Source organism: Xenopus tropicalis, chromosome 5 (assembly GCF_000004195.4).
Source record: "Xenopus tropicalis strain Nigerian chromosome 5, UCB_Xtro_10.0, whole genome shotgun sequence".
Classification (NCBI taxonomy): domain Eukaryota; kingdom Metazoa; phylum Chordata; class Amphibia; order Anura; family Pipidae; genus Xenopus; species Xenopus tropicalis.
The window spans coordinates 109,067,259-109,211,437 of record NC_030681.2 but is presented as its reverse complement, the minus strand read 5'-3'; the positions used below and the strand labels follow the sequence as shown (position 1 = coordinate 109,211,437).

The following is a 144,179-nucleotide window of genomic DNA, read 5'->3' as shown; positions in this document are numbered from 1 at the left end:
TCGCCAACTAGGAAAAAGGAAGCGCTCGCTGCTACCCCGGGCTGGTGCGGTTTTCTCTTAACAGGGGCACCAGCCCGGGGTACAAGGTAAGCAATTAAAGTCACTTGGGAGTGCCTAACATTTTTGGCACCCCCAAGTGACTTGGGCTTTCATTCTACTGTAAAAAGACTTTGGCTTAAAAAGACCAGAAATTTTTGTTGCTGCCTGAATTTGTCCAATTGGCTTCATTGGGTAATACCACACCTAAAATAGTGTAATATGATGGTGTAATCTCAGCCTTTAACCTAGTGTTAAAATAACACATCTTTATAAATATGTGGGGTTGTTTTGATTGATTATCTCCGTTATGTCAACCATGGAGTTAATTCATGCAGAAAATACAATGAAGCTTTGTCAGTACAGCATTGATTTTACAGCAGTCTGTACAAAGACATTTGAGCCTTATACATTTTTTTACATATAGAAATAGGCCTTTTAAGTGACTTAATATTTTTCATGTTTTTAGTTCACATTTTTTTTCACATTCAGTCTCCCTAAACTGAATGGATAGCAAGCACATTATACTGTAGTTTCACAAACCTTATATCCCCTTTCTGTAGAATATTCCTCATGCTTTAGTGTCATTATAATTTATGGCTGTGGAGGTAAACTGAACATATACAAGATTTAAGTTATCACTATCAGGAAAAAGTACACATAATTTAAAAACAAAGACTAAAACACTTTTTAAAACACTGCATTTGATATGTAACACTGACATTTTAGAATTTTAGACACAAATTCAAACTTTAATTTAGTGAGAGTACCCCACTGAGACTCAGAAGAGCGCTTCACTGTTCTTTTGCTTAATGTTTTAATTAAATGCGTGTGCTGTAACGTAAATGACTTATGTGAATATATTAGATTGAGAAAAATTAGCTTGACTGTGCCAATTCTCTTTAGTTTTGAACATAAAGCAAATGATGTATGTTTTTATATTTAGGCAATAAATGTTCAGAATATACACAGCGCTGGGTGTTATTTATTCAATATCTCTTCCATAGTATTTCTAGAAAATTAATAATTTTTTAGAATAAAACTGTAGTACTTTGGCAAAGTGCTGTGGTTTTTAAATAAAACTTAAATACTTACTTTATAAAAAAGCAAAAATGAAAAAAAGGCAGTGGGAACTATCATCCCTTTCTACCCTAGTCTAGCCTTTTCAGATGATGTAAGTGGGTGGTTTGCCCACATTCATTTTGGTTAGGATATTATCATATAAGGGGTTAGAGTAAGTAGCGATTCTGGCATAGGGTATCCAAGACCTAAACAGATACCTAAACAGACAAATTCAAGTAGGACTAATACTAATGGGTTAATTTATTATTGTTCCTAACTTAGGTTCAGGCAAACAATAAAATACAAGCGATAATTTATTTTTTTTTTAAATCCGAAAAGCTATATATAAAAAAAAAAGATTTATTGCTTGTATTCTTACTTTGTATTATCCATAGCCAAGGAATAAAAATAACAAATTTTGTGGCACATTTATCAAAGTATGATTGTTTCCGAATACAAAAGATTTGTATTTTTTTGAAGTTTTCATACTGTGCGTATTTTTTGCGACTTTTTCGTTAATTTACGCAACTTTTTTGTGCTTTGCGACAATTGACATGACAATTTGTGCTACAAAATCGTATTTGTTGCCCCATTCATTAAAGCTTCGTTATTGTGACTTTCCTTGGGCCAGGTTGGAGCTGCAGAGTGCCATTGAGCCCTACGGGAGGCTTTCCTTGGGCCAGGTTGGAGCTGCAGAGTGCCATTGAGCCCTATGGGAGACTTTCCTTGGGCCGAATTGGAGCTGCAGAGTGCCATTGAGCCCTATGGGAGACTTTCCTTGGGCCAGGTTGGAGCTGCAAAGTGCCATTGAGTCCTATGGGAGGCTTCAAAAAACATGCACAGAAGGGTCAAAGTCAGAAAGGTTTTCCCGCTGTTTACAATTGTTCGGATACAAAAATTTTGTGACTTTCGGATTGCCAATACGATTTTATTGTGACTATTACGATTTTTTCATAAGCATTTTCGATCATCAGAAATTCGAATCCGAATTTTAACTATTTCAGGATTCGAACTCGTACTTTGATGAATCTGCCCTTTATTGTTTTTTTCATGGGAAGGAGAGTAGTGCTTATTCTAGTACAGGTATGGGACCTACGTATTATCCAGAATGATTGGGACCTGGGGTTTTCCAGATAATAATTTAAACATTAAATAAACCCAATAGGATTGGTTTGCCACAAATAATGATTTATTATATCTTAGTAGGGATCAAGTACAAGGTACTGTTTTACTATTTTATTATTATTTATTATTATTATTTTTTTTTTTAAATATAAATTATTTGATTAAAATATGGGAGTTTATGGGAGTTGGCCTTTCTGTAATTCGGAACTTTCTGGGTAACACGTTTGCTGATAACAGATCCTATACCTGTATAGTATAATATGCATTTGTATAGTTCAGGAAATCTACTTAATTTTAATGAATACTTCCTCCTGTATTCCTGCTTCCTAGGACCCATGTTATAGCCCCTGACCCAATCATACCACTTTCCTGAGCATCTATTGAGCTTTGTAAGCCCTAACTGTAATACATTGCAAAGCAATACATACTGCACCCAGCTGTGAACACAACATGTTGCTCACCACTCCCTTCGATGTTGCTCTCAAAGTAGGTGCCCATTTTTACACTTTTGGCTTGGAGGCAGTTTTACTCCAAGTAGAGCCTCCTGCAGACTAGCAGTGTGCATAGGGCTACAAAATAGCCAATCACAGCCCTTATTTCGTACCCCCAAAGAACTTTTTTCTTGCTTGTGTGGCTCACCAACCTTTTGACATCTGAGTGTGGTTTACAAGTAAAAAAGGTTGGGGATCCTGCTCAAGTTATGTAGTGTTCATTTATTTAAGTCTTTTGAAGAAAGCAAAGTAGTTCTCATTAATTTTCTCTTACAAGAAGTCCAGTAATTGTGGATATGATAAATATGGTCTAATAACTATGACTATTCAGGTAATCATGTGTATAGAATATTTAGGATTTTGCCTGAGATTGTGTATTTCTGTTTACGAATAATACAGTGTATACATGAAAAAAAGATAATTTTAACCTCTTTATATGATTTGTAAAAACTTTCTATAGATAAAAAAAATCTTCAGAGGGGCCCAGCAGGTGCAACTCTTACTTATCCCCCCACCCGCTTACTCTCAGGTGAGAGACCAGCCAGAGAGGGGGGTTCTCTACAGCTATAGCAGAAGTGGAACTTGTGGGCTGGGCCCTCCCCACCTCAGGTCTGCTTACTTTGTAGTAACATCACTGATGTGAAAGTTGGTTATGTCCGTTTAATCTTATACTTAACCAATATTTTCACTATTAAAAAGAGACTGAGGAAAATGTTTAAAAAATTTGCATAATTATAGCTGATCTTATTTATGGACTAGCAGTTAAGCAGGTTTCACTTGAAGCAGACACAGGTTGAACTGTTAGTTCTCACATTAGTTAGTAATCCTGATGAAGTTGCTGTCCCTGGAAATACAGGTATGGCATCCCTTATCCAGAAGCCCATTATCCAAAAAGCTCTGAATTATGGGAAGGCCATTTCCCATGTGCTCAATTTTAAGCAAATACTTCACATTTTTCTTAATTATTTCATTTTCTCTTTAATAGTAAAACAGCACTTTGTACTTAAAATGCATACATCCCAATTTGTATTCAAGTTATAAACAGATCAACTATCTGAAAAACCCCAGGTCCCAAGCATTCTATATAATAGATTCTAGACCTGTGTATTAAAGTGTTCCTGAAACATAAACAGGAATATGAAATGGTTAAAGAGTCTAAAGAATAGTGCACCATACAGTCAGATTAGATCAGTCAAGCAGCATGAAGCAATATATAACCATATAGTAGGTCTAGGGGTTTTTTAACTTGTGGGAATTGCTTTAGTACTATAATATAGGATCAGGGAATGTTACTTCACATACTGACATATGCTTAAGACAACTGTGCTGACTGTGAGAAAGCCAACTGCTCTACACTTCTTTATTCAAGGTGTGAAAATTATAACTAGGACATGAAACATTTTCCTAGTGATCCTTTGTGTAAATTTGCTTTTCACAGGATGTTCTGTCTAACACCAGAAATACCCATTTCCAGGAAACAGTTGCAGAGATTTCAAAGAAAACTGCTTTTGGATAGATAAGATTGAAAGTGTGCAGGGTCTGACCCCAATGGATTACAGAAATTCTGAAGAATTTAAGTCATGCTTACAAGGGCAGATTGCTGATGTGCCGAGCAGCCTTTCTGCACGATTTCCTTTAGCTGCTAACTCCATGTTTATAAAGCATGCTCAGGAAATGGGGAATTATTCCTTAGTAACAAGCACTGAATCCTGAATCAAGATGCACAGAGTTCCTTTTCTACCATAAATTTTCAGTGATAGAGGAATTAAATATTTTTGTCAATACACAAACACATTTATATAAATTCTTACATACAGCTGAGTATTATGCTTGTGTCTTTGCTTTTTGTTTCTTTTTATTAAAATTGAATTTGCAGTCCCCTAGTAATAAAAGGTATATAAGAAGTTTCTAACTAGAGCTATTACTTTTGTAATACATTATACTGCTTATTCAATATTATATTGTGTATTGTGTAAGCTAGAGATGCACCATGTGAGTTGCTTTTAAATATAAGTGTAGGGGATATAGATATGTAGGGGAGCTGTGTATACTTGTCTCTCCTCTGTGTTGCTGTGAGGAGGAGCCCCCACCCCCTGTGTGAGCTGACAGGAAGGAAGAGAGAGAAGAGGGTGCTGCTGGGAACGAGGAAGCAGATAGACAAGCAAGGTGTTGGTAGCTCACACAGTGCTCTGTATAATAAAGTAATTGGGAACCCCCCAGTGGCAGAAAGCGCGCTCTCTTAGGGTGCGGAAGGAAAGGGGGTCCTGTACAGGGCTCTGAAGAACAAAGCGTGCTCTTCTCAGGGCACGGAAAGCCAAAGGGAGTTCTAAGACTCTGAAGCACTTGCCACATAAGTGGGGGATTCCCCTCAGCAGTTCAGAAAGTACCACCTACTGTATGTTATGTGAGTGAAGTTGCCCCTGGCTGGCAGGCTGTATCTATCTCTGCTAATTTAAAGGTATAGCGTCCTGCCAATAAATTCATCAACCTTTCCTGTGTGTGTGTGTTGTGGATCAGAGAAGTTTCCCAGGGAGGGGTACCGCAGTCCAACCTGTCCTGACCCTGGGTGGAGGCACGCCAGTTATCAGTGTACCTGCCCTTCCATATAGCGGAGGCTCAGGGCTCCTGTAGCGCCACACGCAGGTGAATGCGTGCTAGATCTCATGCAGTAGCAAAAGAGGGCTACAGATAGATAGATAGATAGATAGATAAATGGAATGCTACTTAACTTTAGTGACTTCCCTACTAACGTGCATATGACTCAATCTTCAGATGTGGGCCCTCGCGTATGTTGGAGGCAGGGTGTTGTAGCACTAAGTCAATAAATGGGTCCAGTGGTTCTTAATCTTGAACAGTAAATTTTTCATTGGCAGGATCTTACACAAGTCCTTAAGAACTAGGCACAAGTAATAGGATGCATAATAAATCTCCTCCGTGGAGCTCAGGCATCAGGCTTACTTGATAAATATAAAGTATCCTATCACTGGCTTTTCTATCAGGCCTAGTCTTCTATCTGGTCCCACCTGTCTAAACAGATAGAATTCGTAAAGCGAAAATCTCAGAGCATGTGTGCTTTAACTCCCCCCTCTGTGTGGCCCTCCACCTGTCTGGCTGCTTTGATGGCTTACTCTTGTGTAAGCTTTAAATGGTATCAGTACTGTGATTAACTGGCCCCCTGCATGGCTCACACCTCAGATTCAGGCTGTAAACCCTCTGTATTGTTTAAAAATGTAATCCACTGTGTTGTTCACACCTTTTAATACCTACATTGTTCACCCCCTGCAGTGTTCACACCTCAGGCTCAGGTTGTAATCACCCACATTGTTCCCCTGTTCACACCTCAGACAGCAGTAGAAACCCACAAATAAACCCTGCACACTACAAAAAGAACATATACTAAGGTGGTACTGCAATTAAAAAGTTTTTTTTTTAATATATAGTTATTGTGCAGACTGTAGGATCAGTGCCAACATTGTGTCACTGTATGCTGCCTGTGTGTGCCATACAGGGCAGAGAGAGTATGGCACACACAGGCAGGGTAGGGAAGGCAGAGTATGGCACACACAGGCAGGGTAGGGAAGGCAGAGTATGGCACACACAGGTAGGGTAGGGCAGGCAGAGTATGGCACACACAGGCAGGGTAGGGAAAGCAGAGTATGGCACACGCAGGCAGGGTAGGGAAGGCAGAGTATGGCACACGCAGGCAGGGTAGGGCAGGCAGAGTATGGCACACGCAGGCAGGGTAGGGAAGGCAGAGTATGGCACACACAGGCAGGGTAGGGAAGGCAGAGTATGGCACACACAGGCAGGGTAGGGAAGGCAGAGTATGGCACACACAGGCAGGGTAGGGAAGGCAGAGTATGGCACACACAGGCAGGGTAGGGAAGGCAGAGTATGGCACACACAGGCAGGGTAGGGAAGGCAGAGTATGGCACACGCAGGCAGGGTAGGGAAGGCAGAGTATGGCACACACAGGCAGGGTAGGGAAGGTAGAGTAAGGCAGGTATTTGCTGTACTACAACCATTAATATGGGTATGGTCATGTGATAACATGTTTGTGGTCTCAAGTGGGTGCAGTTTCAAAAAGGGGAGTGGTCAAAACTGGCTTCCATTATCGGCCCTCTACCACGTAGGTCGGAAAAATTCCGGCCCTTGGTACCACAGAAGTTGGACAGCACTGCTTTAACTTATAGTTGTAAAGATCACCAGCACATGTCTGATGAAGTGGCGTGTCCCTCGAAATGTCACGTTTTTTAAATAAACACGCTGGCTCTTTTTTTCAATATATTGAATGCTATACCTTTATATACTTTAGAACATTGAGCCCTCTTGGTCAATTATAGTGCCAGGAGCACAGGAGCAGGAAGCTCCTACTACCTATATCTCAGGACCCACTTAGGTGTCTAAACTTTAAGGGACTACCTGAACAACAGGGCAACTAATTTATCAGTCCCCTACATAAGGACTATTCCAAAGTCTTGTACTAGGCAGGCACCAAAAGATTCCAAGAAGCTAAAGGAGACCCCATGAGAAAAGATTTTCAACTGCAGGACTACGTTGAATGGTTCCAGAAGCAAAACATAGGCACTATTAGGCAACAAAGTAGCTCTTAGAAACAAAAAACTTGTACTTGGCTTGGTGCTCGGATGGGTGATTGCGCATTAGAGGGGTTCCAACTAAATAGGGAGAGACTGGGAAACCCCCAGTATGGGGTCCAGAGATGCTAAAGCTTCTAAGAATACTTTAATGATTACTGTAAGTACTGCATGAATATTGATCTGCATTTTTATGTGTTTATTGCTAGATTATTCAATAAAATGGCAATTGTTTCTTTATGAGCCACTTATCTCTTGCTCTGAGCATTACATCCTCCATTATATGTGCAGATGTTCTGCCTGTGTCTCTTGTGTCTGAGTTTAACCTGCTCTCTACTTTATAACCAGCAAGGGGTATTTCATAGGTCCCCTGCTAGCAATAGTATTGCAAAGCTTATGGTTTATTAGTTAAGATCATATTCAATCCCAGCATTCTAAATGTGTATGCTGACAAGGATATTTTATTCATGCTGATCAATGTGCCAAAAATTTGACTGTCTGCATTTTTGTGTTTAAAAGAATGGCAAGCACTCCAAGAGATCACCCCAGACACAATCTTGGATAAACAAAGCTTGTCTATTAAAGAGAATACAGCATCAGGTCATGCTTATGCGTTTCATGCTGCACATAGCACTTATTCACAGTCAAGAGCTCTACAACTTGATCTTCCTTTTTCACAAAATATAAAGAGCTCACCAGGTTTTAGGTGCTAAGATTTTTATTTTTTGAAAGAACATGATCATGAAAAATGAACAATAGTGGGAAAAAATCAAACAATGTAAAAATAATAACCTGATGGATAACTCACCTGTGTTTTTTTTTTACATTGTTTGATCCTGGCCTTCGACTGTTAATAAATCAGTCCCTGGGGGGCAGATTTATCAAAATGCTAAATTCTGAGTTTTAAAGTTTTTTCCAATTGATTTCCACTTAAAGTCACCAGCTTTTAGATGGGAAATATTTTAATTCAAGTTTTTGCCACTTAATGGATTTTTTAAAAACTAGGGCTCATTTATAAATACAGAGCAAATTTGCATCTGGGAAGTAACCCATAGAAAGCAATCAGTAATTAGCTTTTCTCAGCAAGCTGAAGGTTGAACAATGAAAGCGATCATCCGATAGAGGCACATATACAGTATGTCTGCAAGTGAGCAAAATGCAATTTTAAGAGCAACGCTATGTTTTTTTCATAAATTTTTTCCCAGAATTCCGGTGTTATTGTCATTGCAATGGGGTGTTGCTCTTGATTATTGCACTGTGCCTACCAAAATTTAGTCCAATTTGCCCAAATTTACACTTCCAATCGGGCGCAGTTGCAGTGTATATTTTCGACGTCTGTCTGACATCTGACACAGGGTGGTGGGGAAGCCCTGGAGCTTCTGCCTGGTCAGGAGGCGGTGGTACCACCAGGGTTCCCCTGTATCAGTAGGCGAAGCAATGCTCTATCCTGAATGGCAGGCAGAAGGGGTTAAATGGAACCAAGTGCAACTACAGAGATACAAGTACCTTTAATGAATTCTGTTAATTCATGCAATACTGCATCAAATTTTGCATTATGTTTGCAATTGTAAATCATATATTTGTAAATGTTATATATCTGTTCAGTAAGGTATCAGTCTGGGATAACTTTGATATAATTTCATTTCTTAAAAACATGTGATTCAAACAATCCTTAAAGACTTGCAATGGTTGTAAAATACAGTTTAATATGTGCCTAAAGCTCCTTGCCAGTTGTTTACTGCACAATCATTTTTGAGCAATTACTAAAGAGAGAAATAATTTAAACATTCCAAAACAGACGATAGCAATTTGACTGCTACATCTGTCAGAAAATAGTACAGACACATTATTTGCAACAATGACTCTTCAGATAACTACATGCAGATGAATACAAAATAACCAGCAGCAATGTAAATCATTTCGTTTACAGCCAACAGAAAATCGCCAAATTTGTTAAGGCGGGAATCTACAGTGCACCCAGAACGCAGCTCAGAACTTTCATGAGAGCGAATTTCATGATTATATACAAACTAAACACTTTCATTTCAGCTTGCACATCATACATATTAGATAGATAGCAAATATTAAGACCAGGGTTTCAAATTTCTCTAGCTCTAGGGACTACATTTAACCAAATTCCAGAATAGCTTTCTGATATTGAAAGTAGAAGGTAAATTGAGAATTTGACAAACCAAACCTGTAAAGTTGCAGACAGGGCTGCAAACAGCATGGATAACATTTAACAATTGTCAGACTAAAGGGCAGACACGCCTAAAGTATCTGCAAAATATAGAGGGGATAAATAAATACACATTCCACGGCCACCTGTTTTACTAATAATTTAGTCTGTGCAAGAACATTTTCAAAATCAGTGGATTTAGGCTGGTGCATTAAGTTCTGTACATAAAATATGGCATGGCAATTAAGCCATATTCATTTTTAGGGTTTACTTCTCCTTTAAAAGATGATGACAACAGAGGTTGTTGACAACTCCTTATATCACTTAACAACACCTACTGACCTACTGTAAAAAAAAGTTCTTGATATGTACTAATGTGTCTGTGAAAGTAAAGATCATAATTGTTCAAAATGTGGTAGTTTCTGTGACTCTTTATGGATGTGAATCGGGGCAGTGACAGGGTTGGACTGGGGTGTGGAGGACCCCCACCCAATATCCTTCCCCGAGCGCATAAATTTAACACGTCGGGGCAGGAGCAGTCGGGCAGGGGGAGCGCCGCAAGGGTCAAGTATGGGCCGCCGGGGCCCACTAGAGCCGGGGCCCACCAGGATTTTTCCCGGTGTCCCGGCTGCCCAGTCTGACCCTGGGCAATGATGAAGCAGAACAGGAAAAGTATTGATAGTCTCATGCATATTGAATCCTCCTTACTCTCACTGGATATTCACCAGATATACAAAGGGCTTTCAAGTAAATGTTGCCTATATCAAGACACATAAACTATCAACTCTTGCATTTGATGCCTACTTTGCATCCATGATTTATACAGTACATATGAATAGCTATAAAAAGACATTACAATTTTTGCATTGCTGTTAGGAATTGTGTCCTATAGAAAATATAAATCCCTGACACAGGAAATATTCCAATATTTTCACACATCTTTTGTTACTGTAAGTACACTGTCAAGGGAGACTTTTTCCAAACTAATGATGTCTAAGCTGGAAATGTATGTCCTTTGCAATGTGAGTAAGTACTTTTTAGGTAAGGCTACACAACTGATTTTGTATTCAACAGATTCCAGAACAGTGAAGGTCATTGGTGGGGGAGGGTGGAGACAATGAAATGAAATAGGACAAATCTTGATTTATTCTAGCTCCTGTTGATTCTCAGCAAGCAAATTGATCTTTTTCCCCACAAATTTGCAGCTGATTTACATTGATTGCCAATAAGACTTGACCCAGTCCTAATTACACAATTTACACAGACAGAAGTCAAGTTGAAAATCAGATTACTCATTTTTGGAAATGACCTTAGTGTAAACAAAAATACTAAGATTATTTCATCCAGCACCATGGACAGAGAACAGAGCAAGTGCCACAGGAATGGCTGTAGTGCCCCCCCCCCCCCCCCCCCACCCCTTAGTCGGAGTATCTTGTTGTAACTGCATTATTAGCACATTTGAAAAATAACCTGACAAGATATATGTATTGCTAATAATACATCCCTACTTTAGAATGTAAGTGTATCCCTCTGAATAATATCCAATATCTGAACTACTTGATTTATTAAGACTGAAGTTTTATGCAATGAAATCACCTATACAGTATAGGATGTGGGATGTATTTTACAGAAGCTTGATATCCAGAAAGCGCTGAAATAGGGGAATGCCATTTGCTATAAGATCCTATTTAAGTAATAAAATCTTTTTCCTCTAATAATAAAACAGTACAGGTATGGGATCCCTTATCTGGAAACCTGTTATACAGAAAGCACAGAATTATGGAAAGACCATCTCCTATATAGTACTGTTCAAGTACTATACCCCTAGAATAAATACATAACCAACAGACATGGGGGGTGCAGGGCCCCTGCACCCCCCCCCCCTGCAGAGGCCCCCAACATCCTCCGACCCCCTCCCCCAAAAGCTCCTAAAAGAAACTTACCTGCAGTGTGTTGGGGGAGGGAGACAGCGGATCGTAGGAGCGCCCTGAGGGGGATCGGATCTGGGCAGTCCAGTACGACGCTGACTGCAGCAAAGTAAAAGAGTGATTTTTATTTCGGTCAAAACCAGGCTGATCTTTGACCAAAATAAAAATCACTCTTTCACAATTGCAAACAGAAGTGCCGCAGCATCTTCTATTTTGTATAATCTCAAACTCCTGGCAAGGGCCCAAGCCACCTGAGCAGCCATCCAACAAGGATAAGTTAAGGTGGTTGAGGTTCTACTGATTATTAAATGGGAGTTAATGACTGAACTTTGTCCATTAATTGCCTGATGTGACCTAACATGTATGTGTGCCCTTGGTTTGTTGGTGTGCACCGTGAATCGTATGATCCCAGCGGGGTGTCCCTTCTATTTAGGTTTACCCAGTGGCACATACTTCTAAAAAAGTATATTTTTGTGAAAATAGTTTATTTAGATAAAGCAGGGTTTTACATATGAGCTGTTTTATACAATATATTTTTATAGAGACCTACATTGTGCAGGGGTATAATTTACTTTAACATGATTTCCTTTTTCTCTGTAACAATACAATAGTACCTTCTACGTCATGGTAATTAAGCTGCATGAATCAACATTGGTGACTTAACAATATAATTTGGTTTATTTTATATGTTTTAGCAAACTGAAGGCATGGTGGTGACCAAAATTACAAAATCTCTTAGCTTAAAACCCAAGTTCCAAGCATTCCAGATAATAGATACCATATTATTAACAGCTATTTGTTTATGTTTAAATGTAGTCTTAAGTTATGATGATCAAATACCCCTTACCTAGACTTTAAAAAGCTTGACCTGTTTTACACTAAAAGGCTTTATTCTATAGCATTTTTTTTTAATTTTTAAGAGAAAGAGAAGCACACCAGTATATCAAGTTTAAATATCCCCTAGCATTTGTTAGATATTGCAAATCTACCACACTATCTCCTAAGAGACATTTCTGTATTTCTGCAAACAGATTTTCATGCATATGCATTGAAAATGACATGACGGTAGCACATGTCATTTGGGTACATCTAACCCTATGCTTTAATGACTTAAAATGGCAAGAAAAAAACAATTTTCACAGCTATTATTTTGAGGTCACGGTTGCAATGTCTACCTCTCCCATCCTAACTGTCAGTTCACTTCTGCCCATGTCACTGCATGAAAAGTGAGTCATGCATTCAAAGGTAAGAGGTACACCTCAAAAATAGAAGCCTCCTGTGATTCACGTCTCACTTGCCAAGTCTGCACATAATGGGGAGAGTCACCATAATAACCATCTCTCACCATTATAACTAGCCCTTTTCTTTACAGTTTAACTAATGTATGCTTCTCTTTTATCCAGTGAGAGTTCTTGGTAATAAAAATGTGCAACAATTCTGTTCATTGACAACACAAGTCATATAAGGTACTTGCTCTTTAATGAATACATATTACATATGATGTAATTTACAAATATAAAAATACTACAAATATACAAACAACACTGAAAATGTGTAAGTAATGTATATAGGAAAATTGCTTATATTTTCTTTCATTTGGTAATAAATATTTTGGCTTTAAATCCCCATTAAAAACCTACCTGATGGAAAATCTACCTGGTTGATGGCCATAGACTTATTTATAAGAAGCTTTAGTTTAGCATTAGTAAAATTTAAGCTTGTAACAGACTTTTAAATGCTTGTGCTGTTTCATGTACCTGTATGGGATCCCTTATTCAAAAGCCAATATCCAGAAAGCACCAAATTAGGGGAAGGCCATCTCCCACAGAGTCTATTTTCAGTAAATAATTTGATTTTTTTTTCCTTTTTCTCTGTACAGTAGCTTGTACTTAATCCTAACTAAGATACATCAATCCATATTGGTGGCAAAACTATCCTAATTAGTTTTTAGTAGACCTATGATATGGTGATCCAAATTACGTTAATATCCCTTATATGGTACCATATAGATCCCGCGCCTGTACTTTAATAATAACTACATAAAAACATGTTAAAATATGTTTTTTACGACATAAAATATATGTTGAAATTTCTTGGCAAGAAAATAGAACAATGGTTTTACACAAATATTCCACTTTTTTTTATAAAGTTAAATTGTTGAATTACAGTTGAGGAAAATGCATACAAGTCTGATTCCATGATTGAATTTCTGTAGTTTTGTATTTTATGTTTTGGGTGAGCTTTGCTGGAATACACCTCTTTGGTACAGGTATGGGATCCATTACCCGGACACCCATTATGCAGAAAGTTCCTAATAACGGTAAATCCGAATTGTTTTTTTATAGACTTACGGTATGGAGATCCAAATTACGGAAAGATCCCTTATCTGGAAAGCCCTGGGTCCCGAGCATTCCGTCCCATACCTGTATTAACTAGATTGTGTAATGGTTGAGGGCTTTAACAGAAGGAATTGTGGAATAAGTACTTTACCTGAATCTACATGTTCCTTAATTGGGTGAAGAGTTATCACTGGTAAATTGCCGATGGGATGGCATACGCATTGCTTCAGTTTCCCGAAGTTGCCTTGCAAGGAAATTTCAGCCTACTTCAGAAAACCGAAGCAACGTGTATACCATCCCACTGGTGATTTACAGTCTTGCCAGTGGAATGGCATGTCAGGGAGATTAGTGACCCACAAATATGAAGCTTTATCGCGGGGGCGCCTAATCTCCACGTGTGCAACTGACCTAACTGCTGAGCTGCAAGTTGGAGTGATATCACCACCCCACCCCCAGCAGCTGATCAGCAGAACAATGGGAAGGTAGCAAGATAGCAGCTACCAGTAGATATCAGAATTGCACTCAATACGTAAGAAATCCAAGTCCGGCTTGAGACTCCTCCAGTTACATGGGAGTAAGAAAAACAATAGTTTACCTGAAAGGAGTTCTAATGTGTATTGCATGCTCCTTCTGAAAGCTCAGGATCAGGCACAATGCACTGAGATGGCTGCATGACAGAATCCCTTTAAAGAACAGCTTATAGCAATAGACCATGCCACAAAGTATTATTAAAAAAAATGAATACAGAATACCAACATCCCCATCTCTCAACCCTAAATTCTTTCTTGGTTCCTCACAAGAGTGAGATATAATTATATTTTTCTTATTTAGAATATTGACATCCCTGCTGGCACCAGAGACAGGCTGGAAGTGTTTGGCCTGGGGGTTGTTAGTGACATGTTAAATAGCGACCTCAGTCCCCAGACACTGTCATACAACAACAAAGTGCAAAACATATGTTTCTGAGTTTCTTGGGTTTTAAAAGTCTGAAATGTCAAGTAACACAAACAGATTAAAGCAGGGAGACAACACAGGTGTGAATGCAAACCAGAGAATTAGGCTTTCGTTAGAGACGTGTCTGGATTACAGGAGTGGGGAGGGACTAGAAAGGATTAAATTGGCAAAATAATTTAAAGATAAGGAAAGGTGCTGGGATGATAAAGTGATGTTACTGACTGCTTGAGTTAGAATTATCATGCACAGGTAATGTGCTACTCTATTACTTAAGTGTTCCATACATAAACCTTCTGGACTTTAACTACTGCTTAGCAAAACATCACTTTTTGCAATTTAACTCCTTATGTACAAGCATATAAATACATTTATAATGAAGGTGATTGTGCTGAGCTTAAACTACTTATAAATGGGTAATGCAAAACATTTGTTTTATAAAAGTAAATAGTTAGCTATGTACAGGGACAGTCAGCAGGTGGCGCCAGGTCCACCTGAGAGCCTATAAAAATGGAGGTGCATTAGCTGTGCACTTTCTCTTTTCGGCCTAATAAGGTCTGGCTTCAGACGAACGTTACTGAATGATAGCCAGGTGGCTACCCAAAGCCTTGCTAGGATATACATAGGTACAAGGAGAAACTAGCTTGTTTAGGAACAAGAGCTAGACAGGTTAGCTATTGAGTAAAGCTTGGCTCCCCATGAGGAGTCAGTAGTTACGATAGCGCCCCAGTGGTTATTGTTCACTAGATAAGGATTGTGAGTGTGTAGGATTATGGTAGTGGCCTTGATAGGAGCTGTAGAGAGATAGCTCAGGCAAATCTTGGGTACTGTAAGACAGAGGCCTCGGAGACTTCAGAGAAGAGACACTGTGTGTGCTTGACACACACTTGTGAAATGAAGAGAAAGTTTCCTGGTTGGTTTACTCCAGTCTGTCTTGCTCTGCATTCTGAGAAGCCTGCAATAAAGTTGAATGTTGTGGTCATGACTACTGCTTTTAGCAAAGGCCTACACTGGTCCCGGGCAGAGAAGGTAACAACCCGGGTACAAATGTAACTAAACATTACTATTTGTGGTATTTCTAGTCTTGGGGCAGTTTACCCTACCTATCAACTGCCATAAGCTGGTATTCTGTACACAAAAATATTATCTGGAAACAAAGTCAGTTATTATCCTGTACCAAAACATGCAATTTAAACTGACCTGTAAGTGTACTTATATTGTGTTGTGAAAAAATGAATGATTAGAACTGTTGTTGGTGTACTAGTTTACTAGTGAATAATCAGATTACCTTCTGAATGTACAGTGGCTTGCATTTTGTCACATTACAGCCACAAACATGAATCAATTTTATTGGAATTCCACGTGAAAGACCAATACAAAGTGGTGTACACGTGAGAAGTGGAAGGAAAATCATACATGATTCCAAACATTTTTTTACAAATAAATAACTGCAAAGTGGGGTGTGCATAATTATTCAGCCCCCTTTGGTCTGAGTGCAGTCAGTTGCCCATAGACATTGCCTGATGAGTGCTAATGACTAAATAGAGTGCACCTGTGTGTAATCTAATGTCAGTACAAATACAGCTGCTCTGTGACGGCCTCAGAGGTTGTCTAAGAGAATATTGGGAGCAACAACACCATGAAGTCCAAAGAACACACCAGACAGGTCAGGGATAAAGTTATTGAGAAATTTAAAGCAAGCTTAGGCTACAAAAAGATTTCCAAAGCCTTGAACATCCCACGGAGCACTGTTCAAGCAATCATTCAGAAATGACAAAAAAAATCAGAAATGACAAGACCAAGACAAGGCCATCCACCTAAACTCACAGGCCGAACAAGGAGAGCGCTGATCAGAAATGCAGCCAAGAGGCCCATGGTGACTCTGGACGAGATCTACAGCTCAGGTGGGGGAATCTGTCCATAGGACAACTATTAGTCGTGCACTGCACAAAGTTGGCCTTTATGGAAGAGTGGCAAGAAGAAAGCCATTGTTAACAGAAAACCATAAGAAGTCCCATTTGCAGTTTGCCACAAGCCATGTGGGGGACACAGCAAACATGTGGAAGAAGGTGCTCTGGTCAGATGAGACCAAAATGGAACTTTTTGGCCAAAATGCAAAACGCTATGTGTGGCGGAAAACTAACACTGCATATCACTCTGAACACACCATCCCTACTGTCAAATATGGTGGTGGCAGCATCATGCTCTGGGGGTGCTTCTCTTCAGCAGGGACAGGGAAGCTGCTCAGAGTTGATGGGAAGATGGATGGAGCCAAATACAGGGCAATCTTGGAAGAAAACCTCTTGGAGTCTGCAAAAGACTTGAGACTGGGGCGGAGGTTCACCTTCCAGCAGGACAACGACCCTAAACATAAAGCCAGGGCAACAATGGAATGGTTTAAAACAAAACATATCCATGTGTTAGAATGGCCCAGTCAAAGTCCAGATCTAAATCCAATGGAGAATCTGTGGCAAGATCTGAAAACTGCTGTTCCCAAACGCTGTCCATCTAATCTGACTGAGCTGGAGCTGTTTTGCAAAGAAGAATGGGCAAGGATTTCAGTCTGTAGATGTGCAAAGCTGGTAGAGACATACCCTAAAAGACTGGCAGCTGTAATTGCAGCAAAAGGTGGTTCTACAAAGTATTGACTCAGGGGGCTGAATAATTAGGCACACCCACTTTGCAGTTATTTATTTGTAAAAAAATGTTTGGAATCATGTATGATTTTCGTTCCACTTCTCACGTGTACACCACTTTGTATTGGTCTTTCACGTGGAATTCCAATAAAATTGATTCATGTTTGTGGCTGTAATGTGACAAAATGTGGAAAAGTTCAAGGGGGCCGAATACTTTTGCAAGCCACTGTATAATATTATAAAATACTTGGTTCATGAGTAAGTCATCCCACTGAACAATGTGGCAGATTAAGTTCTGCTGTAAAGACACAACTGGCAAAATAAAAAAAACAGGACTGTGCATATAGACATACCTAGTACACTAGCCAACAGTGCAATTTGGCTAGCAATGCCATTTGTCATTTTATGGCTAACAGGCCAGATGCCCTGAGTCGCAGTCCTGTCCCTCAGTGTGGACAGCATGATGGCATACTTACACTCAGCAAGTGTCCACACAAAATTTCATTTTTGCCTAATAAATGAAAACATCATTCTAAGCAAATTTGCAATATAAATTCATTATAAATGTGTAATGGCTTTTGAGTAATTTATGTACCTTACTCTTAGGGGTATATTTATCATGCTGTGTAAAAAGTGGAGTAAAACATTACTGGTGATGTTGCCCAGGGCAACCAATGAGCAATAAGATTTCAACAGTTAGAAAATTTAAGCAAAGCATTTGATTGGCTGCTATGAACAACATCACCGGTGATGTTTTACTCCACTTTTTACACAGCATGATAAATATACCCCTAACTCTTACTTACTCTTACTCTTGGGGCACTAGTGTTCAGCAGACAAGCTTAATCTGCATATACCTTGAAGAGGAACCTCTCCCAAGCACATCTTAATCTTTTTAAAAAGAAAACATAATTTCAAGCAAACTTGCAATATAAATCAATTAAAAAATATGCAGCCTTTTCATGAATTTTAAATTAATAATATGATTTGGAACAGTTACTTTAGCCTGCCCCTCTGCCCTCCTGCTGATCTGGATGACTACATTGAGACTCAATAAAGTTAGTAGTAGACTGTCCTCAGACTACATTCAGCCTGCATCCTCCAAATCCCACAATTCCCTGCACACGTGATGTTAATAAGGAAAGGAACATCATAGTGCAATGCATTGTGGGTTATATAGTTCCTGCATGTCTGTAAGCTGTGGAGGAGTTAAAATTTGTAACGTCAATGTTTTAGTCCCTCCTCCCCTTCCAGGATTTCAAATGATGCACAAAGAGAAGAACGGGCAGATTCTAACTGCCGATATCGGTCCCTTAGACCGGTTCAGCAGCTTATCGCCCCGTGTATGTGCACTAATGACGAGCATGCCCGACCGACATCTGGGCTGAAATCGGGCAGATCTTGATCAAGCAGGTTTAAAACTTAGTCGGATCGGGGACTGCATCGGCTTGTTGATGCGGTCCCCAAACCGACAGATGCCTATACCCATCGTTCTAACCAAATTAGCCCGATATCGCCCACCCATAGGTGGGGATATCGGGAGAAGATCTGCTCGCTTGGCGACCTCACCAAGCGAGCGAATCTTAGCATGTATGGCCACCTAAAGATATTACTGCAATATAATAAATATATGTTAATAGAATTATAAGCTGTTTTTAATTTACCCAAATCAAACACATTCTCCCTATAAAAAGTAAGCTATATCAGAGTTTTAGATATACCTTGTAGTCATTGCATATTCACAAATGAATTGATTTCTAGCAAGAAAAATAATTGCTTAAGAAGATTAAAAAACAGTCCACGTTTTAATGTCCATAATGAAACACTTTTTTATTCAGAAACTAATGTTTAATGTCAGAGTAACAATGACTGTGTATAGATAATGCTCAACAACACACAACCTTTATTTATATTTCCTAATGGGCTTGTCCTTCACAAGATAAATGAACACAAAATATGCTCTATTTATGGAATTACTGAGGCAGCCTGTACGCTAAGTAAACCACTTCTAGGAAACCAGTCAGATAAACAGAACTCTCTTGCATGGCACAAGCCAAATATACCGTATTATCTTTTCATCTTCACATTGTTTGATAAACATGTTTCCTAAATCTTAACACTTTCAGTACCTGAACACTTGAACTGAACATTTGGAGTCATATCAATTAGCACTGCTAAAAATAAATGTAAATGTCAGAGTTTATAAGATAAGGGAGTTTATAAGATAAGGGAATGCTGCTTATTTAGTAATTACCTGCAAAAATTCCTAGAAACATGAGCAGGGGGTATTACTGGAAGCCAGAATATAAAACAACATTTCATTTTGCAAGTCATTTAAAGAAGGTTAAACACCTTCAGGCATTCTAAAACGTTGGTATTTTAGCCATTTTCCAAGATACAGTCATCAACAGCATTCTTGGGGGGAACCCAGGGCACACCTCAAGCCTCACCCAAGCCTTAAACCCAGCCCATGGCGCCTGTGCCAACACCCACCTGCAGCAAATAAAAGTAGGCACTCTGATTCTACAGAGGTAAGTGCAGAATGGGTAACAGGGAGCCACATTAGGGTAGCAAGCAGCCCCAGGATCACAGCTGTAAATGGCAATAAAATTTAAAATAAAAAAAGAAATATTCAGTTGATGTTTCAGTCTCTCAAGGGAACCTTCCTCCTATAAGAGGGTCCCCTTATGGGACCAAAATGTCAACTGAATAAATCATGTTAGAATATTTTTTTCTCACCATTTATAAAGTCCACTGATTCAAATGGTTTTTCTAGGACCATCATACATGGGTAACATAAGTTGTACCATAATATATAGATATATCTATACAGTGACTGAAGTATGCCCTGTTGTAAAATATAATAATATTATGACTTACCAAGGAGTTCCATGACAATATATAGGTGACTTATACCTATATAGGTCTTATATTTTACAACATGGTATACTTTATTTATTACAATACACAAGTTTCAGTGAGTCATGAAAATACATCACTAAGCTCTGATTGTAACTGACAGCATCACTAATCACTGTTTATAAGGATATTATTTGCAGGATATTCATGGCTCTAGTGTTTGTTTGTGCAGCACATGTAGATACTGTATGGAGTATTTAGCATGAAGGGTGATGCAATTGCTGATTACTTCATCCCATTAATATAACCCATGAACAGTTTAATACATTATATGTTATTGCAGTAGCCAAGATTAATTAGAATGTCTGGTATTTATTTAAAAAAGTGAGAAGCAATAAATCTAATTTTGCATGGTTACAGTATTGGGCTTACAGCCAAGATTACATATAAAATACATATTCATAATTTCAATAAATAGATAAGTATCTATCTCTAATGTAAATGTATACAGTGTTGTGCAGGCATTAGCTTTGTATATCTTTGTTTGTTTTCCATTAAAGGATTTGCTAATGTGAATTCATCTGCAAATGAAGTCTCCAATCCCCTTAAAACAATGCAATATGCTGCTCATTCAATATTGTGATTGCGGTGATAACAAAAGTAAAATGCCACATGTCAGCTTGTTGTATTATTGGAATTAGGAACTGTTTACTGCTGTAAGAGAAATGTATTTGGAGTGGGGGTGGGCTATAAATATAAACATGAAAGCAAAAACAAAAATCAGTTCTTAGCTATTTACAGTATATGAGGTGATCTAGGTGAGAGCTCTTCCTTTATTGATTTATTTGTGTACTCTCATACTTTGTGTTGATATGCAATTAATGATACATATTGTACAGTATCATCAGTTAAATATACATACAAAGTAAATATGGTATCCACATCTATAACCACTCAGGCTTCAAGAGGAGATCAGTCACCCGTGGTTAAATCTCAGCTACTACAGGTGACTAATCTGCTAGAAATGCCTTCCCACTGGCAATAAAGTGAATCACCAGTGGGAAGGTTTATGCAGCATTTTGCAAGGAAGCGTTGCATATGCCACCAGCAATTCACTTTATTGCCGTTGGAAAGACATATCAGGGAGATTAGCCACTGGCAGTAGCCAAGATTTACTGCAGGCAACTAGTCTCCCCATGTGCTCTTGCCCTTAGGTATTGCTCCATAGTTCATGCTTTGTTTAGATAAATAACCTTTACAACAAAATAGCTGAAATGCACATTAGGCATGTGTAAAACTTCAGTGCAGATTTATCAGATATCAAACTGGGAAATCCATAAGCATCCCAGCATTTTGATATTTTTCCCATCAACTCTTTTAAAGGGACTTTTTCAGGCTCTAGGATATGGCCCACGAGGCGGATTGTCAGTCACCCGTACTCTTGAAAAATCTTCAAGAATCTGTGTGTGTGTACATAATATAGTGGATAATGTACCTCTTACTGTAATTTCTAAATATTTTGGAAGTCACCAAGGAGTTACGTGGCCATATGCACATAACTCAAACATGACTTAATATTAGTCAATATCATTATACAGTTTAGCATGGAGTACATTATTTATTATGATCTACAGCTAAAAGATTTATTGCTTATCTGCAGGGAGCTCTTTTTATCCACTAGGTTCTACACAACCACCATTGTCATCTTCTCTCCCTTCTGTTTGTTCCATGCCTTATCCTTGCACTCAGGTCTTTTTTCCTCTGCTCCCTGCAACTTTTCCTTTGCACATCTATTCCCTCCCACTGATCCATTATCCTCTGCTGCCTTCCATGGGTTGCTTTCACATCTATTCCCACCTTCCCTTCTTTTTCATGTATTTTACTTTCTTTTAACCTCTTTCACCTCCACACCCTCCAGTCCGTCTGTTTCACTTCTGTGTATTCACTTCTGTCCTTTCCACTTTATCTGAACTCCCTTCAGCCAGTTTCACAATTATTCACATATATTGTTGCTCTCCCTTCCATCTATTTTCTGTTCTAGTTTCCAGCTACCACTTCCTCTCAAGTAGATGTTTAACTTGTGCTTACTGACACCCTTCTTTAAGCTCCTCCTTTGGTGCCACCTCTCAGCTTAGCCCATTCCCTTGTCTTGCAGCTTACTCCCTCTGTTCCCACCCATTCTCTTTTAGGGTGAAGACACACAGAGCTACTTAGTAGCAGCTACTTGTCACAGCTACTAAACACCAGAAAATACTCCGTAAAATAATCCGTAAATGACCAGCATTGTCCATTTTTGAAGCTGTGACAAGTAGCTGCTACTAGTAGCTCCGTGTGTCTTCACGCTTAGGGTGAAGACAAACAGAGCTACTAGTAGCAGTTACTTTTCATGGCTACTAAACGCCAGAAAATACTCTACCATAGACAATACTGAGAACTGCCTCTGCTAAAACACACATAGGGGCAGATTTATCAAAACATCTTTATTGGCTATGTTCTGGTACCTTTTTATTGACTGTGATGGATCTGAAGAGTTATATAGGTAAGAAAAGTAGAGGGGTAGCAATGTCATAATTTAATATTAGTGCTTAGTGATGTAATTTGTGTCACGTGACTCACTGATACTTGTGTAAACAATAATGTAACCCCTGTTGTATAATATGATGTTATAAAAAATCACCTCAAAGTTCCACACCTGCTGCACTGCTTTACTTTTAAGCACAAGGCACATCAAAGGGTTATGTATAGGTAGTTTCCAGTGGTGTGATTCAAGAGGTGGGTGGGAGGGCTCAGGAAGCGGGTGGTAGGGCTATGGGGGGGGGAGCACTTATTACTCAAGGTTTTCCATTTTCCCCAGGTCAAGGCATATATACATACAGAATATTAGATAAAACAAGTTAAATATTAGATAAACAATAAATGCTCTTTCTACAATAGAATACAGGCCAGAGAACCCCATATATATTTTGGAATAATAAACTGTTATTACTGCATATTGCACCAAATTACTTTTGAATTGGAAGCTCTGCAATTGTCCTAAATGAGTTTTATAGGAGAAGGATGGTGGTAGACTATACATCTCTGTACAACCTGACCTAATATCTCTAATGACCACTTCACATTACTGTACTTTTACTTTTCTAGGGCCTTGGGTTCTTTTGACTCACTTAATCAATTAATCCACCATCCTGCGTATCACCTCCCTCAGCTGATTTATTATATAGGTAACAGGGGACATGACTTGGTAGAAGCCGCCTTGACTGTCATTTGACCATCTGGCTTGTTTTATAAACAGCCAAACAAAGGGGTTATGCCTCAAAATTGACAGACAGCCCTCCTGACCCCAAAAACTGTTAATACCCTAAAAAGAGTAGCACATTACATTTTCAATATAAAGTCCAATGGACTGTTTGGTAAAACTTTCTCTGAGAAGAGGCTATACGTGTGAGATAAAATTCAACTGATCCAACATAACTTTTTAAGTCAATGGCACAGCTGTGTGCAAGCTGGCCCAAAATCCACAGGTCAAATAGGTTGAGGCTAATTACCCACATAGCACATCATTGATGGCTAACTAATCAAATTGTGCCTAGTAAAACATCCCTTCAAAGCCCCTTCATTGCCATCACTGCCCAGTTCAGCTCTGTCTGACTGGCCATTTTCTTTAAAAAATTCACACCTACCCACCCTGCTCCTTCTGGTCATATTAGTCATTGGCAGGTCAGGGGGAAGTTAAAAGACCTGGCAACATGGCAGATTAAGCTGGATTGGGGTTTGGCACAGGCAAGCTCATGCCGGTATGGGTGAAAAAGCTGTAATGTACATCACACAGAGAGCATTTAAATTTAGCTATTTAGTAGCTCAGTGAGTGGGGTACAAATGGTTCAAAATTATCCACCAATAATTTATTTGGTTACTGGGTACATCTGTCATGCAATAGCTGCTCTGGATCAATACATGTGCCTTTGCACTTAAATACTGACTTCCAAGATCCCCCATTTTAATACATAGAATCCACATTGACTTTTTTAAGTAAATTGCACCCTTATTTTTCTCTCTTCTTTTGGGTTCCAACATCTGCATTACCTATATATATATATATCTATAGAGAGAGAGATAGAGAGGTTATATATATATGAATAAAGAAAGGAAAGAAAGAAAGAAAGAAAGAAAGAAAGAAAGAAAGAAAGAAAGAAAGAAAGAAAGAAAGAAAGAAAGAAAGAAAGAAAGAAAGAAAGAAAGAGCACGATAAGGGTAAAAAAAAGCAAAAGAAAAACTTTGAAAACATTTCTCTGTTTTCAATTCTTCTCTTGGTCAGTATATTACATTAATATGCTTCTGGTAAAGTATATTTCATAAAAATCAACAAAAATGTAATAAAACACTTCACAAGTCTTTATATTAGTTTGCTGTATTTATATGTTCCTGCATAGAAAAAACAAGAATCATAAAGCTCTACTTTAATTTATCTTTGTAACAGAATTATTGTAATTGACATCCTCTAACCATTTGTAATAAGTCTAAATACGTATGTGTCTGTTTCCAGTACCTATGCCTCAGACATGTGTTAATGCATTTACATAAATAGAATTGATATGAAATCTCTAGTACCTAAAGACATAAGCTAAACCTATTTCTAGTAAACAGGCATATAGTGGATGCACTGGTTTATTTTCCTTAGACTGTTTTACCTTTAAATTGCGAGAGCTTTGATATAATAGGAATCATCAGAGAGGAACAGCTAGTTACCAAGGAGACTCCCTGATGAATCAGAGAGACTGACTGGTACCAGAGCTATACGTTCGTATCTCCCTAATTCAGAGGACCTAACATTTACAGGAGAAAGGATTGTGTTTCAGACAGCTACGGAGCATGTTTGTTTGCTGCGAAACAGGACTGGATCTCTTTGTTTTCCTCTTTGATTATTGTTCTAGGGAATAATAGGTAATTGAAAAAGAGAGATTTCTTTCCTCTGGGAAAATTCAAGAGTGTTAGCAATGAGATATTTTCTTAGATCGAACTTGCCTTTAGAAAAACAAATAGATTTCAAGGACGTGGTTGTCGAGCAAGATTAGATCAAAGGGGGGAAATGACATTATCAATATTATATGTGGGAATCAAGAATGTGATTCAGTGTTTCAGAAGAGTGTGAAATGCTTCCATTTGGTGCAGCACTGAGGTTTTTTCTTTAAGTCATGGCTCTTTGTTTTAAGTACCTTGTGGTCTGATCTCTGTATGGATACCTGGACTGGGTCTCAATGGGTCAGGATTTCAACTTCTGCAATCTTTGGGTAAGCACTGCCTCAACAAAGCTGTTGGAAAAGCAAAAGACTTCTCATGCATCTATACAGCACAGAATGTGCCTGGAGTTTGTTTCTTTAACGCTTCCCTTTCTGCCTTTGCAATAAGGTGACAGAGCCAAGGACAGTGTTAATGGTCTAATGACACTTACCTTTTTCTGGCAGGATTCGAAAGTTACTTGTCCAGCGCAAAACTACTGTAAGTCTGCCACAGATTTGAGGAATTTTATTTCCATGGATCATAATTTCGAGTCAGTCCACAGAAAAGATATTAAGGAAAGTGAACAAGGAATTAAAGCAGAGTTTAAACATGTGGAAGGCAGGGGTCTATGAAATAAAGGTATGTGTACATTTTATTTTTCATTTTGTTTCATATGTACAGATGTCAGATTTACAAAAACTTAAATCTTTTATTTATTCATCAATTATATCCTCTGCTATAGTTTTTACTGTCATAACAGATTTGGGGTTTGGGGGGGTTGTGTGCAATCCAAAATTACTGCTAATTATCTATATAATATTGTATAAGTTAAATCTTAAACTTGTTATCCATTGCTCCTCCTCCATTAATAGGGACAGTTCTACTGACAAGTTCATGAATTAAAATGGTAATCTCTAACTAGTTTGGCTGGTGTCGAGCATAAGCACAACATGGATACTTTCAGTAATGCAGCCACAAGATGCAATATAATATGTACAGTAATATAGTTAAAATATTCAGTAGTTGATCCTTTATGGAATAAAATATAAATAATGTGAAAGTGAGCAACTTACTGTTGGGCTGCATGAATGTTTTATTATGTCTCTACTTGAAATATATATGTGTGTGTGTATAAATATAAATATATATATATATATATATATATATATATATATATATATATATATATATATATATATATAAAAATATATTTGTGTTATTTTGCCACCTCCCACCCATACATGGCCTACCCTCAATGCATGCCTTATTTTTATTGACACAAGGGAAGTAATTCCAGTTTAATACTTGTATGTTTGTGCCTGCAGGACTAAAACAAAAAGTGCCTTACCTAAGGTCATAAGTAGCTGGTTTCACAAAATAGCTAATTCTACATGGTTTACAGAAGACATGTCACATTTTGGCCAGCAGCCATTGAAAACTGCAGTCTCAAAACCATAGGCATGCCTTATGCTATAGTTTCTGACAGCCCAATGAACCTACAATTGCATGGTTAAATGCAAGTCCTAGCTCTGTCTAGAGGAAAACTCACTGTTAATGTCAGTGATGGTACAACTAGCTTGATCATAGTTTGAAAAGTCACAATTTATTCCATTAGATTTAAACTTGCATGTAATAGGACATACATTTCCCAAGTCATGCATTTTACAAACTGTTTTATTTGGTTAAAATTAGGCCCAAAACAAGCACCATATGACCAAACACTAGTGTCTCCAGTGCATATCTGGACATTAGAACCTGGTCGGTCACACCTCCAAATGGTTATGAGTCAGAATATATAAAATGGCAAGCATTTTCTCATCATACTTTGCTCAAGTGGGAATATTAAACCTATTTGAAAATATATGAAGCCCTGATTGACAATAGATTACATTCTATGTCATACAGTATATTATTGTATTTTTTATGCAATCAGTTTTCACTGGTACAATTTCTAGGACTGCATTATATTCAATTTATGTAGAAATGAAGAAAAACAGTAATGTCAGGGTATGATCCTGATGCAGAAAACACATTGTTAATCAAGACATAGAAATCACATCAGCCAATATCAACATTAAATGTACCATAAAATAGGATGATAGAATTTTTATGCATGCAAGCATCATACTGAGGGTCATTAAACTGCGCTTTTCAGATGAAAGGGACTGATCTCAGATGGGTGCTTTTGTATTAAAGTTCATATTGAGTTGTTTCTAAAAGGAATGTCATTCTAGAGGAGCAGTGATCATTCACTTCAGTATGAACTGACAAGTCAATTTTACATTAACTTCTAATGTTGATACAGCAACAGTATGATATTTAAGGGATCATTGCCCGGTGCTAAATTATGGTATTCTAAATGTGTAAAGGGAGTGTTCACCTTAAGTTCCCAAATTTATGTAGTCAATATTAATTTAGAAAACTGCAGTTTGTGTTCTTGACTGATTTACTCTTTGGTACTTCCCTCAACTGCTTATTTAATCTGCAACCTGGTTGCAAGGTCACAAATCTTCCTGACCAGATTCATGTTTTCCTCCATTGTAACATTTATACAACTAAAGTGTCTTGTTAGTCATCATGTTTAAAATAGTTAAATGAAACAAAATACATAAAAACATAAATACCGGTATTTGAATTAGCACCTTCTACAAGGTATTAAAATTAAGTTGTAACTGCTGATTGGTTGCTATGGATAACTAAAGTGGGGGTACATGTGCCCATTGTATGTAAATCAAAACAGTCTACTTGTAAGTTCTTTAGTTACAGTGCTAGAATGCAACAGGTTATTTATGCATTTCATTTTTATGCATGTGTGTAAGTAAATTCTCATGTAGGAATAAGCAGAACCCAAATGAGCTTAATCCCAGGTTTTATATAGATTGTGTCTTCTCATTGAACCCAGTGACAGCTGCCCATGCCCACAAACTGATTGTAAGAGCATTTTACATGTAATTAAAGATGAACATACATGTAAAGATTCCCTTGTTTGGCTAGGTTGTAGATGACTTATTTCTTTTATCCAATGATCCAACCAGGTGGTAGGCTGAATTCAAGTAAATGATTGGATCAGCATTGGAGCCACTGAAATGTCATTTATCAAGGTTTGCCTTAAAATAATCATGGGATATCCTTGTGACTTTTGTTATATAAAAAAATATTAAAAAGTAATAAAAAAAAACCCTTGAACTTACTCAGGTTTATGGGTGGTTTGGATCTGTGTGAATATTCAGTGGTACAGGTGCAATAAGCATTACTTACAAAAACATCCTTATGTTGCTGCTGTATTACAACCTACTTCTTTACATGGGCAAAACTCCCTGAGTCAAGTGCAAGTTTTGCACTTAAGTGAGCACAAGTGCAGTGCATTCAGTACTGCAGTAAGGGAAAGCCTGTAAAATGCAGAACTCAGCGCCCAATGGGAGGTCAATTAACTTAATAATGTGCACTAAGATGGTTATCTAAGATGGTTAGTTTTATTTTTCCCTTGAAAAAAAGTTTATGGGGTAAATAAAAAGCATCTGACAAACCTACATATTTTTCTTTCGTTGGGTGCCATGAAAATACTGCAGCTGCATGCACCGCCACTACACCAGCAATGTCATCTTTATTGCAGTATTTCTATGCTAATACTGCTCCTTTTTTTTTTAGTTTGCCTTCATGATGGTGCAGTGTTATAACCAAACACTGCGATGAGGAACAAAATGACCTGGAAGCTCTCTTTTTAAATTAAATGTTGGTTTTTTATGTTCTAAATTTAAACCCTATATATTTGAAGAGATGAGTGTAGTAATTACGTAGGTACAGCAATAATAGATGAATACTGGTTGCTAAATATTGCCTTATTTATAATATAATTTTGACCTTTCTGGTCTACTTTTTGATCATGCCTCACCATGGAAAAACAAAATGGGACAGCATGAAAGGGTTCAGAAAGTCAATTAAATTTGAGAGTTATGTTGACACTTTGGGGCTGATTTACTAATTCACGAATCCGAATCCGAAAACGAACATTTTGCGACTTTTTCGTATTTTTTGCGACTTTAGTAGCCATTACGACTTGTGCGAATTGTCGCGACTTTTTCATAGCCATTATGACTTTCGTGAATGACTTTCGTGAATTGTCGCAACTTTTTCATAGCCTTTACGACTTTCGCGAATTGTCGCGACTTTTTCGTATTGAGCACTCGAAAAAGTTGCAAAATACAGATCATTATGAAAAAAACGCATTCGGACGCTTTTTGGACGTTCGTGGATTAGTAAATGTGCCCCTTTGGGTATGATTCTGTGTGACTTTACAAAGGATTGCTTTTCAACTTTCTTCTTAGGGCTCTGGCACACGGGGAAATTAATCCCCGCGACAAAACTCCATGTTCGCGGGCGACTAATCTCCCCGAGTTGTCATGACCCGCCATCCCACCAGCGAACATGTAAGTCGCCAGCGGGATGGCACACGTGGCGGCGCAATTTCCCGAAATCACGCCACCACGTGTGCCATCCCGCCAGCGACTTACATGTTCGCCGTGGGATGGCGGGTCATGGCAACTCGGGGAGATTAGTCGCCCGTGACAAGGGAGATTTGTCGCGGGCGACTAATCTCCCCGCGTGCCAGAGCCCTTAAGTCCAAAGCTTGATAAAGACTTACTATGGTAATTACTTCACTTACTTAGGCCCACATTAAACCTATTAAAACACAATGCTCTTATCTAGTAATTTAGACAAATGTAAGAAAGCTTTACATTTGTTTATTGAATCATACAACCTCTCTTATCTGTACCACCCTGGTTTAGCCAATGGGCATCTGAAGTTAAATACTACCCAGCAGACAGCTACAGGCAATGCTTGTCCTATGTTTGGGAACAGTATTGATTTGTTTTGGGTTTGTTTTTGTTTCTTTAATAACATAATAAGCCATGAGGCCAGGCACATTAGTCCCCTTTTGGGTTGTATGAAAACCTTTATGATTTGTGTATTTGTAATAAAAACAATCATCCTTATCCTTCTAAGTCATAGCTTAAAGCCACAACAAAGTGGAACTCGGATTTCATTTTCAGGCAGCAGTACTTTTTATACAGAATCATAAAAGTACAGAAGTGCATTACTTTATTTAAAGACATTTAGCAAGTCACGGAGGTTATTTTTTGCAAGGCAAGGTTTCTAAGTTGCTCTAAAACCCTTAGCACTCTGGGTCTGGGCAATGTTGACCCTAACTTTTCCCCTTGCTTCCACTTGACTGAATACTGTTTCAAATGAACCCAATCAAGGGATACTTTGTAGTGCAAAAACCAAGGGAAAAAGCACAGAAGCACATTTTTTATTGTTGACCGAGGGTAACTTGTGGCACCTCAAAACAGCAAAACACCCCTGGACCAAGTGGTAATTCATCTACTTAAAGGAGTGCCAAAGAAGTGGCACCCCTTTAAGAAGGTGGTAGTAAGTTGGCATCTACTCAAAGAAGTGCCACTGGTCTACTTTTTGCTATTTTGAAATGGTGTAATGGCAAACCCAGATTCTGCAGGTCAATTGAGCAATGTTTCATGGTGAGTAGTAAGAACCCTAAAGTGGGCTACTTACAGTATATGTTTAATATTTTGAATTAACTAGAAGAAATGCTGCTTGTCTATTTTTGTTTTGTTGTGGCAATAGCTCCAGGGTTATTTGGACAAAATGTTGTATCATTAATGAATAAGCAAAACAAGCATGTAGTCACAATTCAAACATAAACATAGCCTTCCTTGCTATTGATGAGTGAATTTGTCCCGTTTTGCTTCGCCGGAAAATTTGCGAATCTTTCAAAAGATTCGCAAAACGGCAAAAAATTCATGAAGCGGTGAAAATGATAATTCTTGAGACTATTCTTGGACGCGCGACTATTCTTTTGACGTCCGCGACTATTCTTGCGTCAATTTTTGGACGCGTGACTATTCTTGCAACGATTTTTGGACACACAGCAAATTTTTCCACTGCAAATTTTTTCATCCGTTTTGCGAAACAATCCACAAATGGTGAAACGCAGAAATTCGTCGCGAATCTATGCCTGGCAAAACATTTTGCCCATCACTATTCCTTGGATATGCTAAAAATGGATTCCAAAAATGGATTTCATAAACAATAGCTTCTAGTTTTACAGTTTCCGTGTATATAGCTGGGTTAAGGGCTTTTGGGAAGTCTTGAAAGTATGAACAAAAAAAATTGTCATTTGTAGCTTGCAACCATAGGGAGAAGGAAGGCTGGAACTGAAGACAGAACAACTCCAAACTCCCAACCACCAAGAGAGCTAGAACTGCTTCTTCATACAGAAGGGACAGCCTAACACTCCAGCAGGAGCATCTCCCACAATTAGAGAAGTGAAAGAGCCCTGCTGTGGATCCTGTATCTGCAGTGACAGGGTTAAGACATGAGATAATTTGGAGGTGGAGAAAAGAGGAAAATGATGTCAGGAGAGAGAAGCAGTTCCCATCAGTGATTTCAAGCTAAATTTGATTCTGCCATTTTCTAAATATAATCATTTGATTTGGCTACAGGTGATTCAGATTCCCTGTCATGCTACCGCTTTACTTATAGCTCCACAGTTTTTTTTATGTTTCTAATTGTTTAAAACAACATGGTTAGAAATTGTACATGGATTAGCTAGATGTACAGTTTTTTAAATATTATAACTACAATGTTGGTTTTATTACCATTATACTCTTATTCAGCGTGTCATTGTCCACTACCCCACAGCACACATATAGGACACTGGCTAAACTGGAACTAAACACCAGTGGACCAATGACTTATATGACACATATTAATCTTGTGTTTTATGTTGCACTAAAATCTGAGGTCAGAGATATAAAAGCCATCCCATGTACTTGTGCTGCAGATGCCTTTGTATTGCAGTTATTTGTGTATTGCAGTATCTGGCCTCATTTCATTGTTGGGGAATAAATATATATATATGCATATTAATAAATGAGTTTTAGTTCTACCATTGGAATTAATTTGACTCTATTTAAGTAGATTTTCTTGAGAACATTTCAGTCTTACTTAAAGAAAAGCCCAGGTCATTACCAACTCTCACTCTTTTTGTAATGGTGACTGTAGCCCAATCAGAGCAGCTACCTTTATTTTTACCTTGGTGTTGCAAAGCTCCATTGATCTAATTTAGAAACCCATCCCTGGCGAACTTGTAGCTCACATATTGGGGAAGCATATTTTCAGCTAATACTTTAGCCCTTGCCCTTTCTTCACAAAGTGCTTAAGAGCAAGCCTGCTCACCATGTGGAAATTGACTACCAGAGCAAGCAGAAGGGAGGTGAAGCAAACAATGATTTAGACCAGCACCTATAATACAGTTACAATATCCCAACCATGTGGAATGCACCTATATAAAACTAAATTGGCCATGGAATGTGATAGAGAGAGGATTCTAAGCTTATAACTGTAGATCAGATCCTTAGAAGCACAGCATCCAATGTGAAGGCATTTCACTCCATAGTGACGCATTGGCAGGGATTAAAGAACAGCGAGGTCATGCTAATAAACACTTTATTTTATTTTGGTGCTTATCTTCATACTGGAGTTCATCTTGTTTATCTTTTTGTTTTCTTATGTTTGGCAAATCAATAACATTGCTGTACTGCCCACATTCTGATGTACCTAGCAGTATTAGTCTCACCTTCTTGCCCTTTGATGTTGTAAGGGAAAAAGTAATCATTTCAGCATTTTAAAGGCACACTGAAGGAAAAATCACTCAAATAAAATGTGGTTTTTTTTTTTTTAAAAGATTAAAATGTGTTTTAAAAAAAAATGGATTCTTTTAGATATCTTTTCAGCATTTATATATGCACAGTAAGGGCCTAAGAATCCACAACTCTCCAAAATATATAATCGTTTTGTTAGAAATAATTTTCTTTGTCCTTTGGACTGATCACTATCTTATTGCCTTTTGCTAAGAACATGGCCAAGAGCCCAGAGGAAAAATACAGCCAAGAATAATTATGTTCTATACTTAAAATATAGTTATATGGTAGTTAATGTTGGAAAAAAGACCTATACGCATAGCCTTTTGCCTAAAGCTATTATTTCACTATTCTCACTTTTATTCTGGGCATGTAAGTGGCACATTGAATTAAACTACTTATATATAGGATTGATTCATTAAGGAAAACTGCTGCTCAAACTTAATTAAACATTACCAGGGATAAATTGCCCTTCAGCAATCTACATCTCTAGATAATATATATTTTTCATGTCAGATGATGACCCCCGTATTGGTTTATTCAAACTTTAGTAGGGCTAAAATTCTTGCCCTACTTTACTGGTTCCCAAGTCAGTCTAATATTCTGAAGGTGTGGTAACCCATACCTGTTGATAAGCTATGGGTGACTATACTTTTTATTACAACAACCCATTATTGCTTTGTGCTGCTAAGCTTTGTCATAGTAAAATAAGACATTTTAACAAAATAAAATCAATTAAAAATTCTGTACCATTTCTGAAATATTATAATTATTCTTTATTATCTTTCTGTTAGCATCTGTCTCTCTTCATTCTCTCTTTATGCAGAAGTTGGAGTTAAATTTTGATTAACAGTTAGGTCTTGTATAACCTTTGGGGGGGTCCTCCCTTTTCCTAGAAGATGTATTAGAGCTCATTCGTTCAAAATAACCAATTTTCATGGAAATCCTGTCTCTCTACATGCAGGATTTGTGCCAAAATCAGTTGGTTTGGGATTTTTTTTAATTTTTATTGATTCTTTTTTTTTTTTATTGAATCTTGTTATTGAATTGATTATTTTTATTTTTGTGATAGTACCCCATCAACAGATTACCATGTCAAATATCCCAATAGTCCTAAATTACTAACCTCAAAAGAGGAAGGGCTTACCAGAACCTGAACAAGGTTATTGGTGATCTGGGCTGTGCCTAGGTGTATCAGGGTGTGTGCATGGTAGATTGGAAGTATGGCCTAAAGGGTCTTAAATTTTCTTTAAAAATGTCGGCAGATATGCTGTGGGAGCAGTAATACGACAGCATAGAATGCAGTGTGAGAATGGAATTATAAAGGAAATGACAGAGTTACAGGATCTGGTATTCTAAATCTTTAATTGTATTATATTTATTTATTCTATTACACCTATTATGCACTTGTTATTTAATCTAAATGGCAATGTAAAACTTTGCCCTCCAGTGTACAGGTTAACTCTAAATAGACACTGCCCTTTAGGAAAGTGATAAACACTTCACACTGCATACCAACACACCATCTAGCCCCACGTGTCTTCTCTTCATATAAAAAGTAGAGGTCAGACAAGCATAAGTTCTAAACACTCTGCTCCAAACATGCACAGGCATTTATCTGTCTGCAAAACAGTTAGTTGTCCCAAGAAGGGGTTTAGCTCAATTAAAGTTGATTCTCAGACACCTATTGGAGGCCCTAAAGAAAAATTGTAACACTGCCGCTGTATAAGAGACCTATACTCTCTAATACTAAATGTAGTATGACCTCACTGTAGAAAATTTAAACATGCTCCCATCCCATTGCTCTACAATCACAAAGAAAGGATGCCAGGGTGGCAACAGAACTGTACTGTATTGTACTTTTTTTTTTGAAGGATTGAAGTATATACAGTACAGTATGTATGTAAGCATATTAAACTAAGGGCACTGTTCTGACACAAAATTTACCTTTTTTGCTGTGAAGTGCTGTGGGCTTGGATTTGACTCTGAGCAAGGAACTATCTTTATTGAGAATTATGTTATCCTCATGTCTGCATAGGTTTTCTCCAGCTACTCAGTTTTCCTTCCATGCTCCAAAAACATACAGGCAGGTCAATAGGCTTATGATAAAATTAATCTTGCTGACTCTTTTGATAATAAACTAACCATTCCCTCTGATGGAGTCTAGTCCATAAGGTTGCATGTAGAAAAGTAAAATCCCTGCACAATACTGCATGGCACTGCCATATTTTACCTTAGTTAGAACATATGTTCTTGATGTTCAGATGCTGTGTGCAGAATAATAATAAACCAATAGGGATAATATAATATAACACAAAGTTTGATCTAGGCTTGATGAGCTATAGCATCTGATGCTTGTTTTCAAAAAGCAAACTTTGTAGGGTTGATTCACTAAAGTGCGATAAAACAAGCGCTATTTATAGCATGCGTTAAAAATTTTATCGCGTCTTAACGCACGATTCACTAAAAGGATACTTGCGTTAATTTAGACGCGATGCTGTTATTTAAGTCGCGAAGACTATTTCCGTGCAGTATTTGACGCATCGCACGCTAATTAACGCAGCGCGCACAAACTGTTGCCGCATGCAAAAAACTGCAGCCATATTAGCCATACACGCCATTACTTTTGGAAAACTACTGTTCTGAAAATGACCATTTCCCTGCAAACTGGAGGCTGCATCACTCTAGGGCCAACACATACTTGAATAAATCCCACTGCAAAGTCCTTATTGTGTTGCCAAAAGCTCACGAACTGTACTTTTTTACCGCCTGCCCAAGTAGGTGTTAATTTTTGCACAGACTAATGAGATATTTAGGGCGTCTAAGTGTTTGTGAATCATGCGTTAGTATTATTTTTCCGCGAGAATTAACGCAATGCGGTAAAATTAACACATGCGGTTGCGCACTATTTAACGCACACGATATGCAACTTAACGCATGTGATAATACTTAAGTGAATTGCGCATTTTTTTTTTGCGTCAATTTAAACGCAAAAAAGCATGCAATAACGCTTATCAACCTTTAGTGAATCAACCCTTGTGTGTGTTATTACATTAACCCTATGTTCTCTCATTTGGGCTCCTTTAAGCACTTGAAATAAAGTGATTTCACATATACATAAAGAATACATAAAGAATAAGCTCCACTCACATTTAAATAGAGCACCAGCAGCGAGAGGTTCTGATTTTTATCTGGCAGCTCTTGTTGCCATGGAGATGACTTTTATACCTTGCAGTTTAACACATATGGGTCATTCGGACACAAAAAATAACCAAACAAACTTGTCAAGGACAGGAAAAATGTGATTGCATTTTATATTCATTAGGTCTGAAACAAATTCAACCATCAAGTTCAAATATAAATAGAACATACAGTACAACAAAAAATATAAAGAGATATATGTGTTACATAAATGAATGATTTTGTCTGTGTATGTTGATCATTCATGCTCCACCAGCAATCTGCCAGTTTCTATTGAACTAAAACTTCCAGCATCCTTTACTTGTCAGGGTTTATTGGGATTGTGGTTTTAACAAAAGACAACGGGTACCATGTTTGAGGTCAATTCTGTTGATGTAGATCAATAAATAAACATTTTGTTGAACGTTTTGCCCAACCTGTATAACCAGAGATCACATTAATAAGCAGAAGGTAAAATCAAATGCACACAAATTATTTGACTTTATTTTTACCAACATATTATGACATGTTTCATTAATCACATCAGTCCTTTCTTTAGTGGAGTCAATTAATCAAATTCCCTAACCACAACCACAAACATAAGAATCAATAAAAGAGAAAGTCCCATTTTTAAATAATATTATGAGATATCTTATAAAGATTAGTGTAAAGAATCAGATTTAGGAATCAAGAGATTAAACAGAACTTCTTTAAAAATGGACCTCGGGGGCTTTTATTAAAGCACAATATTTGGGCACTGAGGAGTACACCTCAGGGGAATTCCACTAGGAAATAAAACACACACAGTTGCAGTAACCAAGATGACTTTATATAAAGAGTAAAGCATGAACAGATTTTATAATATATGTAAGTCCTGCTCTGGGGAACCCATGTGGCCTATCAACACCTTGCACAGTCTCAAGGTGCCACAGTCCCATGCTCTGGATGTACAAATGTCCTTGCTCAATTCAGTCCCTGGCAAAATGTTCCTTCCCCAAGAGCTCTTTAGCACCCCAGGTACTACTGTACTTGCCACAAAGTACCTCTCCCTTTGGATAAGGCAGTTCCTCCCACATAGCAGGCTCATACCTGTCCTCACACAGAGGACACACAAGGATGGTAACAGGCATCCATAGCAGCTGAACAGGATGCAGAACTAACCCCCTGTATGAGGCTGGAACTCAAGACTTGTTGCAAGCTGAGCACAGCGCAGCCTTCAGTGTTCTCGACAGCTCCTTTACTTACTCTCTCTGCTACTCTCTCCTTTACTAGATCTGGTACTGGCATGGTTCTTACATTGCTCTCCAGCTTGTAACCGGTCTGTATGATGTCACAGACAGAAAAAATAGGGGGAAAGGCTCTTTGACCCCCTACACATGTAATAATTTATTTTCTTGAGAGAATGATTTACATTATTGATTAGTGTTTTAATTATTTTATTGACTATTTGGTCCTACTTTAAGCGAAGAGATTATCATTGTTGTACTTTTAACTAGTTTTGATAAGATCTTTGAGATTTCTATTCTTAAGTTCCCCATACACGGGCCGATTATAGCTGCCGATATCGGCAGCTTATCGGCCGTGTAGGGGCAGAACCGAGGGGCCTGGCCGACGGATATCTGGCCTGAAATTGGGCAGATATGGATCGGCCAGGTTAGAAAATCCAGTCGGATCGGGGACCACATCGGCTCGTTGATGTGGTCCCCGAACCGACTGCCCCATTGGCGCGTGCAAAATTTGATAGTTTGGCCCCAGGGCCAAACGATCGGATTCACCTACATGCCTCCCCAATATCGCCACCCGTAGGTGGGGATATCGGGTGAAGATCCGCTCACTTGGCGATATCACCAAGCAGGGGAGGGCCAAGCCGACCGGGCACCCTAGGCAACCCGGTCGGCCACCTCGCCCCTGCACCTTCCCCCCTCGCGTTTCAGCGCGCATGCGCAGTTCTGGGGGAGGGGGGGCGGCAGCTACGCGATAGTTCATTGCCCCCACCGCATATTGACAAGCGGCAGGGGCAATGAAAAAGGAGCTAGGGGTAGGCAGGAGAGGTTCCTGCCTGGCGCCCCCCAGTGTTTGCGCCCTAGGCAGCTGCCTCTTCTGCCTACCCCTAGTTCCGGCCCTGTCGCCAAGCGAGCGGATCTGCCCGTGTATGGCCAGCTTTAGCCTTGTTAGGATCCCAGTCTTTAATTTAGTGAGGATGGGGAAGAGGGGCCCTGTGAATAAGGTAGAGGTAGTGGATAATTATATGTATTTAGGTAGAGTGCACTAGGGAACAGGCTGCGCATAAGGTGACCTGCAAAGGCATACCTTAACAGCCAACACACATTGCAAGAAAAACTACTATTTTTACATTTGTAAAACAATTTTTTTCTCTTTATTCAAAATTTTCTGTTTATAATCACATGTAGAGCATTGTTTTAGTCCCTTTTCTTGTTTCTCTAAGACAGGAATCACAGGTCCCTTAGTACCTCAACTTTACAGGTAAAGACATCCGTTATATGATTTAAAGAAAACAAAAACAAATTGAATATCAAAAAGTATAATACTCATAATCACATTAATAGATTATGCACTCCTCTCTTTCTCATGTCATGAAGAGTTGTGTCATTTTTCACATAAATGGGCCGATTCACTAAAGGTCAATAAAACGAGCACTATTTATAGCATGCGTTAAAAATTTTATCGCTTCTTATTTTTTGCGACTTAACGCTCGATTCAGGACACTTGTCATAATTAAGACTCAATGGGCCTGATTCACTAAAGTCCGAAATAAGGAGTGCTATTTATAGCATGCGTTAAAAATCTTATCACTTCTTATTTTTCGCTCGATTCACTAAAAGGACACTTGTCATAATTAAGAAGCGATGTTCTTGGCGATATTTATCTTGCGACGACATATTTTCAAGCAATATATTACGCAGCGCACAACATATTACGCAGCACGTTGCTTAAAAATATGTCGTCGCAAGATAAATAACGGCAAGAACATCGCTTCTTAATTATGACAAGTGTCCTTTTAGTGAATCGAGCAAAAAATAAGAAGTGATAAGATTTTTAACGCATGCTATAAATAGCACTCCTTATTCCGGACTTTAGTGAATCGGGCCCAATGTTCTCTGCGTTATTTAACTCTTGATGAATGTTTTTCTTGCGTTATTTTCCGGCGCGTGCATTATTTCCCGCTGTGCGCAATATATTTCGCCGCTTGCTATATTAGCGCACGATATTACGCACATAACCATTACTTTCCCAATACAAGGTAAATAATATGTTTTTTGCGCATACGATATGCGTCTTAACACATGTGAAATGACTTTGATGAATTGGGAATTAATTATTGCATACTTTTTAACACAAAAAAGCATGCAATAAGTGTTATCGACCTTTAGTGAATTGGCCCCAAAATGTCAAAAGAATTATTTTTTTCTTAAATCTTCTGCCCCTATGTCTATGCTTCTTTGGAGACTAAAGGTAACACAAATCTAATTCTGCTGAAGTATTATTGGTGGCATCTCCTCCCATTAAAACAGGATCTCTAAGGGCTGTGACAGACGGGAAGATTAGTCGCTGCACAACAAAACTCCCTTGTCGCGGACGACTAATCTCCCGAAATGCCATCCCACCGGCTAGAATGTAAATCGCTGGTGGGATGGCATACGCCTTGCGGTGATTTGCCGAAATCGGCGAAATTGCTTTGAGAGGAAAACGGCGATTTCGGGGCTGCGTATGCCATCCCACCGCCGATTTACATTCTAGCCAGTGGGATGGCATTTTGGGTAGATTAGTCGCCCGTGACAAGGGAGATTTGTTGCGAGGTGACTAATCTCCCCGTCTGTCACAGCCCAAAAGGAAATACAGTTGTTGGCATCAGTTTCCACAGCTCAGTACAAGGTAACATCTGCACTGCACAATGTGGAAAAAAACATGTGGGTTATATATAAGTGCAGGGCAGGTTGCAAAGTGTTAAAAACAGACACAATCCACCGTGTCTTTTGCATTTTGCATCTCTACAGTGCACAGAAACCTGTATTCACCCAATATATATAGCAGCACTGTATTAATAAGGAACTGGCAAGATGAGGCATGTAGGTGTCCTCACTTCAAGGCCTCCTACTCACCCAAGCACCAGATTTCCATTCTGCCCATAGATGTAGAGCACAGCCACATCCCAGACTCAAGTGCTTTATAAATGAGCCTACGGGGAGTGATTCTGGGCACCTTTGTGCTTTTCCACTTACTTCTGGGGTCAAAGTTAATGACCTCTAATGTCTGCATTAGTTAAAAATGCTACAAACTACTGTATAAAATGTTGCCAGAATGTCCTTTTAAAAAAGGACACATGAAATTCTCATGCTGCTCAGAATATTATCAGTTAATTTAAATACATAAAAACCCCATGCAGCCTGCAGCATGCATCTAAATTAACTGCTAATTAGCCATGCAGTATAAAGGCTTTATATGTGTCCTGTTTTAAATGAGATAGCTGGGAACTGGCAATTCTGTGATTTATACAGCTCTGCATAATAAGGCAGGCTCTAAATGATTGGCTAGAGTCCGAGACATGTTTGTTGTCAGTTCTTTCCTAAGGCTTAGAAATGAGCAGGCAGTATTTTCTATATAAAAAAGATTAAATGGTTTGAAATACAGGAAGAAAAAATATATGAATATAAATGCAAATGTTGCTAAATTACCATGGAGAAATACAGTTACAGTTTTCCATGCAATTATACAAGTACATCTCCTCTAAGTTCATTGTTAATAACAATGCGTCTATTAATGTGCATTGTAATATAAAATAAACAAGAATTGTATATTCCCAGTGATAATTCACATTTGCAATATTTACATCGTTAATCTGGGTTATAAAAAGACCAAAGTACATCAAGTTCAATACCTCCAAACAAACCCGAGTGCCCATACATACAGTTACTTTTACCAACATTTTTGCAATGGCCGAGATGAGAAAGATTGTTGATTGTATGGTTGTATGTAACAATGTTCTACTTGAAAACCATTGTGGCCAAAAGGAATTTCTCCTAAACCTTTTTCCAGGGTGGTACACTTTTCACTATAGCCAATAGAGAGTTTCTGCAAACTTAAGTTACAGTAAAATGAAGAGTTCTAAGTCTGCGATTGTGTTTTGTCACCACAGGAGTCACGAAAATTAAAAAAAAATTCTCATATAACATCACTTTGCTGGAATAGAATAATACTTGCTAGTTGTAGCTATCCCTGATTTCAATTATATGAAAAGAGAGACTGGGGGGGGGGGGGGGGGGGGGGGGGGTGAAATATCTCTATGGGGAAAAAAATGATGTACAATGTGAATTTACTTTAAACTGAGATAAAATATGAATGAGTTCTAAAATTGAAAATGTATAATAAAACTGGAAATTGAACCATTGGGCAATATATAGTACAACAGTATTTCTTAATCTTAAAGTTCAGTCACCAGTTTTAAATCATTGAGTTGCAAGCTAATAACAGAGGCTGGGAATTTAAAGCAATGAATGATCTGAATTATGGAGCAGGTAGAAGATTGCTTCTGTTGCCTTGTTAAAAGCTGGTTATTCAATGTATCAGAGAACTTGCTGTTTTTAGTAAGTTTTAAAAAAACATTTTCAACATAGATCAAGCTATGGAATGTTGGCCAACTTTTGAAATACAACAGGATTTTAATATATCCATATATTTAATACAAATTGTTGCTTATTGCATTATCTGTAATATTCAAACCTTCACATCAGCTTTTCTGCCCCAGCGGTGGCTAAAATCTAATTTAACACCAAAAGTGTATAGACACACACTAGGTTCATTTCTATCAGGGTAGAAAATTAACACACCCAAAGGAATGTATGTACAGTAGACAAGAGAAAAACATACACATTTCAGAAAGATACAACTCAGGGGAGGGTATTGTAAGCAATGTATCAGTGTTTTCACACAAATCTATCCGGCCCAATTAATTTTATCCAGGATGTCGCATCCTTGCAGCAGGATCTGGGCAAACTGGCAACCTGGGGGTGCTAAGTGGCAGATGAGATTTAATGTGGATAAATGTAAGGTCATGCACCTGGGATGTAAAAATATGCAAGCCACTTATACCCTTAATGGGACTGCACTAGGCAAATCCATAATGGAGAAGGACCTTGGAGTCTTTCTAGATAAACCTGGTTTTAGCAAGCTATGCCAGGCAGAAGGTGCATGGGCAAACAGTTTTGAGTTGTATTAAAAGGGCCATAGATTCGCTTAAGGGGGGGTTATTCTTCCACTTTACGGCATGCTGGTAAGGCCCCATCTAGAATATGCCATGCAGTTTTGGTGTCCAGGGCTTAAACAGGATATTACTGAATTAGAGAGAGCCCAAAGAAGGGCAACTAAGTTAGTAAAGAGTATGGGAAGAACTAAAGCCTAACTAATGAAGTTGGGCAGGAAGGTTGCACATTATGTTTTGGGCTTATGTACTAGCCCAAGACAACCACAGCCCTTTAGCAGGAAATATCTTTGCCTCTGAATATGCCCCCAGTATCTCCCCATCTTCTTTTCTGCTGATTCACTGCCCATGCCCTGTGCTGCTGTCAGAGCTTAGGGACGGACTTACCATGGGCGTCCACAGAAGGGGGCAAGAGGGGGCACTTGCCCCCCCCTGGAAAAGTAGCAAAAAAAATAAAACACCTTACTCCGTTTCTGCACTGTCCTGGAATGTGCTTGCAAGCCCGTTTTGCTGTGCTCCGATTGGATCTTTCTTCTTGTGGATTCTCCAATCAGAGCACAGCTTCCTTGACAGACAGTAAAATTGACCAATCAGAGCACAGATGCACAAGGGATCGGGAGATTTTGCAAACTGGAAACAGAAATGAAGACTGAAAAGAAGAATCTGCAGCTGTAACTTTACCTAAGAACCAACTCTCAACTTTTGCTGCAGTTTTCATCCCACAGGTACTATACACAGGTACTATACACAGGCGCTATACACAGGCGCTATACACAGGCGCTATACACAGGTGCTATACACAGGCACTATACACAGGCACTATACACAGGTACTATACAGTTCTAAAGAATCACTAGCTGACATTAAATAGTTTTTTGCCTGACCTGACATCTATAATAATTTATAATCTATCCCCTACCCTAACACATGGAGGGTAAGTTAACTCTTTCCCTCTGAAAAAGCTCATTGTGTGTTTCTCTTTCTCTTCTGCCTCTATACAGATTTCAAATGGGGGCCAAAAAATATTGCTCTGTGAGGCTACAATTTTATTATTATTATAATTTTGTATTACTTATTTTTCCAAGTAGGCCCCTTAACTATTCATATTCCCATCTCTTGTTTAAACCACTACCTGGTTGCTAGGGTAAATAAGACCCTAGCAACCAGATAGCTGCTGAAATACCAAATGGAGAGCTGCTGAACAAGCTAAATAACTGAAAAACCATTAAAAATAAAAGTGAATTCGAATGCGAACTACCCCTTTAAGCTAACTGATCACAAACACAAATGTTTGCAGATCCCCTCACAGAAGTGCGCGTATAAATACTTTTACATCCTAAACATTTTAGGGTAAAAAAAAAAGCACCCCCCGCACTTTTGTACAGTATCCCTGGGAGTCAGTGGGAACGGCAAGAGGTAGTTGGGAGGTTAACTTTTTACGCCAGCAGCGAATCCACTAAGTGTCACATTAGCTATAGGTCAGTCTGTGTATGGGCCATCTTTAGCCTCCCCTAGTATCATCCTGCAAAAAAAAAATATATATATATTTATATATATATTTATATATATATATATTTGTCTGTTGCAGGATGATGCTAGCTTACTTGCTCCCCCTTGGAAAATTTTCTGCGGACGCCCATGGGACTTACTATACTATATATATAGAATATAAATGTCATGATATAGGGCAGTGCTGTCCAACTTCTACGGTGCCGAGGGCCGGAATTTCTCTAGCATACATGGTGGAGGGCCGCTAATGGAAGCCAGTTTTGACCACTCCCCTTTTTGAAACCACACCCACTTCAAACCACACCTATTTTATCACAATGGTGGTAGCACAGCAAAATCCCAAATGCTTGGTCCTTACTGTGGGGATATCAACCATCATTCATATGTGAAAGAATTATGTCATATTAAGATATACCCTTAAATTCCATATGCCTCCTCCTCCCCTGTGGACCTTTGGGACCATTTAATGGCTATTTCCAACTGCTAACAAACTCCCACAACAAATCCCTGCCAGGTTCACCTCCCACAAGCAGCATAGGGCAAGCAGAGTATGGCACACACAGGCAGCACTCTGCCTGTCCTATGCTGTCTGTGTGTGCCATACTCTGCCTGTCCTACCCTGCCTGTGTGTGCCATACTCTGCCTTCCCTATGCTGCCTCTGTGTGCCATACTCTGCCTGCCCTACCCTGCCTGTGTGTGCCATACTCTGCCTGCCCTACCCTTCCTGTGTGTGCCATACTCTCCCTGACCTATGCTGCCTGTGTGTGCCATACTCTACCTGCCCTATGCTGGCTTTATGTGCCATACTCTGCCTACAGTACCTCAGTACAGTCTGAGGTGTGAAGAAGTGAACAATGGGAGTGATTACAGTCTGAGCCTGAGGTGTGAACACTGCAGGGGGTGAACAATGCAGGTATTAAAAGGTGTGAAAAACACAGGGGATTACATTTTTAAACAATACAGAGGGATTACAGCCTGAATCTGAGGTGATAACCATGCAGTTAATCTCAGTACTGATACCATTTAATGCTTACTCAAAGGTAAGCCATCAAAGCAGCCAGACAGGTGTGGGGCCACACAGAGGGGGGTCGGGCCGGGCCGCCAGTTGCACAGCACTGATATAGGGGATGATTAGTAATTTATTTAGATTCACATTATATGCCAGCTCTGAAACCAGTGCAATTAGCATAAAAAATTAATAATCAGCCCTGTAGCATTAGCTTAAAGGACAGGTAAACCTCATTTTCTGCTTGATAATTTGTGACCCCCAAGCTTAGCTTCCAAACTGTGAGTTTCTGTGACAGCTGTAAAGACGTGGATCATTATTACTATAGAGATTTTAAACCTTTAGGCTGGTGCATTAAGTCCAGTATAAAAAATGTGGCATTTCTAGCCATATTAATTTTTTGGATTTAGGGGGGGTTTGATAACTATATATAAATATATAAGGGGACCATATAATTATCTTTCTAATGTTTTATTTACCAGTGGGTCCTTCCAGCAGATATAAGGATCTGCTGGTGAAAAGGGTAAGTAAAAGAGAGGGAGGATTAAAAGAGAAGGAGGCATAGAGAAAAGAGTCTAAAGAGAAGTGGAAACATAAGGGAAGAAGGAATTAGGAAGCAAAGGAACACAGAAAATAATAGGGAAAGGTAAGAGAAGAAAAAGGAGGAAGAGGAAAACAAAATAATAGGGAATAACAAGTGAAGAGGGGGCAGAGAATGATTAAAGAAAAGGGAGAAGGAAAATAGAGAGAGAGTAAATGACAGGAAGAGACAAAACAACAGTTTTTACTGTTCATGACGTATCCCTTTGACAATTATACATGATAAAGGGGATTGATCAATGCATATTCCCTGGCCCCTGTTTAGTATCTGTGCATGTGTACAGATACTGCAGGGTATACTTTCAAAAACAGGTTGGTAGATTTAGGGGCTATAGAAAGCAGCCTGCTATAATATATAATAAGAAAGATCTCACTAACAAATACAGCGATGATACTAAATTAAATTATGCAGTGCAAGTGGTGTATAGGCCACCTCATTGTTGATTTAAAGATTCAGGGCACTTATTATTAATTCACTTTTTATTGATTTGCTTTCTTTAATGTGCATGACATGAGTAACGTTGGATCTTGACCCGCCCTTCTCCCAACCAACACCCTCCTTTTTACCTGTTTACTTACCATCCCCAATAAACACACGGACACCAATTCTTGGGATAAAATGGCCGCAGATAATTTATTAACAACAATCAAAGTTTTAATTTAAAACATAACATATATAACAAATGTGAAACAAAACATCTCAAACATAACACAAATGTTTGTATAACAAACAAACCAACTTTTAAATAACCAAACACTGTAACAATCCAATAACTGCGCAGCGCAACTGGCGCTGCCAGCTGCCCTTCTAGCCCGGAACCAACTACCCAACAAAACTCACCTCCTAATCCACTTTCTTACCCCTGAGGTTCCAAGCATGCCAGCCCCAATTAACTATAAAACTCCCCTCCTAACCCAACCATTGTTTTCCCCCAACTTAATCACCCCGCCAACGACACTCCGCTATCTCCACATCTATAGGGAGGGAGGGTGGGTGTTTTACTATGCTGACTAAAATGGATTGAGAAGCGGGAACAGTTACCAGCATTTTATACCCCTTACAAATCAACCAATCACCTGCAACTGGGAGTGGCTAAGTCTGACCAACGTATCTGTCATGCCCCTGCTTCCCTACGTTTTACTATGGGTCATTGGGCTACTTTATTTTCCCTATTTGAACCTGTTATCAGTAAATGACTCCTGCTCTGTATCTTGTTTTGTCAGCATATAAAACACTGAATAATACATATAGGTAAACATTATTTTTCAGGAAAGGTGACATCACTAGTTGGATGCTGCTTGTACGTGCTCTGCAAATTTCCCTTTGAGGGTGTTTAAAGCTGTAAAATATGTAATTTCTGGCAGTGTGTACTAGGGGCCAACAACATACCATCTGAGATTTCAAAATGTCTACTGCAGAAGACACAAATGATCTGTCAGGGCCAAAGGCAACATAGGAGGAAGAAAAATGTTCATTTCAGTTCAAGAGGAAATTGCACTCAAAGGTAATGGAACTCTCCTCTGGGTTCTCCAGATGGAACTGAAGTGTCCTGAAGTGCTATAAACCAGAGAGATTTTAGACACTTTGATATTGAAGATCTATAGAATGACCATTTTTAAAGAAAAACTTTTTTCACCTCTTAGGGGCTTATGTAAAGCTGATGCCAGACGTGGCGTAGGGCTGATATTTTCAGCAAGGGGAAAAAAACGCTTGGCGAAAATACAGCTCTACGCCTGCTACTTGTGCCTGCACCCGAATGAATGAGATACGCTCGGGTTCAGGCACATGTAGCCGATATATGCAAAGAAACGCAAGATTTTGCATTCTCTTGCGTTTTTTTGCGTATATCGGCTACATGTGCCTGCACCCGAGCGTATCTCATTCATTCGGGTGCAGGCACAAGTAGCAGGTGTAGGGCTGTATTTTCGCCAAGCGTTTTTCCACTTGCCAAAAATATCCCCCCACGCCACGTCTGGCATCAGCCTAATAAAAGGCACTATGTTTGCCCAGGTGTAGTAACCTATAACAACCCATCAGCCAGTAGCATTTACTGATTACCAAACATCTTATTGGTTGCTATGGGTTGCTGCACCTGGGCAAACTTAGTGCCTTTTATTACATATGAGGGTTAATGCATTACCTTTTGCATTTGGACCTGCATTAAGACCTGTTAATTGCCAAAACCCTGCATATGTTTCCTTAACTATTATACCACAGGGTACAGCAAGCTCGTTATATACTTAATATGCATAACATTTCTTTATAGTCATTGCTTTAAACATTGCAAAATATTTAATCAATTTGCACAATAAAAACAAAACTGTTTGGTTTTTTTTTGCACTCCTAGATAAGCATGTTTGGTTGAACAGCCTTTATGTTTGCTCTTTATTCTGAAATATAAGCTAAATCACTCTAATGTAACTGTGTTTGCAGATACTCATCTGTGCAGATGAGGGGTTGGTAAGATTACTGGTTAAGTACTAATATAGTTCATGTTGATGGCCAGTTTCTATTTCCCAAGGCATAACATTACCCATTAACTACACTCTGGGGGAAATTTAACAGGCGGAAATGTCCTGCTTTTAAAGACACTTTATAAAAATAGAGTAATGTTTTTTATATGGTGGTTTTAGTAAGTCAAAATAATTTGCTAACTCTGTTGTGCAGTGGTGTTTGGGGAATTGCTGCTCAGTGTAATATTATCATTTATTTATCTACCCTGTTTCTCTTGTTAGTACATGATATGTAAAACAAGAAAAGGATAAATGGGTGATAGTAGAATAACTGAATTTACAAGGTGTAAATGTAAGTGAAGTAAAAAAAATAGCAATTCACTAAATGCTTATTTTAGCAATGTCTAACAGGACAAATAGAAAGCACTTGGATCGCCTGCTCTGTGTCACATTTGTTTTTATGGCACTGCATTTGTTAAGCACTGTAGAACAGCACATCATTAAAACACATTGACTGTTACTATGGAATGTGCTGTTTGTGTTCTGTACAGTCTAATATCTCTTTTTATCCAGAGAAACCGTATTTCACTGAGAGTTCCAGAATCTTTGATCAGTTATTTGATTTTTTTTTTTTTTGCTTTCTTTCTTACATTTTTTATGGTGTTGTTCTGAGTTTTAATATTAAATTTTGCCACAGTACACATTTTCTCAGGCATATAATGGGTGTCTCAAAACCACAGCCGCATTAACAGTGCTTTTGCAGTTTCCCTGACTATGCAGTCCCCAGCATTCTATTTAATTGCTTCCCATTTAATGCTGATAGTGGATCTTCTATTTTTGAGCTAATTATTTTTACTATAATGACCCTTCTGTTATATACTTATATATATATAAAGAATGCACGGTCTTTGCAGCTAAACATCAGCAGTGCCTACATTATATATCAATTATGCCAAATGTTAGGCTTTACCATTAGGACTGCAGATAGTCCTAGGCCATGAGTAGGATGAGGAGAATAGGTGCAGTGCAGATGTGCATGTTGCGTTAGCCTGAAAATTACAAATGAGCATAGATACCAACATAGTCATGCATGTACATGGCTCTGAACAGCAGCTAAGAAGCCTGCTCATTGGAGTGTGGCTGTAACTGTGGCTGTTTCACGCCACAAATCTCAGCAGAATTTCAGCTGTGATTTATGTTTACTAAAGGTTGAGCATAAGGTGATGTGTGAGGCCAAATAAGTGACTAAATGTGCCCAGAAGCATCTCTTTTATGGTAAGCAAGTTTTATATGTAGAAGAGCAGCACAACCACCATGGATTAATATTATAAGTCATTTAACATATGTGCAATTGCTTTATTAGATTGCATCTTTCACTTTAGTCCCTGCTCCAACTGAGCTTACAAAATTATTTTTCTATCACAATCAGGCAAACCAGGGTCAGTGTCAAGGTCATATTATGTGAAGAAAGTTTCAACAAGCCCAATCAAACTCTACAGACATAGTAACTTGGTCAGGAATAAACCCTGGACCTCAGCACTGCAAGTGTCTGTAACAAGTTATAATGAAACCCACCATCATAGTTATTTATTTTGGCTTACTTTACTGGACATAAATGGGTGAAGCTGGTATATACTTGTTCCCTCTTTTAGCTAATCCAAGTGACTTAAGTGGTACTTTATCATAGAGGAGGCAGAAAGGAAAGCCCTGGAGCTATAAGCACAGGGGCTGCATGACAAGGGATCCGAATAACCAGCAGCTAGGTTACACTGGTTTATGTTTAGAGATTGGCAGAACCAGGTTCAACTGTGATTAGGCGAGAAGGAAAGAGTTAAGGCAGGAGAAAGCTGTCCTGGGGGGGCGGAGAAAGAGAGGGATGTGATGTCAGAAAAAGAAGCACTCACTTCCTTATCTTTTGAGCAGGTAGAAACATTCCACCCACCCTCCCCCTTTTTGCATATTTTGCAAAATGTCAGGAGTTTTTCTTCTTTTTGTTTTCATATTATCTATTAATAACTGAATGTGGATGTTTTCCTGAATGCATTGTTATATTGTGCTTTCTGTATCTTTATACAGTATAAACTTGAGAGTCAGCATTGTATTTAATTCATGTTAACTACGATTGCTTGATCCAGGGAATGTTTCCAATCGCCAAGGGGGTCAGGAAAGAATTTTTTTCAACCATAATTGGCAGAATTTTTTTCAACCATAATTGGCAGTGGCATCAGGTTGGGTTTTTTGCCTTCCTCTGGATCAAAACAGTGGATATATGATATTATATTTTACATTTTATTTGTCACAGCAGCGGTAGGACCTTGCCAGAGTACTGCACAGGTCATTTTAGCAGAGGGAGAAAGGAGGTTCTCTCTTGTGACTGCACGGTGGATTGATGGATACAGACGCTTGTGCTAGGTGACAGCCTGCTTGGATTTCCTATCATCGAGACACTGCAGATCCAGGACTGGCAGCAGGGCTGCTGAACTTCTCTCATGGTTGGTAATGCAGCTCCTGCTGGTAGCAGAGTTTGGGGCCATCCTCTCTGTAGGTAGAGGCAGTCTAATACTCATTCAAGTCTTCAGCGAGGAACGGCAGAGCATAGTAGTGACCTCTTAAGGAATTATGGCTTTAGAATATTGCCTCCAAAGTTGCCACCAAAGTTGTGGTGCAGTTATACCATATTTAAAAAGCTTTTTCACTGTGAATAAAAAATTTGCAATTATGTTTGTACAGTCTTGTCTAGCTTTATAAATATAAACACGGGCAGGGCAAATATGTTCACAGTGTGAATAATTCTGCGCTGCACAAATTTTATAAATGACTCCCTGCATGTCCAGCACACACGACACAGAAACTACTCTGGGTCCTATTGGACCTTAACAGCTGTTCCTGAGCTCCCAGCATGGCTCAAAATGAGCAAGAGCTAGAAAATCATATTCCAGCCTTAAATGATGTGTAAAGCCTTCTTTGCTGAAATCCAAATAGGAAACCTACCTGTTTACTTAATAATTTCTCCCCTGAAATGTGCCTCCTTCGCTCATTCTACTTGTTTCCATAGCCATGGCCAATTTATGCGCCTCATCAATATGGCGGATGCACACCTACTGCGCATGCACCACTCTAGTTCTGCCCGCTGACCCGCAACTCTTTTGCATGAAGACAGTATGAAGAAAAAAAGGTTGCTGAGAGGGGAATAGTAGAAAGTAACTTTTTATGATCAATTTTCAATTGATCATATTTAGAAATGTTCATATTTCCATGAGACAAAGCTTATATTACATTTTAAATTTCGCAATAGTTCCCCTTTAACCTGCAAAATGTAACAGATTATACAGTACAGTTTGAGGCACTTTCACTTAGTAGGGAATGGATATAATCTTAAATTAGGCTTACTATCCCTTGCAGGTACATGAAGTGAATTATTATCTGCTACTGATATAAATGCAATACTCTAGCTCCCTGAAACTGCAAAAGTTATAATAATAGTTTTACAATTTGCTCCAGGCTTGTCTTTAAATCTTGGCGTCTATGTCAGTGTAAGAAAAAAAAAGAATGAAATATTTTGAAAATGATATCTGTTCCTTGGGAATTGGATACTTCATCAAGGAAATTCTTCATAGAACATTTATTGCTCATGAATAGGAAGACAAAAAGTAGGAAGTGCAGTTGCTGAATGTGCCTTATCCTATAGGCTAGAGATTGGAGTGTATATGTATAATTTAATTGAGTTAGTACTGTATGTCAACACTATATAAATAGCAGAAAATCACCCCTATATGTAACTAAGTTTGCACAGGAGCAGTAACTAATAGCCCCAATAATGTGAGTGCTTTTAAACAGGTGACCAGTAAATGTTACCTGCTGATTGGTTGCTATGGATTATTGCTCCTGGGCAAACTTAGTGCCTTTTATTACAAAACCCCCTAAGTCAGGGGTGTCAAACTCAATCACATAATGGGGCCAAAATCTAAAACACAGGCTAAGTCGCAGGCTAAATTTTTTATTAAGATACTTTACAGTCAGGGACAGTCACAGTGCAGTCAGACAATTTGTGCTGAACGGTCAAGCACAGTATTCGGTCCGTGGGCCTTGTGTTTGACACATATGCCCTACGTGCTAAACATTAGTGCTTTCATTTATATGGAGAACTAATAGAACTCTTCAGGAATATTCATACATAAAACCCAAGCTTCGGCATGTGATCACAAAATATTTTTGACATGATTTATGCGAATTGCAGCAAAAAAACAAATGCAAAAAATAACAATCTACCCCCCAAATTAGCTGTTTAAAGTCATTTGTTTCATAAAAAGAGTAAAATAGCTGAAAACCAGCATGAATCGCAGTCATGAAAACCATCCACTGTAAAGAAATAATTTTGGTATTTATGTGTCATTTCCTCTACACTAGATTATTGTAATAATTAATTTACCCTTATTTGGGAGGTAAGTAGCAGGAAGAAATAACATTTATGTAAAAAGTAGTGTTAATTAATGCTGCTTTTTAGATATTTGCATTCAGAGAAGCAGACAAATATAAAACCACTAGAAAAGACTGAAAGGAATTCCTGTTTTATTGTACAGTGACTTGGAATGCAGGGGATGACCCCTGACTTATTTTCCCATGTAAAACATTAGGTACTGATAGCAAAATAAATAGCATTAAATATTGTTGTATTTGGTATCCACTGTATGTAGAATATTGTGATATATGTGATGAAAGCAATGTTGCATGCAAGGCCATTTATTAAGACAGACTGGGGGCAGAATGAGGGCTTTGGTTATATATTCTAGCAATTCTGTGTATTCCTTCTGGCGAGTATACCTTTACACCCTGACCATATTTGTGCTTCCAAGCAGCTGGGATCAGTTGGCTTGCCTTCACATAGAAGGATTACAACAAGTGTTACAAAGCAACCTGGGGAGACTCAAAATGTTCATGGTGAATTTGCTTTCCACTTGGCAACGCGACGTTTCATGAACAAAAAGAAAAGCACATGAGATCCTTGCTGAATCTTATTATTCCATATAAAATCAGGCACAGCCCATTAACTAGAACATTAGCCTGTTTGTGCTACCATTTCTATGCTATGTTTCTGTATCTTCCCACTCAAGCAAGATCTATGTGGTATGAAAACTTTGCTGCTCTTATTTTAGTGCTATTAGATATATCACGTTTAACGGTTCTCCGACACCATTACAAAAATGCTGCCTTGCACATCAGAGAGGACTGTACAGCTGGAATATCCCAAGCATCCCATCCTGGACATTGAAAGGGAGCCATCTGCTTGGACTGTTTGAGCTTGGATAAGGAACACTACTGATGTTACTCTGAGGCAGAAATTACATGCAGGAAATCTGGATTTTGCAGACTGAGCACTTTATATTCCTTTTTTTTCCTCCTTTCTAGTTTCCAAGCCCCCAACCTTCTGTTGAGCTAGCTGCTTAGGTAAGCAACACCAGCTAATTATTGCATCCGTTTTATATACTATGGAAAGTGTTGTATAAGTACAGTCTCTGCTAATCATCAGCAGCTTTAGCAATCCATACATTATATCATTAGATAAGTTATAATTTGGGGACATTTTGTATGCAGCTTAAACTTCTGAGCAATTGGAGCACCCATGCTGCACCCTTGTTGTATATATTGTTATATGATATGGTCAACTGTTTAAAATCTTTACCATATTCCAACACAGATCTCCCAACATTAATCACTACTCAGAACCATATCAAAGATTTTAATTCTATATATAACATACATTCTGCAACTGTGCACTATGTATTGATTTATGGGCAAGTACCCTGCTGGTGGAAGCCATTTTACGTGCAAAATAATTGTCTCTATTGTGAAATAACAGAACGAATGTCTACTTTGACTGGTAAATGGTGGAGGGGTCAGTAAGCTTGAGGACAAATTGACTTTGTGCATCAGCCTGTCAGAGTGGGACATGTTGGATAATCAATCAAAAGTGCATGTCATTATAATTTTGTAGTGAATATTTACTTTAAAATAATTCCAAATAAAAATGTGCTTGCTGATGGAAATATCATAACTTTTTGTTAATTAATAAATGTTCTGTATATAAATGTTTTGTGCTGTCTATAAAGATTGTTTGTTGCAGCAATCAACATGACAGCTCCCACACTAAATACATTACATGTTTTTATCAGTTTGCTTCACTAGTGTTGCCTAACTTGATGCCATAAGGGAACATTTGATATACAAACTGTTGTAAGTAGTACAGGTATAGGACCCGTTATCCAGAATGCTCGGGACCAAGGGTATTCCGGTCTTTCCGTAATTTGGATCTCCATACCTTAAGTCTACCAAAGAATCAATAAAACTGCAATTAAATCCAATAGGATTGTTTTGCATCCAATAAGGATTATTTGTATCTTAGTTGGGATCAATTACAAGGTACTGTTTTATTACTACAGAGAAAAGGGAAATCAGTTTTAAAATTCTGAATTATTTGATTAAAATGGAGTCTATGGGAGACGGGCATTCCGTAATTCGGAGCTTTCTGGATAACGGGTTTCCGGATAAGGGATCCCATACCTGTACTTACTACAGTGCTGTGGTAAGTAGCAGTCAGAGCAATTTCAAGTGTTTTGTTGCCCAGATATTATGTAGCTTTGTGGCTGGGGTACAAACGGGGCACATTTGCCCCAAACACTTTAAATGGGGATATCCCACAAGCCAGAAACAAGCTTTTACTTTTTAAATATGTTTTACACAAAATGCACCTTTCAGTGGCACAGTGTGGGCCATTTCCCATTCAAATTGAAAAGGTGCAATTTCAAGCATTTTGTCCCCCATCTACAGATCTACAAAGCTCTCAGGCCACAAAATGATTCCTATGTGCAATTACCCTACTGAAAGCTACTGCAGCTGCTTTTCATGCTTTGACATACTTTGCATAAGTGGTTGAATTGACTTTTCAGTTTAAGCTTCATTGAGGTACCACATTTGATTACAGACCCACATAGCCCAAAACAATGTGACAGATATTTCAAAATATAAAACCGTTGTACTTCTGACATAGTTACATTAATATCTATGGCAGAAAAAAAGTGCTCACGTCAAATCTCAACCACAGTAAAAGTTAGGCTGTCATTACTAGGTTGGAGAGCAAAGGTATTATCCCTAAAGCTGGCCATACACGCACCGATAATATCGTACGGAACCTTGTTTCGTACGATATTCGGTGCGTGTATGGCAACTTGATGAGGCGACCGATATCACAGAAGGCTGCAGATATCGGACGACTCGCTGATCGGACGGGTTAAAATATTTTGATTGGGTGCCATTGAAGGCTCCGAGCAAAATCTATGTTCAGGGCTGAATCGGCAGAAGGAGGTAGAAATCCTATTGTTTCTACCTCCATATCTGACGATTTAGCCCTGAACGTCAGTGGAGGCTTGGAACTATCTTTTTTGGAAAGATCGAAAATCGCCGTGTGTGGCCAGCTTAAATCTGACCCTAATTTCAGTCCACCCACTGCTCTGGGCACAACAGTCTGGGAACCTTTGCCTTACATTTTGCAATGTTTTGTTGGCCTAAAGAATCAGTGGAATGTTCTGATTATGCCTGTGCTCACTATGAAATGTTAGAGACTGTGAAGTTTCTCAAATAATTGCAAATAAGCCCACACAGCAGTTTATAAAAGTGTGTCATATGCATCACATATGGGATTATTAAGATAGTTGCCAGTGGATGATTCTCAAAACTTCACTGCTGTTTTGGAGGTAATACAGGTATGTGGCCCATTATCTGGAATCCCATTATCCAGAAAGTTCCCAATTAGAGGATGGTCATCAACTAATTCAAAATTTTTAAACATGTTCCCTTTTTTATCTGCAATTTAAAACGGTGTCTTGTACTTGATCCCAACTAAGATATAATTTATCCTTATTAGAGGCAAAACAATCCTATTGGGTTTAATTAATGTTTTGAATAATTTCTTAGTAGATTTAAAGTATGGAGATCCATATTACAGAAAGATCCCTTATCCAGAAAACCCCAGGTCCCAAGCATACTGGATTACAGGTCCCATACCTGTCCAATTAGCAGGAAGCATTTACATTTACAGGGAAAACCATTAATTGGATGTTGTGGTTTACTAGAACTGGTACAAGTGAATTGTTTTTTAAAACGTGAATATATACAAGACACATGCGTTTTTATGAGCTGGCATTACGCATTTGGTAAAAGACAATAACTTTGCCCAGATGCAGCATGGCAACCATTCAGCTGGTAGCATTTAACGGTTACCTGTTTAAAAGCACCTGATTTCTGGCTATACGTTACTGCAAAAGTAGAGCCTTTTATTACATATGGTGGTTAGGGTCATAATGTGACACCTTGCAAAAAAAAAAAAAAAAAACGCCCCTATTTTTTTGCAATGCAAATATTTTTTCTACATAGGGGTGTGTGTGTGTGTCAATTGTGTGTATCTATAAATGTATTTTTAGGTGCAGGAAAAGCTTGGGTTCTTGGTAAGAAATGGAGCCAAAGAAAGGGGTCAAAACAAATGATATAATTAAGCAAGTCTGATGAAGCATGTAAGTAAGTAATATAGGTGAGAAAATGTAAGATTAGATTGCCTCTGATTAATTCACTAGTCTGAACAGCTTCTCTGGCTCAATACATCACTTAGGGATAGGGCATACACAGTGTTTTGAAGGTCGTTACTTGTATCTGTAAACATGCATTATTCAAAGTGGGCCACATCCGATAGAAAAGAGTGGTAAATTCATAACAGGAGGGAAAAATCACAATTCAGTAGAGACTTGCCTAACTGAAATAAATGTTTTTGCTAAACTTGGTAAGCTGACAGGGGTGACAGCAAATTCAATAACGGGCTATGTACACAATGGTGTGACTACATACTGCCTATAGTCCTCACGTGTCAGTTTATATTAGTAAACACACTACTGTGTATGCCCTTTGCATTTACACCAAGGTCTGCCTGTTTTTATTTCTTGACCTTTAAATGTTAAGCTTGGGACTTTATGTGCCATTCTCAGGCTGTAATGCTAGGCACTCTGAACCTGGGTAAGAGACAAAAGAGTCTAAAGGGTAGAAAAAACTATGGGTCAGGATTAGAGCAAACTTTGTGTTTGAACCTTTGACAAATAAACCACAGGTGTATATCCCTTGTAAGCACATTTGTCTGTAGTTCTATCTGTATATATCTATTGAGAAGGACGATGTTCCCTCCCAATACTGCAGCACTGGGTTTGCCACCACAGGTTGTGCCTGTGAACACTTTGGGCAATCGGGACTGGAGAAAGCAGCAAGCCTAAATCAGGGCAACCAGAAATTTTACAGTCCAGAAACCAACTAAAACTTAGGGCGATGGTCCTGGGGAGATTAGTCCTCCATGTTTAATCTTGGCTACCACAAGCAACTAAACACCCTAAAAAGCCTTTCCACCAGCAATAAAATAAATCAAAGGTGGAAAGGCATATGTGTCCCTTCATTTTTCCGAACGCACCTAAAGGGAGGGAACTTCAGACAATTTAGCAATGCAAATGCCTTCCCACTGGCAGTTCACATTATTTGGGGGGGATTAATCGCATGTGGTAGCGAAGATTTATCACTGGCAACTAATCTCCTTGTGGGCCATAAGCCCAAACTTGGAATGGGTTAAATCTGTAACTCAAAAGTCACAAATAAAAATCAAATGGAATAAAGCTTACCTAGGAACACAAGAGAATTGAGCAAATAAAGGTATGTGAGCTGGCTATTAATAAAACTCAATCTAATTGTGTTACAATTTAAAGTGATTTAGGCTTGGTTAGTTCCCCTTAAAAAAGCCTACACAGGCCGAATGGACAGAGACCATACAAAATGGCCACAAATAGTATGGCATCCTGTCTATTGTTCTAAATATTTACACAAAGAGCAGCAGCAGCAGCTCCTCTTCACTTCAACATCTGCCAGTGAATTGTGCTGGCGGACATGGTGTATTGGCAGATGAAATGATAAAATTCGGAATGGTTTGACCACCATACTTGTACCAATCATGCTATTAAATTTTGCTTTGTACAATATTATTTGTATGTGTATGGCCATCATACAAGGTAAATCTTTGCTTTTACAGAAGAAAGGGGAATCATTCAATAATAAAGAACTATTTACTGAAATAATAGGTATTGCTGGTTCTGGATGCTGAGTTACCTGATAATATATCCCATACCTGTATATGTTTGTTTTCTCCAAACGAATAAGTGCGTTGTTGTCTGCTCAAACGCAGCTAATAATGTTGTTTAGTTAATTTGTTTTGGTACAGTGATATCCCTCCCATGGGACGGTTCTCTGGCTGTTTTTACTCCTGCAGGAATAATGCTAGGGCAAACAGTGCACTCATTCTTTCAGATACACACACATTGCTAATTATTCCTCACTAGTCTTATAAATAGTTTTCTTGAGTTGGGTTGAATTGTCGATATGTCTGGAGATGATTCTATATCATACACAGCATTGAAAAGGTATGGTTGTTTTAGTTTTAATTTTGCTAACTATGTTTTTGATGATTTAAGATATGGAAATAATTATCACAGTGTCTTATGATGAAAAAGCATTGGGCAGTGTGTAGGGTGCCAATTTAAATTTTAATAATAAGAAAATCGTTCCTTAAATATTCTTCATCAGGTTTATATAACCACTTTTGTTTATTTAGGATTCACTACCTTAAAAGTTTCACCTGCCTACAGTCTGACACAATTTATTTTTTATATTTGCCTATAGGTATGCTCTCAGATATATTTCATTTTAGATATTTAGCTATCAATTGGATTAACTAACGATACACATTTTACTTGTTAGCATAATATATTTTACCACATACTTTACATTGCTGATATATTGAATATTGTACCCCTGTTGTAAAATATCAAAAGTATCAAAAGTCAGAAAGGAGATCTATGACCATATAACTTATACGGCCTTGGATCCTCATATTTTTTAACAGGGGGGTAGATAATTTTCTGTAGTTCGATGCATCATGTAACACAAGTGGAAACACTAAGTGCTGATTATAACTAATAACAGAAATGTGTATTATCACATTTAATGTTTAGGTTTTCACTCATATATATCACTCTCTAATAATTTTTAGTGTTTAATGTTTAATGTTTTTGGTTTTATAACTAGGTATCATTGATTGATTGTACCATTCTAACTAGTTTTTGCTATACATCTTAATTCTATCTTTGTTTCCCAATGGTATTATGCTCTGTGTTTAGCACTGCTGCAGCACTAAAGTCCTGAGTCAGACCAGGGCACTATCTGTATGGAGTTCATATGTTTTCCCAGGGTCATTGTTGGAGTACTTAGCTTTCCTCTCATGTTCCAAAAACATACAGGCAGGTTAATTGGTTCATGATGAAATTGACCATAGTGTGTGTGTGTATGATAGGGGCCATAGACTGTAAACTGACCTGAGGGCAAGGATCAAATTAAATGGTGTAAATCTCTGAATTAATAATAATGGTACGATATAAATTCAGGATGACAACTATAATATTCCCAAAATGCTTACTTTATTTCATTATATTTTACTTTGGTTATCTTTTTTCTCTCATATTTTGTTTTTTGTGATTAATAGAATGCCATTTACCAACAGTGTTTAGTCACAAACTGCCCTTGAATGATGTACAAGGCATAGCAAACTGACATTTTATTTAATATCCATACATTCCAATTTGCAAATATAGCACATGGCACACATACTGTACTACTGTTTCTGTTGCACAATGTCACACATAAAAGTACTCCCTTTTAGCTACTACTGCTATCTGACCTGCTTTGAAACAATTGGCATACCAAGAACTCTTTAGCCATGCCATAAAAATGTCGCCCAAACCTTCTTCCTCTGCCGCGTGATTGAACTTCACTCTTTAACAAAGATTCTTCTCATGCTTCTAGCAACATACTGAGATGTGTCAAGTGTGACATGACCCTGCACCAACTGTTATTGTGACTACTAAAGGTGGCCATACACCTTTGTATAGTGGGAGACAAAGTGACTGATATCAGTAAAAGCCTCGTCGATCGAGCAGGTCTGAAAATTGTGATTGGCCTCCTTTAAAGGTTCCTCAACATTGTAACGTTAATGCTGAATCATTAGATAGGGGTAAAGAATTCATAGGAATCTTTTCTATGACCATTGATAACATAATTGTAGCGTGTATGGCCACCTTTAGGCCAAGATTTAGTAATATACCTAAAACAATCCCCCCCCCCCCATACACCTATTGCCCACCATATTATCCACATGGGTTAAAAAAAAGTTAAAAAAGGATTAGCCAAATCATTTATTTGACCAATGGAAAATTGACAGTAGCCCCTGAGGGTTGTAAATAGTCACTCGTTCATCTTCTCTTCAGAAAGACAGGCCAGTTTTACAATAAGGGACTTATTGGGGCCTATTTATCATACTGTGTAAAAAATAGACATTTTGCTTTACATTCTAATAATAATGACCACAGTTCATTTTGATCATTTTGAGCCAAATTCTAAAGGGCTTGACAGCAGGATATAAGGCCAAAATAATAGCCCCCCCCCCCCCCCCCATCCACTTTGGACTGTGGATGTGGCTCTCAACAAAAGGGTCTGCAAAGGCACCTCTTCATTATTGGTTTAAAGCCTAACTGTTTGAATCGGTCTGATTTAGCCCATGCCAAGCAAGCAGATCTGCCATGTTTGGCCACTTTAACAGTATTAAATAAATAGATAATAATGTAATTACTGTTACTGTGTAGCATCAGCCTGAACCTCATGATAAAAGTGATGTGCCATGCATTGACTCCCACCCCCTAAAGCTATGCTGTAACCACATAGGCAGGTCTTAACATTAACATTTTACATTTACTAAGGAATGCTGTAGGTCAGGGCTGTCCAACTGGCGGCCCGCGACCCCCCTCTGTGTGGCCCCCCACCTGTCTGGCTGCTTTGATGGTTTACCTTTGTTTAAGCTTTAAATGGTATCATTACTGAGATTAACTGGCCCCCTGCATGGTTAACACCTCAGATTCAGGCTGTAATCCCCCTGTATTGTTTAAAAATGTAATCCCCTGTGTTGTTCACACCTTTTAATCTCTGCATTGTTCACCCCCTGCAGTGTTCAAACCTCAGGTTCAGGCTGTAATCACCCACATTGTTACATACCCACAGGCAGGGTAGGGAAGCCAGAGTATGGCACACACCGGCAGGGTAGGGAAGGCAGAGTATGGAACACACAGGCAGCATAGGGCAGGCAGTGTATGGCACACAAAGGCAGGGTAGGGAAGGCAGAATATGGCACACACAGGCAGGGTAGGGCAGGCAGAGTATGGCAAAAAACAGCAGGGTAGGGAAGGCAGATTATGGCAGGTTTTTGTTGTACTACCACCATTAATATGGTTATGGTCATGCAATAACATGGGTGTGGTTTCAAGTGGGTGTGGTTTTAAACTAGTTTCCATTATCGGCCCTCCACCACGGAGGCCGGAAAAATTCCGGCCCTCGGTACCACAGAAGTTGGACAGCACTGCTGTAGGTAGTGCTTCCCAAGCAACTGTGAGAATTGCTAGTTACAATTGGCCTGTTCTGAAAAGTGTCACATGAAAATTGGTGGAAGAGGTAATCACTGTTCACCAGTAATGATGTTACAGGGGCTTGCTCTCTGTTGATTGTTTCCTGAGCCCTGATCCAGGCCCGATATAGGTTCTTGTTAGGTTAGATTCAGCCTATTTGCTTGTTTGCCTCCTAGCCCTATAGTATTGGTGAGCGTTTTATCTAGGCAGGACCTCTAATAAATATGTTGACATATGCTGATGTATGTTGATCTAAAGAATCAGTGTTGCTTCTTATTGTTTTTAAATGAGTTCTAATGAAAATGCACCCAAGCTGATGGGATAGGAGCTGACAGGACTTTGCACTGCATTAACACATAAAGCCTAAGCTCCTGTGATGTTCACTTGCTGCCAAATCAATGTTATTGCCAGAAGAAGATGCATGGGTATTCTCCTTCATCCCTTAATATGCTTTAATAAAAGCTAGTTAACTTTGAAAGGATGAGTGGAGAAGCAGCTGTCTCCTCTGCCCTCCTTCAGCCCAGCTTCCAGCTGTCGTAATGACATTAGCCCACCTGCCCTTTTCCTTCACTTTTATTCTAAGTAGTCTCCCCCCACAGCATTTAAAGTGTTTAAGATATTTTTGAAAGCTCTTACGCCTTCCCTCCTCTCCTGTTGCCTGCCATCTGCTTGATGTACTGCACCACATGAGCAGAGGAAAGCACCTGTACACACCACTGGAGAGGAGAACATTCTGTCAGTGCATAATTACTAACAAGTTCTCATTTTAGGCTTCTATTTAACACTTCACCTGCAAAATTCAGCCATTAATTTAAGGGGGTAAATGATCACAAGTTAAAATACATTTTAGGAAAAGCCTTTTAAATCTATAACAAAACACCTTTACATTCTGTTACACAGTTGTGGTGCAATGGAGCCTTGCAACATGGCATCCTGGGTTTGATTCCAGCCAGGGCACTATCTGCAAGGGGTTTGTATGCTCTCCCATGCTTGTGTGGCTTTCCTCCCACATTCAAGGTTAATTGGCTCTTGTGTGTGAATGTGTTAGGGACCTTACATCACAAGCTACACTGGGGCAGGGAATGATGCAGTTCTGTAAAGTGCTACGGAATATATTGGTGCTGTGTAATAAAGGATAATACATTCTGTTAATGTATTTACTGTATATCTGAATAGGAATTAGTGGGACCCTAAGAGGTATATTTATCAAAGGGTGAAAACAGACCTTGTCATTATTCATCAGGGCACAGCTTTTCTTGACGGTATATTCATCTAACAGTATTCTCAATTGCACTGCGCCATAAATAGAGCCATACAATAAGTGAATAAAAGGGAGTTAAATTTTACTCTGTTGAGCTCTGTTTTTACCCTATACATGTATAACAATGCAGTTAATATTCCACCTAGGGTCTGACCATGGTATCTCATAAAATTGACTTTGGCATGGGTAAGAAAAGGTGTATTTCAGGCTTTTAGGCTATGAAGAGGGAGAGATCAGGGATATTTAGCAGAACAGTCTGAAGCTCAACCCAGTACCCAGTGTGATTCACCAGTACAGGGACTCAAGTATATAGACCCAAGTAGATAGGAGTTCCCTTGGAGTTTACCTTGAAGGGCTATTACTCTGAGATTGAGTTTTACATGCAAAAGATATTTTGGACAACTTTGGGCTATTTTGAACAAGTTTGAAAGCACATATCATTACTGTTATAGGGCTGCTAAACTTCTGGGCTGGTACAGTCAGAGTACCTACAGTAACAATATCTACTGTATATGTTTTAGGTTTCAGTACTTTGTAAACTTCAGCATTTCCTGACCTTCTGCTCTTTTGATTAATCCTCTTAAAATGCATTTGAACCTGAACCTAATACTACAGTATTAAGTAAACTTTAGTGTAAACCTCTCCTAGGCCATCAAATATAATCCTTTTTACCACTTCACACATACATTATATAATTTTCTAATCAACAGTAATCATTCAGACTTGGTATTTTATCACTAAAGCTAAACAGCAATGATGGTGAAGAATAATGTGTTGTAAATAGAGACCGAGATAAAGGTCATACCAATTGAAGCTCAGGAAAAACAAAACAATGAGGAACTGATATTTGGTAGCTTCAGCTGCTCCCGAGTACCCGATAGCGATGTTGTAATGACATGTATATATCTGTAGGGGATGCACATCTGTGGGTTTCATAACATCCTTAACTTTAGTCTGCCCTCTTCACAGATTTACCAAAAGCCAGTAGAGTTAGATAATCACATGGCACATTGTGTCTGCTTTAGAAGCTTAAGGTGGCCATACACCCATTTACCGGTAAGGTATATCAGGCTAATTCAATTGTTTGGCCCTGAAGGATTTTTCAGAGAGAAGGAAGTCTGATGTAAAAGAAAAGTTATACAAACCAGAAGGAAAGAAATGTGGTGTTTCTTTTAATAGAGGACTCAGTGCAGCGTTTCTGTGAGTGCTTATGGCTGTATTTAGACCTTTCTGATAAAGCTTACTTCCAGCCCTGGCACCAGTTGAAGACCAAAGACACAAAACAATGCGTTCCTATTTTATAGAATAGGAAACTGGAACTTCCCATAGTACCCCTAAGCCAAATAGGAACGCCTTGCTCCAACGGGGTATAGTTTACACTTCCTTACAGTAAAGATGGTTAACTCCTTCATATTTGTCATTCTAATTTAAAAATAAATTTATATATAAACTTGCATACAGGTGGTTTCTCATTTTGCAACTTTTCCTGTGTTGCTGACATTTTGATGTAGTTTGTTTTAATATTCTAATGATTTGACTGATTCATTTCTCTAGTCCCATGATTACTCTAATGCTCTTCTTTCAGGTCAGTTATAACCCTGACCACTGCAATCCTGAAGGCTTTGGAAACCACTGAATTGCTGGATTTCACATTTACCAGATTTATGCCAGCATGAATTCAACTTTAAAATTCCTTTAAAGATAAGAGATACAAACAGCATGCCAAGGAATAGTTTGGCCGATAGCCCAAAAATACATATCAGTAAGAAGTGCAAAGTGCTGATAAGAAAGATGCAAGTGATTTATATGTCAAATATTATATTTCAATTTAACACGTAGAAAGGTCTAACTTGTGAACTACCAAATAATAATGTGTGATTATTTAGAAAAATTTGTCAGAAATTAATTCAAATACTAATATTTTCATAGTTGATTTAAAAAGTTCAGTTGGCGCAGGTTTAGTAGTTAGAAGTGTCAGTCCCATGCTGAAGGGGAAATGGATTCTCCATCATATAAACAGCATGGAATTGAGGAGAGCAGTGGCAAGCAAGTGAATTGGATCAGTAAAGGTGGCCACACACGTGGCGATCTGCGATCTTTCGTGTGACCATCGGTCGCACGAAAGATCGTACAATCCGCCACTAACCTTCAGGGCTGAAACGGCAGATAAGGAGGTAGAAACAATAGGATTTCTACCTCCTTCTGCCGATTCAGCCCTGAAGGCAGATTTTGCTCAGGCGCCTTCTATGGCGCCCGATCAAAATCTTTTAACCTGGCCGATCGGCGAGTCGACCGATATCAGCAGCCTCCTGCGATACCAGTTGACTCGCCGACTTGCCATACACGCACCGAATATCGTACGAAACGAGGTTTTGTACGATATTATTGGTGCGTGTATGGCCAGCGCTGTACAATAAGTGGGATGTATGTATACCTTTATTTATATAGTGCTAGGTATGTACACAGCACTGTACAGCAGAACAATCAATTAATACAAAAAACAGGGGGTCATTACAATAATAGATAAATAAATACAGAGTACAATAATAACTACAAATACTTGTGTAGTTCAGTTGCTCCACAGAGCTAAGTGTCAAAGAGACAAGAGGAAGGAGGTCCCTGTCCAGTAGAATTTACTAAATGGGAGGGTAACTTACAGGCACAAATAGGAGGGTATTAAGTGGTTACAGTGGGTCACACTGAGATATAAGTTCCCAGTTCAGATTTTATGCGAATGCTCCAAGACGTATTACTAACATTCAGTCAGGCCCTTCTTTAGCTAATGTAACAGTAATATTATTTTATGGTTAAAGGTAGCGATGATCAAATTTTTTTGGCAGGCATGGATTCGTAGCGAATTTCCGCATTTCACTCGGGCGACAAAAAAGATGAGGGTGACAAAAAAACCGTGCGACAAATGCGTTTCGCAAATTTTCTTGCCATTTTGTGAATTTTATGGCGGGACAGATTCGCTCATCACTAGTTAAAGGGGTTGTTCACGTATGAGTTAATTTTTAGGGGCCCATTCATCAATGTACGATTGAGTCCGAATACAAAAATTCGTACTTTTTCTAAGTTTTAGAACTGTGCATAATTTGTGCAACTTTTTCTTACTTTGCAACAATTTGCGCAACAATCCGTGCAACAAAATCATATTTGTCGCGCAGAGTACAAAAGTTTCGGATTCATTCAAGCTTTAGGGGCCCATTTACTTACTCACGAACCGGCAAATGCGTCTGATTGCGTTTTTTTCGTAATGATCGGTATTTGGCGATTTTTTCGGAAAATTATCGCGACTTTTTGGTTGCCATCCGAATGTTGCGCAAAATCTGGCGATTTTTTCGTAGCGTTAAAACTTGCGCGAAAATTCGCGCCTTTTTCGTAGCCATTCCGAAAGTTGCGCAAAATGTTGCGATTTTTTCGTAGCGTTCGGATTCATTCAAGCTTCAGTATGGTGACTTTTGTTGGGCCAGGTTGGAGCTGCAGGGTGCCATTGATTCCTATGGGAGGCTTCCAAAATCATGCTAAGTCTGAAAGTTTCGGCCGCCGCTTATGAGCGCTCAATACGAAAAAGTCGCGACAAGATACGAGCGAATCGTAATGGCTATGAAAAACTCGCGTTTTTTCGCGAAAATCGTATTGGTAACGAAAAAGTCGCGACAATTTCCGAAAAGTCGTAAAGGCGCCGAAAAAATCGCAAAAAATACGAAAAAGTCGCAAAATGTTCGTTTTCCAAACGGAATTTTTCCAATTCGGATTCGAATTCGTATCGTGACTTTTCTTGGGCCGGGTTGGAGCTGCAGAGTGCCATTGAGCCCTATGGGAGACTTTCCTTGGGCCAGGTTGGAGCTGCAGAGTGCCATTGAGCCCTATGGGAGACTTTCCTTGGGCCGGGTTGGAGCTGCAGAGTGCCATTGAGCCCTATGGGAGACTTTCCTTGGGCCAGGTTGGAGCTGCAGAGTGCCATTGAGCCCTATGGGAGACTTTCCTTGGGCCGGGTTGGAGCTGCAGAGTGCCATTGAGCCCTATGGGAGACTTTCCTTGGGCCGGGTTGGAGCTGCAGAGTGCCATTGAGCCCTATGGGAGACTTTCCTTGGGCCGGGTTGGAGCTGCAGAGTGCCATTGAGCCCTATGGGAGACTTTCCTTGGGCCGGGTTGGAGCTGCAGAGTGCCATTGAGCCCTATGGGAGACTTTCCTTGGGCCAGGTTGGAGCTGCAGAGTGCCATTGAGCCCTATGGGAGACTTTCCTTGGGCCAGGTTGGAGCTGCAGAGTGCCATTGAGCCCTATGGGAGACTTTCCTTGGGCCAGGTTGGAGCTGCAGAGTGCCATTGAGTCCTATTGGAGACTTTCCTTGGGCCAGGTTGGAGCTGCAGATTGCCATTGAGTCCTATGGGAGGCTTCCAAAATCATGCACAGAAGGATCAAAGTCAAAAAGGTTTTCCCGCTGTTTATGATTGTTCGGATATGATCATTTCGTGACTATGGGATCGCCATTTGCAAACGATCGTTTCAATACAAAAATTTCGGAACTTTCGGATCATAAGTACGAAATCTTCGTATTCAAACTAAAATAATTTTCGTGACATTTGCGATCATCAAAAATGATCGGATTTCGTGATTCGGACCTTAGTGAATCTGCCCCTTAGTATGCTGTGGAGATCTATTCTGAGACGCTTTGCTATTGGCCTTCATTTTTTATATATTTTACTTTTTGTTCAACAGCTCTCCATTGTTGAATTTCAGCAGCTATCTGGTTGCTGGGGTCCAAATGACCTTAGCAACCAGGGAGTGGTTTGAATGAGGGAGTGACATATGAATTGAAGAGTACCTGGATATAAAGATAAGAAATACAAATTCCCCAGGCTGCAGGGGTCAGTGACCCCTATTTGAAAGTTGTAAAGAGTTAAAAGTAGGTGGCAAATAATTCAAGAACTATAACAAATACAGAAGACCAATTGAAAAGTTGCTTGTAATTGCCCAGTCTATAACATGCTAAAAGTTAACTTAAAGGTTAACTACACCTTTAAACAAGTATACAGAAGGGCAAGCAACCATTTACTCTAGAGTTTGGCCTGATTGTTATACAGACGGGACCTACAATCCACTACTTTGGCAACCTTTCCCACATTTGCTTTAATTGGCAAAGAGAAATGCACAGTACATAACATGCAAGTATACATGCCCCCAACATACAGGCCCTAGTTCCAGCCTAAAATAATTAGGAAGGAATCATTAAACTGGATTAGCACAAATTTAAGCATAATGGGTCACCATGTAACGAAGAAAAATCTGTATTTTCATAGTAATTTATAGTGAAAACACTTTTTGGCACTATTTTCAGGTGGCTAGAGATGAGTGAATTTTTTGCGAGACATTCTGCCTTTCGCCATTGGGGAACTTTCATTGCAATATTTCCACAAAAATTTGCCACAACAAAAATTCACTGATAAGGTTTGTGGCCATGTAAAAAAAATGGTGTGGTAGCTGCATTTCACAAATTTTTCAGCAGTTTCACAAAACAGGACAGATTTGCTCATCACTACAGATGAATATTATTATTGTGTTGCCTGCTAGCACTGCCAATTCTACCTCCTGTAATTATGTGCTAAGATCTTAGTTTAGATGGAATGCTGATTTTTTCTTATAGAGGACCTTTGGCACTTTAGTTTTTTTATCTGCGCCAGCATTTTAAATTTATGATCACAACATTATCCCCAAAACTGTCCGAAGAAACACAAACACAAATTTAAATGGCAGGCGCTGATAAAAAGCTTAAGTGCCGAAGGTCCTCCGATGCGAAGCCAACTTCCAGTTCAGCGCACACAGGCATTCAAGCACCCGTCGCCTTTTCGTCCTGCTGCTATGGAGCTGTTTGTAATGTGATGTTTTGGGGTACATAAGGTAATAAAATATTTTTATGTTACTGGTTACCTTTAATAACCATAAATTCTCTTAACCTTACCAGGAGCAACTTTTTGCCTAAGCGAGTTTCTCAATGCGCTTCATGGCAGCATCACCCCTGACTCAACCCCTAAGGTTATTCTAAGCAACTCACTTATACTGTATGTCTAACCAAAATATACTACTGTGCTATTCTTATGGTTCTGTTCTAGTCCTCTAATGCCTGTTCTATCACTAAAGGCGTTAGAGGACTCACTACAAATAGGGTTTTTATTAATACAAAAGAAAAATAAAGCAAAAACGATTTGATGCTAAAAGTTTCAATTTAAGAGAAGGTGGCACTGCCACCATTATTAACAAAGTGATCATTTTTGCATTATTGAATTTGGAACTAGATGGTGCCTTTGCTCTTAATTAGGATTCTTTTAATTTTATCTTATTTTTCTCATAAATTACACAAACCCTGGGAAGACTTTAAACACTGCACAACTGCCGATGGTATATATTACCCCAATGTATTTTGAGCCTTCTTGTATATATATTATAGATATTTCTCTGTCCAGTTTGCTCTGATCTGCAACAGACAATCTGGGTAGCTGACGTTTATGTTTTTGAAGGGGTGATCTGCTAACTCTATTTGTCACTGATGAAAACATTCCCAGACAAACAGAGGCTGACTGCTGACAGTCATACCAGAGTATTGCTTTTCAGTTTCAGACATTTATAAAATCTAATTATTGTGGGGTGCACCTAGTTCAAGTAGAGCAGTCTGAAAATTCTTTACCAATTTGTCAAAAAATAAACCCTGCGGACACACATTCCCATAAAGTCTAACATTAAAAGATGTGCTGAGGTGCCCCAGCAATTTTTCAGCAAAATAACAGTCAGACTGCTCATCAGAAGGCCAACAGACAGAGGCCAATATGCTGCCAAGTCACACTGAGGGGCCTGAGTCAGCAGTTTTTATCAGCCCTTCTTAAGGGAATTATATAATAAGGCAGAAAAATTTGTCTCAATTCAGTAACCCATAGCAAACAAGCAGCAGGTCAATTTTATCGGTCTAGCATAGCTACAATAATTTCCTGTAGCAAAGCCATCTCTCTCTATTCACTGAATTATAGAATACGATCTGACAGGGACGCAATACTGACAATAAGGTACACTGTTAAAAATGTGTATTTCATGATGTACCATATTGTGAGTATCATGTCCCTGTCAGATCGCCTACAAAGACACGCTTCCAACATGAGGATTTCAGCAGCTGGAAAGACATTCTTCTGGGCTTTGGCATGCTGTGCCATCCCTCCTGTGTCCCTATTGGGAGGAAGGACTTCTTATTCAAGAGAATTCTGAATGGAGATACCTCCTGCACAGGGAATTAGTCCTGTGCTGGCTTTAAAGTTTCTGCCAGCTCTTCCAGCAATCTGTGGATTGCTCACAATCAAGTATAAAGGTGACAAATTATGGTAACTTATTCAGTGGAGCACTTTTTTTCATATTTTCCTTAATTCTTTATGAGTTTTCCCCTCCCCTTTAAAGATATACTTGTACCGTGTTCCCCAAGAGCATTAATTATAAACTAATGGCCCATTATAATTTACACATAAGAAGCGCACGGTTCTTTCAAAAAGACAGCATAACGGTCACTTATTCGGTTCAAAATAAGTAAAAAACTAAACCTAAAATAAAAATAGCTACAGTATATATATACTGGACTGGTTTGTCCCTGAAGAAGAACTCATTTAGTGTTCGAAACGTTGAATTAATAAAGATTTTTTGTTCTTTTTTAAAGTCCCTGTGTGTGCGGCACTCTGTTCTTCATTTATATATATATATATGTATATCATTCGTACCTTCTATACATAGATTTTTTTCCCTGCGATTTATGAAAAGGTAGAGTGAAGAAAAGGGACTAATTAATTCTCATTTACTATAATGAATATTTGTTTGCTATTCTTTTTTGCATCTTTATCTGTAGTAGCATCTAGCACTGTATTGCAGTGCATGCTTACAATCACATGTTATAAGATGAAGATAAGGTATGGCAATGTGACAATAGCCTTTATTTGATCAGTCTGTTCCTGTTTACTCACAGAGAAGGTGACTAGTAAAAGATCTACTATATACTGAATGCCTGACAGAATTCTGACTTTCTCTGAGATGTCTCCCTTTGTGGATAGTTTGTACTTCTCTTTGTTTTTCAGACAAATCAGATAAAGCTGGCAGATCTATCCTATGGATTGCATTGTTCCGATTTTCTGAATGTCAAAACCAGGATTTTCCCATCTTAACTCATCCAAGGCAGTCTTTCATCAAATGCAATAGAGACTTTCAGGAAGGTCATGCAATGTTAACAGTCTGGCTTCTTTCTTCAAAATACCAAAATTACCATTACTTGCGGCTTTCTATAGGTAATTGAAAGTAACATGAATCATACCTTTTTGGATTAGAATATGAAGCCTTATCGAATAAACCCTATGGTACAGAAAGTCTGGATATATTAAATCTATCATCATAAAATTCCACAGAGTGCATGAAATGACTGAGAATATTATTATTTTGTACAATGGAATAGCTGAAGTGTTTAAATGCAGATATGCATGCACATGCTAGCTAGTACAGAGGAAATGGGGTTCTCAGAAAAGGATGGGTAGAAAAGGTATACAGAGACACGCTGTCACTAAAAATATATAGGAGTGGCTTTCTTGCAATGAATTCCTCCCCACATCCAGAATAAGCCATGGCTTTGATGCCAGCGTAAGTATCATGAGCACCCATGGTTATAGCCTTATGAGTTTACAAAATGACAGTGTTTCTTTGCTTTTTAGGGATAATTACCAGTCTCGTACCATGATGCTTCTTGATGCTTTCAGTTAGATGGAGTGTCTGCAGAATTGCTGTGTAGGGAATTTTTGTAGTTAATCTATAACCAATGCAGTTTGCTCCTGTTCTGGTAGCCCACTGCAAACAATCAGCATGTAGCCATTGTTGGCCTATTTATGGGAAAACACCTGATTGGTTGCTTTTGGTTACTAAAAAAAGGAGTACATTTTTCACCTGTAATCAACTTTACTTTTACAACTGATGCTTGAGGACAATAATGCTTTACTACTTGACCCCATCATCCAAACAGATTTGTAAAATGGGCAAAGCGATTCAGATACATAGACAAGATAGGCAAGGATACAATATTGGCTAAAATAGGATACTGAATGCATGTGGAAAATAAAAAGTATTAAAAAATATGGGCATCTTGCACCCATTATATGCATATATGCATAGCCAAGAAAAAAGGGTGTAAGGTGCGAAGGGTCAAACCAGGTTGAGGCACAAGACTAAATCATTTTATATAGTGTATTGCTGAAAAAAAAGCTTAGGTGCTCTTGGACATTGGTGTGAAGCTGACTTCCGGTTCAGCGCACAGAGGAATTCAAGCTGAAGCTGCCGTTACCTTTTCTCCTTTCTACTATGGGACATTTTGCAAGTCAAATTTAAGCTGAAGATTTAGAAAAATACAAGGGAAAGTAAGCCTTACATATCATTATAGCTGTTTTGCGTGAATAAAGTATTAAAAAAATGTTTGGTGTTACTGTTCCTTTTAGCCCTATAGCTCTTATTAGGCGAGTTGCAGTCATAAAGTTGTAGGTATGTACAGGTGAAGTTGTAGGCTTCTTTACCTGATTTCCCACCTGCCTCCACTATCAGATAAACAGGGATATGTAATAAAAGGCACTGAGTTTGCCCAGGAGCAGTAACCCTCAGCAACCAATCAGCAGGTAGAATTTACTGGTCACCTGTTTAAAAGCAAACATCTTATTGGTTACTGCTCCTGGGCAAACTTGGCAGCCAGTAACCCAAAAGGTTATAGGTCACAGGGTGTAGGTTTGAGGGTCTGTAATTAGACCCATCCAGGTCTCTACTTTATGTACATGATTTAATCCCTATGGTTGCCTACCTAGAATGTGTCTTTATATCATTATAATCTAAACAATATCCTAGATGTTTCTCTGTAGTTTGGACAGTTCTGCAGGGGACTTTAGTGACCCATTTAGTATACTAAATATATATTATTCTGTAATCTTTTTTATGTTTTCAGTGTTAATATTCATATGGGGTAAATACTGCTTCAGGTCTAAAAGTCTATAGCAACCAATCTGCATTTCTTGCCAGTTTTCCTGCTATCCTTCATTGTTCTGTGCACTGTAATGTTTGGTTTATTTAACATTATATTACACTGCAAAAATAATCACAGTGAACTGGGAAGACTTTGTTTTATTTCCCCCATGGGGCAGTAAATATAGCCACAACAAAAGATATAAAAGCAAACTTATCTACATCTCTCATTCCATACTTGCTAAGTAGATTCTGAAGTTCTTAAGATTTACTAGGTAACTGTTAGTACTGTATTATGGATCATTATATCTGATCGAAAATTCAACATATCTGCGCTTGAGGTACTTTGTTAAAATGGCAAGCCATAAAGTTAACAGGTATAATATGGTTTTGACATAATAATGCTCTGAGAGGAATTGCAGTAAAGTATCTAGATATCAGAGATAATGGAAAGTAAATAATGATAAATGCTGATACAGTAGCTTAATTTCTATCTTATCTATAAATTCCTAAGGCGTTTTTGTGTGCTTTGGTCAAGACTCAAGCATGGAGAGTTTGAGAGCGATCTGAGATACAGTAGATAGAAAAAGTAATAAGCGACTGAATAATAAAAAACTAATTTCTTATTAGCCTGTAATTCTGGTTATGCATTTTTCATTCATTCATTTATTGAAAGAAAGACATGGATATAGAGAAAGTAAAGGAATAAATTCAATGCATTTGATACACATCTAGCAGAGCACAAGGTTGTTGTGGATCACCATACAGCATTACTAATGGTTATAGTAACTTGATTCATAAGGCTGTTTGCATTGCGGCAGTGGATGATGTTTTGTTCACTGGTGCCCCAAGTTGACTGCCTGATACTCTTTCTCTTTAAATGATGTAATCAGGCCTGTTTACACTGCAAATTGGCAGGATTGTGTTTTGTCTTTCTAATACATACCATTGGTTGCTTTGTTTCTGGGATAATATTGTGTTTTCTGTACTTTTCCATATATACGGTGTATCATTGTTGGATGTCTTCTGTCCACTTTTAAAACCTTCGAAAACCAGTCTTTCCAGAACTTTCCAAAACCGGACTGGTTCAAACTTCAATACCCTAGTTACATTCACAATACATATTACTTATAGTACTTTTAGGGATTGTTGTTAAATGAATTGTTACATGATTTTTATGGTATACTTTTTATTTCTAAATTACACTGTTTACATGGCAAATAATTCACTTTACCATTTAAATGTTACTCTTGAACCCAAACAAATAAATTAGGTTGAGGAGACTGCCTCAAACAGACAAAAGCAAACAAAAGGAATTCTGGGAATTAATTCCAGACTCTTAAAAAAAATCCCATTTACATGGGTTTATCCTATAGGCTACAGCTCACCCACTGGGTTTGAAGCTGAAGCCAGCCTAGTGGGTGAGCTGTAGCCTATAGGATAAACACATGTAAATGGGATTTTTTTTAAGAGTCGTGAATTCATTCCCAGAATTCCTTTTGTTTACTCTTGAACCCACAAATTTATTTTTTTTAGTTGTGATATTGGTGAGTAGGCAGCCATCTCAGTGCATTGTGCCTGAGTTTAAGCTTTCAGAAGGAGCCAGCGCTACACATTAGAACTGCCTTCATATAACCTATTGTTTTTGTTACTCAATGTACTTTCAATACAAGTCACATAATAGCAAAACAGGTTTCTCCTTCTTGGGTGCTATTCTCATGTCTACCACTAGTAACGTTTAGCAATGCCAACAATTTCTGAATTAATTTGATTTCTACAATGCTGGAATACTTCAGAAAACCTGCTTTTTAATCTGGGGTGTCAAAAATCATTGTCTCTTATTGTATTTAATGTACTGCTTCTCACTCTATTTAATCTATTTTTGGTGCCACTACCCAATGTCTCTCACTACATTTAATGTATTTTGGGTGCCACTACTTCTGCTCAACACTGTATAATGTATTTAGGATCTGGAGTTATTGTTCACAGAAGTCAATGTACCAATATTTACAAGAGCATACTGTGTGTGTGTGTATATATCTATATATCCTTTACTGTACAAGCTATTTGAGGCTAATGGCACAGCAGCAGTTTTTCCACCACAGTGTATTTTAGCTGGCAGAGACTTGCCTGCAGCCACCCTAAATTACTAGGAGGCAGTATAGGCAGTTATGTTTACCCACTGTCTTAAATTCAGGACAGTACCAGCAATGTCCATGAAGGAACTATCAGTTCAGGCAGGTAAATATTTCAGCAGAGGTGTCAGGGGGCTTTTATCTTGTTACCTGCCCATTGTTCTGCTGATCAGGTGCCAAGGGGGTACGATATCAATCCAACTTGCAGCACAGCAATAAAGAGTGCATGAAATTTATCAGACCATCTGGGGCAATAAGGAAATGTCTAGCCCCATGTCAAATTTGAACATTAAATATGAAAAAAATCTGTTTGTTCTTTCAAAAAAATGGATTTCAGTGCAGAATTCTGCAGGAGCAGCTCTATTAACTTATGTGTTTTAAAATAAATAAACTTTTCCCATGACACAATGACTGTATGCCTTTAATAAAATTAAAATATACTCCGAGACCAATGTGTATTAAATGAACAAAAATGGCATATGTTTTATAGATATTTTCATAGCAAATTGTTGTAGATCAGTGAAAATGTTACTACTTACGAACCTAGAAAATACATTACATTTTGTTTCTCTGTCTTTGGCTCTATTATCTAGTCACAGCCAGCAGATGATTAGGTATTATCTTTCCCATCTGCTAAGACAGTAGGCAGCAGTGGTCAGCTTTAATTTATGAAACATCATGTTGGCACAGCTGCCAGAACACACTCTCCTTCCCACTATTTGGTTTCTGATTTATTTTAAGTACAGATATCACTTGCTAGAGCTTTGACCTCACGACAATATAAGTAGCTGTTGGCGATGTGTTTGTTTCAAGATCCTGTTACAGCTCCACAAACAAATATTTTCTAGACTTTGAACTCTTATATTGGACCATCAATTGCACATTTTCAAAATAGCTTAAATTCTATGATGTGGATTCGGAGTAGCTAAAATGCTTCTGTTATTTTGCTGTAACTGTATGGTAAACCAGCTTGGATATAGAGCACAGCTCAGTCTGTACAGAAGCAGCGCAATACAAATAATGATTAATAATGCGTAAGGGGTTTTGCTAAGTTTAAACTATTACAGAGCTAAATGTCTTAAAAAATATGTTGAGAAAATCAAGTTCTTTTGCTAAGAGAAGTTCACCCCAATAATCAGCTCTTGTGTGTAGTGATGAGAGAAATGTTTTGCCAGGCATGGATTTGCATCAGAATTCTGCATTTAACAATCAGCAAATTTTTTGGCAGAACCACAGCAGCATTTCACAGCAAACATTTTCACAGTGAATAAATGCGCTAGGAAAACAAGAAAAGCCACAAAAAAAGCCCCTTGACCTCAATGTATTTTGTAAAATGCCCGTTTTTTTTGTTTTTTTTTTATATTTCTGTGGTTTCACAAATTTTTGGGTGAACCAAAATGGGACAGATTAGATTATTCCAAGGTATGTACTGTATGTATGTCTTTATTTATAAAGCGCTACTTATGTACACAGCGCTGTACAGTAGAATACATTAATACAAACAGGGGGTTATTAAGATAATAATAGATAAATACAAAGTATTACAATAAATACAAATAAATACAAGATACAGTTGCAATAAGTTAAGAGTCAAAGACACAAGAGGGTGAAGGTCCCTGCCTTTCTGCCTTGCTGCCCCTTACATTTGGAATGCCCTCCCTGGTTTCCTCCGGAGAGAATCCTCCCTCAGTCTTTTCAAAATAAACTTAAAGACTACATTTTGGAGCACTCGCACCGCACCTGACCTGGGAACTAGCACTTATATTGTAATGTCACCCACTGTGACCTACAGCACTTATATTTGCCTACTTGTGTCTGTAAGTTACCCTCCCATATAGGTTGTAAGCTGTAGAGCTTATAATGAAACATACTATGGTATTGGCAGCATGATGCATTCACCCTTCATGCTTTTACCAAAAAAAAGTCTGTCGATAGAAATTCATGTTGCACCACTGTGAAGAAAATGAAGGTCAAACTTCATACACATTTGATTTAGTGCATAAAGCAATCACAGTTGTAAATGCTAACTGCATGAAAGTACTGATATCTTTCTTCTGCATTTCTAATCTCTGTAGAAATATGAAATGTTATCTAGTAAATTCCAAGCTGCAGATAGGATGTCCGTGTTCCTATATATAGATAACCCTGTAAAACATCACTGGTTATTGCAGTATCTTCAGAGTTTTGTCTTTATTTAGACAGAAGTTATTACATGAAATGGATGGCTTATTTAAATAATACATTCTGAAGGGTCAAAAGTTACTTTTTAGTGAAATTGTGGTCAGCTGTTCCCTTTAACTTCCTGCTAGATAGACCTAAACTTTTTATTAATTTCTACACTATTTAATGTAAGCAATAAGCCTTTTTTTGCATGTTGCCCATGCAATGACATAAATGAGCCCTTATGTCCGTCACAGTAAAGAAAACCATAAGAGCAAAGTGACCAAACACTTGGATTATAGTCTGTGTGTCTGCGGAACTGCCAATGACCCTAACAGATTGGCCAAACTCTTTAATTTACTTATTTGATTTCCATTTTATGTCTCCCATTGCCGAATTGTATTCATGCTAACATGGAGTGCCATTATCCCCTAACAGCAGTCAGTTGTAAAGTTAATCATGGAGATTACTGGTGTCTTAACTTCATTCAAAGACCTTTTGAATTAAAATAAGCTTATTACTTTCTTTTTTTAAAAACAGGTTTAAATTTTTTTAAAAAAGGTATGCCTTTAAAAACAAGCACTAGTATGATGTATGTTTATTTATATATATATATATATATATACGAATTGGGAAAAGAAGCCGCACTCACAGGACTTAAGTACAAAAATAAAAAACTTTTAATGGTAAATCAGTGAACTGACGTTTCGGCTGAACACCTCAGCCTTTCTCAAAGTTAAACCACACTGTGAAAGCTAACATTAAATACACTGACTGGCGGGAAAAAACAGACAACACAGGGGTGTGACGTCACAGTTTCACGCTGTCGAATACACATCGGGCGTGAAATGTTAATTAGCATAGAATGTGTATTTCAACTGCACTGTGCAGAAGTGGGTATTGTGATCAAACCAAAACAACAATTATAGAGTGCGGCTTCTTTTCCCAATTCGTGTTCATTCTAATTTTGAGGATTGCACCCAGGCCAAGCTGTGGATTATACGTGAGTGCCAGTATTTCATTTTGTATATATATATATACAGTGGAGGAAATAATTATTTGACCCCTCACTGATTTTGTAAGTTTGTCCAATGACAAAGAAATGAAAAGTCTCAGAACAGTATCATTTCAATGGTAGGTTTATTTTAACAGTGGCAGATAGCACATCAAAAGGAAAATCGAAAAAATAACTTTAAATAAAAGATAGCAACTGATTTGCATTTCATTGAGTGAAATAAGTTTTTGGATCCCTACCAACCATTAAGAGTTCTGGCTCCCACAGAGTGGTTAGACACTTCTACTCAATTAGTCAACCTCATTAAGGACACCTGTCTTAACTAGTCACCTGTATAAAAGACACCTGTCCACAGAATCAATCAATCAAGCAGACTCCAAACTCTCCAACATGGGAAAGACCAAAGAGCTGTCCAAGGATGTCAGAGACAACATTGTAGACCTGCACAAGGCTGGAATGGGCTACAAAACCATTAGCAAGAAGCTGGGAGAGAAGGTGACAACTGTTGGTGCGATTGTTCGAAAGTGGAAGGAGCACAAAATAACCATCAATCGACCTCGCTCTGGGGCTCCACGCAAGATCTCACCTCGTGGGGTGTCAATGATTCTGAGAAAGGTGAAAAAGCATCCTAGAACTACACGGGAGGAGTTAGTTAATGACCTCAAATTAGCAGGGACCACAGTCACCAAGAAAACCATTGGAAACACATTACACCGCAATGGATTAAAATCCTGCAGGGCTCGCAAGGTCCCCCTGCTCAAGAAGGCACATGTGCAGGCCTGTCTGAAGTTTGCCAATGAACACCTGAATGATTCTGTGAGTGACTGGGAGAAGGTGCTGTGGTCTGATGAGACCAAAATAGAGCTCTTTGGCATTAACTCAACTCGCTGTGTTTGGAGGAAGAAAAATGCTGCCTATGACCCCCAAAACACCGTCCCTACCATTGAAATGATACTGTTCTGAGACTTTTCATTTCTTTGTCATTGGACAAACTTACAAAATCAGTGAGGGGTCAAATAATTATTTCCTCCACTGTATAAAAATATATATATATATATATATTGTATATAATTATATATACATATATATATATATATTTATATATATATACCAGTTATTTGTATATTAAAGTAGAAGGAAAGTCATTTTGGCATTTTAATGCCAATAGATTTGCCACATTAGTGCCACCTAGAATGATATATATATATATATATATATATATATATTTGCTTAAGACATCAGCTGACAATAGCTTCCTGCCTGCAGTCTAGCCATTCTAGCTCATATCACACATTCCTTAGGGAGGGGGAGGGAGTGCTTAGCATTCTTATGGGAGGGTGGAGCTGGAGAGGGTAGAGAGGAGTGAACTGCGCAGACTCTGGCCATGGGAATTTTTGGGGGATTTTTCTGAAAGAGAAAGTCAGACACTCGAACAACATGTTTACAAAAAAAGGAGACAAGAAATCCTGTATTTCTTTTGATAGAGTGCAGCATTTCTGTGAGTGCTTATGGCTTTATTACCATAGACCTTTTTTGATAAAGCTTACTTAGTTTTTACCTTTCCTTCTCCTTTCATGAAAACTGTGCTCTAAATGCAAAGGTGTAATTTCAATGCAGCGGGTGATCTAAAGACTGGCTGCAGCAACACTTACTCTGACTGATTGCACAACTGTAGAAATACAAGCAAATGTGATGCTTTTTATGGATAATTAATTTATTAGCGTACTGGGCCATTTTTAGTGGCTATCAGGGCAGTCACATACCTGTGGATTTGATTACAAAATTGTACCTTTAACAAATTGGGAGATGTAATAAAAGCTGTAATTTTATTTAATTGTTCTCTGAAAAGATAAATAGCCTCATTCAGTGTTCATGATTGTCACATCTCCACAGTCTAGCGGGAATGCCACTGCATCTTATATATATTTATTCTTACTCTTTCCTAGTATTGCCACATAGAGGGGGGGGTGGCAATCAAATCTGTCATCCCGGTATCCATATAGCAGGGAGGTCCAGCCTAAAGGCTATGGTTTCTGTTAAACGATAAATCTCAGCACCATCTGATGCCCTGGGATTCAGCAGCAATCATTCAACGATAGTAGTGCAGTAGCACAGAATATCTGTTATTAATGGAAGCTGACAATTTAAATGGCCTAGCAGCAAATGTAGATTTGCCCATTACACAGAGTCTCAAGCAAAATGCATACACCGATTTTCAAACAGTTTGTGATAAATACAATGGAAATATAGACAAAAAGCATTTGAAGCAAAAACAGATTTGTCTTCTACATTGCTATTTGATTAAATACATGTGTTTAGTGATCTCTCCCAGCATGCTTGGTAAACACAACAAAATTGTGCACTGATGGCAGTAAATATATCCACAACAGTATGACCATACCAGCAGTGGGTGCCATTGTGATGCAGATGAAATGTGCTTTTTAGCATTTTTTTGAATTTTTGTTGTTTTTGCAGGGGAGTTCAGTCATTTATTCACACACAGTTAGCATTTAATACAGAAGTGTCAAAATTGTTATAGGCTTTGTAAAAATGCAGTCCCCAAGAATGGGTGCTCTATTTTCTTTTTTATGCAGGAGAGCTGAAGGGGCCTATTTACTATTAGTGCAGACTCAATTGGTAATTGGCTAAAGGGCACTTAATTGCCCAAAGAAGAAGTAGGGGGAGCCCTGGACACATGCCATACCTAGCGCTCACTTATACCCCTCAGCATTGAACCTTGTATCCCTCAGCATTGAACCTTGTATCCCTCAGCATTGAACCTTGTATCCCTCAGCATTGAACCTTGTACCCCTCAGCATTGAACCTTGTACCCCTCAGCATTGAACCTTGTATCCCTCAGCATTGAACCTTGTATCCCTCAGCATTCACAATGTCACGCAGGTGTTTACTGTGATCTCTTCAGATTATATCACCAAACAGAAAAGGCCTGATTGACTGATGAGTTCTATCCACCCATCTATGGCTTCATTCAGTTCTACACTACACTGGGGAGCACATCTGTAAAGGTGGCCATACACATTAAGATCCATCTACGGGTGGGCGATATTGGGCTGAGGTTGTTTGGCTCTGGGGCCGTGGGCCAAACGATTGAATTAGAACGGTGGGTATAGGTGCCCGTTGGTTCAGGGACGATCTGATGCGGTCCCCGATCTGATACAAATTCAAACCTGCCCAATCGAGATCTGGCGGATTTAATTTCACCTCAGTTTGAGCAAGCAGTATGACAACACTCATAGACCAATGTGCCAATAAATCAGCTCTGTGTCTGTAGAATAACATGCCCTTCTAATGTATTGAGTATCTGGAAAAAATAGGTTTTGGTTTTTAAAAAAAATATTTTAGACACATCATATAGAAAACGTTATTTGAAAGGAGATAAATTAAGGCTTTTAATTATTATCATAATGAGTGATTGCATCGATCCTGTAAATACAAGCGGGCATTCATTCTACATTCAGTTTGGAACATCAGTGGAGCAGAGAGCACTCACTTTTTAGTAAGCCTGGATGACAATAAATATTCAGAGACTAAAATGTGTATGTTAATATTTAATATGAGTTAATAGAAACTCCCTTGAGTACTATTAAAATGATTTAATTGACTTCCCTCGCTCTCTACTGCGTGAGGCTATTCAGTTTTAGCGTCGGTGCTGTAGTAAATCCTCTTCTATAAACACAGAGTAAATTTCCAGGAGCTCAACTGACTCCAGGGAATTGGAGATGTGATACTAAAACATATTTTATCATCTGAATAATATTTTTTTCCCATAAGATGCAAGTATTTGTCATGAATGGAAAGTAGAGCATGAGAAGAGGTACCAAAATGAACAGTGACAGTCACAGCTAGCGATGGTTGAGGGTGAAAGGTTCTAGCTTTAAAACAACAGGAGGGCAGCTGTTTGACCATTCCCCATAGATCTAGAGAGCATTGTAATGGTGGCACTGATCTTTGTATCTATAGAATCTAACTTGGGCAGCAGCAGACTGTCACTGTTTGTGCCCCCCAAAAGCTTTGCTGTCTACGATAACAAAGGGAATCGCTTGGACTTGCAGCTGCTTTAACGACAGCCTATAGCGATGCCTTGGCTCTGATAACCTTTTGTCTCTTTTGCAGTAACAAATCCCAGGGAGATTTTGGGCAGACAGTGGTCTACCTGTGAACTCTAAGCATTTATAATATTAAATGCCCATCACATAGAAAAAAAACTGACACACTGATTATAATCTTTCAGTCATAAAATGTCACAGTGACAAATATAGCAGGAAGCAAGACACATCTGGAACATAGAGTGCAGACACTGACTTTGACTGACACACTGCGGGAGAGTTAAGGAGACTGATGTGCCATTCTAAATATTACTGGGCCACTCATCAAAAAAACACAATTTGACTCAGTCCAGTACATTTTATAATTCAGTACTTTCTGCAGTTTGTGGTAATGAATTGTTCTTACTTTTATTCTTGTAGACTGTATTTAAAAAAATGGCAATGCCTAAATGCAATTTGTGATGCTCAAAGGAAGTATGGATGCTAGGATCCAGAAGATTATTGCGGAAAGTTTGTACAAAGTCTAAAAATCCTTAGCAACCAATCAGCTGTTTGATTTCAAGAAGCAGACCAATATACCTACCTATCAGTTGGTATATTTGCGTTATTAGACCTGGAAAAATTTAGCACTAGTGATGAGCGAATCTGTCCTGTTTTGGTATGCGGCAAAATTAGAGAAATAACCGGAAAAAAAAATGCCTATTTTGCCGCAGCAGTGCCTAATTTGATGCTACTTCACCCATTTTGACGCGCAACAATTTTTCCATTTTTCGGTGACCACATCCCAATTTGACGTGATCACAAGGGTTTTTGATATGTGACGAAATCTTCCGCTGCAAATTTCCGGTGAAGTTTTGCGACATAATTCGCCAGTGGCGACATGCTGTATATCCATGCCTGCCGAAAAAATTTGCTCATCACTACGTAGCACCTGTTATAGAATCAACCCTCAAAACTGACTGCGCAAACTGGGTTCTCTTCCTTGAGCTCTAATGTCCTAGTCAGATCCCTTAACCTATAATATAGCTCTGGGGGAACAAGAGTCACTGTTACATGGATGTGCAAGTTAAAAGCAGACCAATATATATTGAAGAACCATGTCTGCAAGCTGAATATTCACGGACGTTTTAGATGCAATTTATTATGATGGAGAAACACTATGTGGGAGCAATTAAACTCATGCCAGCCAATAACAGTTTCTGTAAAGGTTTCTGTAAATAATAGCATGTTATTGTATGCAATACGTCATTTCTATATAGCACATAATATAGAGGGTATAATACACATGCAATTCATTCTTTCTTACGGGGCTGCAAAGACACAGGTGCATGTAAGTGCTGAACACAGGTGGAACACCTGTGAGTATGAGCCCTAAAAGTGCTCCAGCAAGGGAATATATAGTATAAAGCTGTACATAATTAAGATAAACTACAAGGAATAACATGGGGCCAAGCTGTATCATTTACAGACCTTCAGCATGGCCCTGCACTGATAAACTTCAAGGCTACCTTTAACCTATAAAAAACAAAGCACAGAACACAGAAGTGTATGGGCCCTTATGAAAGCAAATTTTACCCTTTAGTGCTCCAATATTTGCCCCTGTACCCATGATATATGAGCCCTTACTGTGTACATTTGAAATGGCATGATATACCATGTCAAGAAGTAATGCTAGAGGAACCTTTCATGGTAGTAGAACAACATATACTACCAGTTAACTAACAAACTATGGCTATGAACAAGCCATTCATTGGAGGTGTTTTGGCTTTCATTGAACCTGCCCTGTGTCAGACAGTTGTTAGTGAACTACATCTCACAGTATTTCCCTACCTTCAACATTATATTTTCAGCTTAGTTAGCAAAGGGATGCTCTAAGTTGTAGTTATGTATTAATATAGTGTAACAGTTTGCCTTTCCCTGAGTTACCATTTTCATTTCAGTGCCTACAAAACAAATTTAGTTAAGCTTAATATATTATTTAAATAGTTACAATAGGAATCAGCAACACATTGCTTTCTCTTACATTAAGTTCAGTGAATTTCATACTTAGCTATAACTGTGATGTTTCATTGCTATGTAATTCTTTGGCATACAGATCCATCCATTGGCCAGTAATGCCACAACTAAAGATAATTATGGGCACATTGGGATGGCTAATATGGCTTTAACATCTGTCTGCTTTGCAGGAAAGATAATGATTTAAACTCACTTTTAAAGGAATGTATTCTTATTTTTGTTACCTGATAAGCACCAATTATGATTTCACAAAAAAAAACAACTGTAATTGCTATAGCTAATAATGACAGAGTTGCTGTAGATAGCCAAAAGCTAAAAGGGTACAAAATATGAAATAATCTAAAAAGTCTAGTGTTCATTATTGTGATTCCCATCTATTGAAAACAGTCATAAAAAAATAACTCTACTACAGCAAGTAAACTGAATGGAATGAGAATGTTTTCCTCTCCAATAAAAGCCACTTTATCCTTGAGAATTTTCCTTTGCCACCCTTTCTCCTGGCCATAAATACACAGAACATTTATGGCTCCCTTGCTGTGAGGTTAGTGCCATCATCTCTTTGTTTGTTTGCTTTTATATAGTTTCCGATACATTTAAAAGTGGATATATTAAAAGGAAGGGAGTCATCCAACAACTCAACAACTGTGTTCAGCCAATGTGCGGATGAACCCTGCACTGTTTAAGTGGCATCAGCAGCAGGTGATAGTCCTTCATTGCAAGAGCATTAACACACAATCATTATAAAGTCCAAGAAAATCATGGTAATAAGTAGCTAAATTGGGTTAATGTATGTTTATCTTTTTTATCTATGTTCTGTAACATCTTTTGTCATTTGTGCCAGTAATACATTTTACAGCAATATTAGAAGACAAGGCAGTAATATGTATAAAATACTGAATATGTTAGTATGTATGTATATCTTTATTTATAAAGCGCTACTTATGTACACAGCGCTGTACAATAGAATACATTAATACAAACAGGGTGTTAATAAGATAATAGATAAATACAAAGTATAATAATAAATACAGATAAATACAGCAGCAATAAGTTAAGAGTCGAGGACACAAGAGGAAGGAGGTCCCTGCCCCGTAGAGCTTACAATCTATATGGGAGGGTAACTAACAGACACAAATAGGCAAATATAAGTGCTGTAGGTCACAGTTAGGTCTAATTTACAACCAAGGGGCGCAAGTGCAAGAGCACTAAGGTGTGCAAAAGTGCCCCCCTGTGTTGTAGTTCTCCGCCAGATCAAAAATCCTCCTGCTGCTCCTACATTGTACCTCAGAATGAACACAAGAAAGGAGGCAGGAGGGAAGGGCAACTTACACAGACCGCACTGGATTCAAAGTGCTTTCCACAGGTCTCTGCGCTCCGAAAAATGGCCGATTGCATCCCTCACATTTGCAATTACTGCAGTGAAGGAAACAGTATATTCTATTGGCGCCTTTTAATAAGGCAGTGTTTAAAAGCACACCTCAGTTTTGCACCTATCTTGAAACTTTAAATCCTATTTTTTAATTTGCCAAATTACCATGCAATGCCAGACTGGTACCATACCAATATACAATGGCAGGCAGGGTGTGTATACCTTATAAGTAAACTCTTATATCCAAAAGAGATTGGTTGCATGGTTGTATGTCTGATCTCAATAGTATTATTAGATGCAACTATCCTATCTAAAGCTCTTATGTTCTTTCACTTACCCACCAAGGTACTGTAGGGAGGTTGAATATATTTCTAAAGCACTAATTTTTTAGAGAATGTATGTAGTTGTCAGGTTTTCTCTTCTTTTTGTTTCTGCTACCTATTTTTCATCTTCTTAATGCTGGTTTGTGTTTTCTTGTGGCTGATCTAAGATACATATCACTGTGGCATGTAGAAGCATCATGTACTCTAAGTGATTGCTATTATTATATATAATATATATTAAATTGCGTGTATTGATTGTTATTTTGCTTGCAATATGCTTGTGGACATCAGAAATGAAGGCATGTATAGATGTGATTCAGATGCTGAGGGTATGGATTACAACTCCTCTAAAAAGTGTATGCAGTAATAATACATATATATATATATATATATATATATATATATATATATAAAGTAATACGTACTTCATTACCATAATATGTGTTTATACAGCCTGACAGAACGGTTGGAATAACTTCCTGATTTTTATTGGCATTCTTGGCACAGCAAGCAGCATGTACAATCAATACAGGCAAAGTCCAACTGGCAGCAATGTGTTAGTGTCATGTCAATATGTGAGTGAGGTAGGGAATTGCTGTGCCCCATTCTCCACTTATTCCTCTTCCAACTATAGGTTAACATTGCATACCAAAACATAAGTTGGCCATCTGCTGCCCAGCTACAATGCCTGATATTTTAAACCTGCAGGCACTATAGAATTAGTTCATGATTTAGTGGCTACATTCAAGCAACAGTTCCATTGCTGGAGAAAACTGCATTCATACTCAATCTAATGATAGTTAATAGAAGTACTACCAAGATTTCATTAATGCCATACTAGAAAAACATTTTTTTTCCAGGTTATTATGAGGTTATCTGAAATGGACACTAAAGTTTATACAAAGCACTGTATGTTTTCCATTGTCAACATAGAGATGTATAATAACATCTGTATATAAAATCATGTTGTTTTGGTTTGATCCCTCCTCATACAAAGGGTGGGCATGGAGAAATATTGTCATACTGTGGCACAACAGTACAATAACTGAGTGCAAATGACATTTGAACTCATTTATAATGTTCCCCAAGTGTATCTACCAGAAGTTTTAAACTTGATCATGCATCATGCCGTGTTTTCCATTTCCAGAATACTTTTCGGTTTAGCCATTGTGAGGAAGATAATGATTCACAGCAGCGGCGGGACTGAAATTACTTAATCGTTAAAGTGAAATCCAATTCTGCAGTGTGGCCGTCATGCTTTCCTCATTGCCATTCTTTTCTAACTCAGATGATCTAATGACAGAGTCTGATCCTATTTTTATAATGTCTTGGGAGGGGTTATCGATGCAACTACAACTGTGAAGGACAAAGAATATTTCTGCTATTATTGCAAAGTCTATATTATCAATTTACATTGCATATGATGGGGATATAGAGTATACAAAAGTATATACATGGATAGGGGCAATAATCTGGAAACCCACTATCCAAGAAATTCTAAATTATGGGAATGCAATATTCCAGAAAATGATTGGCTATGTCTATTTTTTATTTATGGAAAGATCCCTCATCCAGACCCCCAATCCCAAGCTAGAAGTTTCAAGCAAAAATCTGACTTGCTGCTGTGGGTAATTGCACTGAGGCAATTCAGTGCCTGTGTTAGTAAATCAGCTTATTGTGTTTATAATTCTCACATAAGAAACATTCTAACGCAAGTACCAACATTAAAAATGTGGGTCTATTTTGTATTTCTACTAAGCAGGCAAACAAGACTGAATCATTAGCTTTAAGGGCAGTTAATGGCAGACACAGTGATACCTAGGGATTTGGATTTAGATGTGACTTCAGAGACACCTGGTGGATCCTGGAAGAAATGTTTTACATACGCGTGAAATGTACAAATTGTGGTACATACAGTACTTGTGTTTTTGTACTAGCATATGGTGGCTAGTTTACAAAGTTAGCCTATTACAACATGGGTTTTTACTTTTTTTTCCTGCATCATTTTCTTAAACCAATTAGTGTGTAAATTAGCAAATCTAATTTATGTTTGTGTTATTTTTAGGGCTCTGGCACATGGGAGATTAGTCGCCCATGACAAATCTCCCTGTTCGTGGGCGACTAATCTCCCCGAAATGCCATCCCACCGGCAAAAATGTAAATTGTCGGTGGGATGGCATATGTGGTGGCACTATTTCACTGAAATTCCTCTCAAGGCAACTTCCGCGATTTTACTGAAATCGCGCCGCCGCATATGCCATCCCACTGGCGATTTACATTTTCGCCGGTGGGATGGCATTTCGGGGAGATTAGTCGTCTTCAAACAGGGAGATTTGTCGCGGGCGACTAATCTCCCCGTGTGCCAGAGCCCTTATAGTGCTGACACACTTCTGTGGTGCTTTACAGATATTATTCATCATTCACTGCCCCAGAAGAGCTTGCAATTTAAGATCCCTATCACATTCACACACACTATGGTCAGTTTAGTCAAAAGCCAATTAACCTGCGAGGAAACCAGAGTACCTATAGGAAACCCGCGCAGACACAGGGAGAACATACAAACTCCTTGCAGATAGTGCCCTGGCTAGGGTTGAACTCAGCACCCCACAAATGCAAAGCAGAAGTGCTACCCACTGAGCCACTGTGAACTGCCAGCCATGGTACAGCCTGTTTTTCCATTGCACACAGGCTGTGAGCAGACCTGGACTGGCAATCGGTGGATTCATGCAAATACCAGAGTGGCTGCTATAAGATGCCATAGTCACAGTAAAAGATGACTATAGTGCCATAGACACTGTCAGGTTTTGACCCAGGCAGCCTGGTTTTCAGTAGGGCTGTCCAGGTCAAAACGGCCTGCCTGGTTTTCCCAGTTTGGAAAACTAGGCAGGATTCACGACGATTGACACAGCAATTGGCCAATTACTGATCGCTGCGTCATAGTCCCGTGACAATGCAACCTGCCCCCATGACATCACTAACCCGCCCAGTGATGTCACGCCCCGACTGTCTGCCCAGAGTTCCCAGGCAGGAGGGTGGCAACCCTAGTCACTATTTAGTGGGCCTGTGGGGGGGTTGATTAGGCCATGTATGTGTAGTTTAAATGCCGGGGTCCAGTTCAGATTCAGCTGTTAGTGACAAGATTAAGGATGCCCATGTGCATTTAGGGGCCTATTTATTATACTGTGTAAATGAATGGTGACCAAATAAAACTCACATCTCTAGGCATTACAGAGTAAAAAACTGTATACTGCAATACAAGATTGATTGTGTATTCATTTTCAGAGATCCTGTCCCTCTGTGTAAAAATTCGGAGTAAAAGGAAGCAGCTGCTTGAAAATGCTATATGATAATATGACTTCCATTCAAAGCATTTTGTCGACATTTCTTACAGAGTGTCTTCTTCTACTGGAACTTACTTGCCATTTTAATTCTTCCCATTGACTTTAATAGATTATGCAAGGTGTGTGGTGGTGTGAAACAATGGTGTCAAATCTAGCAATCAGCCAATGGAAAATAAAACATATTTTGATAAATTCCATTTTTTTTTACACGGCTTCTTATACCATTTTACTGGCGTTAACTGTTTTTCACAGTATGATAAATAGGCCACTTAATACTGAGCAGGTAATTCCCATAATGCTCTGATTTATAACTGTTCCAGGTTGCCCATTTATAGCCCAGCACAGAATTGTCCATTAACTCAAGGTAAGGCTGTTCTCAATCACTCAATAAGCCAGACATAGCACTGTCCTAAAAAAGAGCAAGTGCATTAGACTATGGCTTCTAGTTGCTGACTCTAAGCTAGTGGACTTTAGGAGGAATATAATAAAAAGTAGAGAAATGATATGCCTCATAAATTGATTTTACATCTCGAAAGGGTGGGTGTGTTTTTTTTAACTAGTAAATGGTACCGTCTTTACTACTATTACACTAAAAAAATCTGCCAGGACTCCCAGTGGTAGGTCCATTCAGTGGTCTTGTTGCACTGCTACTTTTATTTTTATTCAATTTAACACATATTAATAACTTTATCAGACTTCCTCAGGCATTTAAACATAATCCTCATGGTAATTAGTATTGGAAGTACTATAACATACATGTTGAGTACATTTTCATTGTCAGTGCAAATGTCTGAGTAGATATTCCTTCAAGGTCATATTAAAACTGAGTGTAATGCACCAATAACAGCCTCATGGACTTCTGGAGTTAATGCTGCTAATGCCATCAGCTCCAGTTTGGTGATTTTCATTATAATGCAAAAATCTAAATATGCAGAGAATAATTCACTAGGGACTTGTAACAGCTGTGAAACAAATGAACTTGTAATATTCTTGTAGTAACATCGAAAACATAATTGATTACACCTTCAGATTATACTGTATTTACTTCTGCTTAAAGGAACAGTAACACCAAAAAATGAAAGAGCTTTAAAGTAATAAAAATATAATGCACTGTTGCCCTGCACTGGTAAAACTGGTGTGTTTGCTACAGTAACACTACTATAATTTATATAATAAGCTGCTGTGTAGCCACGGGGGCAGCCATTCAAGCTGGAAAAAAGGAGAAAAGGCACAGGTTACATAGCAGATAACAGATAAGTTCTGTAGAATACAATAGTGTTTTATCTGTTATCTGCTATGTGCCTGTGACATTTTTTCCTTTGAATGGCTGCCCTCATGGCTACACAGCAGCTTATTTATATAAATTATAGTAAACTTTCTGAAGTAAACACACAACTTTTACCAGTGCAGGGCAGCAGCACATTATATTTTAGTTACTTTTATACACTTTCATTTTTTGGTGTTACTGTTCCTTTAAGGTTTGAAAAAAAAAGTTCTTTGGAGCCAATGTCCAATTTTGTATCCTCTTTGTTTCCAGCCTTGGGTGTGTATATTACCATGAATGGCATTTGACCTCTGTTGTGTTTTTATTGTTTTGTATTAAAACAATTGTTTCTAAAATGCCCAGTTATTTGCTCTGCAAATTGAGCCCTAGAGCCCGTAGAGCCGATTCCACACTTACAAAGGCGCTTATTTCTACAAAAACTGTTAGAGGTTTCCAAAGCAAAGGCTACATTTTCAAGTGCAGACTAAGAGAATATTAAATTCAAATAGTGCAAAGCCCTTTCATTTTTTCATTGCCTTTAGAGCTGTTTTTCAGAGCAAATAGCTTTTACCAGTTCTTTTTATTTGGGTGCTTAGAAACAGCTGTAGGGTGATGGGCAAGCTCAACATGACACAGCAACAGAATGAGAAGAATCAAGGGGCTTGTTATGGAGCAGCTACAAGGCATTTTCCAGTTGCTCAACTAATAATCTGCAAAGCACAAAGAGCCCTTATCAGTGGTTGCTACAAACATATGCCATATGCTTAATTTACAATAAATGTATAACTAATATAAATCAGCCTTAGAACAAAGAAAGTGTTTAGAGATATTTTTATGGCTAAGAAGCCTTGATCATTATTCTGTGTGTAGAATAGATTTATGTATCTAAAAAAACAAAGCATTCCATCTTCAGTAGTTGGCAACTTATCATAGATAGTTTTCTATTTATATAAAATACAAAAACGAATACCATCTACTCATTATTGCCATGAATAAGAAGAATATGGAAAGAGGTGTGCAGCTGGATCCAAAAAAATGCAAATCATATCAAGGCCAAATAAGAAATGCACCCTGAAGAGGATCAGTAAAGCACATTTCCTCTAAGACAATAAAACTTATTATTAAATATTAAATATTTGAATTTCGCGCTATATGCGGTTACATCACAGCAAGTTGAAAAGGACGCACGTGCACGTTCACGCCAAACCAGGAAGGTGCGTGCATCAGCGCGCACGACAAGGAGGCGGGCGTCTCCGCAGCCCCAATAGACCACCAGTTACTGTTACACCCCCAACACAAAAATGTAATCAGTGAAATGAGAAGGAAAGTCATTTGCCACCTAGAACAATATATTTATTCTGCAGAAAGCATTCTTGAGTAAACAGCTTTAGAAGCTTTCTTCGTTTGCTCAAGATAGCAGCTGCCATTTTAGGTAGCTTCCTTCCTGCAGTCTCTAGCCGTTATAGCTGGGATCACACATTCCTAAAGGAGGGGGGAGGGAGTTCTTAGCACTCTGGTGGGAGGGGGAGCAGGAGAGAGGAGAGAACTGCGCAGACTCTAGCACTGGGAATTAAGGCTGTGTCTGAGAGAAGAAGTCAGACACTGGAACTTCATGTTTACAAAAAAAGAGACTAGAAATCCTGTGTTTCTTTTGATAGAGGACTCAGTGCAGCATTACTGTAAGTGCTTATGGCTGTATTTACATAGACCTTTCTGAAAAAGCTTACTTAGTTTTGACCTTTCCTTCTCCTTTAAAATCTTTAAATACCTCCCACTTTGGTTGTTCGAAGGTTAATAGTAAGGCTGCAGTGTCCCCTTAATTTTTTGGGATTCCTTCTCCTCCTCTAACCCATTCTGCCGACCCAGACTAGCAGCCAATGAAGAGATTTCCAAAGAAACACTGCTCTAGCTGTGCACTCAGCTGGAGAAATGTCTTTTTTTCTCCTAACCTCCTCTCCTGAGCTCAGCTTAACCACTACAGTGCTCAGTTCAAGCAGGACTTTTTATCAAGTGTTTTGCCTGCATTCTTCATTGTATAAACTTTACAGCGCAGTTTGCAGATGTAAATCTCACTGAAGGTGTATGAGAGGGAAAATGGCTGCCAGGTGAAAGCTGCTATTTGTTTTAGAAAAATGTATGGCACTGGCAAACAGACATGATATATGCAGCCAAATGATGCCATCAGGGTGGGGCAGATGTGCCCAACCTAACATTGTATAAAAATTTTGGCTTTACATGTCCTTTAATGATCCTATCCTTCGGTAGGGCAAAGGACTTAATTTTATATATTTATATATATATATATATATATATATATATATATATATATATATTACAGTAGTATATGAACACCAAAACCCACAGAGCTGTTGAAATTAATGTTGACAGACTTGCTGGCTGATAGACTGGCATTGTACAAGGGATCATACAGCAGTAGGGACACTTTTGTATTGTATGGTCATTTATGTGCTGCTTAACTTCATTCTCTTGCAATCATCAGCGTTAGTTTCAAAATAGACATAGTTCCCCCCTTTACTTTAACTGAATGCGGCTTGTCAGAACTGTAGATAAGGATTTAATTAAGCAGAACATCGCTCTCAAGAACAAAAGAGGTTGGGTTAAAGTGCTTTCAATGTCACAGTTGTTTAGTAATGCAAGATCAAGAATTAATGCATGTAGTAGTTATTGTTAAACCAAACATAGATCTATATTGCTAACATGCTTAACCTTTCTTTTGCCAAATCAATCAAAACATGCATAACCCTTTCTTGGCACACTCACTTAATTTGGGCTGTATATAGGCTTTAGTACAGGAGATTTTCATTCTCTTAGAATAATAAGATACTGGGAACTGGGATTATAGCGCAGTGCTTCCACCTAGTCTGTAGCTAGGCTGGATGATGTCACAGACTGAAAAACAGGGGACAGAGTTCTCTGATCCCCACTCAATAGGGTTCTCCACAGTGGTCTTCCTTTGACTCGACCCCTCATCTCCTTTAGGGGAGTCACTTTTGTATATGGAAGGCTCATAGTAGGACTTCTGTACTGTTAAGCCTTTGTAAGTCTTACAGTTCCGGGCCTGATGACCCATCACATGGCACTTGTAACATTTCCCTTAGAATCTCTTACGCCGCCGGCATACTTTACACAGTGCAGACTGGGCCTCACCCTCATCAGGAACAGGGCAGTTTGGTTGTATTTGGCCTATTCTACCACACCGGTATCACTTTGGAGGTTTCCTCGTCTCAGTCTGGGTTTTGGCTCTCTCAGACATTTGAGCTCTTAACTCTTCCAACTCTTTGCGAAGTTTCTTATTTTCCTCCAGCAGTTTTGCATCAGCAGGGGACTTCTCTGCATGCCCTTGGGTAGAACTCCTCTTCACCCTCACACTACTCCTTTTCTGAGTTTCTTAAAAGGGATATTTGCCTAATTACTGTTGCATAATAAAAGAAGTAATTCTAAGCACTTTTTCATTAAATTATGGGGAACTATATCCTTGAACATTGCTGGGCTATATAGAAATATAACACATAAACAGCCCGTTTGTAAAATAAATAAGCCTTTTCGTAAGTACCATCTCTCTGTATGAAGCACAGTGCTCACACACAAACCAAGGGCACACATACATCAGCCAATGAATGGACACAGCTGTGTCTTTTATTCCCACACATGTTTTTAAATTGCATGCAACTTGTGGCCACAGTGGGGATTGTGTCACTACCAGTGCGGCATTAAAACAGCATTAGTGTGTTATTCTTTTGGTGCAAGTCTGCTGAGCCTGTTGATATAACCCATTGTGGGAACTGAGGTTAGTGGCAGCATCAGGGTCCCCCAGCGTCAATAGGAACTATTGCACTCAGTTCATCAGAACTGAGGCAGAACAGATACAAAGGCGCTTAGCACAACCAAAGAACAGAAAGGAATTAACAAACACTGTTTTCAGGAGCACTTATATTTACAATTGACTTTCAAACTATTAAACATTTGCAATTCATATTTATTCGCAAATTTGCTTAGATGCTTACATGCCCTATAATATCAATACACATCTGTTACATTAGAACAATGGTTCCCAAACGGTGGGGCTGACCCCATGGGGGTGCTGGGAGCTGTAATTGGGGGGCACAGCCTTAAGCCGGTTAGAGAAGTAGGAAGCCGGTGGAGAGGAAGGAAGAGTGGCCATTTGCTCTCCTAGATACAATTGAAAAGCCAATGTTGAGGTTTGTTAGAAATGACTGAATAACTTACCAAAATGTTCCTTTACGTGCACCAATTTTATGTGATACGGTGGTCCTGAGAAAGGGTTGCATTGGCAAGGGGGGCCCTGGAGGTTGGACTTTAAAGTGGTGCTTGAACTGAAAAAAATTAACAACCACTGCTCTAGAAGAGTTAAAAAAGACAGTTAAAATATCATTTTTTTATATAATCATTCCTTTACCACACAAACCCCTCCAACCATTACAGCGCCAAAGTGAGTAATTGCAAAAGGCACATGTGCTTTCTTTCTCAAGGAAAACAATATTAAGATAATAATACATGACTATTTACATTAATACTGTATTTAGTTCTTTACTTTCATCATTGTTATATCAGATTTATTCAACAAAAAACTTTGGAACGATGTCAAAATAAGTTCACATCAGCTCCCAGTAAAACAATGTCACTGGGAAAGATGAACTTAAGTACCTGTATCACAGTTCATTAAAAATTAATACAAAATAAACTGTATTATACGTACAAATACATTCACGCTTATTTTCAAAAATTAAATTTTCTTTAAAAATCCAAATCATGCTACAGTATGTAGTAAAGAAAAAATTCCCCTGGGCAAGGATATGAAAAAGGATTTGTGTACCCGTTTTTTCTTATCCTATCCAGAAATTCACTTCCAATGGAAAATATGTCCTGTGGGTTCCACATATGCATCTTAGATGGAAATTGTAGCCTAGAATGCCTTTTCTGACCCTAGAATGCCTTCTCTGCATCTCTTCATTACTGCAAGAGAAAAGAAGCTGGTGTGTATCATACACTTTTCCATAGATAACACTATGATTTATGATTATTATACAGTAGGTGTTGCTGCCATTGCAGTCTATGGCTAGATGAGCAACAAACAGCCAACAAAAATGATTTGCTCTATCTTTTACAGCTGTGGCCATACAAGATAATGTCAGCTAAAGGACTGCCTTGTCACCATACTAATGCAATAGCAGCCCCTCTCCTTTGCTACCCAGAAATGAAATCAGGTTAAATGGGAAATGAACAGCTCAGTGAAATTTAGCACTACAGCCTATTGGGTCGAACCTCACAGTGTTGCCTAAATTCTATGTAAAATGCAATTAATGTAGCTTTCTCTTCACTAGAACAAACATAGGGCTATCTCAGCTTTATCTAGACCCTATCACGTATGTGGAAATGGCTAAAGACAATTTTCAGGCCAAACTCTTACACAATATGGTTGCTCAGTCTGTGTTAATATAACTATACTGTAGAAAGAAATTCAGTACGGACAATAATCAGTGTCCTAATATTTTATAGACAGTTCACAGTGGGGAAAAAAATTAATGACTACTTATTTATAGTGATATCTTCCCTGAAAGAAATTGGTTCCTGTAGATCCTTATGAGTGGAAAATTGAAAAACAAGAAAAAAAACAGTTAATCATAAAATGATGAATTCACTGGTTACTGGGTTAAATCTAAACATTATGTCAGCAAATAAAAGCTGTGTAATAGGAATACATGCTTTGGCTTGAACCTATAAGAAAAAAGCCAATACATCTTGTTCTACAAATTTCATATTAGACTTGTGACCTTTAAAAATCAAAATGTGGATGCCATTAATTTACAGTTTTATACAAGATTAGGCATGTAATTAGCTGTTAAATGGATGCGGTTGGCTAGGAGATATCAGTTAATGGTGCAGGAAAAATTAATGATACCTCATATGGGCAATGTAAATATTGTTATAAACATTTGGAAAGAATCTCTGTTTTGCACAAATTGTTTACATGTTTTCTACTTCATTGTCTACCTGCGTGGCCAATATGCTTTTCATGATTCCTCTCTGCCTCTATTAAACCCAATCAGCTTGTGAAACAGTAAATGCCTCATGGCTGGTAATAATCAACTATGAGAGAAATTAATTCCCGAGATAATGAGGTTTTTTTCCCCCTTCTGTCTGTGTCATTATTGCTTTCACAAAATTATGGCTTTCTGCCCTGTGAAATCATTTCAACAGGAAAGAACCTTATTCTGTTATGTTAAGTGTAAAACGAGTTTGATTACTTAATAAATGCAAAAAGCAAAATGAGAATCTCAACTTTGCAACATGTTAAGTAGTAAAAACAGTCTATTTTCCCCACAGTGATTTGACTATGATTGTCAGCATTTTCAGGATAGTTTTTTGTCTGTAAACGAGTAAGAAGGCAGATTTTCTCAGTTATGCATTTGGTTGGAGGAGTCTGTTTGCATTCAGCCTAGTAATACCTTCCATCTCCATGGCAGCTGTGGTTACTGAGGGAGAGATTTTATCAGAACAATAAATGTGTTGTGCTTACACTGACCAGCAGCGAGTACATATCCATGGCCTTTAAAGTCTGTGGCTAAAATAAATGCATTCTTTACATAATAGATAAATATATACACATTTTTATTCCACTAGATAGGATAAATTATGTTGTACCCAGGACATAAGTGTATAATCAACAAGAATGTCAGTCTAAGAGTGGGATCAGCACAGACCTATAAGCAATAAGGACACACATGTCCAATAGGACAGCACCCATGTGAGAGGTAGCTGTTACACTGTCATTCTCAGAATGAAGAATACCACTAAAATAATAAGACAGTTGTTGTAACACTTCATTCATTTGACATGGCAAGGTATACCTGACGCATTTTGTGCCTGAGGAGAGCACTTACTCATAGGGTCTAGTGAGAACATATCATGTCAGAATAAATGCCTGAACTTTTACAGCAACTGAAGCTTGTTCTCCTGGTGCACCCCCACTCTGTTGGATCCAATCATGATCCCATAGCTGACTGTCCACTTTGATTATGTCTTATTCGGTTTGCTCTGCTGTGCCCACGTCCAGCAGCTGCTGCTATTAAGTACCAGATATGTTTGTTTTTTACTATTAGGGCCTAATTATTAACTTTTGTTAGCATCATAAGTCTTTTGGTCATATTTTCATATATCTTACCTTATTAGATAAGGGGATCTATATATATATATATATACCTAAGAACCATAAATATCCTCTAGATTATATCCTTATAAATGGTGTTCAGTGATGTCATCAGATATAATCTGTGCTTAATGATGTCATATATAATTTGTATCAAGACTTACTGAAACTTGTATATCATAAAAAAATAATGTATCCACTGTTGCAGGTTATTAGGTATCACCTATGTAAAAGCACTTGGCTGTAGGCCTTGTGCTTTTATATTCTCATAGAATTAATGGGGTAGTTCTCCTTTAAGTTAACATTTAGCATGTTATAGAATGGCCAAAGCAACTTTTCAAATGGTCCTGCTGTTAGATTTTGCTTTTAGATTTTTTATAGTTTTAGAATTTAGTTGTTTTTTTTTTTACTCTTTACAGCTTTCTTATGGGGGTCAGCCAAAAGAAAACATTGCTCTGTAAGGCTATAATTTTTTTGTTATTGTTACTTTTTATTACTTAGCTTACTTTTTAGGCCCTCTAGTATCTCCACCATACTAAACCATTCTACACCATAGTAAAAGTAAATTTGAAGGTAAATTAAGCTTTTAAGGGGTGACTATCATTAAATATCATGTGTTGGATTATTATTACAGAGAAAAAGGAATTTGCAAAAAGTTGGCTTTAACTGTTTGCTTGAATAGGTCACTGTGAAAAATTCCATTATTACAGAGCTTTCTGGATAAAGGGCTTCCAGGTTCCAGAACAAATTTCCAACACACACCTGAACTTAATTATTTGATGTATTTAACTCTGCCACTGTTGTCAAGCATCAATCAGATGTAAATACTGTACCTATACTACAGTGTGTGTGTGTGTATATATATATATATATTTATAGGGAACAGAGGACTCAGCACAACCTTTTACCCGGCACCCAGGCATTTTACCATTGCAGTGTGTGCCCTCCTTCTATTATGTTATATACAGTATATATATATATATGTTTGTGTCTATTTATAACCTTGTGTAGTAAATTATTCCCAGTAGAATACTTTCTTTCTGTTGATCCAATTTATTTAAAAACACAGCAGCCTGACATGTTAATAAAACCCAGTCTACTGCTAAAGAGTTAAACAGTTCATAAAATGTACCCAACTACTAATGAGTTAAACAGTTCAAAGGGCAATGAAGGAAGAGAAAACAAACATTAAAAAGATACTGTGTTTGCATCAATGGGCACGAGGCATCATGGAACAGCACCTGGCCAGGTTGCTACGCTTATTATTAACAGCGTCAGCAAAGAGCACTATTATAGGTTAAGCTGCAGTGAGATTTAACTACAGTTCCAGCAGCAGCAGTTCAATGCAGCCTGACTACATAATGGATTTATAGCATTATCTGGAATCCTTTTCTAACATCCCCCCAAAAAAAAGAATCATCAGAGAGAAGTGGATTAAATAAAGTGCTACTTTCTAGCGTCCACACCAGCACCTATTAAATACAGAGGATCACAGTCATGTTGGAAAGCCAATCTTTCTCTGCTAAAAAACTGCAGGAATAAAGGGCTCCTTATCTCTCAGCCTAATGCTAGTGGAAAGTAAATTAAAAGAGAAGAAAGGGAAGCAAAAGATAATTTACTGGTGTCAATTATATTTGTAAAGAAAAAAAGATCATTATTTTACATATCAGTTTAAGTAATCAGGAAATCTTCTGTGCTGAGAAGCCATTGAGTATTAGTGTAGATAAGAATAGCTGTGAGTGCTTTGTGCAATGGGCCCTGATTGTCCCCTTGATCTTCAAATAAGTGACACAAAGTATCCATCTCTCAGGTCACTACGTCATTCTTCCAAGTCCTCCACTGTCAGAAAAGGCAACGCTGGGCAACACTCTAAGATGTTTATTTGGACCAGTGGCCGGTCCTCGTCATCATACAGACCCGATGAAAGAAGGTAAGTGCCTCTTTATTTTATTGGATAGTTCCTATGGCTGCTGTTGTTATTTAAGGGGAAGGGGGCACTGTGGAAAACATGGGATTATGTGTTGTTTCATGAGTTGTTTAATGGCTGAAATACAAAGGAATAAGACCTAAAACTGTTGTTGGTTACTTGCAGTTTTCACTTTTCCTAGACACTCTTGCTGATGCCCTGTATCTATGTAGAAAAAGAAATGCTATGGGCTAAAGGGAAACATTCACAATAATATATTTGCAACTGTAATATTTTACTGAATAGGATTATTGATTTGGCTACATTGTTAATTACATTGTTGTTTAGTTGGGAAAGAGTCAATATTACATTAAATGAACATTTTCTGAGATCACAAGGTTCATTTACAATTGCTAGACAGCTGTGATAGCTGAAAAAATGCAAGCTGATGTGTGTCCATCCATAGACAGAGAGCTTGTGCCCATCTATAGTAATATTGTGTGCCAATGTACCATGGTGCAGCATATATTGACTCAGGAAAGCTCTGTATCTAACAGCTGTCTTGACCATGCAGTAAGTACAGGGTTCCCTTTGCGTGATGCACTTATAGGAATATACTACTGTGCAAGTAGAATTAAATGCAATTAAATGGCTTGTTAGTGAATGTCCCCTGTCTTGCTCTCAAATTATTAACTGGTTCTTTGGGCCAATAACTGGAGTACAATTTTGCACCTTATTGCGGCAGCCGTTATTACTGTGGAATACTGGGAAAGAGTTGCATTGTGGTTAAAACATGGAAGACTGCACCTGTTTATTGAATGAGGTCTCTTCCCTGCAATTATATAAGGATGGGTCAAGAGTAATCACCGCTGCAGAAGTATATGAATCCCTGATGGTGGTGGAAAAGAAATTTCTCCAGGCACCTTCAAAGGGAACCAGTTCAGAAACCCTTGAGGGTTCACTCTGAAGGTTCTTGGTAATATTTCTTTTCCAGACCCCATCAGTGTATGCTTCTTTCTGGCTCCTGTATTTAATGAGCCATCACATGCCTTTTAAGCTCTTGTGAGATTTCTTTATACAGTTATTATACAGAGACTGCATTTTTGTGCAATGGTATATATCTCTTGTGTACAGTATATAAAGGAAACAGTAAATGTGCATCCACGCTGTGTGGCTGCAGTTTAAGGATAAGCAAGCATATATTGATTGAATCTCAGATGAGGTGGGGGGGGGCAAGGGAAGGAGAAGAATCTTAATATTACAAGTCCAATTGATTTGACTTAATACTACAGATATACCATGACCTGAATTAATGAAAATCCTCACAAACTTAATATTACATAATTAAAATTCACCTAAACTTATATACTGCACTTTGCATCATGTATTCTCCCCTTAATTGTGCAAAATTGAAATTAGGGAATAGCATGTCACACCTTAAAAGATACTGAAGTCTGAAATATCTAGCTTCTGTGAGTATAATTTACAATAAATAACCAAGTTTGAAGATTTTGCATTGTCAATAAGGCAAGATGGATGTTTTTAATACAGGTAGAAATAAAAAAAGTTTTAAATAGTATTTTAGCCAATGACACTGTGTCCATTTCAACCAGCATTTCTGGGAATAAGTCTATATTATCTCACTGTGGGGGCATATTTCTTTATACTGTTTAACTGTATGAGCTGTTATTATTTGTGTAATGACTGTAGCTAAGGTTAAATACCCCTAAAGTATCTGCCTGTCTGATATCTCTATACTGTATGTTAAACTGTTGTATAAACACAGATAAAATAATTTACTGGTGCATCAAGCTTATACTTGCTCTGTACCATTAGCTGTAGAACAAAAGACACAGACACATATGGTGGAATGTAATAAAAGTCAAAAAATGAAAAAATGTGCACAAAAAAGAATAAAATTCCCATTTCACAATGTGATATTGTTCATTAGAATGTTATTGCTTTGCTAAATTTAACCTAAATGCTAAATTCACACATTTCCAGCAGATATCCACAGTGTTTGCCTGCACCCAGGCAAGGTAACAGGTTGGTGTCCACGTAGGGGCTGATTCTTGTGGCAGTAGCCTTAGGGGATGGGGTACCCCACAGTCCTACTGTATTTATTGCTGCATGTCTGGATACACTGAGGTTCTCACCCTTACCTGAATATTGTAGGCCTTACCATTTTATTCAGTCTCATAATATTGCATTTGGTAAAGGTCATATTTTTAAAATAAATATATATTTTTAGAAATAAATGCACAGGACAACATTTATAGCTAAAATCCTGGCAGCTTTTGGGAGGAATAAATAGTAGTAAAAGTAATTCCTTAGAATTAAGACTTACAATATTCATACACATATACATTTGTATACCCAGTGTCTTCTAGATACACTTGGGCAAGAACTAAATGTGCATTAGCTATACCTTGGATATACAGGTGTGGGGTCTGGTATCCAAAAAATCTCAATCCAGGAGTTTTCTGAGGTGTTTAGGTGTTTATTTTCTGTAATTTGAGTCTCCATACCTTAAGCCTACTAAAAACATTTAAACATCAAATAAACCTAATATGATATGAATTAGTGGAGCTTGGTTATGGTCAAGTACAATGTATATTTTTCTAATTATTATTTTCTAATTATTACAAAAGGGAAATAATGAAATAGAAAATATGATTTGCTTAAAATGGACTCTATGGGAGATGGGCTTGGATATAGATATTGGGTTTCCAGATAAGGGATCCTATATATAAATATAAACTACAGCTCAGAACATTGTGATACATTTAACAGGTTTACTTTACTTTAATAGGTTGCTATCAATGCCAAACTTTTTTTTACATTTACAACAATTGTGTTTTCCAATGTCATTGCCAGGAAATAGCCCAAAGTATTTATAAATACTGGGCAAATTTGCACCTGGGCAGTAACCCATGGCAACCAATCAGGAATCTTTTCTTTTGTTATATCTGCAGCTGGCTGAAACAAATGTAATCACTTATTGGTTGCTATTGACCTGAAATATACCTAACCTTCAAGTGGGGTTTTTAAGTGTATCTATGAGAGCAAATTGCCATTTCCCCCAATCTTCCACCTAACTGTCCTTCAGACTGAGCCCTTACACCCTGCCAAAGCTCCAAGTCTCACTGGGGGGGGGGGGGCAGGTACACAATTTTGAAAAAACTGGCTTATTGTATAGGGATTTGTGCCCTCAAGTTTCTTCTGCCAACAGTAATAAATGTGCCCCTTGGCCTTGTTCTCTAAAGTGATTAGAGGCTGTCTGATTAGAAGTCGTGTATTAAGATACTCCAAGCAGTATTGTGTTTTCAATATGTAATAACCCTTAACTCCGCACTTCTAATAAGAGAGCTTGTTCACCTCCACCTACACTGAAAGCTTATAAGATGCAGTAAGTGGAAAGCACTGACATTCATTCCAACAATCTGTTTCGTAATTTTGCTACATAAAAACATTGCCATCAGGGTGAGTGCTTGATTTCATACCTGCAGTGTGTTCTTTGGTCAACTCTGACAAGTTCTTTAGAAAAGAAATAAAAGCTTTACCTATAGAATTATATTTCATTGTGTGTGACTGATTGCATCCTTTATTGCAAGCTGGCTTTAGGGAAACATTGCACATAATAATGGGGTAATTCCATTCCATTGTGCGTTTCTCAAGAAATTAGTGCACAATAGAATATTAACTGCAAATGTTAACTTAGATACAGAAACTACTGTTTAAATTAAGATTAGATTTAGTAAATATTGTATATATTAAAATACCTCTCTGGTTTCTATGACTCCCAGAATATCATGCAACAGGCTATTTCATGTTCCCTGTAGTTGCCCAAAGGTATGTCCATTAAAAGTAATTGAATTCTTTGAATTCATGCCTCCAGAGAGGACAGTATTGCCACCGAGCCATGGAATTAACAGCGCCTAATGTGTTCTTTTACATTTAAAGCCAAGCTATCCAGGGTAGAAATAGGGTACTTCATTGTGATTAGTAGGGAATCTACCTTTACTGAGCTATACATGTTTTCCTTATAAGTATGGAGTCAACTTTCTCAAAAAGGAGAGGCAGCTTTCTATTCTCTGGGGCTATGCTAAAGTTATCAGGCAGTTTAGAGACAATGGGGGATCATTAATTAAGGCTGGGCAAATTTACCCATGGGCAGGAACTCATGGCAACCAATCAAATTGTTACATTTATTGTTTTACCTGCAGCTGGCTGAAAAAGCCAGTCACTGATTGGTTGCTTTGGATTACTGCCCAGGGGCAAATTTGCCCAGTGGTGATAAATGAGCTCCATTGGGGTTAATTATACTTTAAAGCCCCATAAATAGCCAATCCCATAGTCATCAAACATTAAAAATAGAAAATTAATTAAAAGGCAATATTTATTCTCAAGTTTGCTTATACCATTAAAATACCTATGCCATAAAATCAAACACAGTGCCAATGTGTGAGGGGCCCCTCTTAGTAGTCAGTACCCAATCTATAAATATATATACAAATAAATTCACAGCATATAATTAAAATATCACATGGATTAGCAGCAGATTGGTACACAATTATCGTATTGAAAAATTATGCACAAAAATAAAAATTAGATTTTAGTCTCACCAGAAGAGTTTAAAGAGTTAAATTTAAGTTTAACAGTTGTTGAACCTATTTAGACATACTCATTTTCCCTGAATATAATAAACACCTGTATTTATTAGGGGGGAATACTCAGCAATAGCACATGGTGTGGCTGAAAGTCTGATGCATGCAATATTTCTACTGAAATTCAATCTCATTCACTGTCTACAGCCACAAACAGCTTACAGCTTCAATTCAGGGGTGCCCTTTCATCAACTCACACCTCGATGACTGTTTCGACAAAAGTTCTGCTTTCTGAAGAGGGGTTTATTTATTATTATTTATAGGGGTTAAGTCTTTGATTTGTGATGTGGCTTTAGTAAACACTGTTATTAAAGGACACCCTATTTAGCCCTTTTTCACATTTTTTTTTATTATTACCATATAGGCTATAGTAATTAATTTTTTGGGATTTACACTAAAAGACCATTTTTTTATGCTTAGTATTTTGCCCCAACTGCGTTTTGTTTGCAGCACCCTGAGGTGCAATTATTGGTCCCTGCCAATAATGGGCATTCTTCATTGTCAGAAAGAAGTTTATCAGCCTGCCTGCAAAATGTGTCTGGATGTGCTGTACTCAGAGGGGATGAGTAGGTGCAAAAAGGTTGACAATTTTGGACCCATAATGCTCCTGGAAGTAAGTTTTTGTAGTCCACAAAGTTGTGCTGTTCTTCTAGCAAACTAATCAATAACTAGTGATGAGCTAAACTGGCCCCTTTTTATTTCACTATAAAATTCACAGAAACAGAAAATACTTGTGTTAATAATTGTGTAATCTCTCAATACTTTTGTGTCACAACAATTTAAAATCCCCTAGCCAAAAGGGATGTAAGAACTAGCATTGTAGAAGCTGAATTCTTGGATGTTGTAGCCAAGTTTTGCATGTTGGTCTTTAATGTCTATTATATTTTTGTGACAGCTTTGTGCACAAGGCTTATATAAGAATATATTATGCCTTATTTAAGAATGTGAAGGATCCTGATAGAAATACAGCGGTGGGTATGTCCCTGGTGAGAAAGACTGGGGATCAATGGGAAGAGCCAAGTGTTTACTCAAAGAATCCAAAACCATTATTTGATGTTGGTTAAGCAAATCATTTCATCATAACAAATGTTACTGTTGTGGAGGATACACAACTTGGGTGTAAGTAGTGTATAAGTCCAAGACATAGAAGCAAATATAAATCTATGGATGAAAAGAATGTCTTTGTATAAGAACCTATGTCCGTAGTTGTTATTAAGCATTTATAGGAAATTAAACCTTTTGATTGAAACTTCCATAGTATAAAAATGTGACCATGGTAACTGTGAGTTAAGTTTCCATTTGCTTTAAAAATTAATCTTTTTCATGGACAATCAACATCAATTGCAAGGCTATTTACACTGTAAATCATTAACTCAGTTCAGTTAAGCGTCACAGCTTAACAGTTTAGCTCATTGCTGATGCCATTGTGATGTGCATTCAGGACAATGGCATAATCAGTTCCAATAAGCACATTCTATTGATATGTTACAATTTTCAGATGGTTCAGTTTGACTCAAGCAAATTTGCATTTAATCATGTTACATAGTGGCTGATTGCACCATATTCATAAAAAGCATTCATGTCACAAGACACTGTATGAATGTGCAGTGTTCAATGCAATTATAGAGGCTCTGCATCACTATAACCGCTTTACCCGGCTAACTAATATACATTGCATCTGTGACTGCTTTGTCTTAGCTAAAAAATATCTGCCACTTAAAGCTAAGCACTTTGTTCACTTATTAACATGAAATCGTCAATTCCTGGGTGGCTTTAAAAAGCCCTATTTGGCCTAAGGGCAAAGATCCCACTTGTAGACATTTAGTCTGTCTTCTACAAAAATAAAAAAAAACAAACTAAAGCAGCATATATGACAGGGCTCTTCTAGGTGTTTAAAATTAGGTGCAAGTGCAAATACCATTTTTGCGAGTTAACTAAATTGGCCCTGAGCACACCAGGAAAATTTCATCAACAAAAAAGTACTTATTTTATTTATATATAAATACTATATCATTTAAATAATATTTATATATTTATATATATTCTTAAGTCCTTCATTCTTTTGCATCTTGCTACATTTCTTTATTTTACTGTTTCCACATATTCTTGTGTTCACTTCAGAGACACTACCTGTTCACACAATCCACTTACCCTGCCTTAAACCTTTCTGTCTTGCTGCTCCTTGTTAGATGTCTTGCTGCTTAGGGTGCTCCATCCCTCATTTCCTCTCTAGAGACTCCTCTCTCATTCTCTTCAAAACAAACAACCTTTTGTAACAGTGGCATAACATTTCATTCCATTTAGTCATAGTAAGGCACCATGCCCCAACTACTGGAAACTGCAGCACTTACTGTCTTCCCTTTTGTGTCTTTAAAGGAAAAGTAACACTAAAAATTTTTAACTAAAAAATCTATTCTACCCCCCCCCCCCAATAATTGCCCTATCCTGAAAACCATTTGTTATTGTGAATGGTTTAGTAGAAAATACCTGTTAAACTTGGCTTCCGGTCATTTGAACAAAGGCGATACGGTGATGCAGGGAAAGTTTCAGGGGAAGAGTCCACTATGCGGCGATCGACTGATCGAGCCTAGCCTTCCTTCTGTATAGGAAGGAGTCAGGCTAGGCTCGATCGCCGCATAGTTGATGCATCTCCTGATACTTTCCCCCGCATCACCGTATCGCCTTTGTTCAAATGACCGGAAGCCAAGTTTAACAGGTATTTTCTTCTAAAGCATTCAAAATACTTACTTACTTTTCCCACTAATTTAGATTGTAATCCCTCTATAGGGCTGAGGCCTCCTTCCTCTTATCTTTTAACATTAAACACTTTGCATTTCATCTTGAATATAATTTATGGATTGTATATAATTATTTTTATTATTGTATTGTTTCCCATCTGTTCTATTGATGTGATATTTGAATGAACAGCATTACATACTGTATACAAGCAGCACTGTGTACATAAATGTATATAGTGTATATATACAGTGGAGGAAATAATTATTTGACCCCTCACTGATTTTGTAAGTTTGTCCAATGACAAAGAAATGAAAAGTCTCAGAACAGTATCATTTCAATGGTAGGTTTATTTTAACAGTGGCAGATAGCACATCAAAAGGAAAATCGAAAAAATAACTTTAAATAAAAGATAGCAACTGATTTGCATTTCATTGAGTGAAATAAGTTTTTGAACCCTCTAACAAAAAAAGACTTAATAGTAACATAGTAACATAGTAACATAGTAAGTTGGGTTGAAAAAAGACATACGTCCATCAAGTTCAACCATAATGCCTTTACCTAACCTGCCTAACTACAAGTTGATCCAGAGGAAGGCAAAAAACCCCATCTGAAACCTCTCTAATTTGCCTCAGAGGGGAAAAAATTCCTTCCTGACTCCAAGATGGCAATCGGACCAGTCCCTGGATCAACTTGTACTAAGAGCTATCTCCCATAACCGTGTATTCCCTCACTTGCTAAGAATCCATCCAGTCCCTTCTTAAAGCTATATAATGTATCAGCCAGTACGACTGATTCGGGGAGGGAATTCCACAACTTCACAGCTCTCACTGTAAAAAATCCTTTCCGAATATTTAAATGGAACCTCCCTTCTTCTAAACGGAGTGGGTGCCCTCGTGTCCGTTGGAAGGACCTACTGGTAAATAAAACATTAGAGAGGTTATTATATGATCCCCTTATATATTTATACATAGTTATCATGTCACCTCTTAAGCGCCTCTTCTCCAGTGTAAACAGACCCAACTTGGCCAGTCTTTCTTCATAACTGAAACTTTCCATACCCTTTACCAGCTTAGTTGCCCTTCTCTGGACCCTCTCTAACTCAATAATGTCCCGTTTGAGCACTGGAGACCAAAACTGAACAGCATATTCTAGATGGGGCCTTACCAGCGCTCTGTAAAGGGGAAGAATAACCCCCTCCTCCCGTGAATCTATACCCCTTTTAATACAGCTCAAAACCTTGTTTGCCCTTGCAGCTGCTGCCTGGCATTGCTTGCTACAGCCAAGTTTATTATCTACAAGGACTCCAAGGTCCTTCTCCATTAGGGATTTGCCTAGTGCAGTCCCATTAAGGGTATACGGGGCTTGCATATTTTTACATCCCAGGTGCATGACCTTACATTTATCCACATTAAATCTCATCTGCCACTTAGCTGCCCAGATTGCCAGTTGGTCAAGATCCTGCTGCAGGGATGTCACATCCTGGATAGAATTGACTGGTCTGCAGAGTTTTGTGTCATCTGCAAACACTGATACATTACTCATAATACCCTCCCCTAAGTCATTTATGAACAAATTAAACAAAAGTGGACCCAGTACAGAACCCTGAGGGACCCCACTGAGAACCTTACTCCAAGTAGAGAATGTGCCATTAACAACCACCCTCTGTACCCGATCCTGTAGCCAGTTTTCTATCCATGTGCAAACGACTTCACTAAGACCAATATACCTTAGCTTAGAAAGCAGTCGTTTGTGGGGAACGGTATCAAATGCTTTGGCAAAATCCAAATAGATTATATCTACTGCATCCCCACTGTCCAGCTTCTTACTTACCTCATCATAAAAAGCAATTAAATTGGTCTGACATGACCTGTCCTTCATAAAGCCATGCTGATTACTGCTCATAATGCCATTTTCCACTACATAATTTTGAATGTGATCCCTTAACAAGCCTTCAAATAACTTGCCCACCATGGATGTCAAACTTACAGGCCTATAATTGCCAGGCTGAGATCTTACTCCCTTTTTAAATATGGGAGTGACATTCGCCTTCTTCCAATCCCTAGGTACCATACCTGATGAGAGCGAGTCTGAGAATATCAGAAACAAGGGCCACTGTAATTCTGCCCCTAGCTCTCTCAGTACCCGAGGGTGTATTCCATCTGGCCCCGGTGCCTTGTTTACATTTATCGTGTGTAACCCTTTAAGCACCATATCCTGTGCCAACCACTGTGTAGTTGGAGCTGAGGCAACAGTGAAGCTATTGGGTAAGACTTGTCCCACTGGCTCCTCTACTGTATACACAGAAGAAAAGAACTGGTTAAGCACATCTGCCTTTTCTGTATCCGCTGTAACCATATTGTTATTATAACTCAATGGGGCCACACCCTCAACCTGTATCTTTTTACTATTAATATACTTAAAAAACTTTTTGGGGTTAGTCTTGGCCTCGGCCGCGATGCGCTCCTCATTTTCTATCTTTGCCTTCCGGATTGCTGTTTTACAACACTTGTTATAGTGTTTATATTCATTAAACGCAGCTACTGTCCCCTCTGACTTATATTTCTTAAAAGCTTTCCTTTTTTTCCCTATTAACTTCTTTACCTCAGAGTTAAGCCACATAGGGTGATTCTTAACACTTCTGCTTTTTCTTATTAATGGAATGAATTGAGAACAGTAATGATTTCTGCTCTGTGTTTTTATCAGAAAACATAATGCCCCAATCTATGCCCTGAAGCGCTGCCCTTAAGGAGCTAAAATTTGCCTTCCTAAAATTCAGTGTCTTTGTTTCCCCCGTGTAAATTTGTTTCCTGCACCAAACATCAAATGAAATAACATTATGGTCACTATTACCCAGGGGTTCAACCACTTGCACATTTGCTATACGTTCTGGGTCATTAGAGATCACTAGATCTAGTATAGCATTGTTCCTGGTTGGCTCCTCAACAACCTGTGACATAAAGTTGTCGTGCAGCAAGTTTATAAACTTGTTCCCATTTACTGTCCTGGCAGTACTATTGCCCCAGTCAATATCAGGGTAATTAAAATCCCCCATTATTATCACTTGCCCCAAACTAGCAGCCTTTTCTATTTGCAACAGGAGCTGGGCCTCCTCCTCTTCGCTTACATTAGGGGGTCTATAGCATACCCCTACAATTAGTTTGGTAGATTCTTTACTATCTGTGAGAAGCTCAACCCATAAGGATTCAGCTCCCTCTGTTACCCCCATAACTTCCTCCTTAATATTTGCTTTTATGTCGTGCTTAATGAACAGACACACTCCTCCTCCTTTCCTATTGCCCCTGTCCCTCCGAAACAATGTATACCCCCCAATATTAACAGCCCAGTCATGAGACTCATTCAACCAAGTTTCAGCAACACCAATCACATCATATTTCCGCTCCAACGCCAGTACCTCCAGCTCTCCCATTTTACCAGTCAGACTCCTTGCATTGGTAAACATACATTTAATACTGGTTCCGGCGTAAGAATGACGTGTAAACAACTTATGGGCCTCCCTGCCATTATCAGTATCCCGAAGCAAGTCTCCTCCCCCAATTTCCCTTACTATGCCCACTACCTCATCTATCCTGTCTACCACAGAATTTCCCTCTGCACCCTCCCCCCCCACTCCTAGTTTAAAATCTCCTCCAACCCTCTAGCCATCTTTTCCCCCAAAGCAGCTGCCCCATCATCATTGAGGTGCAGCCCATCCCTGGCAAAGTGCCTGTAGCCGATTGAGAAATCAGCCCAGTTCTGGAGAAACCCAAAGCCCTCCTCCCTGCACCAATCTCTCAGCCACGCATTAATCTCCCTGAGCTCCCGCTGCCTTCTTAATGTTGCTCGTGGCACAGGTAATATCTCTGAGAAAATTACCTTGGAAGTCCTCGCCCTCAACTTTGCACCTAGCTTTTTAAAATCGTTCTTGAGGACTTCCCCCCCTCCTCTAACTTTGTCATTGGTACCTATGTGTACCAAGACCGCCGGGTCTTCCCCAGCCCCTCCCAACAATCTGTCCACTCGTTCCACCACATGCCGAACCCTAGCACCAGGCAAGCAACACACAGTTCGGCATGTAGGGTCTTTGCGACAAATTACCCTATCCACTACCCTTGTGTCCCCTACTGCCCCTCTTAACTGTTACAAATTTGTCTCCCTCATTAACCTCCACTGTCCCTTCTCCCCCCCCCCACTACACCGGCCCCTGCCAGTGGTTGCTCAGTGAGCCTCCTGTTCTCCCCCATGTTTGCAGCTGCCCTCAGTGCTGCCAGTTCCCCCCTTAGATTCTGCACCTCAGATTCCAAGAGGAAAACCCACCTGCATCTCTCACAAGTAAATGCTGCATGGAACTGCTGCTCCAGGACCACATACATACGACAAGATGCACACTGAGTAACACCAGCAATCATACTGCAACTCATATTGCAACTGGGTACTTACAGTCTCCCGAGTGCAATCCCTTGTATAGTGCCTTTTAAGTTTCAAACGCCTTTTTTGTTTTAAACGCCTGCTATACACTTAAATTTACATGCAACACTCGCTAGCAGCTCCCAAACTCGCTGTGCAGTCAGAAACTTATTGAGGTTCAAATACTTAGTGGAAAAACCCTTGTTTGCAAGCACAGAGGTCAAACGTTTCTTGTAATTGATGACCAAGTTTGCGCACATTTTAGGAGGAATGTTGGTCCACTCCTCTTTGCAGATCATCTCTAAATCCCTAAGGTTTCGAGACTGTCTCTGTGCAACTCTGAGCTTGAGCTCCCTCCATAGGTTTTCTATTGGATTAAGGTCCGGAGACTGACTAGGCCACTCCATGACCTTAATGTGCTTCTTCTTGAGCCACTCCTTTGTTGCCTTTGCTGTATGTTTTGGGTCATTGTCGTGCTGGAACACCCATCCACGACCCATTTTCAGTTTCCTGGCAGAGGGAAGGAGGTTGTCGTTCAGGATTTCACGATACATGGCTCCGTCCATTTTCCCGTTAATGCGAATAAGTTGTCCTGTGCCCTTAGCAGAAAAACCTCCCCAAAGCAAAATGTTTCCACCCCCATGCTTGACGGTGGGGACGGTGTTTTGGGGGTCATAGGCAGCATTTTTCTTCCTCCAAACACAGCGAGTTGAGTTAATGCCAAAGAGCTCTATTTTGGTCTCATCAGACCACAGCACCTTCTCCCAGTCACTCACAGAATCATGACAAGGGGACTCCTCAATTGACCCTTCGCCTTGAGGCACCCCACTGAACCCCCTTGTTACATATCTCAATGAAACACCAGGAGACAGAGGTGGAGAAAATGGCCACAGCATTCATTCACATTTTATCAAATAAATAGGACCTTGCCAGCCTAACCCAAGGCAATATTCTAAAGCCATAATTCCATAAGATGTCGCTACTATGCTCTGCCGTTCCTCGCTGAAGACTTGAATGAGTATTAGACTGCCTTTACCTACAGAGAGGATGGCCCCAAACTCTGCTACCAGCAGGAGCTGCATTACCAACCATGAGAGAAGTTCAGCAGCCCTGCTGCCGGTCCTGGATCTGCAGTGTCTCGATGATAGGAAATCCAAGCAGGCTGTCACCTAGCACAAGCAGTAGTAGTGTCTGTATCTATCAATCCACCGTGCAGTCACAGGAGAGAACCTCCTTTCTCCCTCTGCTAAAATGACCTGTGCAGTACTCTGGCAAGGTCCTACCGCTGCTGTGACAAATAAAACTTAAAATATATTATCATATATCCACTATTTTGATCCAGAAGAAGGCAAAAAACCCAACCTGAAGCTAGTGCCAATTATGCCTCAAGAGGGAAAAAATTCCTTCCTGACCCCCTGGGCGATCGGAAACATTCCCTGGATCAAGAAATCGTTGTTAACATGAATTAAACACAAAGCTGACTCTCAAGTTTATACCATATAAAGATACAGAAAGCACAATATAAAAATGCATTCAGGTAAAATTCAACATTCAGTTATTAATAGATAATATGAAAACCAAAAGAAGAGAAACTCCTGACATTTCTCAAAATATGCAAAAAGAGGGAGGGTGGGTGGGATGTTTCTACCTGCTCAGAAGATAAGGAAGTGAGTGCTTTTCTGACATCACATCCCTCTCTTTCTCCGCCCCTTCCCAGGCCAGCCTTCTCCTGCCTTAACTCTTTCCTTCTCACCTAATCATAGTTGCACCTGGTTCTGCCAATCTCTAAACATAAACCAGTGTAATCTGGCTGCTGGTTATTCGGATCCCTTGTCATGCAGCCCCTACGCTTATATCTCCAGGGCTTTCCTTTCAGGTGTTCATTGGCAAACTTCAGACGGGCCTGCACATGTGCCTTCTTGAGCAGGGGGACCTTGCGAGCCCTGCAGGATTTTAATCCATTGCGGTGTAATGTGTTTCCAATGGTTTTCTTGGTGACTGTGGTCCCTGCTAATTTGAGGTCATTAACTAACTCCTCCCGTGTAGTTCTAGGATGCTTTTTCACCTTTCTCAGAATCATTGACACCCCACGAGGTGAGATCTTGCGTGGAGCCCCAGAGCGAGGTCGATTGATGGTCATTTTGTGCTCCTTCCAACAATCGCACCAACAGTTGTCACCTTCTCTCCCAGCTTCTTGCTAATGGTTTTGTAGCCCATTCCAGCCTTGTGCAGGTCTACAATTTTGTCTCTGACATCCTTGGACAGCTCTTTGGTCTTTCCCATGTTGGAGAGTTTGGAGTCTGCTTGATTGATTGATTCTGTGGACAGGTGTCTTTTATACAGGTGACTAGTTAAGACAGGTGTCCTTAATGAGGTTGACTAATTGAGTAGAAGTGTCTAACCACTCTGTGGGAGCCAGAACTCTTAATGGTTGGTAGGGGTTCAAAAACTTATTTCACTCAATGAAATGCAAATCAGTTGCTATCTTTTATTTAAAGTTATTTTTTCGATTTTCCTTTTGATGTGCTATCTGCCACTGTTAAAATAAACCTACCATTGAAATGATACTGTTCTGAGACTTTTCATTTCTTTGTCATTGGACAAACTTACAAAATCAGTGAGGGGTCAAATAATTATTTCCTCCACTGTATATATACAGCAACAAGAGGTCCTCTGGATATATACAGTATATATATACATAGGAGAGGGAGGGCACACTGTAAAAGTCCCAAAGGGTTGAAGTACCACCATGCTGAAGCCTATAATTTTGCCAAAATAAGCTGAATTATAGGAAACTTATGGGTAGGCAGTTTTCAGAAATGTATTAGCATTATTTTTTCAAATTTTTTAAATGTGCAATGCTTTAGATGTTGTTTACCTGCATATTAACCTTTAGTATGATGTAGAGAGATATTCTGAGACAATTTGCAACTGGACATCATTTTTAATTATTTGTAGTTTTTGAATTATTTAGCTTTTTATGTAGCAGCTCTCCATTTTGGAATTTCAGCGGCCATCTGGTAGCTAGGGTCCAAATTACCATGCAAACAGGCATTGATTTAAATGAGAGACTGGAATATGAATAGGAGAGAGCCTGAATACTAAGGTAAGTAATAAAAAGTAACAGTAACAATAAAATTGTAGCCTCACAGAGCAATAGTTTGTTGGCTGCTGGGGGTCAGTGACCTCCATCTCAGAGCTGGAAAGAGTCAGAAGAAGAAAACTATAAAAAAAGAAAAAATAAAGACCAATCAAAAATAGCTTAGCATTGTCCATTCTATAACATAATGAAATTGTTCTTGCACTGCTCCACTAAAAAGAGGTTCAATCATTAGGTGTATAATATTTATTAAAAATTTTCTTTGTGGTAATGGATTTTGCTGTTGGAACCATATACATAAACATTATATTACCTTTATATTTTTGTCCAACATATATTATCAGAGGTAGACAAAATGACATATTTCATACCACACTTGGGGCCAGATTTATTACTGGTCCTTAATTTTGAAATCAACTGCTTGCAAAAAGAAAGAAAAAGCAATTCAGATTTACAAATAATTTTTTACGCTAAAGGTTTATAGTAACATAGAAATTATTTCCACCCTTCAGCAAGTCCCCCATAGACTTGCATTGCATTAAAAATACTGGGATTTACCAAATCAAATAGACGTTATAGTGAAGTGCTGTTGCCCAATAGAAAACAAATGAATCGACTGGTCAAAGACCTATAGTTATGGATTTAGTAGGCATTTAGTAATTTCTGAATAAAATGTATTAGAATGGCTTAAAGAAATACAGTCATGGGAAAACATGTTTTTTTCAAAACACATCAGTTAATAGAGCTTTTCCAGCAGATTGGACTCCTCCAATTACATGGGAGTAGGAGAAACAAAAGGTTACCTGAAAGCAGTTCTAATGTGTAACGCTGGCTCCCTCTGAAAGCTCAGACTCAGGCACAATTCACTGAGATGGCGCCTACACACCAATATTACAAATAAAAACTAAAGCAAATATAATTTGTTGGTTCCAGAATAAAATTTTAAATGGTAGAGTGAGTTATTTGCTATGTAAACCGAATAATTTAGAAATAAAAATGCACCATAAAAATCATTACAGAATCTCTTTAAAAACTTATCTATACTATAACTGTAGAGAAAACAAAACAAAATAAGTTCATTAGAAGTTCAGTAGAAAATATAATTCTTTTCTTTAGATTTTACATTGTATCATCTATTAGTTTTTATTTACTGAAATTGGGTAAGAACACATCTATTTTCCGAGGCAGAGTTGTTCTAGTTGACTGACTTATCCCTTAACATGTAAATTTAGTTACTGAAGTGTTTCATACGCTTTGCTGTGCTTCAGTAATAAAGTAAAGTGGGATTGCTTTATGCCACATTGAGTGACGGTAGCAGAAGAGCGTACCTTTTTACGGCTTGCCATATCCTCATAAGATTGTGCATTTAGAAAAAACAGCTGCAGGAATATGTAATACCATTCCACTACCATATACACATGTCATCCACCAAAAATACACACACATGCCATTACAATGTTACATTGCCACTGGGGATCTAGTAAAAACAATAACCATGGGTTACAGGCAGCAGCACTGCATGATGCACACATATCTGCCCCTCCTCTCCAATAAAATCTCACTCAAACAACTTATCCATAGCCATAGATATATCAAATATGCATCCCATCATTAACATCTCTAAGAATTCAAGATTTACTAATTAAAATTTCCATGTTCATTGGAGAATCGAGAACTTTCTATAGAATAATGATTTACTGATATTTGAAAGTCCAATCTCTTTTGTAGGATTTTTATTTACCAATACAATTCCAGGTTTGGCAAATTAACTGGCGTTTGTTACATGGTACTGTGTGCTACCTGATGTTTCCGTTTCTACAATGTAAATGGATAACAGGTTTCCATGTTCCAAGTTTTGGATCTCCGACTCAGGCAATTGTTTTCTTTGTTTTGACTCTACTAAAGAGTAGAGAGTTGTACTGTTAGCCATAGTTCAGGAAAATAAAAAAGAGTATTTTTTTGGAGTAAGATATTATGGTGCAGACTCAGATATGTTGTAGATTTTGACTCTACTAAAGAGTAGAGAGTTGTACTATGTTAGCCATAGTTCAGGAAAATAAAAAAGAGTATTTGTTTTGGAGTAAGATATTATGGTGCAGACTCAGATATGTTGTAGATTTTGACTCTACTAAAGAGTAGAGAGTTGTACTATGTTAGCCATAGTTCAGGAAAATAAAAAAGAGTATTTGTTTTGGAGTAAGATATTATGGTGCAGACTCAGATATGTTGTAGATTAGTGATAAGTGAATTATTCCAACTGAAATGGATTTGTGGTGAAATCCACAATTTCGCCCACAGTAAGTTTGTTTGTGAATCTGTAACAAATTTTGTCATGTGTTCCATTACACTTTAAAAAAAATTGCAGATATTATCATTATGTTCTGACACATACAGTGCATAATCTATGTATGTTGGTAAAAACAGTTTGGGTTTAAGTACTTTATTTCAGGACATTAGATTTAGGTCTAGATCAGCTTCGTTTGGGACATTTGGTTAAGATCCAGGCCAGATCATAAGCCTATATCCTATTATGGCCCTGTTTCTACTAGTACCTAGCTCCTATTTGCATATTAGCTATTTCAGTGATCAAATTAATAAAGGCAGTTAAAGAAAATAATGTCCTAAAATAAAGTATATAAAACTCAAATGGTCTTTATTAGTACATGCTAATGCTCTTGGTGTGTTAGGACATATACTGTGTTTCCTGGCATTCACCCTGGCACAATGGGGAACTTTTTCCCATTGACTCATTTTGGTGAAATTTCACCATTTTGCAAACGAAACGTAACAGTTTCACTCATCACTGTTGTAGATGAGAAACGGTTATATCCTAATTCAGTCCATATTTTCCTGTAGACCCTATTGGAGTTGTTACATGATTAACCATGAGATAGAGTTTGCTCACTGAATTGAATCTGGCCTAATCCTTTTATGTCAAAAGGTTATCCTTATATGTTAAATATACACTGAGGTAGGGCATGCACATTGTTACTTTCAAGACTGTGTTGCACTAAGGTTCCAGCTTACCCCTAACAATAAAAATGTGCCACCAATTCTAGTTAATAAGAGCTGCTGGACCCAAGGTTGGAACTCTGTTCTGGTCATTATGAGAAGGAGGCTGCCAAGCATCCTTCAAAAGTTATTGCCATTAATCTATTTTTGGCACTTAGTGGTAACAAAGTTTTGAATTAGTTGGACACAGTGTCTAAAATGTATGTGCTTTGAAAGAAGTAATTCTTCCCCTATAAATGAGCATCAATAGACAAATTAGATTGGCTTTGGTTGGGAGAAGAGTCCCTGGGAATACGCACCATAGCCTCCTAAAGCAAATGAAACAGGGGTTACCTCTGCTAGCAAATGTTTTTGCCTTCTGGTCTCTGCCTCCTGTCCTATTTTATTTTAATAACAGGAATGGAGTGTTTCAGTACAAAAAGGAGAAAATACTGCTCAATAATGTGATATATACACACACACACACACAGCAAAACAAAAAAACATAAACAAAAGGAAATCCTATTAAAAACCGTACATTTACTTGCCTGGATTTCGTATTTGCTTGGTGTGAATTATACCCTAACACAAAGGCCATGACTATATATCAGCACCTACAAAATGCTTTTAAATTACATTCACCAGCGAAACACTTTTTAGTAGAGCAAACTATTTGGTATGCAATGAGCAAACCATGTTGTTCACCCATTAGCAGATTGTCATCTTAAGGGATTAAGTGTGCCATTTGCATTTACTGATATTCCGCAGCAAGAAATCCAATTAGCATAAATGTTGTAGGAAGCCAAGACGCACAAGAAAGGTTGTGTCATCTTTGACATTTGTGGCTGGAAGCTCTTCACTATCCCCCAGAGCCATAACCAGTTGAGTGAAGCTCAAAAAGCTACAACAGCCTGTGAAATTACACGTGTTCTGCATGGAAAACCAAATGTAATCCAACAGACATAAAATCCTTTCGATTTTGGCCCGTTTAATACTGCAGAGAGGTGACATATGAAACATGTTAAACCTCATTAAGTTAGTCTATTAACTTCTCCATTCAGGAATTACATATTTTATTCCCCCCTATACTACCACTACTGTTTTAATATTTTATTGCAACCCATAACTTAATCACAAAAACATCTAATAAATGACAAAATATATTTGTTAAATTATAACAGACCCCTGTTTGGTATAAGTTACTGCAAATCTGACTGGTAATAGTCTTTTTCTATAACTTGTGCTTTTAAACATCTGCTGTCCCTCCCTGCTCCCAGCAAATTAAACAAAATGTCTTCTATATTGTATTTCTCTATGGCAGCATCACATTCCCTCATATGATTTTTTTTGCCTACCACAAAGTGGAGTTGACATTTGTTACAAGGGGATTTTCACACTACAGGTGGACTGTGATAAAAATGTTATGTTTACGAAGCTAAAGGACAGTATAGTATTATGGTTGAAAAACATCAAAAAAGGAAATCATTATACATTGACCTGCTAATATTTCAAATTGCCTCCTTGTCAACCATAACACATAATCAGATATTTATTTTATTATCACTTTCTTTGCAATAAAGTAAAATGTAATCATTTCATTAACAGAGCATACCACCAAATAGGGCTCATTTGCTACTGAGAAGGCAGTGTGCAAAGTGCACAATTTTCTGTAGGCACTTCTCCTTTGCTCCCTACCTGTCCTCTAATGTGCACATCAGTCAATTAGGGAGCTGCAGTGGGCACAGGCTGTAATGGCGTCCTGAAGTTTCCTCCAGCCCTGTGGCTGTTAGTAAGAACAGGTTTGGCCTGTGCATGCCGAAGCTGCGTTCTGCACTTCAGTAAGTACTGCATTCAAGTCACAATACAGTCCTAGGATTTTCCCTGATTAAATATAAATTGGATAGACCACAATTTTGGACTTATTCTTGAGCCATTAAGTTGTCAACTCTGTAAAGACTGGGCAAGTCATCAGGTATTATAGTCCTGTATATGCCAAGCTTTACTGCTATGGCAAAGGGGCATGTGATTCTCATGACCTCAACTTAAAGAAAAAAGCATGCCTTCTTTCATTTTCAAAATTCTTTGATACCATGTATCTATTTATTCTTAGAAATTTCTACCAAAAAATCAAAGATCATGATCTTCTGGACAAAAGGAAAACTGTGACGGCACTAAAAGCAGGAGAAGACAGAGCTATACTTCTGGGACTTGCAATGATGGTGTGCTCCATTATGATGTATTTTCTCCTAGGAATAACATTGCTGCGATCATACATGCAGAGGTAATTTAATTTCCCCTCTACAGAAATATATTTGATTTCATTGCATTTCTTATGGTATTTTCTATGTACATTTTCAATCTGTTTCAAAACATTAATATGCAGCGTATAATTTTCACTGTTTAACAGCAGACCTTTGAGTTGAAAATGAAAAGATTTGTATTCCAGACACATTCATTCTTCTTCTTTATAGTTAAGTACAGAAATCTACTAAAATTACACCAGCTGTCTTTGTGAAATAAAGTGCATTAACTTTAACGGCGGGTGGAATTTATCAGAAGGAACATAGAGATGGCAACAAGCAATGCACAGCACAAGTTTATCATTACAAACGGTACCTTGCTGGCCAGGGGAGCGTTTTTCTTTCCATTAATACACCTTTCATGGTGTGCTCTGCAGACTTATGATAAGAAGTAGCCTAGGTGGCCTCCCACCACCATAAATTCAGCCTTGGCAAATGTAAACTATGTTCAGCATGAGGGACAGTACACTAAAATAAATGTAAGAGTCTAAATAATGTATTAGCACAAGCATGAGTTTAGCTACAATGAACTATTTCATTCAGGTTTAATGAAATATTTTCCTAAAATAATTTCACTTTTACTCCCATATGTAATAAAAGGCGCTAAGTTTGCTCAGGTGCAGTAACTCATAGCAACCTTCTGATTGGTTGCTTTGGATTACAGTTCCTGGGCAAACTTAGTGTCTTTTATTTTATTACCCCCTTTAGTATTATTTGTATTAGCAGCAGAATGAGTAAGTAAAAGTCAATTTTGCTTTTGGCAAAATAAGTGAATTAATGGGAATGCTGAAAAAACATGGACCGAAAAGCCTTTGCCCCCAGTTTAAATGAACATGAATACTGTCTTTAAAGGGAACTGTATAAAATTCACCCAAACTGCAGTAAATCTTTCATAAATCTTTTTCACAAGCAGGTTTTATCATTGTCTTGTTAAGAAATGGCAAAACAATATAAAGGTTTACAATAGGTGGCCAATGATCCTTACAGAAAATTATAAAAAATAAACAAAAGACATAATGGACAAGGTTTTTAAGACCGCAATGGCATGGACTAGATGGCTTAAAGTAGTGAGACATTCAAACTGAAAAAAAATCTGTGCACCACGGGGAATATAGATGCCTGTGGAGCTAAAATCAAGCCCTTTGTTTTGTTTAAAAACTCTTCAGAATAGAATCCAGGGACAACATACAAGCAAATATCTTGCTTTGACAAAATGAAATGCAGGTATGGGATATTGGGTTTTCCAGATAAGCGATCTTATGCATAGCTCCTTAGCTAAGGTCTATCCAAAAATCATGTAAACATTAAATAAACCCAATAGAATTGTTTTGCCTCCAATAAGGATTCATTATATCTCACATGGAATCAAATGGAAAGTACTGTTTAGTTATTACAGAGAAAATACTTCAAATTAAAAAAATTAATTATTTAATTAAAAAGGTGTCAATGGGAAATGGCCTTACCATAATTTGAAGCTTTATGGATAGCGGGCTTCTAAATAACAGATCTTACACCTGCAAAAAAATTATGCTAAGTTTGAGCAAACTTGCAAACCTTCCCTTGCCAACAACTTCAAATGTAAAGACTTAGGGGCTGATTTACTAAGACACGAATTCCAACCGAATTGGAAAAATTCCGATTGGAAAACGAACATTTTGCGACTTTTTTGTATTTTTTGCGATTTTTTTCGGCGACTTTACGACTTTTCGGAAATTATCGCGACTTTTTCGTTACCAATACGATTTGCACGAAAAAACGTGAGTTTTTCGTAGCCATTCCGAAAGTTGCGCAAAATCTGGCGATTTTTTCGTAGCGTTAAAACTTGCGTGAAAAGTCGCAATTTTTTCGTAGCGTTAAAACTTGCGCGAAACATTGCACCTTTTAAGTTAACGCTACGAAAAAATTGCGACTTTTCGCGCAAGTTTTAACGCTACGAAAAAATCGCAGATTTTGCGCAACTTTCGGAATGGCTACGAAAAACTCACGTTTTTTCGCGCAAATCGTATTGGTATGAAAAAGTCGCGATAATTTTCCGGAAAAATCGCAAAATACCGATCATTACGAAAAAAACGCAATCGGACGCATTCGGCCCGTTCGTGGGTTAGTAAATGTGCCCCTTAGGGGCTGATTCATCAAAGTATGAGTTTGAGTCCCGAAATGGGTAAAATTTGGATTAGATACAATAATTTCTGATGATCGCAAATATCACGAAAATGCTTACGAAAAAATCGTATTAGTCATGATAATATGGTATTGGCAATCCGAAAGTCATGATATTTTTGTATCCGACCGATCGTAAGCGGCAGGAAAACCTTTCTGACTTTGATCCTTCTGTGCATGATTTTGGAAGCCTTCCATAGGACTCAATGGCACTCTGCAGCTCCAACCTGGCCCAAGGAAAGTCTCCCATAGGGCTCAATGGCACTCTGCAGCTCCAACCTGGCCCAAGGAAAGTCACGATAACGAAGCTTGAATGAATCCGAAACTTTCGTACTCGGCGCGACAATACGATTTTGTCTCAAAGTATGAAAAAGTCGTGCAAAATACGAAAAAGTCATGCAAATATACGAAAAAGACGCAGAAAATACGCACAGTACGTATTTAATAATACGCGCAGTTGCATGGCTTCTTGCCATGGCCAATAGCCTGTGAGTAAGTAATGTGGTTATACCCATTCAGGCACAGAGTTAAGAGATTGTCTCTAAAAAGATATACAGTGTGCTTATGTGTGGTGTGTTTACAAGTCGTTTCAACAAAATATATCTGCGTGTAGTTAGGCTCTGATTACCAAGACCATTTTTCTCTGGCCTACTAACCAATTCCAAACCAATTCCAGTAACAACATATTCATGGAACAGTTTGCCATGCATGAAATACTTGAGGTTCAATACCATTTATTGTAAATTAAATCAGTCTGCCCTGTCCCCTATACAAACAAAACTTGACCAGTAATTGATTCTGCTCCCCAAATTAAAGACAGTTCTAATAAGGATAGGAGGGACCCTCACATTACAGAAGTGAAGACACTGCTGTTCTTGGAAGCACACCTAGGGGCCCATTTACTTACTCACGAACCGGCCGAATGCGTCCGATTGCGTTTTTTTTCGTAATGATCGGTATTTGGCGATCTTTTCGGAAAATTATCACGCCTTTTTCGTAGCCATTCCGAAAGTTGCGCAAAATGTTGCGATTTTTTCGTAGCATTCGGATTCATTCAAGCTTCAGTATTGGTGACTTTTCTTGGGCCAGGTTGGAGCTGCAGGGTGCCATTGAGTCCTGCTAAGTCTGAAAGTTTCGGCCGCCGCTTACGAGTGCTCAATACGAAAAAGTCGCGACAAGATACAAGCGAATTGTAATGGCTACGAAAAACTCGCGTTTTTTCGCGAAAATCGTATTGGTAACGAAAACGGCACGACAATTTCCGAAAAGTCGTAAAGGCGCCAAAAAAATCGCAAAAAATACGAAAAAGACGCAAAATGTTCGTTTTCCAATCGGAATTTTTCCAATTCGAATTCGTGTCTTAGTAAATCAGCCCCCTAGTTTAAAAGCGCAGTGATCTATGCATACTTTTTTTTTTATAAAAGTGATTAAAATAGGAAATTTGTTTTGTTCAGAAGTCACTGTCCTACAAGATGCCCTAAATCCTGCAATATCTCGTTACTTCTAGTTGCAATACCCTGTTCTTAGCAATAGGCAACCCATGTTTTACCAAACTGGTTTTGCTAACAGTCTTATGGAAAGGTTGCTTTGTCAAAATTTACCATGGTTCTCACCGATTTTCATTATCACTGAGTTTGGCACAAGGAAGCCATGTAGACGGTGGTAAAAATAGGCTTTATCCATTAAAGGAGACATATTGTAGAAAAAACAAGAATGTCAGTGCATTATACTCTTTTATATATTAAAGGAATGTGCTTAAAAAAAGATGTGTTTCAGGCTAATTTATTGAAAATTTCCCCCAAAACCCTGCTAAAGCTGCCCATCTGTTCCCCTACCTGCTGCCTCCTTTCGCAGGCTGTGCAGAGGAGCCAGCGGCACTCAGGGTAGGTGGACCTGATAGGGAACTAAAGCCTGTGTTTGTTTGTGTGAGTACAGGGCTGTGACTGGCCTTACCTCTGATACGGACCATTAGGACTTGTCAATACTTAGGGGCAGAATGGTTACTATTATTATTTATAGCTTGGGTTCAAGCATATGGTTGTATGAAAACAATCTTAAATCTTAATCTCACTAAAAGTGGACAGACTTTTTAATCATTTGAAAAACACAACTGTGGATTAAAATAAACAATCTTCGAAAAGAAAAAAAAACATTATTAGAATTAAGATCTATATCAGTGTTCCCCAACCAGTGGCTCAGCAGTAACTCACCAACCCCTTGGATGTTGCTCCCAGTGGCCTCAAAGCAGGTGCTCATTTCTGAATTTCTGGTTAGGAGGCAAGTTTTGATTGCATAAAAACCAAGTATAATGCCACATAGAACCTTCTGTAGGCTGCCAGTCCACATAGGGGCTATTAAGTAGCCAATTACAGCCCTTATTGGCACCCCAGGAACCGTTTTCATGCTTGTGTTGCTCCCCAACACTTTTTCCATTTGAATGTGGCTCATGAGTATAAAAGGCTGGGGATCACTGATCTATATAATGCTTTTTAGCAAAGATATTCCTGAACACAAGCAACAAATAATAATAAATCTGCCCCTAGAATCAATTTAACAAGCAGCCTCTGTGCGCTCAGACTTTTATTACAAGAAAGCATATTAATTTATACTATTTAAAATATTAGCCAGTCATGGCTTAATGTAATTTGTTGTTAGACCAAAGCTAAATATACTTAATAACCATAATAACATTAACAGGTACGTATTGTGATTTAAATTGGCAATCAATACAGAAATCCACATGTACAGCACTGCCTGCACATGCTTTCAAGCACCACTGATTGATTACACAGGTTTCATTTATTTTCGCAGCCCCCTGTTGGGAAGACATGCTGTGCTTTGCTTTGCCTTCTCAGCAGTTGAGGGTTTATATATTTATTCTGCATGAGTTATATAGTTTTATAAGAGAAGGATGGGGAAAGTCAGGAATGTGGTTATAATAAAGAGAAACCCTAGGGGGCTGATTTATCAATGTTCAAATTTACATTTTTGGCACAATTTGTGCTAAAACTTGTAAATTCCAATTAGGGTTTCCAAAACTCAAATGTTCAATATACAGCATATCAAGGTCAAAAACTCAAATGTAAAACTTCAGCATTGCCAGTTCATGTAGAAGTCAATAGGAGTTATCCAAGCAAAATGTAAGCTACTTTTTCAATTTGATTTTTTAAATGTTTCCAATTTTTAAAAGTTTGTAGATCCATGACAAATGACGAGTAGAATGCTAAATTTACTGCATTTGAGTTTTTTTCACAGTTTTATTCAGTTGAGTTTCTATAACATTTCAGTTTATTCGTTACTGAAAAAATCCATGAAAATGACACAAATACGAATTTTGAGAACTCTGCCCCTAAGTTTATGATTTTATTCAAGTTAGAACAAATTCAAAAAATTTACAATTTACTTTATTGCCTTGTGCTTGTATGTTTCTTCTGCTAAAGTCTATATGCACAAAATCATGAAAGAGTTAATATGATTCTGTATCAGTCATCAACCAACTGTGATATTCTATATATTGTTTTCTATGTTCTTTCCTTGAGATATATATATATATATATATATATATATATATATACAGAGTGCAATGCTTAGGTCTGATGACCTAGATGAACTTTGGTTGTCAGAGAAACCTTAAATGAATATTGATATCATTTTTTCTGGAATTTTAGACTAATACAGTTTGTACAACAGTTTATTGAATTAGGAGCATAAAAATGAGTCACTGCTGTTGTATAGAATGATGCAGTAAATAATGCAAACGTTTAAAGTTTCTATTTTTGTCTGTTGTTGCTTGTTAGCGTATGGACAGAAGAGACACAATGCACATTAATGAATGCATCTATAACAGAAACCTTCAACTGCTCCTTCAGTTGTGGTCCAGATTGCTGGAAAATCTCTCAGTACCCCTGTCTACAGGTTTATGTAAACCTGAATTCTTCAGGACAGAAGGTCCTTCTCTACCACACAGAAGAAACTATGAAAGTGAATTCTGAGGTAACAAAAAATGATTTTAATGAGCAATATTTTTATTACATATGTTTTTGTTATACAATTGGCACTTATGGAAAGGCTTGATGAATAACATCTGCAGTAATAAAAAGATCAATTCTAACCCTGGTTAGAAATATTAGTGGCTATGTAATTGTATTTATAGAAGTAACAGCAACATCCTACTACCAGCTCCCATAGGATAAGACACTACTATATTCTGGAGTTTTTTCCCTGGTGCCAAGAAAGTCAAGGAGCAAGGTGTTTCAAAGCCTACACCCAAGTCCCCATACAGGCTGATAAGATATGTCTTGCTCATATAAATAGGAGAGTGAAGTAGTTGAGAAATTCTATTGCATATGCTGGTGCTGTAGGTGACCTTTTTGTATAAATATCCTTGCATTCATCACGTCTGATGACTAACCAAGATTTAGAATTAATGACCAAGCTTCCAGTTAACAGAAAACACTACTAAATTTCACTGTTGATCAAACACTTATTACTGCACTTTATTAAACTGTGTTTAGTAAAGACAATATGGTTGTTACACTGAAGAGCTTATTTACGTCCCCAAGTCAGTTGCACATTAAACCACTTTCATTAAAGGTACTTGCATTAATATGCTCTCCTTGCACTGCTGTAGAGTTGCGCTGGGTGCCCAGCATCAATAAGCACAATACATATGCGCCAAAAGAACGCAAAGAAGACATAGACATTGCACCAAACAACGTAAATGATGCCAGGTGGACTTGTGTCTGATTTGTGAGAATAGATGTAGTGCTAATGCTCCAATAACACCACCTTGCAACCCTCTTGCAGCCACAATGATGTTGGAATTCTGGGAAAAAGGTGCATTTTAGGAAAAGAACATGGTGATTGCCATCTTTATTTTATAACTGAACCTAAATTGTTTTTCATAAGGATTGGTGTGAACCTTTTTGTCAGTGCAAATTAATGTTATGTTGAGTAGTGATGAGTGAATCTGTCCTGTTTCACTTCGCCGAAAAATTTGCAAATCTCTGAAAAGATTTGCAAAACGACAAAATATTGTTTTTTTGACATGCATCATATCTTTCACAAATGCAAAAAATTTTTATGCACAGCGAATTTTTACAATGCAAATTTTTGTGCCCATTTTATGCAAATTCGCTGTGAATCCATGCCTGCCAAAAAATTTCGCTCGTCACTAATGTTGAGGCAACAGTCATAGAAAAAATCATCTACATACAAGGCAAATTCATATCAAGCAATGGACTATTTAAAAAACTGTTTTTAATAGTTTTTTCTTACAGTCTTTTTTTTTTTTTTTTTAAGATATTTACCGATTTGTAATTGTCTTAACGTAATATTTTTTTCCATCTGCAACCAACACACTCATGGTGTGAGTCACTGCTAAATATCTCCAGCTCTAACTGGCTTTTCCAGATTGATTGACCAATGTGCACTACTGACAAACAGTATGGTTTGGCTGTACACAGTAAGAAAATATGTAAGGTTGAGAAAGCACACTATTAAACTATTTTTATTTCAAAAACATTCAGAAAAATATATTAAAATCTATATCTGAGAGTCATAATTAAGCATCCCCTAGAGTGGGAATAAATGTTTCAGTCAATGACAGTGTTACTTTTCCTTAATAGTCATCTACTGACAATGAACTGCTTGGTGCCCATATGTTTTATACAGGGCCAGCCAGTGTTGGACTGGGCCACCAGGACTACCAGGAAAACTCCCGGTGGGCGCAGGTGTCAGTGGGCCCTCTTGCTTTGAACTATTTAGCCTATTTCATGGTCATTCCCAATTTCTGTATGGAAACAAAGACACTTAATAGATGGAAGAATAGAGTATAGCATTAAGAGAAAAGAGACTAGGACAATAAAGAGTTTAAGGGAAGAGAGGAGGAATTAAAGTTTTGAGAGTGGGTCCATGGTCCAGGGTTTCTGGTGGGCCCCTGCCATCTCAGTCCGACACTGGGGCCAGCTGCTAAAGCCAAGCTCACATCAGAAACTCTATTGTATACATAGTCTGTAGTGGTTTTTACCTTCACTATACACTCTACAACTGCAGCAATTCATTTTCCTGACAAGATATCTACATTAAAGGGAACCTGTCACCCTAAGAAATAACTCCAAATTATTTTCTATCATGTTAGTTGAGCAAAATAAACTTCACTTACACTATGTAAATAATATAAATCTTGTTTCCTTCAGTCTTGGAATTAAACAACAAGCAGGCAGGCGCCATTTTGTGGACTCTGTTAGTAAGGAAAGCTTTGTATTATGCCAAAATCTTGTTTATTTTATAGAATGGAGGACCTGATGCCTGTTCCCATTCACTGGCTACACAATTAGATGATGATGAGGGAAGAGAAAAGTGAGATGTGCAGTGACATGTAGGTAGTGCTCAATGGAAAGCTAAAGTTATTGTCTGCTCCACCTCTATGTCTGAGGCATAAAGGCAGGGCAGGCAATATATGATTGACAGCTTGGATTTTTAAATGCTTTTATAATGGGTATGAATGTGTTATTAAAAAAAGGAATTTAGGTTTTATGTTTAACTTGAAAATCACTTTTATTATAAGACGTTTTATGTCTGGGTGACAGGTCCCCTTTAAGTAAGAGAAAAGGCAAACCACAAAAATGTTAAAAAATGCAATTGTATTTAAAATGCTTGGAAGGGCTGGATACCTCATTAATTATCACAGTTTCACTTTATGGTATGTGCCAGTGGAGTAAGCAGTATAAGCAGTAATACAATATATATGGGAATTTCCAAAGAAATGTCAATTCCAAAACCATCTATTTTAATTGTCATTATGCTTCTGACCCTCAGGGGGTTACAGCATTTGAGTGACTAAAGAGTGACTAGATAAAAGGCCATGGATAAGATGACTGCTTGCCACTAGTTGGATACTGCAAGACTTGGTCATCCCTATGGGGCTGATTTACTAAGACACGATTTCAAATCCGAATTGGAAAAATTCCGATTGGAAACTAACATTTTGCGACTTTTTCGTATTTTTTGCGATTTTTTCGGCGTCTTTACGATTTTTGCGTAAAAACTCGAGTTTTTCGGCGTCTTTACGATTTTTGCGTAAAAACACGAGTTTTTCGTAGCCATTACGAAAGTTGTGCAAAGTCGCGATTTTTTCGTAGCGTTAACACTTGCGCGAAAAGTCGCGCCTTTTTCGTAGCGTTAAAACTTTAAAAAAAGCGCGTCGTTTCGCGCAAGTTTTAACGCTATGAAAAAATCGCGACTTTGCGCAACTTTCGTAATGGCTATGAAAAACTCGCGTTTTTACGCAAAAATCGTAAAGACGCCGAAAAAATCGCAAAATTACCGATCATTACGAAAAAAACGCAATCGGACGCATTCGGCCCGTTCGTGGGTTAGTAAATGTGCCCCTATGAGTATCAAAACACTGATATTCTGTTTATTTCAGCCAATAACTTTAATGAGTGGAGAGGAAGTAAGGAAGGGCACAAAGTCAGATATGGGGTAATACTCTGACAGTGACACAAAGTAAAAACATTTAAAATACTTTCTTAAAAGGACTTATTCTGTGATTAGCTGAATCCATGCCTGGAATCACTAGTTTTTAGAACATTGATACCAACCCTTTACGTAAGCAACCATGTAAAAGAAATGAAAACATAAAGATCAGTGCTATCCAAAAATAGCCCAAGTATATCCGCTGTAGTGGCTTTGCCCTGGTATTTATGAGAGATCAAAGTTAGGAACAAAATCATAAATTCATGAAGTAAGCAAAATGGTATAAAGCAGTGTAACTGTCATAAATAAACCATTTTATCCTTTGATAAATTGTCTTAAGAGACTAAAAATGAAAACCTATTTTTAATGAAAACTAAGTAGCCAATGTGAACTAGCTCTTTCTGCAATGTTTAGGTTTTAAAAATAATTGCTGCAAATTAGCCATGATTCATGGGAGTGTCAGCAAGTAACATCATATGGCTGTTGTTGCCATCGCTACAGTTATGTTAATTTGCAAATATGCTGAAATCTTTCTCTACAGTCACATAAACTTTAAAAAATGTAAAAGAATACATTATGTAAAGTCTACTGACCACCCAAGCAGGAATTAGATCTTACTGCCTATTGAGGAAATATGACATTTTGCCCCTATATACCTGTATACTGTATATACAGTATATATATATATATGCAAGATGCATTTCAAAGATTACATTTTGTCCCTGTCTCTCTGTTTTGTCTGTTCTTGGGCAGACAATATCTAGGCCCTGTCACTAAACAGACACTGGCCTCAAGGAAGGGTTTAATAGCAAGCAGTTCAAAATGAAAACTGAAGTTCCTTCCACTGCTGAAAGTGGGATTATATTATTTAGTAAAAGCAATCATGTCAAATCATGACATTGAATTTTGAGGTTGTACTTACCCCCAAGCATGCAAATGCTTGCCTTCTTCACCTAGACCAGGGATCCCCAACCTTTTTTACCCATGAGCCACACTCAGATGTAAAAAGTATTAGGGAGCCACACAAGCATGAAAAAAGTTATTGGTAGCCCCATGTGGCCTGCTAGCCTGCAGGAACCTCTGCTTGGAGTAAAAATGTGTCTTTGTGCTCCTATAACTTGCCTTCAAGCCAGAAATTTAAAAATGGCCACCTGCTTTGGGGCAACTGGGAGCAACATCAAAGGGGATGGTGAGCAACATGTTGCTCACGAACCACTGGTTGGGGATCACTGACCTAGCTAATTTGTTGGGGCATCCATTCTTATTGTTCCAAGCCATAACATAAGGCTGTCATGGCTAAACCACCAGAAGAATAAAGCTTAGCGTTTTGTTTAACTTGGGGGTCCTCTAGCAAGGGCGCCATTAAATCATCCTTGTTCATGGTTCAGGAGTTGGACACAGTTAACATTGCCTTTTTATTTTAACATTACACATTATAACAGCATTACCTTTTGCAAAGCGTCTTACTTTTCAGCTGTTCGTATCAGCACAGATTTTGAACAAACTTACCAGTCTAGCGCTGCAGACATTTAATCTTAAAAAAAATCTGTCATTTTCTACAGTGTCTTTTTGCATTGCTAAGACTCTGAGACATGCAGCTGTGCTCAGTGATTCCTGGCGGCACTGACAAGTCTGAATAGAAAATTGCATTTTTTGAAATCCGTAGGGCCAATGAACTCGACACATACTACAACTGGAGCACTGATCTGTAAAAGAAGTCTGCTGTTTACTGAACACTAAATCTCATCTATTATTTGCTTTCATTATCTGCCAAGATGGTTGACTTTCCGTTTGCATCCAAACAGGCAAAAGATAATTGATGCCAAACATCATTTTGTTAATACTTTAAGAAGACAGCAGATGGAAAAAGAAAAGCAGGAATTCTGAGTAATCCCTATAGTCAGTTTTCTTCTCTGCGTGAGGTTATATTGCTGATGATAAAGAAAATATAGATCACGTTTCCATTGCAGACTATTTAATGATTCCTTGGTATATTCACTTTTTGACAGGTGGAGAATACAGGTCTCTAAATATATATAAACACACTTGTATGCACACATGTAGGAAATATTAGGGTAATTTATATATGTGACAATCTTTACACTTTAGACTTGTGTTCATAATGAGCATAGTTACAGTGCAATCATACATAAATCAGCTTTGCTGTTTGTTTTACCCCAAGCATTAGGGAAGAAGCAATATATGATGATTGACGTTGGCCTCAATAGCATGTGTATAAAGGAGCTTCAGCACAACAGCAATTTTAGAATGATGTGATGTATCAGTTGCCTTAGGGTGTAGTAGTTCTGCAAGTCCATTGCAGGGTGCAGTACTATACATATACTTTAAAGTGAATGAGCACAAAGGGGTGTGCATTTGCCCCTTATTGCTCCTCCACTTTCAGCAGGAGCAGTAGTACATGACCTTATTATAATTGATATCCAAAAGGGATTTTTGACCATAAACCCTTGTTTCAGTAGTAGTCATAACCCAAATCCTAAATAAGCACACAATATAATGTACCACTGATAAGCATTCTACTTGTCTTTTCCTTTATTTCTCATTTCCATGCAGCTACTGCTCTGCCAGTCAATAAAAAGAGAGGTGATCAATAACTGCTCCCATAATTATAGGCTATTAAAGGATAATGTTGAATAACTAGTGCTTGGAATATGAATATGCTGCTTTAAACAGCCAATTTCTGCCAAGCCACACATTCCCCATTCTCTTTGAACTCCTATTTATCCGTAGAGTGTGAAATACTGTCTTTTGAAACTGCTTATCATGGATTTTTGTCCAAAGAAAAAACCATAGAACATAACTAAAGCCCTTAAATCCAACTCTGTATAAGTATACCTCCATCTGGGATCCTTCCTTGACTTTAGCTAAAGGGCCTATTTATAAAACATTAAAGCAGGTGAAAAGGTTGGAGTTTGCAAATGTTGTTTTCTTTAAATTACTTGACAGAAATAGTTAATTTCAGTATTAGTCCAATGCAGCTTTTTCAACAATTCTTTCTAGATTTTCTAGAGTTTTTTCTGTAATTTGGATAACCATTCCTTAAGTCTAATATAAAAAAAATATTTAAACATGAAATCCAAATTAGCTGCTTTATCTTTGGATTTAGGCTACAAGGAACTTATTTTAAAAAATTAGATTTTTATTTAGAGTGTTATGCTCTATTGTTGACTGTCTTCCTGTAATTCAGAATTCTGGTTATCGGGTTTCCAGATACCTGTACTAAGGCTGATGCCACACCAGGCGTAGGGCTGATTTTTTCGGCAAGCGGAAAAACGCTTGCCGAAAATTCAGCCCTACGCCTGCTACTTGTGCCTGCACCCGAATAAATGGGATACGCTCGGGTGCAGGCACATGTAGCCGATATATGCACGAAAACGCGAGAGAATGCAAAGTCTCGCGTTTTCGTGCGTATATCGGCTACATGTGCCTGCACCCGAGCGTATCTCATTCATTCGGGTGCAGGCACAAGTAGCAGGCGTAGGGCTGAATTTTCGGCAAGCGTTTTTGCGCTTGCCGAAAAAATCAGCCCTACGCCTGGTGTGGCATCAGCCTAATGCTGTATTTTATATACAGAACTAATTGTACCAACTCATCAGCAGCCTGATAACATTAACAGTTCATGCATTTAAAGTTATCCGTGCAGCTCCCCATCCTGTTAGGTCCTCTTTTGTACATGATCAGTGTTTTCTACATGCCTTCTTATATCCAACAAATAAGAGTTACAAAAAAGAAATGTAACTTATGGGAGTATATTTCTCCTTTAAACTAAAACTGAAAGTTGTATTATTTACTGCAGTGGCTGTCACCTTCAGGTATACAAATACTTTATACAGAGCAAATATAAGTTATACATAATTATATTTTGATGCAATAAAATCTTTTGCTTTTATATCAAGCATAATGGCTTTATATACTATTGTAGCTCTCTGTACCCCTTCTGGATTGTCTTAGGTTCAGCTGTAAGATGTCATTCTATTTTATACATGTCATTTAAAATGATGACATTTTTTTGACATCCAACCTCCTGCTCCACTGATTTTCGTGTCTCACCTCCCTTCTTCTGCATTGTCCTCTTTATTACCTCAATGGTAACAGCATAATCTACATTAAACATTGCACCTGTAAGCAATATGGCATTGGTAGGTGCTCAGTGGTGTGTAAAACATTGAGGTCTTTCATCTATGCCCTGCCAGGTGTGTAGGATGTGGTTGACCGCATACTGATTATAAAATGTGGACACTGGGGTTTCCTTTTCATTCAAAGCCCATGATATAATGAATTGTTGTAGCAGACGTGAGCAATGCAGGTAGAAACGGAGGAAAATGAAGGTCACTCAGTTCAGGCAGCTATGGTTTGCGCATAAGTATTTAAGAGTAAAGGAAGCCAGTATTGAAACACTGAGTAATGTAATATGGATAATGTAATATGGATTAAGCTAACTGGTACTTTAATTTGAATAAAGCATTGATACCACTTAGAACAACTGATAAAGGCCAATGAGTGAATCTCTACTGTCATAACGGTAAACAGGCACCAAAACTGTAGGGTTTTTTTTTTTTATAAAAAAAAAGGTTTTCTTACTTGTGTAGAATTTTTATTTTTGTGCATTGCCTCAAACCTGCCTTTTTTCTTGCTGCAAAAAACTTAGTTACGTTATTTGGAACGTGAGCATTCCAAATCCCTGTCTTGTGCTGTATTTTTTTTTTTTTTTAAGTATTTTTATTGATTTTGTTTTTTTAACTGGATAGGTTAGAGGGATATAGGAAAGAGGGGAAGGGGAAGGGAGCTGGACGGTCACTTTATTCATTCCGCGGTCGTTGCTGAGGATTCGAGCCATGGGGACCAGACACCTTCGAACTTGTTTATGCAGCCTCTGGCCAAATAGGTGAGTTTGTATAACTGTAGCTGTGAGTTAACCAGGGCAATCCACTTGGCAAGTGTTGGTGGGGTTGCGCCCATCCAGTGCATGGCTATAGTCTTTTTGGCGTAGAAGAAAAGCAGTCTCATGAGGCATCTAGTATATGTTCTGGGCACCAGGGAGTCGAGTAAGCCTAGCAGGCATGTAGTTGGATTATAGACTTGAGGGAGCGACAGTTCTGTGGCCATAAAGTGTACAATTTGTCTCCAGAATTTCTGCGTGTCAGGGCAGTCCCATATCAGGTGGAAGAAGTTAGCGGAGGGGGCCTTGCATCTCAAACAATTGGGAGAGGCAAGTCTTCCAATGGAGTGCAATTTATAGGGTGTAAAGTACGTTTGATGAATGATTTTGAATTGTATGAGCTTGTCTCTAACACTCACTAGGGGTTGGTATAGATTATCAATGATTTTGTCCCAATCATCGGGATCTAGGCGGATACCACTTGCTTCCCATTTATATTTTACTCTGGGCCGTGGGTCATACCTCTTGGATATAAGGTGTTTGTATGTGTTGGAAAGAAGTTTTAGTCTGGTTGGTTGAGTTATTAGTTCTTCCAGATCAGTGTGTTGTATTTGTGGCGGTGGTGTTGGGAATTGGGCTGAGCAAAGGTGTGAGATTTGGACATATCTGAACTCTGACAGGTCAGGTCGGGAGATAGTTTGGCGTAGTTGGAGTAAGGCGCTTAGGGCTCCATTTGTATATAAGTGGTCTATACGTTTGACTCCCAGTTTGGCCCAGATTTCTGCTTCTGGGAATGTTGCAAAGTGTTTGAGGTTGGTGTTGCCCCATAGTCTTGTGCTGTATTTAGTTGTCCTCAGAAACCCAGATCTCTGACTATATATATGCCAGTGGCATTGAACATGCTCAGTAAGCTCTGGGCTCCTGTTGAGATGCTAGGCTTAGGCCTCATTGAATATTATCAAAACATTAGTAGAAAGTGAGTAAATTATGCTATTTGGCTCATTATTTATGAATTTTGCCAGAGAATGCATTGGTTTCTATGCTGTCATGTAGTGTGACTCTAAATTAATTACTAATCAGATATGAATAGTATTTTTCTGACACCAGCCCTGAGCTTGTGCTGCAAAGTCAACAGACAGTGGGTGTTACTGGGGTCACCATCACAGGTCTTCATTGCTAAAGGACAGTAGTGCCCTTGGGCTGGTTCTGAAGCTCAAAACATAAGAGGGCTCATTTAAGAATGCAGAAGGGCAACTTCAATATTTGGAAGTAAATTCCCATGTTTTGTTCCAGCCCAATAGTGAGTGCACAGTTTTGCACAATATCCCCATACAGATGCAAACTAGCATCTGTTTTAGTACACTGTGAGAAAGTTGTGGGCTCAACAATGGCATAAGTGTCCATATGCTGATGAAGGCTGGGTGACTGCCCATGCTATTTTGGATTCTAGAGGTGAAAATCGGACACTTTACGTACTGTAAATGATCTCAACTTTGTCTGCATCTCACAATAGCAAGTACAACTCAGTTATAAACCCTAAACAATTGCATTCGGTGTTACCATTCCATAAAAATACCCCAGGTACAAATCCTTGGAAGTAAAAAAGTTAACTTATCCTTTTATATTAGGAGGGTGTTTTTCCTGTGATTACATTTAGCCTTCTTGATACTATCAGATTCCACCCTGCTGTTTATTTAAGACCTTTTGTTCTTTTGAAAGGCTGCCAACATGCTCACCTGCTGCCAGATTTATTGCTAATGCCTTTCCACATCTCCTTGAAATGGGAATCTGTATAGTGTTTTCTATACTATGTATATCAGGGTATGCTCCCTTCTTCTCCATAAAGCCCACACACACAATATGACTAGAAACACGCCTATAAGTAAGCTAACAACTCCTTTGGTAAAATGTATGTATGTATGTATGTATAACTTTATTTATAAAGTGCCACAAGGGTACGCTGCGCTGTACAATCTTACAGAATACAAAATGACACACAGGGAGGACAAGTGATATAATAAATAAATACAATAAATATATATATAAGTGCCATGTGGTATGAGACACAGTAGGAAGGAGGTCCCTGCCCCGTAGAGATTACAATCTGAGTGGTTGGGTAACATACAGGCACAAACTGCTTTGAGTGAGGACTTCAATTAATATCTCTAACTAGCTGCATGTAATTATCCAGTGCAGTCTTTAGGATGGTGAAATTCCTGTGAATTCCTAGGATATCAGAGTGGAGATGTGAAATGTACTTATTTTACACATTTTAGCAAAATAGTTGCTTAAAGTGACAGTGTATATTAAATGAAAGGGGTTGTCCATCTTTAAATGGATTTTTAATATGACATAAACATTGATATTCTGAGACAATTAGGTTTACCTTAGTTATTTTTGTGGTAGATGCTGTTTGGAAGTGTACAGCTATCAGGTTGCTAAGGTCTTGTTTACCTTAGCAACCAGACAGTGGTTTGAAAAAGAGACTGGAATAGAAATAGGAAAGGGCCCAAGCAGAAAGAATAGGAATAAGGAGTAACAGTAATAATAACATTGTAAGCTCACAGAGCAATAGTTTTTTGGCTGCTGGAGTCAGTGATCCCCTTTTCAAAGCTGAAAAGATGTACAAGATGATGTAGAAGATAAAAGCAAATAATACAAAAACTATAAAAAAAAAAGACAAATTGCAAAGCTGCAAAAAATAGTAACTTTTAGCATGATGCAGGCAGTGGGATTCTAAGAATATTTGCAGTTGATATTCATTTTTTATTTATTATGGTTTTTTAATTCTTTCTTTTTTGTTGTGCAGCTGTCAGACTAGGAGTTGTAATTGCTGTTTGGTAGCTAAGCCTAATTACCCTAATAAGTAGTAAGAGTTTGGTAGAATAGAACATAAATAAGGAAGGGTCTTAAAGAAAAAATAAGAAATATAAACCAAGAATAACAATAAAGTAATAGCTTCACAGTTGATATTTTTATTGGTTGCTAGGATTGGTGACACAAAAATCAGGTGGCTTTTTCAGTTAGAGACCATTGCAAAACAGGAGGGTTCATAAATTAAAAACTATTAAAAGGTGTTGTTTAGAATAGGTCTATCTATAACAACTATAACATACTAAATGTTAACCTCCACCTAAATTGTTCTTTGTATTGTTCTTGCTTATTTGGTTGTTCTTTTTCACATACATTTTTTCTATGTAAGATTGGCTTTATAAGGTAGGAGCAAGGGGAAGCCTAGATGCTCAAGTGGCCACACATGTCACATTACCATTTTCAACTTTATTGCCCTTCCCTCTCTGCAAGTATAACCATCTCACAGAACAGATTTTACAGCCCACCCTGGGATCCCATTGGACCACAGTTGCCCAAACTGAAAATGTAATCTGCAAATGCCTCTTCTTGGAACATGGATTAGACAATGACAGACCCAAACATTAAAAGGGCCAGAGATCTCAATTCTATATCAGTGTATTTTAAAAGGGCATGTTAACCCCAAAAATAAGTTTTTGCCTAACAAAAGCAAACAACTTTCCAATATGAATTTATTAAAAATTTTCAGTGCTTTTAAAGTTATTTGTAAATGTAATTGCTACTAAAAGAAGCCTTTGCTGATAACTCAAAAACCATTACAAATTTGTAACAAATGTATATTGCAAAGTTGTTTAGAATTATGTTTTCTTTAATTAGGCAAAAATATATTCTGGGTTGACTTGTCCTTTAAGATATTACCTAAAAGAAACCATTGACCCTCTCCATGGAAAACTACATTGCAAAATATCTAACCATTCAACCTGCAAGCATTTATTTGACTAAATCCAAACTGAATTCAGTTGTTTTAATTAAGATATAAAGCCATTGTACAATCTGGCTATAAAAGAAGAACATTTTAGAAAACTGCTAGATAATAAGTTTACACACAACCAAGATAGTGGCAGCTAAACACAAGCTCAAACACAGGTCTGATGAAGCTGATCAGACAAAGGAACATTACATCCTTGGTTTAAAGCAGCTGTTTATTCCAGAGATAATGAAAAAATGAAAACTGAAAAACAACAAAACTAAAACAAAGATAAACATTCCAACCTTAAAGGATTTTTTATCATTTAACACAGTCATTTCCTAGACATTTTTATTCTTCCAATGGTCAGACATTTTTATTCTTCCAATGGTCCTTTGCGGTGAGCGAAAGTGTGAGCATGCCTTGCAGTCTAAAATTGTCCAGCTTCACCTTCACATTTCAGTCTGACATATTTATTGGCCACAATTATGATGATGAAATACTGTTAGTAAATTGTGCAGTCAAGACATGTATTTTTGTATTCCATTCTAAGAGTTAAGTAAAGAGTCAGAATTGCCTCCGGCACTTCCACACTGCAGAAAAACCATCTGCATGCTTTCTTTTTTTTGTTAGATGAAATGCTATTCTTGCACACCCCTAATGCACCCCTAATGTATCCTCTTTTCTCCAACAGATCTCAGATTGAATTATAATTTACAATAACAGCAACTGTTACTTGTATATAAAATGTACTTTTTATAATGAAGCTTACTCAACCCCAGTCATGACACTAGCATATCCTCCTGAAAATGTCTTTCTCAAGACAATTGTTAATATTATTGAACAGAGCATAGAAAGTCATTACTGTGTGATTAATTGATCATACAGTAAAATGACTTTATATTCACACCTCATTTATGTACTGGTAAATGCAATAACATAATTATGTATAATTATCTGTAGAGCTGTAACCTAACAGTTTAGTTCCTTGACTTAATGCTTACTCACTTTGTAATAGATGGAAATTCATCACAAGAAGTGTTTGAAGTGAGCTTTATGTTACTATAAATTATGTATTATTCACAAGAGCATGATTATGGTACTGTAGCTAATATAGCACCAACATTTGTAAAAATTGCTTTATTTTTATCATGACACAGTCAGATATAGTCATAACGGTCCATTACTTGATAATTAAATGGCACCAGGCATAGGAAATAATAAGTAAGAGCTTTTAAGAAAAATTAATATGATACCAATTAAATGCCAAATACTTTGTGCTTGAGTATTAAATAAATCTATTTTTATTTATTGTTTTTGTTGTTTCAGTGTTCATACATACCCAGATGTGGGAAAAATTATGAAGAGTCATTGTCACTTGTCAGTATAATTATGGAAAATTTCCGGAAACATCAGCACTTTCCATGTTTTTACGATCCAGAAGGAAATCAAAAGAATGTCATTTTGACCAAACTCTACAGTTCTGACGTCTTATTCCACTCATTATTTTGGCCAACATGTATGATGCTTGGTGGGATCGTCATTGTAGCAATGGTGAAGTTAACACAGTACCTTTCTCTTCTGTGTGAGAGAATCCAAAGGATCAACAGATAGAAACACGCCCAGAAGTTACTTTCTATTAAAATACTGTTATTGGTTTTTTTTTTCATTCTTCACCAAAGAACCTTAAGTTTGTAATGTGCCAGTCTGTTTATAAGTTCCTTAATATATTCTTATATGTAGAGCAATAATGCAAAATCTGTTCTATATGCAAACATGATGTCAGAAAAAATTTATTTCCATTGTGCGTTTTTAATATTTCATTTACAGCTGATACAGGGCTGGTTAACCCACTGCCTGCCCCGTGGGTCTGCAATGTATTGCTTCAGAGGCAGGCTTCTCTGTTAGTATGGGTCTGTATGAGGATCTTCTTATAAAACTGTATTTACCTGGGATACAGATAGTTTAATGATGCAGGAAAACAGAGGCTCTTTATTTCATATAGTTTTATACAATTGTTTTCATTCTTTTACAGGGCTTCCAAATAACTCTCTTTTCCACATTATGTTTAATAGGAGAGTCAAATTTTAATGGATATTTTATTTGTCCCAGTCCCTTTATAACTGGTAATGGTCCGTTTAGTTACCAGATGAGTTGCCAAGACTATAGTCTTGGAAAAAGGTCCATCAGACCTTTATTGCTTCTACATCTGCACTGTCGAAAAAAAGGAACTATGGCATAAGGAATGGAATGCCTATTCCTTGAAAGACTGCACATTTTAATGCTTTACAATATAATGTATGTATAGAAAAAAATACTGCCTTCATAAAATTTCATAAGGAGTTAAACCTTATGAAATTTAAGGTCTTTTATAGACCTTTACAATGTGCCATAGTGTTCTACTGATGTATTTTATTCACCCGAGGCTTTAATGAAACTGACCATAATAATATTTACATTTTTCTCTTTTTTTTGCACATTGCTTGATCAACAAGGAGAAACATTAATATTATTATCTGTTGTTTTTTCCTAAATCATGCACATGAGCCTTTCATTCATTTTAATAAAAACCACATTTCAGCATCACAGCTGTTGACATGCAGGTTCCACTAATACCAGGCTAGTTTGCCATCTTAAGATGCTTCTCCGCTGGCTAAAAAAAAATGGCCTAGAATACAGCCCTTGTGCATGAGCTTTAAGCTGAACTGGAATGGTTTTAATAGCATAACAACGTAAACAGTATAGAGCAAAAACACACAGTAGCCCACTAGCTGCAAAGACAATGACTACAATTGTCTATCCTTTTGAATAAAATAACTTTTAAAATTGTATTCCTTCCAAATTAGAAGAGCGATGCAGAATAATTCCAGTAAGATTCTCCCTGCTTCGCAATATGTCAAAGACATTTCTTATGCCAAAAGGTATAATAATATCTATAAACTCAATGAGGGAGCAACTGTGTGTTCATACTGTCAAAATAGTTGTTTATCATTTTAAACGTAACAAGTTACAGAGTAAAATTTGATGAATTTGCATAACACTTTCATTTAGTTGTTGGTGAAACCAGGATCTCCAAGGAATATTCTTGCAAATGCTTGGAGAGCTGTCTGTGTGCCCACTAAGTGTTTTCCATCATTTTTTTACTACAGCTGTAGCCAAAAAAAGTTTGAGTTATGCTAAATCCTTTATGTTGAGATGGGACCAGAATGTTTCATAAAACATTCCCGAGCTAGCTGGGTTTCTGCTGGATTGCTTGCAATCCTTCCCACCTCTGGAATGGATCAGTTAGGCACTCGTCTTGTACTGCTACCATATCACTGTAAAGAAAAACACTGTCAGCTACTGTACTTGTTTATTTTTTACTTGCAATTTTTTTACTGGATAAAGACAATATATTATATCTAATATACAGGAATTTAATTGTTTTTCTTTTAGAAAATTAAAAAAATGTAAAAAGTCTCCTAATTCATGAGGCTAAATAACAGCGCTAGGGACTAAGCGGGTGCAAAAAATTTGCCTTGCAAAAGTCGTTCTATTTCTTTTATTTCTAAATATATAATGATTTGTCCAACACCTTTGTCATCTGTTGATTTGATTTGTTAATGCTGCCATAACTGAAACAAATAACTGGATATGTACATAAATATGAACTTGAACAGTTTGGTGATTTAAACACTTGTGAGAGTCCTCTGTCCCCAAGTTGCAGGAAAGGATATATTTTGCCTTGTTCTAAAATTTAAGTGACATCTTTTCACATCTTAAATCAGTAATTAGGTGTAGGTGGACCTTTGTGTTGTATTTTCAATCGAATCAAGGTCAATATTGTTGTGACAAGTGACTGAAAATTGTGTCTGCATTGCTACATCAACTTGTTGAATTGTTAGCCAACATCAGCTCTGAAAATGAATTCTGAACTTTCTCTTTATGGGATCCTGACCGATGTCAATTTGGCCTGTTGAGATGATAAATGGAACTTGAATCCAAGCTTGCACACTGACTAAAATGTGGAGACACTCAGAGAGATGGAATCATTCTAGCCACAATTCCTACATATATCCATTTTGTAACAGTCATTTTTTCCACAGGCAATTCCCAAGGGAGTTTTAGCTACTTTTAAAGTGTTGGCGCAACTTTCTTGGTCTAGGGTGGATATATTGCACTCAAACTTAAGCATACAGAAGAGTGAATAGATATAGGACATTGCCGCATAGCATTTTCTTTCCTTTTTACTGAAAGCTTGAAGAAGGTCAAGGTTCTTCAATGCTGGAACTGAGCACAATGAATGGCTTCAACATTTTCTTAAGGAAAACGTTCCCCACGTTGTAATGAGGGCTTCAAATGTGTATTTAAACTTTTGAAACATCATTAATAAACCCTCAATTACTTTTGCAATTATGACTTTGAGAGTTTTTATTTACGCAATGGCATTTATGGGAGATGTATTTATGAAAAGTCCATTCTATTAGAACTATTATTCCCAAATAAAATATGTTCCCTTTTGCACTATAGTTTGCAGCTGCCTATCACATGCAAGCAGAGCGTGAATCCTAGTACAGGTATGGGATCTGTTATCCAGAAAGTTCTGAATTATGCGAATGTCAACTTCTATGGACCTCCTTTTAATCAAACAATTGAAAATTTTAAAACATATTTCCTTTTTCTCTGTAATAATAAAACAGTACCTTGTACTTGATCCCAACTAAGATATAATTAATCCTCATTGGAGGCAAAACAATCCTATTGGGTTTATTTAATGTTAAGATGATTTTTTAGTTGACTTAGGGGCTGATTTACTAACCCACGAATTCGAATCCGAATTGGAAAAATTCCGATTGGAAAACGAACATTTTGCGACTTTTTCGTATTTTTTGCGATTTTTTCGGCGCCTTTACGACTTTTCGGAAATTATTGCGACTTTTTCGTTACCAATACGATTTGCGCGAAAAAACGTGAGTTTTTCGTAGCCATTCCGAAAGTTGCGATTTTTTCGTAGCGTTAAAAATTGCGCAAAAAGTTGCGATTTTTTCGTAGTGTTAAAACTTGCGCAAAACGTCGCGCCTTTTAAGTTTTAACGCTACGAAAAAAGCGCAACTTTTCGCGCAAGTTTTAACGCTACGAAAAAATCGCAACTTTCGGAATGGCTACGAAAAACTCGCGTTTTTCCGCAAAAATCGTATTGGTAACGAAAAAGTCGCGATAATTTTCCGAAAAAATCGCAAAATACCGATCATTACGAAAAAAACGCAATCGGACGCATTCGGCCCGTTCGTGAGTAAGTAAATGGGCCCCTTAGTATAGAGACCCAACTTACGGAAAGATCCCTTATCCAGAAAACTCCAGGTCCCAAGCATTCTGGAAAACAGGTCCCATACCTGTGTCCATTAGCAACAGGAGGAGTCAAATCACTTTAACCGATTCTCAGCTTGAACAAAATGAATTCATGAGCACTTCTGAAATCCTGGAGCTAACAGTAAAAATCTGAAAATGTTTTACGAGGTTAATTGGTTCTTTCCCCAGTTAGATCCACATCATTGCCTAGGTCTTTAAGGAATTATTTCTATATACTCCACTCAAGCTGACAGCAATGGCATTTGGATGAGTTGAAAATAATATTTATTCTTTTAATGTGAGTCGTAACCCAAGATAAAATAGCCTGTCACAAATAAATACCATCTTTGATGCGTGTGATAGATATTTATTAACCCAATGTGTGCCTGTTAGGTTTAGTAGCTCTTCTATTTCAATGAAGAACTGTTATTGTTTTTTCAAGTTGATTTTATTATATTGTATGTTAAATAAATATAATGAAGATGAACCTTTGATAGACAATTTGCAATGAGTGTTTTCTTAACTTAAGAAGTTGCCAGGCCTAAATACTTTTCCATACAAATCACAAATCATATACATTATTTTAATGTTAATATTTAAATGTTATTGCTATCTTTACCCTTTCTTTGGATCTACTTCCTCTCTCTATTTTCTATCATTTGCCCTCACCTAAGAGGCCCAATGTCTTTTTTACCAACTCTCTCTTTGTCTTTCACTTGCACTTTCTCTCATGTTTTGGTCACTTTCACTTTGATCTTTAAAGTGGACCTGTCACCCAGACATAAAAAGCTGTATAATAAA

The 144,179-nt window shown here is 38.1% G+C and overlaps 1 protein-coding gene across 2 annotated transcripts; it reads left to right on the top strand.

Moving 5' to 3' along the window:
• The first annotated feature begins 25,000 nt into the window (after positions 1–25,000).
• Positions 25,001–142,442, top strand: kcnmb2 (potassium channel subfamily M regulatory beta subunit 2). 2 transcript variants are annotated; one of them, XM_031902608.1, is made up of 6 exons: positions 25,001–25,489; positions 25,664–25,838; positions 99,437–99,556; positions 119,544–119,714; positions 125,691–125,886; positions 139,380–142,442. In XM_031902608.1, the coding sequence occupies exons 3-6, from the start codon at positions 99,501–99,503 to the stop codon at positions 139,662–139,664; spliced, it is 708 nt and encodes a 235-aa protein (XP_031758468.1). In that variant the 5' UTR covers positions 25,001–25,489; positions 25,664–25,838; positions 99,437–99,500; the 3' UTR covers positions 139,665–142,442. The 2 variants fall into 2 exon arrangements, with proteins under 2 accessions (XP_031758468.1, XP_002931599.3); XM_002931553.3 differs by lacking the exons at positions 25,001–25,489; positions 25,664–25,838 and adding an exon at positions 52,794–53,332.
• The last annotated feature ends 1,737 nt before the right edge of the window (positions 142,443–144,179 follow it).

What these genes read in the sequence shown, in the direction of transcription:
- kcnmb2 (XM_031902608.1), top strand. Translation starts at nt 99,501, where the DNA reads ATGTTTATTTGGACCAGTGGCCGGTCCTCGTCATCATACAGACCCGAT. An exon ending in TACAGACCCGATGAAAGAAG is followed by an intron (nt 99,557 to 119,543) that starts GTAAGTGCCTCT and finishes ATTTATTCTTAG; the next exon opens with AAATTTCTACCAAAAAATCA. An exon ending in CTATGAAAGTGAATTCTGAG is followed by an intron (nt 125,887 to 139,379) that starts GTAACAAAAAAT and finishes TTGTTGTTTCAG; the next exon opens with TGTTCATACATACCCAGATG.